Source organism: Pristis pectinata, chromosome 9 (assembly GCF_009764475.1).
Source record: "Pristis pectinata isolate sPriPec2 chromosome 9, sPriPec2.1.pri, whole genome shotgun sequence".
Taxonomy (NCBI): Eukaryota; Metazoa; Chordata; class Chondrichthyes; order Rhinopristiformes; family Pristidae; genus Pristis; species Pristis pectinata.
Window position 1 is genome coordinate 58171859 of NC_067413.1, and position 127332 is coordinate 58299190.

The 127332-nt window shown below is 40.3% G+C and overlaps 2 protein-coding genes across 4 annotated transcripts; both read right to left on the reverse strand.

Annotated features, from left to right (window-relative positions):
• Window positions 1-53635: 53635 nt before the first annotated feature.
• lrrc69 (leucine rich repeat containing 69) lies at window positions 53636-100266 on the reverse strand. The gene is made up of 8 exons (XM_052023566.1): window positions 99941-100266; window positions 94824-94950; window positions 85776-85848; window positions 82174-82369; window positions 75837-75908; window positions 63658-63759; window positions 55203-55376; window positions 53636-53740 (listed from the first exon to the last, which is right to left on the reverse strand). The coding sequence occupies exons 1-8, from the start codon at window positions 100115-100117 to the stop codon at window positions 53636-53638; spliced, it is 1026 nt and encodes a 341-aa protein (XP_051879526.1). The 5' UTR covers window positions 100118-100266.
• Window positions 100267-102458: 2192 nt separating this feature from the next.
• On the reverse strand, window positions 102459-121693 carry otud6b (OTU deubiquitinase 6B). 3 transcript variants are annotated; one of them, XM_052023223.1, is made up of 8 exons: window positions 120411-121145; window positions 119939-119998; window positions 115629-115777; window positions 114493-114591; window positions 112404-112716; window positions 105381-105442; window positions 104216-104322; window positions 102459-103143 (listed from the first exon to the last, which is right to left on the reverse strand). In XM_052023223.1, exons 3-8 carry the CDS (start codon window positions 115761-115763, stop codon window positions 103059-103061), a joined length of 801 nt encoding a protein of 266 aa, XP_051879183.1. In that variant the 5' UTR covers window positions 115764-115777; window positions 119939-119998; window positions 120411-121145; the 3' UTR covers window positions 102459-103058. The 3 variants fall into 3 exon arrangements, with proteins under 3 accessions (XP_051879183.1, XP_051879182.1, XP_051879181.1); XM_052023222.1 differs by lacking the exons at window positions 119939-119998; window positions 120411-121145 and adding an exon at window positions 121495-121693; XM_052023221.1 differs by lacking the exon at window positions 119939-119998 and having other exon boundaries at window positions 120411-121146.
• Window positions 121694-127332: the final 5639 nt, after the last annotated feature.

Here is a 127332-nt window from a genome sequence, read left to right on the forward strand (position 1 = left end):
AGACATACTGCGTGCATGCCACACTACATTTTCCCAATATTGTTACCACCATTATTCATTAGAAATAACTAATTTACATATTTTATGGTGACAGTTGTAGGAAGGTATTTAATGTATTCAAAATACATGGAGTCTAATTGTTTTTAAACAATCAGCTTTTATTATGCAAGTCATTTATGTGTAGCTGATACCAAACAGGCCTTGAAGCAACTGCATCACCCCAGGCCTTAACATCTGTTTTATTACACAAAACAGATATCCAAGAATCTCTATATATTTCACAAATGTTTTCATTAAAATACAAAAATTAAATGTTCTCCAGTTACAGAGATATTCCAGATTGTTATGGGGTAACAACTGAATATCTATGACACTGGAAAACTGGAAAAGGGAAAAGATATGTAATGAAAAGCAGTTTAACAGCTTGATCGCAGTGTTTTAATAATGCTGTAATTAAGAACACTTAACATGAAAACACTGCCAATATGAATTTTATTCTGGTATAGATGTGAGGAAGTGAATTTCCATGGTTTTATCGCTCTCCATTAGATGAGCTGCGTAATCACTAGAAATGCTGCGTAATCAGACCTTACTCCATTTTTCCATTTCTTTTGCCAAAATTATGTCAGACAATTAGATAAACACAGTAGAAATTCACTCCATAACTTAAAATATTCTAAACGTAACAGATTCCTGTCAGTTGTTGGAACAGTACTTGGCATGAATCATTTGATGGAAAATACTAAATTGCCTTACCTTCCAAATACCAGAGACAGAGTGATAGGGATGTACAACAACGAAATGGGTCCTTCAGCCCAGCATGTCCATACCAACTTTTTTGCCCATCTGCACTAATGCCATTTGCTTGCATTAGGACCATATCCTTTCCTGCTTTGCCTATTTAAGTGTCTTTTTAGATGACTCATCAATGTAGTAATCGTATCTGATTCCACCACCTCCTTTGGCATCAGGTTCCATATATCAACCACTCTCTGTATAAAAAACGTACCCCTCAGATTCCCTTTAAAACTCCTTTCTCTCACCTTAACCCTAAGATAACCCTACCTCGGGTAAAAGGTTTTGACTATCTACCCTATCTCTGCCTCTTATAATCTTATATATTTCTGTTAGGTCACCCTCACCATCAGTTATGGGGAGGGATTAAACAGTTTGAGCTTGTTTTCAGGCAACATTATGCTGAATCTCCTCTGCATTCTCTCCAGTGCAATCACATCCTTCCTGTAGTGTTGTGACCAGACTTAGACACAATACTCCAGTGTTTGGTAAAGTTGCAACACAGAGCCCCAACTCTTGCAGTCAATGCCCTGATTTATGAAAGTGAGCATGCCATATACCCTCTTCACTACTCTATTGAGCTGTGATGACTCTTTCAGGGAACTATGGACTTGGATCGGTCAGTATCTCTGTTCATCTACATTCCTTGGTGCCCTACCATTTACTGTATATGTATTACATTTATTTGACTTCCCAAAATACATCACCTCACATCTGTTGGGATTAAATTCCATCTGACAATGCTCCACCTAACTTTTTATCTGATCTATATCCTGCTGTATCCTTAGACAACCTTCTGCACTATCCACAAAACCACCAATTTTAATGTCATCTGCAAACTTACCGTACCTCTACTAACTGTACTCTTTCCCTTCACAGCAAACATATAAGGTCTTTTGTGCAATCTCCATTAGTGAAACTTACAGGGAGCTGATGCATTCTGATGAAGCTAGCAGAGTGGTTAAAAATAAAGACAAACTGGATTAGTGCCAGCCATAATGAAGCCTGCTGATAAACTAATGTTGCCATAATAAGCTATTCCCTGTTCATAAAATAATGATGTCATGAAGGCTACTTCTTTGAACTTCCTGTAGCTCTTACATCTGTGATCAATTTGTTGGATACTTGTGTCAACATGTGATTGTGATTTAAAAGCTGTAGCATAAATGCAGCCAACTCCAAATCTTCTAAATATCACTGCAATTATCCTGTGGGGTATTAGCTGACCAACTAAATGTTCAAGTAGACTGTAAATCCAGAGGGTGAAGGATGGGACATTCATGCTGCTTACCCAAAGGAGTTAGTACAGGGGCAGAGTCATTTTAATGATCAGGTCTAATTTAAATTAATTTTGTGAACAGCTAGCATGAATTGCACTCCCAATAGATCAACTATGATTACATTGAATGGCAGATCAGGCTCAAGAGGCTAATGGCCTACTCCTTTTTCCTGTCTTCCTATGTACCTAATAGGAGGTTCTCCAATTAATAGAGTAGAAAACCTTCAGGGTGGCTTTAATGGACAACAGCTGTTCTCTGCAAACAGTAACTTACACACCAGTAGACAAAATGTCCTCCAATGGTCTGAAACAACAGTGGAGACTCCATCACTGAACATGTAAAACCACACACCCCAATCCCTCGGTGAAGGAGGTCCCTTTCCAAAAAGATTGCTTCCAAGACAAATATGCAAAGAGAGGTATGACAGAAAGGTTGCAGTGAAGAAAGTGTGTACTAACTTGGCCAGGAATGAGTGCCATGGTAGGATTCACTTCCATGTCTCTTGTACTCTCTCCTCAAACATGTAGGCCCCTATTTGAACCCTAACATTAGCAATGCATCCTTTCATCCCATCCCATGTTTTTTCATTAGTTCACAGCAATGCCTCTCATTTTCTATCCTCAAAGCATGTGATTGCCTTCTGGGTATCTCAATCATACCTCACATGCTGTTGTTTTCTTCATCATACAGACAATGGAAAGATAACTCACATGCACTGAAACCTCAAAAAATGAATGTAGTAGACCAGATCCATTCTTCTTACCAGAGAATCTGAGACACAGCAGGGTACAACCATTAGAGCAGCAGGTAACGCTGCCGCTCCACAGATACTTTCACCAATGTTAGATACCACACAGAGGGCATATAGAACACTAGTGAGATTGTGTGGCCTTATTTCCCTTCTTTGTTCCAGTCACCTAACTTTTTCAGTCACATATTGGCACTTGCATCATGGCAACATGACAGCATACCATCCTACTGTTTCATATTCCACTGCTTACCTATGCAACTACGGTAAAATTCTGAGAATCCACCATCCGACTATTCAGAAATGCTGATGGTTCAGCATCTGGCTCACCGGGTGATGTTTGCCATGCTTCCCTACAACCCACTAGGACCCCAGTTCCTGTGCTCCCTTTCCACTCACTGGGGCCCCAGTACCCATGCTCCCTTAAAACTTACCTGGTTCACTGGAAAATGTGTAATAATACTGTGTAACATCTTAAAAAAATGCGTGAAAAATGTGTTGGGGTCTTAATACAAAGAACATCCAATAATCCAGAAAATCCACTAGTCTGGCATGACCAAAGTCCCAAATGTACTGTATTGTCAGATTTTCACCATATATGCTCACTTGTCCTTCTCTTTTCATAAAGTTCTTTCTGATATCTCACATGTTGTCGCCAGTAAGGAAGAAAATCTGTCCAAAGGAACTCTCATTTAATCTTACTTTTTCAAGCACCCATACAGATATTGAAACCCATGCAGAGCATGAAAAATGAACTTTACCATGACACTGGTAAATGTTTAGAATGATAGGTACATAGGATGGCAAATCATCAGCTGACCTTCCTACTTCTGATCTTATGATGGAAAGAAAGTCATTGATGAATCAGACAAAGATAGTTAGGCCCTGTATAATGCCTTGAGGGCCTCTAATAAACACAACCATCTTCCTTTGTGCAAGATAAAGTGAGCTGCACCAACAAAACATGCATTTGAGACTGCCACTAGTTCACTTCAGATCACATATTGTTCCTTCATCGCCCTACAACTGACAAATTCCTATTTACCACCACTGAAAATTTTCAAATAAAACCAAAACAGGATTCAATATTTCTTGTTCTGCTATATTCTTTTATATGTTTCAGTGTTATGTGTTGTTATCTAGATACAAACTTTATTCAGTGGAGAATAACATAGACATCAACAGAGGAGAATTGCAGAAATATCTCCTGGACATTGCTTTTACATAAGAAACATTAGAAACCATAAGTGGGCAGCACGGTAGGGTAGCGGTTAGAGCGATGCTATTACAGCACCAGCGATTGGGGTCCGATTCCCGTCGCTGTCTGTAAGGAGTTTGTACATTCTCCTGTGTCTGCATGGGTTTCCTCCGTGTGCTCCAGTTCCCTCCCACATTGCAAAGACGTATGGGTAGGTTAATTTGGGTTTAAAATGGGCGGCACAGACTCATTGGGCCGGAAGGGCCTGTTACCATGCTGTAAATAAAATTTTAAAAAAAAATTTTAAACCATATGTATGCTGGAAAAAAACAGCAGAGTTATGGCAAAAAGGTATTGGGGTAAATTGGATAGTTAGAAGAACTGACATAGACATGACGAACTGTCTACCTCCTTCTGAATTGTATGATTCTACGTTTACCATGGGGATTAAATAAATACATATCCATGCTAATGGAATTTTTTATTTAAGCAATAGCTTTCTCAGTGCTTCCATTGGGATGCAATTGTGGTGCATTCTTTGCAAATTAGATATAATTGGCCAAACTTTCTGAGAAAAATAACAATGTATTAGTAAGACATTCCATTATTAAAGACGGACTAGCCAGCATTTACAGGAGATGAAAAGATATGGCATGCTAAATCTCAAGAGATTATGGCTGCATTGTTTATGCAGCACAAATATATTTCCCTTAGCTTCCCCAGCATTTTCAAGAGAATGCTAAATTTGTTCATTAATTGCCAATTAAAATCATTGCAGACAGTTGAGGAACATATTTCCTGAATAAAACCATTTGCCATTTATGATGATGCCCGCACACACTAACCCGATCCAGACCCGGAGCAATGACGGCACAGATTCTCAATGTATCTACCAATGAATTGAAGCAGATTATGATCTGCAATGAGGCATCAGGCAACACATCCTCAGACATGCAGCCCAGAACAACCTGATGACTTTTGGCAACTCATTGTGGTTAATGGATTTGGAAATATTTTTAAATATCTCTGATTCAAAGACAGTGGAAATAAACTTAAATTTAAAAAATCTTAATCGAATCATAGAGTTATACAGCACAGAAAGAGGCCTTTCAGCCCTATTCATCCATGCCAGCCAAAGTCCCTTCCTGAGCTAGTCCTATTTGCCTGCATTTGGCCCATATCCCTCTAAACATTTCCTATCCACATACCTGTCCAAATGTCTTTTAAGCATTATAATCGTACCTGTCTCTACCACTGGCACCTCATTCCATATACCCATCACCCTCTGAGTGTAAAACTTGCCCCTCTGGTCTCCCTTACACCTTTGCCCTCTCACCGACAGTCCATTACCTGTGCCCCTTATGATTTTATAAACCTCTATGAGGTCACCGTCAGCCTCTTTCACTCCAGGGAAAACAGTCCAAGCCCATCCAGTCTCTCCTCATATCTCCAGTCCCAGCAACAGCCTTGTGAATCTTTTCTGCACCCTTTCTTGCGTAATTACATATTTCCTATAGTATGATGATCAGAACTGCACATAATATTCTAGGTGAGGTCTCATTGATGTCTTGATCAGCTGCAACATGACGTCCCAGTTCTTGTACTCCATGCCCCATCCAATGAAGGCAAACATGCCGTATGCCTTCTTCACCACCTTATTTATCTGTGTTGTCACTTTCAGGTAACTATGTACTTATATTCCTAGGTATCTGTGTTCTACAACACTCCCCAGGGCCCTGTCATTTACTGTGTATGTCCTGCCCTGGTTTAACTTCCAAGTACCATTCCTTTGCCCACTTTCCCAGTTGATTTAGATCCCACTTAACCTTAGACAACCTGCTTCACTGTCTACCATACCACCAATTTTCATGTGATCTGTAAACTTACCAATCAAGTCACTTACATTCTCAATCAATTCATTAATATAGATAGACAACAGTGGGCCCAGCACCAATCCCTGCCGCACACCACAGGTCACAGGCCTCCAATCTGAAAAACCCTCCACTATCACCGTCTGACTCCCTCCGCCAAGACAATTTTGTACCAATTGGCTAGCTAACCCCAGATCCCACATGATCTAACCTTCTGGACCAGCCTACCCTGTGGGACCTTGTCAAAGGCCTTGCTAAAGTCCATGTAGACAACGTCTACCACCCTGCCCTTGTCAATCCTCTTGGTCACCTCTTCAAAAAACTCAACCAAGTTTGTGAGACACAATTTCTCATGCACAAAGCCATGCTGATCATCCCTAATCAGTCCTTGCCCTTCCAAATGTAGACAGATCTTGTCTCTCAGAATACCATCCAGATAACATTCCCATCACTGATGCTGAGCTCACTGGCCTTTAGTTCCCTGGCCTGTTCTTGCAGCCCTTCTTAAATAAAGATAAAACATTAACCACTCTCCAGTCTTCCAGTACCTCACCCATGGCTAAGAAAGATACAAAAATCTCTATCAGGGCCCCTGTAATTTCTTTCCTTGCTTTTCACAATGTCCTAGGTTACTTTTGGTCAGGTCCTGAGGATTTATCCATCTTTATGCACCCCAAGACCACCAACACCACCTCTTTGATAACGTCGATATGTTTCAGTACATCACCGTTCTCTTCCCTGAATTTCCTAGCTTCCATAACCTTCTTCATGGTAAATGCAGTCAAGACTATTCAGGTGAGACTTCGCCCAATTCCCATGGCTCCACACATAAACAACCACACTGATCCTTAAGAGGACCTTTCTCTCCCTAGTTACACTTTTGCTCTTAATATACATGGAATCTTTTAGGATTCTCTCCTTTTTGCCCTCCTGATTTCCTTCTTAAATGTACTCCTACATCCCTTATACTCCTCAGGGGATTTAATTGATCCCAGCTGCCTATACCTGACACATGCACCTTTTCCTCTGACCAGAGCCTCAATATCCCTCATCAGCCATTTGTATACCTGCACTGTACCTTCTCTGTAACTATAATACTATATTCCGCATTCTGTTATCTTTTTTACCTTGACGTACTTATGTATGGAATGATTGGTCTGGATGGCATGCAAACAGAAGCTTTTCACTGTGTCTCAGTACATGTGACAATATTAAACCAAGTCCATTTCCAGTCAGGGTTCCCTAATCCTTCCAGCCTTGCCCCAGCCTCATTTCCTAACAGGAGTGTTCCCCCTCTCCAGGTCAGTCTGGTCTATACACCCAATAGCGTCAAACAAGATGGAATTAGACTTTCCAGCCCATCAAGTCTGTACCAGCCATTTTGCACTAATCCCATTTTATTATTCTCCCCACATGCCCAGCATCTACCCCAGATCCTACCACTCATGATATACAAGTAGCAATTTACAGTGGGTAATTAAACCACCAACCCACACATCTTTGTGTTATGGGAGGAAACTGAAGAATGCTAGAGAGAAAGTGCCGACTCCACACAGATAGCATTGGAGGTCAGGATCAACTGCGGGTCACTGGAGCTGTGATGCAGCAGTTCTACCAGCGGTGTCACTGTGCAAAGTGCATCCAGACCCTCAGCTCAGTGACAAGCTGAGTGTCAGAGGTTAGGGATGAGCTGAAGGTGAGACGTTTGTCACATACATAAGCATCTCACCTTCAGCTCATCCCTAACCTCTGCTTTTCACTGCACAGGTGGAAGTCAGAGACATAGGTGAACAAAATCTAGATGTTGGAAATCTGAAATAAAAACAAAAAATGCCGGAAAAGAACAAGCAGGTCAAGGAGCATCTGTGGAAAGAGAAACATTGCATGTTTCAAGTCTGTGACTCTTTGTCAGAACTTGGAAAGAAGGAGATGCAAGTTAATTTTCAGCAGGAGAGAAGGTGGGAGAGGGTGGTGGTGAGAAGGGGAATGTCTGTGATAGGGTAAACCCCAATGGCTTAATGGCAGCAGGTACCAGCATATTGAGTTTCTTGGTGTGTGTAAAATGTTGTTAATGGTAAGATTATTGGACTTTCCTGGCAGGCCAGGCTAATACAAGTAGGATAAGAAAGTAAACAGATTTTAAAGAGCTAGGAAACAGGTTAAGAAGCAAGTGTATTTAACTACATGGGATTAGAATGCTGTGACAATAACAGGGACATGACAATCAAAGAGATAGGACTGGGTTCTAAATATTCCTAAAAAATAGGAACTTTTTTTAGGAATAGGAAGGGAGGAAAGATGGGGGGGTGGGGTGGATGCCAGTATTCATTAGAATATTGGAGAATTGATGTGCTAGAGCAAACTAGGACAGAAACAGTTTGATTAGAGTTAGTAAATAACAGAAGCACCTTTATGTTACTGGGACTATTGTATAGACTGCTAATTTGTGTAGGGGGATGGAGGATATTGAAGAGCAAATTTGCAGGCAATTTACAGATGTGCAAAACCCAAACAACAGTAATGACAGTGGATTTCAATGAACCTAATGTGTACTGGTGTCTCAATAACACAAGAGGGGATGCAGTTTTTGAAGTATGTTAAGGAGAGTAAGAGATTAAGGAAGTCATGGTGATCCTTTAGTACACAGTTGTGGTTTGGCCAGGACTGTGGTATCCAGTCCTGGGCAACACACTTTAGAAAAGAATTGTAGAGGGAGTGCAGAAGAATTTTAGCAAAATGCTTTGAGTAATGAGGGACTTCAATTATGTGGTTTTCCTGGGGAACACAGGGTTATTCTTGGAACAGAAGAACACAAGAAAATAGGAGCAGTTCCTCCAGCCTGCCCTGTCATACAATATCATCATGGCTGATCTATGCTGGCCTCAACTCCTCTTCTGTGCCAGTTCCCCATAAACCTCAGTTCCCCAATCTTTCAAATGTTTATCTATCTCCATCTTAAATATATTGAATGTTCTGGCCTCCACCACTTTCTGAGGCAAAGAGTTCCAGAAATTCCTCTGAGAAAAGAAATTTCGATGCAATGAGGTTGTCCGGGGACCTGATAGAGATATCCAAATCTTGAAAGGCCTAGGCAGAAGAAAACTGTTTCAATATGCAGAAAAGCCAAGAACCAGAGGACATACAACAGAGATGACTGGCAAAAGCACCAGAAAGGACATGAGGAAAACTTTTTAACACAATAAGTGGTTAGGGTCTGGAATGGACTGACAGGGATGGTTGTTGAGGCTAATTCCATTGTTCAAAAGGGAATTGGATAAGTAGTGATCCAGTTTTCTCCCACTCCCCAGAGACATGTGGTTGGTAGACTCACAGTATTGTAACTTGTCCCTAGTGCTTAGGAATGTGGTAGGATCTGGGAGGAGCTGATGGGAATGAAGGGAGAACAGAAATAGGATTAATGTAAATGGGTGCTTGCTGGTCAGTGCAGACTCAGTGGGCCAAAGAACCTGATTCTGTGATGTATGACTCTGGCTCTATGGCTATAACTACTTGAAAGCAAAGAACTTGCAGGGCTATGGGAGAAGACCAGAGTGGGATTAGCTGGATTGCTCTTCTATCAAGCCAGAATAGGCTTGATGGGCTGAATGGCCTTCTTCCATGCTGTAACCTTTCAGGATTTTCATATTTGTTTTGTACTTTTCATTGATGTCCCCGTTTCTTTCTCTCTTTCTCTCAATCCAACCCTTCTTTCCTTCTCCATTTTCTTTCTTTTCCCAATGTGATTGTAATTTACCTTATTCTCTGCCATTTCTTTCTCACTTCTTACATCTCAGTTAGACACAGTGCTTTCCCTTCCTTCACATAGGTGCCAGATGTCATTGCCCTATCCGCACCTTTACTAGATCTCACTTCCAGCAATAAACCAAACTGAAGTGTGCAAGAGAAAGTCAAGTAACAAGGGATGCCACGAGCAAGATTTAGCCCAAGGCTTCAGACAAGTTTTATGCCTATGCCCTGAGGTTGACAATGAACTCACTATTGATGCATTGAAATGCAATGCTCAGCAGCTGACAACAGGAAGTAACAGTTAATGAATTTGTATGAAGAGGCTTTTTATTTGCACAATAGATCACTTTCCAGTATTTCAGCTAATTTCAGCAACCTTCACAAAAAGCCTTGTAGAGACAGAAGTGTTGTAAAACCAGCCATGATTCAGGACCATGTGGGACACTGCCAGACACTCGGAATAATTGTCAGATGGAGAAATATTGTAACTATCCAGCTGCAGATCAAGAACGGCAGCAGATGAATCTATTTTTTCATTTCATGATCAATGAACTGAATTGGACTATTTCAGGTGTACTCTTTAAAAATACAATCAGATCTTTTGAATTGGACATCTGAACATAAGAAGTAGAAGCAGAAGAAAGATATTCAACCCCTTGTGCTATTCAGTAAGATAATGGCTGATATTTCATTCCAGTACCACTTTCCTGCACTATTCCTGTATTCCTTGATCTACCATCTATAAAAACATATATGCATTTCCCTATGTTTTGGTTTAAGCTCAGCAAACTACCTATTTCTTCTTAGTTTGTCCCTCAGAGTCAAGGATAACTTGCTTCCTCTGCAGTTCTGTGTAGTTCAATCAACTGTGTATCCTTGCCATCCCAATGCCAGTTGCTTTCTTTCCCAGTTCTTCTATTGGCCTAACTCAGACAAAGGCTGATCTTAGGGATCGCATGTGGAGGTGGGGGATTTGCATTGGGAGACCAAAGGAGACCAGGTAAATAAATAAGTTGAATACCTGCTCAGGGAGGGTCTTAAAACTGCACGGCTTAGTGTGCCCAATATGGGGTGTTCTTTAGAACCACATGGACTAATTTCTCCTCACAACACTCTAAATGAGGTTTGCACAGAAATGATGGTGGCCCAAGTGCACAGTTCAGCAATGGATTAGTACACTCCCACTGTGTTATTATGTAGTTATAATAAAGAACTACAGTTCCCAGTAGGCAATGCAAAGGGTCACATAGGGGAACAGGAAGTGGCGGTAAAAAGAAAGGGAGAGCAAGCCGGCCTGTTGTTGGTTAATAAAATGTTCAGATGTTAAACCCACGCAAGGTTTGTCTCTTGATGAAGAACAAACATAACACGGTGTCAGAAGTTGGTGTGAGGTCTGAACAGGCAGAGTAGGTGAATACTGTGTGCAATTGAGAAAGAGATTCAGTGAGTTCGAAAGAAAAGCTGTAATCAGACGAAGAAAAAGCTGGTCGGCATGGCAAGGGAGCACATTGTTCCTGAAGTTCAGCAGTCAGGAGGCCGAGAGTTCCCATTATGGATAAGCTAAGTCCTTCCACGCCTATGCAGTTTACTGACAATCTAACCGATAATGGGAAATGCTTCAAACAGCGATTCAACATATACTTAGATGCTAGTGGAGTGGGAGGGAACAATGAAAAATTGAAAGCATCTATTTTTCTGCATGTGATTAACGAAGATAACAGCTTTCAAATTGATGAGACAGCTTTGAGTTGGGCACTTTGATGAAAAAATTTGAGGAGTATTTTATCCCAAGTAAAAACATCACATTTGAGAGATATAAATTTTTTCCTGTGAGCAGAAACAAGGTGTTAGCTTCGACCAATACTTCGCTGAGCTTCACACACTGAGTAAGTCTTGTGAATTTGGAGATTTGAGAAACTCACTAGTTAAAGTCAGAATAGTTTGTGGAATTCCAGATAATGGACTGTTGCATGAAAAAGCTTTGACCCTGGAAAAGGCGGTGAATATGTGTAGGTCAGCAGAAACCACACGAGCACAAGCTAAGGAGCTGCACAGGTCAGACACAACAGTGCATGTTGCGAAAACAGAGAAGCAGCACACAAGGCATTTCTGAAAGTAGCAGCAAAGCAAAGAGGAAGGCTCAAACAGCAAATGCAGCAGATGTGGATGTAGACACATTCCAAAGATGTGTCCTGCTTATGGGAAGTCCTGCAATAGCTGTGGGAAGAAAAATCACTTTGCAAGTTGCTGCAAAGCTGGGGCTAACAAGAGAAAGATGCACACAGATGATGGGGAAATGGAGGAATTTTTCATGGATTCTGTACAGACTGTGGCTGCTGGTAAAACAGAATGGATTGTTCCAGTAACTGTGAATGAGACAGTAATTCCATTCAAGCTTGACACCGGAGCTCAGGTGAATCTGTTATCTATGGATGATTATAGTAGAGAATAATCTTACTCTCACAGTAAAAAGTAAGATTTACCCTGTGAAGTTAAAAGTGACAGGCTACACTGGAGAGAAAGTTCCAGTAAAAGGGGGCTGTATGGTGACCTTAAAGCACAAGGGGCAGTACTTAAAATCACAGCTACTGATTGTAGAAAAGAGAGTATAGCCAATATTAGGTCTGAGTGCATGTGAAAACTTCAACCTGGTGAAGAGAGTTTTCATAGTAGCTTCACATACCAAAGAGGACCACTCAACACTCATGGAAGAGTATGCAGATGTCTTTGAGGGGCTCAGATGCTTACCTGGTATACACAAAATTCACATAGATGAGGCAGTGGCTCCTGTTGTCCATGCATGCAGGAAAGTTCCATTTCAACTTAGAGATAAACTTAAACAAGAACTAGCACGCATGGAATGGATGAATGTCATACAGAAGATTGAAGAACCAACAGATTGGGTGAGTTCACTGGTCATTGTGCAAAAGTAAAGTGGAGCATTGCAGATATGTCTAGACCCAAGAGATCTCAATAAAGCCATTGAGAGAGTATTTTAAATTGCAAACACGGGAGGAGATTATGTCCTGGTTTTCAGGTGCCAATTGATTTAACAAGCTCGATGCATTGTCTGGGTTTTGGCAGATGAAGCTTGATGAGGCAAGTTCGAGACTGTGTACTTCTAACACACCACAGGCTGCCATGTGGGATCCTGTCCACACCAGAAGTCTACCATAAAACCATCTACATGGATTTTTGAGGGCATACCTGGTATCAAGACCATGATGGATGACATCATCATCTGGGGTCCACCAAGGAGGAACATGATACTTGACTGAGACAGGTGCTTGATGTGACAAGGAATGTCAATTTGAAATTAAATAAAGAGAAATGTGAGTTTGGTGTTAAGACACTGATCTTCATAGGAGATATCATATCTGAAGAGGGAGTGAAGCCTGACCCAAGAAAGACGTCAGCCATTGAAAACATGGAGAGGCCTGTAGTGTGAAAGGTCATGGCTGACACGTGACACCATTAAGCACTGGTTGAAAGCGACACCACTGTCAATCAAGGTTTGGCTCCACCCCTGCCCCTCTGGGCACAACTAACCATTGGTTTTTGTAAATCACCTTTGCACCTGACCCCAAGTGATTGGCTTGTTTGAATTACCTGGGCTGGCTCCACCCCCAGCCCTCCAGCAGTACAAAGAGCGCCACATGCTTGTTTTCTCCCTCTTTGTCCTCTCCGAGGGATGTTGCAGTACGCTGTGCACTGCTAGAGAAATTAGTTAAGTATCCCTGGGACCATAGAGATGATGCTTGTACGGAATCAGGGGGTCAGGCATTGTATTGTTTATTTCCCTGATCATTCGTAATCAGGTTGTTGTGTGTGTGTGTGTGTGTATGTATGTGCATCTCACTCCTGTTGCGATTTCCCCCACGTTTCGTGATCAACCTTGTGCATGTGTGAGAGCATGCATCCGTTCCCATTCATTCTGTTCCCGCATTTGTCTTTGCGATTAAGTAATTTTTAAGACCCCAAAGACTGTGTCCAGAGTCCTCTACCTTTGAGACCTCAAAGAACCTTTTCTCACAACAAGGCCCCAAACCAAAGAGGAGGTGAGACGTTTCTTAGGGATGGTGACTTACCTGGCTAAGTTCATCCCTCGTCTGTCAACAGTGTCAGCACCACTTAGGTCACTCCTTGAGTAACAAGTAAATGGATTTGGTCTCATGAGCAAGAAGAGTGTTTCCAGATGTTGAAAAGGGTCCTAACTGAAGAGCCCATGCTGAAGTTTTATGATCCAGAAAGGTGTATCAGGATATCAGCTGATGCGTCCCAGCACGGCCTTGGATCAGTACTATTGCAGCAATGTGATGGCACATGGCAACCTGTGGCCTATGCATCAAAGGGTTTAACAAGTGCAGAAGCCAATTATGCACAAATAGAGAAAGAGCTTCTCTCCACTACATATGCATGTGAAAATTCCATCAGTACATCTATGGGCAAGCTATTGAAGTGGAGACAGACCATAAACCATTGGTCTCAATTATGTCCAAACCACTGAATGACTGTCCCATGAGGATACAACGCATGTTTATAAGGCTGCAGAAGTATGATGTGAAGATGATCTATGCACTGGGAAAATATATATTTGCTGCTGATGCGCGGTCTCGAGCAGTCGACAAGACAGAAAAGAGTGACCAACGGGTGAATGCAGATATACAGGCCTATGTTGACATGATTTTCACCTCTCTTCCAGTATCTCCAGATAGAACAAAGCAGATTAGGAAAGCAGCAGAGGCAGATGAAACAATGAAAGTACTTAATGATACAATACGGAAAGGATGGCCAGCAGCAAAGGATGAATGTCCAATGTGTATATGGGATTATTGGGCATGCAGAGCTGAACTGTCACTAGTGAAAGATATGGTCTTCAAAGGGATCAAGTTTGTGATTCCAGTGTCACTATGCAAGGAGATGCTCCAGAAGATACACAAAGGGCATCTTGGGGAGGAAAAATGTAAACATAGAGCACGTGAAGTGATGTACTGGCCAAAAATGAACCAAGGCATCAGCTGGACCACTGTTTCATGTGAAATATGCCTTACCTACAGACCAAAGCAGCAAGCAGAACCACTTACACCACACCCTGTACCAGCCAGGCCATATTTCAAAGTTGGAGTGGATTTGTTTGACTGTAATGGGAAGAGCCATATTGTTGTAACAGACTACTTTTCCAATTACCCAGAGGTTGCAACATTGCAATCAACTTCCAGCAAAGCAGTTATCACGTTCCTGAAAGCTGTTTTTGCGAGGCATGGAATTCCATGTGAAGTAGTATCAGACAATGGTCCACAATTTTTGAGCTATGAATTTGAATCCTTTGCCAGTGTTTGGAGGTTTCGACATATAACCTCAAGCCCACATCACCCAAAATCTTATGGCCTAGCAGAGACTTCAGTTAAGGTGGTGAAGGGCCTCATGAAGAAAGCGCAAAATGGAAGAGAGGATTTCCACAGAAGTCTAATGACTTACAGAAGTGCACCACTGCAGAACGGCCTTTCACCAGCCCAAATGCTGATGGGTCAACGCATACACACTAACCTTCCAATACATGAAAACTTGTTGACACCTGAAGGAGCACACAAGGTCAAACAGGCTAAAGAGGAAGGGAAAGGAAAACAGAAACAGAATCACGACAAGACAGCGAAAAGCCTACCAGTCCTGAAGCCTGGGGATCAAGTGTGAATCTGAGATCATGATTCTGGCACATGGTCCATGCAAGGAGTTGTGCAAGAGGAAGTAAATCCACATTCATACCAGATCCAGGTGGAGCAAGGGACACCTCTGAGGAGGAACCATGTGGATCTACAGCCACAAGCTCCAACCCATGGCTGTGACCCATCCCCTGTCAGTACGCCAAAGGGACCAGCATATGGAGAAAATGAACATGTGGGCCAGAGTTCCCAGGTAAAAACCAATAGTAATGCAGCAAATGAAAGCAACACACCTGCGAAAACAAGTACCAGACCAAAAAGGACCATTAAACCACCCCAGAGACTGATTGAAAGCTGCTGAGTAGACAAGGGTTCTTGGCAGGTTTATAAGGACAAAGTATTGTGTTTGTTTTTTCTTTAAAGAGGGAAGATGTGTTATTATGTGTTGGTATGTCATTATAATAAAGAACTACAGTTCCCAGTAGGCAATGCAAAGGGTCACATGGAGGAACAGGAAGTGGCTATAAAAAGAGAGGGAAAGCAACCTGTCTGTTGTTGGTTAATAAAATGTTCAGATGTTAAACCTACGCGAAGTTTGTCTCTTGATGAAGAACAAACATAACACCCACAGGCACCAACGGACTTCTTGGTCCCTGTTTCTCTCTCAGTCGGTGCTGCTTGATCTGTTTCATGCATCTTCTACTTTTATTTCAGATCTCAAACTTCTGCAATGTTTTTGGTTTTATAATATCTTATGCACATCACTTATTTTAAAATATAAGGTGCTTAAAAATTGTATTGTACTGTTTTCTATGCGCTGAGTGATTGACTATGAATACTTTTATGAGTAATTCATAATATTGAAATCAATCTATAAGAATAACAAAATTTTGTGAAATTCAACCAGAAGTGTCTATGGCAATGAATACACAGGCATGTCAGACACTTGTCATGAGCCAAGTGAAGCTATCCTTCATCCAATAATCATTTGAAGCATTTAATATTGAAATTAGATCACAGTTATAAGTCATGAAGTCTTAGAGTGAGAAAACACAAAAATGGGCTTTTCAGCCCAATTTGTCCATTCTAACCAAGGTGCCTTCTTGAGCTTGTCCCATTTTGCCACATCCCTCTAAACCTTTCAATCCATGTCCTTTAAAAGTTGTAATTGTACCCACCTCTACTACTTCCTCTGGCAGTTCATTCCATTTACCCACCACCCTCTGTATGAAAAACTTGACCCTCAGGTCTATTTAAATCATTCCCTTCTCACCTTACGTGTTCTAGTTTTAGTTTCCCCTATCCTTGGAAAAAGACAGTGACCATGCTCCTTATCTATGCCCCTCATGATTTTATAAACCTCAAAAATGTCACCTCTCAGCGTCCTTTGCTCCAAGAAAACAGTCACGGCTTATCCAGTCTCTCCATATAACTCAAGCCCTCCAGTCTAGGCAACATCCTTGTGAATCTTTTCTACACCCTCTCCAATTTGATCATATCCTTCCTATGGTATGGTGACCAGAACTGCACCCAGTTCTCCAAGTGTGGTCTCACCAACGTCCAGTAAAACTGTAATATGATGCCCCAATTCTTTTACTCAATGCCCCAACCAATGAAGGCAAGCTTTCTTTATGCCCTCTTCACCACTTTATCTATCCATGTTGCTACTTTCAGAGAACTATGTACTCATTCTCCTCAGTCTCTCTGTTCTACCACACCACCCTGAGCCCTGTCAGTTACTGTGTAAGTCCTGTCCTGGTTTAACATCCCAAAATGCATCCCATCACACTTGTTCAGAGTTAAATTGATTGAGATCCTGTTGTAACCTTAGACATCTTTCTTCACCATATACACTTTTCTGCTTTTCCTGATTTAGAAAGCTTTTAAGGAACTCACAGGGAACTATGTTTACAAAGCACTCCATTCATTGTAACTGTGTTATTTAAAGGGTTAGACAGGACTGGATTTGGCTTTAGGGAATGGACCCAGATAAATGGAAAAGCCAGTATTTTGGAGGTATTAATCATAATTTAGTTAGATTTAGTATAGTTATGAAAAAAGAGGCAGATCAAGTAATATTTCTAAACTGAGATAATGCCAGTTTTACCAAACTTAGCAAAAGTGAAATGGAAACTGATGCTTGAAGTTTAATCACTGTCAGTGCAATAGGGAGCATTCAAGGTGGTGAGAGTGAGGGTTCAAATTAACTACGTTGCGGTAAGAGAAAAGGGGAACCTCCCAAATCTAGTCTTCCTTAGATGCTGTGGTCTATTCAGGGCAGATTAATGGACAATAAATCAAAGCTGATAACAAATATCAAGAGCTCAGTACTGAACACTGCCCAGAGGAGTGTGAAAGATGCAGGGCTCAAATTGAAAAGAAAATCAGAGACGATGAGGGTCATGAAAACATGTTGGGAGGTAAGAACAAAGGAAGAACTAAGAATTTCTTGATGTGTGACTGGAAAGAGAATAACAAAGGAAACAGTAAATTTGACTAGAGATCAAAACAAGAGCCTATGTGTTAAGGCAAAGGAATACTTTGAAATAGACATTGACATTAGGATTGGGATTATGAACTATTACAAATGGTATGTATACAGAGAGAGAATACACTAAAGAGTTCTTTAATAATGTATAAGTTGACAGGCCTGATAAAAAGTAACTTAGACCTTTAAAATAAGCAAAAAATGAAATAGATCCGTCTCAGATTATCCTTTTCCAAACTGCTTTAGCTTCAGGCTTCCTACCAAAAGACTATAAAACAATTAACGTAGTGCCATTTCTAAAAAAAAGGAGGAAATGATAGACTGAGCAATTACAAGCCAGTCAAGATCAGTGGCAGGCAAATTGTTGGAAAATCTTCTGAGGAACTGAATAAATCAGCATTTAGAGAGGTAATGATTAATCAAGGACAGTCATCATGGACTTAACAAGAGAAGGTTGTGTCTGACTAACTTGATGGAACATTTTAAAGAGATAACAAGGACGGTCAATGAGGGCAGGCATTTGATATAGCTCCCATGGATTTTTGCATGGAGTTTAACAAAGTACCATATGGCAGATTAATCAGGGAAATATAATCCCAATAACATCAAAGATAAAGTGGTGTTGCATCTTTGGGAAAAACTTTTGATGCCCAATGGGAGTTGTAATGAACAGAGGGCTGTCTGCAGTGCATTCTGCAGAACTCAGTATAAGTGTTCTTGCTTCTCGTGGGACATTAAACCAGATGGACTTAAATACAGAGATGAGTTTAAAAATTTTGCTGAATATACCAATACCAGCAGTGTAGTTGTTAGTAAGGAAGAAAGTTCTAGTGACAGGAAGATATCATTAACCTTGAACATAAACACAAAAGTGGCAAATAGAATTCAAATCAGAAAAATAAGACTTTTTTTGAGAAGAACAAACAAGGCAAGGGAACACACAATGAATGGCAGGGCAGTAAGAAATAAATACATCGTGAAGTGCATGCCTGATACCCAAAAAGGTAATGGGACAGGTATATAAGATTTTTAAGGAGACATTTGTTTTTATCTACTAAGGTATAAAATACAAGAGCATGGAGATCATGCTAGATCTCAGTAAAAGATTAGTTGCACAACTGCTAGGGTATATTGAAAGATGCAGTAAAGACAATGCAGAGCTGATTTTTGTGGTTGATGCTGAGGCTGGAAAATTATGGTTATGAGGAAAAAGAATTTTAATGGTGGTGTACAAAATAATGAAAGGCCTAGAAATGGTGACGAGGAAGGATCTATTTATCCTGGAAGCGTGACTGGTATCTGGAGGACATAAATTAAAGTTATTTGGTATAAGCATTAAAGAGGAGCTTGTTTGCTTTTTATCCCTTTTTTTTTCATTTTCCTCTGGTAGTGGAGGACATGCTCAGCCTGACCTGCTGGGCATATCCTCCTGGCCTGCACTTTACCACACCTACATTCTTTTGTCTACATGCTATTGTCAATACTTTCACTCTTTTACTGCTCCCATTCATTCATTGACCAGATAACCTAATTTACAACACATGGTCACCCTGATTTGACCCTGAGACATTCTGCTCCCCCACCCTTCCTGCAGCTTAACAAGATTCTTTTTTCTCCTTTCCAGTTCTGGTGAAGGGTCTTCGACCTGAAATGTTAACACTGTTCTTCTTCCCACAGCTGGAGCCTGACCTGCTGAGTATTTCCAGCATTTTTCTGTTTTAAGGCAGGCATCAATGATGAAATTCACCATCAACTTCCGTGAGCAACGCACAGTCTTTGGCTCTAAATGAAAAGAGCGTTTGAAGATCAGGACCTCAAACTTAGCACAAAGCTCATGGTCTAGTGGGTCGTGATGATCCCTGTCCTCTTGTATTATTCTGAGATGGACCATGAACAGCAGATATCTCAAGTACTGGAGAGAAACCTGCAAAATCCCACAGATCCATTACGGAATTAGCAAATCACCATCATTGCCCTCTCCCAAGCCAACATCCCAAGCACTGAGGCCTTAGCTGGCTCCAAAGGGCGGGCCATATATTCACATGATCAACAGCAGACTCCCTAAACAGATACTCTAATCTCATATCTGTTATGGCAGAGGTAAAGGTTCAAAGATGTTTTCAAATCCTCTTTTAAAATGATGTAACATTCACACCAACTTGTCCATGACCACTACAATTGGAGAAGAAGCAGTTGGGATGACTGAGAAAACTTGAGTCCATTCATTGGGACCATATGGGTGCTTAGCATGAGCAGTAGAAGGAGCATTCCACCTCCCAAACTATCTTCCTGCTCTACTAAGCACCTCCTACGACACCGGTAGCAGAATCTGCAGATCCAACATCATTCTCATCATTAAGGTTGTGCCTTTAAAATCATGCAGAGACTTGAAAGCAAGAGTGGTGAAAATGCTAAAACAAAGGTGTTGGTAGAGAGTTGCTGAGCAAACAAGGTTTACTGCAAGTTAGAAAATGAGTTGCAGAGTTTAGAATAAGCTCAAGTTTATGGAGGTGGAAGCTGGGACAAGGTCAGAGTAGTCTCAAGGCAGATGAGCTTAGTCAAGGATAAAGGCAGCAATATTATAGTGATGGAGTTCAGTGATTTTAGTGACAGAATGGATATGCAGTCAGAAACTCATGACAAGCAAATGCAACGTAAAGTTGTGAATTGTATTAACTCATCTTCAGCTGCTTAATCAATGCACTTCCCTATGTTATTATGTTAGAAGTCAAGATGATCACTGATGACAACATTCCATTCCATTTGTGACTCATTGGATAATGAAGCAGTCCATGCAACCTACAGCAAGTTCTGGACAACTCACAAATGGTTTGTAACATTCAGGCCACACAATAATAGGGGAGTGCAAAACTATCTCTTTTCTTCAGTTAATAACATAACCATTGCTGAATTCCACACAATTAACATGCTGAGACTCACCACTTCCAGGAACCAGCTATAGAAATACTGTGGCTACAAGATCATTTCAGAGGGAATACTGTGTAACCTGGATAACACAAGAAAACAGAATTAGGAGTAGACTCTACTTGGCCCTTCAAGACTGCCCCACTATTCAGTATGATCATGGCTGATTTACCCCACGCCTCAGTTCCTCCTCTATGCCAGATCCCCATAGCCCTCAATCCCTGATCTTTCAAAAATTTGTCTACCTCCACTTTAGCTACCTCTGATGAGCTAGCCTCACAATTCTGGGGCAGAGAATTCCAGAGATTCGCCACTCTCTGCAAGAAGTTTCTATGTAGCTCTATTTTAAATGACCAGCCCCTTATCTTGAAACTATGCCTCTTCATACAAGATTCTCGCACTCATAAAAATATCCCAACATCTACTCTGTCATGCCTGCTTAGAATCTTATATGTTTCGATAAGATCACCCCTCATTCTTCTAGACTCCAAAGAATACAAACCCAAGCTGTTCAGCCTCTCTTGAAAGACAATCCTCTCATCCCAAGAATTAGCCTAGTGAATCTCTTTTGGACTACCTTCAATGCTCCGGTGTCCTATGAAATGAGAACTATGCGCTGTACTCCAGGTGTAGCCTTACCAACGACCTCTGTACAATTAGTGTGGCTTTTATTGCAGAAGGTAATCTCACCAATTAGCATTCACTCTTTCCTAATGATGGGCACAAATTGTTGGCCTGGCCATTGATGCCTACATCTTGTGTATAAAGATAAAAGCAATACTTGAAAGACTAACCAAACATTCCATAGATTTCCTTCAAAAGCAGGATGGTTTTTAAACTTGGGAGAGAAATTAATTTGCAGTTGCTAGAATTAATTGTACTTTCAGATCTGAAAGCTGGTTCCATTGACTTTATTCTTCTTCTAGTAAACTAAATTACAAGAGCATATTCAGGAAAATTTCATTTTAAAAAAAATCATGACAATATGGGTAGAAATTGTTTTTGATTTGCAAGTGCCACACTGGAGCTGCTGCCATTGTATGACCTTCTGGATATTTAGTTGACTTCAATGGAAATAAATATCAGATCTTGTCCACAAGGTGGCTCATACCATAGCACCTGTTTCAAACTCTTTAATTTTGAGTATTATTTTTAAAGTTTCTAAATCTAAAGAATTCATTTAGTAGTTTCTGTAACTGCCCGAAGATACTTCATGCAGCCTCTGATGCTTTGTAAGGGTTGTGAAGTGAGGCACTTTCAGAATGTAGGAAGTATTTTGTGATGTCTTGTGACTGTGATAGGGTGCTCTATGTATGCATGCTCTTTATTTAAACTTCAAAATGAAGGGAAACTTAAGCAGAGTTTGCATTCTGCCAACATTCACCAAGGGATGAATGACCACATTGGGAAGACTGTGTCAGTTGTGTGTCTAAGTATGTGAAGGAGAAATATTTTTCAACTTCTAACATTTAACACTCTATTTAAAAACTGAGATTTTCAGTGTCAATAGAGTGGAAATTGGTTATGCCCTATTTCTGAACCCATAACCAGCAAAGTCAGCCTGAAGCTGGCCTGAACATGAGCCTTGAGCTTTATGAATATTATTTCCATTAGCTGCCACCACCTGTCATTTAGCCATATGCAGTTTCTAATTTACTTAGATCAATGTCATACCTCTTGCCTCAATTGCAGCCACCCAAAGGCAAAGCCCAGAAGTGAATTCAAGAGGATAATGGCAGAATGGATTTGATTGTCAGGGAGCTGAGGGGAGAGAGCAGGTTTAGTGATGATCTTCATGAGGATCGTGGAGTCAGTATTGTTTTTAAAAATGTAAACTTACCTATTGGTGACAGTTGTTACTTTGACTGCAGCATTGCCTGAAGAATCTTCAGCAGAGCAGTCCCAGCAACCACTCCACTCATTGGAATTACATTTCCCATGAGTTCCTTTACAAGCATATGGTCCTTCATTAAGATGAGCATCAAACCTAATGCTCTATTAGACAGCTGCACAGGACAACTTAAATATGTAGCAATGGTCCAAATGGCATAAAAATCATCTTCCTGTTAAATCTGTACCTCTGCAAAAATAAAAACAATTCAATATCATTCCAAGTGAAAATAATTTTAACTGTTTTAGGTAACTGTCTTATTCCTGGGCCTTGTAAATATTCCTGATTTATTTTTATCCTGACAGGAGTTATCTTTTTCTATTCTCAGGAGACCATGTTTCTTTATTTATTTGTATGTATAACAGAATGGTTGATTTCTTATTCAAAAGTATCCCTGAATGTAACTATTTTTTGCAGCAAAACTGGACAAAATAATTTTTCCTCTCAGCAAAGCTACTCTCTCTTTAGGAGACATTATGTACTGATTACCTTCATTAGCAGATTTACCTTACAACCACTTCTTCAACTTGCAGTTGATACACCAGCAAGAACCAGTGCCATTTCTTTCTGTTTCAATACACGACAGGTTTTAAATTCATTTATCCTTTCTAAGAGTGGAGCATCTTCTTTGTGGAGTGTCTGCCCTAGATCTGCAGGTGAGTGCCATTGAACAAGGGGCAGAAGACACTTCCCCTTCCCGGAGTCACTCTGGTCATGTTTCCAGCTGACGGCACTAGGTGGTCTCAGACAAAAACCGTTGCTCCACATAAATCCCACCTAGATGTTATGAGGCAAGGAAGCATTGGAAGAAGCTCCCTCTGTCCTACAAGGATGGAGGAAAATTTTGGCCATGTGAGATATCAAACCGGAGATTGGGTGTTGGGTATTAATGTCCAATATTATTGGCTTGCAGCCCAAGGACATATAAACCAGGAAACTAAATGAAGGCAATTGCTGCATGGAGTAAACCCACCTTTAAGAATTTAGATTCATCTGAACAAACAGAAAGCATAATGGTTCTGAATATGCTTCTGCAATAAAGCTGAATCCACAATGGATCAGTGGGAATTGCTAAAATTGCTCTAAATGTTCAGATTGTATTTGGTATACTATGAGGTTGCACCAGAGGTTCTTAAGCAATTGTTGATTTCTTATTCCTCTTAGTTACACTAAATTCCAAAAGTGTGTTGCATGTATGACCATTACTAAGGCACAAGATAGCTTGGGGTTTATCTTAAAATGATAGTAGGCAATATGTGGTTGTTAATTTTGTATTCATTCTTACAGAGAATAATAAGTTGCTCTTTTCCCTCTACAAATGATTAGGGGCTGATCATCCATTTATTTAAATACCACTACTGAAAAAGCCAACAAAGCTCAATAAGTAAATAAATCAAGCCACAATTCCCCATATTTTATAGCAAATCCTTACAAATGGTAAACAAAGACTATCAAATTGAGAATTAGTTGAATATGATTTTTATTTCTAGGAGTCATGGTCAAATTTATAAGCAGAAAAAACATACATCACTTTCTTTCACATTATGCTTTTAGTATGACATTTAGGGTGAAAAAAATCTTATTAACTAGGATCATCCTTTTTTAAAGAGATAAATGTCAGTAATTGATTCAATAACAAAATATGCTGGGTAGATTTGATCTACGTACTGCTCTGATGAGGAAAAATCCTAAATGTAATCATGTGTATGCTAGATAAGTCAACTAGGAAATAATGATTGCACATAAATTATCATTTGATCACATAGAACCATAGAACAGTACAGCACAATACAGGCTCTTCGGCCCACCATGTTGTGCCGACCTTTAAACCTCGCCTAAGACTATCTAACCCCTTCCTCCCACATAGCCCTCTATTTTAAATTCCTCCATAAGCTTATCTAACAATCTCTTGAACTTGACTAATGTATCAGCCTCCACCAACACCCCAGGCAGCACATTCCATGCACCAACCACTCTCTGGGTGAAAAACCTCCCTCTGACGTCTCCCTTGAACTTCCCACCCATTACTTTAAAGCCATGCCCTCTTGTATTGACCATTGATGCCATGGGAAAGAGGCACTGGCTGTCCACTCTATCTATTCCTCTTAATATTTTGTATACCTCTATCACGTCTCCCCTCATCCTCCTTCTCTCCAAAGAGTGAAGCCCTAGCTCCCTTAGTCTCTCCTCATATTCCATACTCTCCAATCCATGATGTTTAGAAAATTTTCCCAGAAAAAAAGTGTGGAAAAAGCTCACATAATAATCCCAATTGTCTTCTGAAATATAAATATTATTGCATTTCCACATCAGTAAATTAGCAGTATATTACACAATTTATCTTTCCTGGCTTTTCCTATTAATGTCTTCCCTTTTCAACTCTTTTTAACTGATGATTTTGGCATGGTCTGTTCTCATTGTTTTCTTACACGTGCTGGCTCTTTTTTTGAGCATGGTTAAAGGAGGGTCATATTAACTGGCTACTGGTATAGTAGAAAAATTATACTTGCCAATAAAATGCTTCCAAATTAGACATTTTAAACGTAAAAATAGAGTTTACAGGTAGAGTTTTGCTTAAATGGCTATTAATTAAGTAAAGGTGCCATGAAATATTAGTAAAGTTGAAGGCAATTTACCATTTTACCAGCAGGATCTTTCTGTAACATGGTATCATATAGTCCAGAACAACAGTCAGCCATTGGGGTTTTAGGCATTTTATAACCTAAAAATCCTTAATAAGGATGATTACAAATATAAGGGGACTTCACTGATCAGGACATACAACACATCTACAGGTTCTCTTGTGAATAATAATGACGTCAAAGGATTATATGAAAGGAAAATAAATATTTTCTACAAGAAATTATTGGAACTACTGTAAATTTGATATTTCTGTTGACACCAGCAAAATCTCCAAACAGATTTCAAAGGATTGATGTAGTCCATCCAGTGCACAAAGGGGTTAAAATATATATGAACTAATTCTGTAACTAACATGGTCCTGGCTGTTTTAACTTGGTCTTTGAAATGGTCAGTGTACATATTTTCAAATGGCTAAAATGTTTTCCAAGAGAACGACAATTGATTGTTTTCTTGCTCATGTTCGCTTATTAACAATGAAGCTTTGATTGAAGGATGGACTGCCTTTTGTTCCACAATACACAGGGTACACTATTAACAAATGACATTCAAAATGAATATTTTGACTGCTGGCAGTGTTGGGGGTGGGGGGGGGGGGCGCGGGTGGAGGTGGTTGTATGAATGGAAAAAATCCAGCATTGAATGCACCCAGAAAGGCTCTGGGGTAGTCTTTGTATCAAAAATCTGATTAGTTTAAATGCTTTAAGAAACTAACATCAGTAGATAGCTTCGTTCCTTCCCTTTTATTCCTCTGCATGCATAACATTTAATTTTTGTGGATTATATTTCTCATCAGACAAGGTTCATTTTGAAAAATGTCATTATCTGTTTATTTCTGTACTATTTACACAAGCTAACAGTATATGTTAAGTGCTGCATAGAGATTGTTACTGGTCCAAAAGGTTAGGGCCCATGGGATCCAGGGTATGTTGACAAATTGAATCCAAAATTGGCTTGGCAATAGGAGACAGAGGGCGATGTCATGGGGTGTTTGTGATTTGGATGTCTGTGACTAGTAGTGTTCCACAGGGGTTGGTGCTGGGACCCTTGCAGTTTGTAATATACATGAATGATTTGGATGTGGATGTGGGGGCATGATCAGTAATTTTGCAGATGACACAAAGACTGGTGTAGTTGTTGATAGTGTGGATAGTAGTCTTGGCTCCAGGGTGATATCAATGTGTTGGTGAAGTGGCAAATGGAGTTTAATCCTGATAAATGTGAGCAAGCACAGTAGTGTAGCGACTAGTGTAACACTATTACAGCGCCAGCGACCTGGGTTCATTTCTACGTTTGTACATTCTCCCCATGTGTCTGCGTGGGTTTCCTCCGGGTGCTCCAGTTTCTTCCCACATTCCAAAGACGTACGGGTTAGGAAGTTGTGGGCATGCTATGTTGGCGCCAAAAGTGTGGTGACACTTGCAGGCTGCCCCCAGAACACTACAAAAATCACTGTGTGTTTCAATGTACGTGTGACTAATAAAGATATCTTATCTAATGCACTTTGAGAGTACCAATGAGGCAGGCTAGGATCTACACCTTGAATGGTAGGGTCCCAGGGAATACTGAAGGATGTTGGTGTGCACATCCAAAGATCCTTGAAGGTAGCAGCACAGGTAAATAATGTAGTTAAGAAGGCATGTGGGATACTGGCCTTCATTAATGGGGCATTGATGATTAGATCAGGGAAGCTATGCTCCAATTTTATGAAACGTTGGTCAGACGTCAGCTGGAGTACTAATGCATTTCTGGCCACCACACTTTAGGAAAGGTGTGATAGTGCTGGAGGGTACAGATAGGATTCACTAATATGTTGCCAGGGATGGAGCATTCTAGTTACGAGGAGAGCCTGGGTCTGTTTTCCCTGGAGTGTAGGAGGTCTTGAGAGGATGTGATTGAAGTGTGTAAAATTATGGGTGGTAGAGATAGGGTAGATTGTAGGAAACTCTTCCTCTTATCAGAGGTGAATAAAACAGGAGGACATAGATTTAGGGCAAGGGGTAGGATTTAGAGGGCATCTGAGAGGGATTTTTTCATCCAGAGAGTGATGAGTACCTGGAATGCATTGCTGGAGAGAGTGCATTCTGTTAGATGGCTAACAGTATTTAAGAAGTGTCTAGACAAGCACTTGAACCTCCTAGGGAGAGAAGACCATGGGCCAAGTGCTGGAAGATGGGATTAATGAGAATGGGTGCCCACTGTTTGGCATAGACATTGTGGGCCGAATGGCCTGGTTCTATGCTGTATACTCTAGACTTTATTCTAGGTAACCATTGATACAAACTCATTCTTGAAACCAAAAGAAGCATTACATAATTATGGACAATCAACAGAAAATGAGCAAAGCCATTAGATTCCTTTTAGAGTGGTTGAAACAAGTGCTTGATAGTTAATAGAATTACATGGTGGAATCTTGTGAGTAGCATTTTTTTATCTTTGATTTCTTTTCATTATGGAATCTTCAATTTTACAGCATTTTTAAATATCAGTCAATTTCTACAATATCTTTGGTCATTTTCTCATCAGCTTTTCATTTTCATACATCATTCAATTTAGAAAATATGATTTAATTACATTTTCACAATTTTCTTTTAATTATTACAATATTTTCTGTAAGTCTTACAAAATTAATTTATACCAGTCTTATTAAATTCCACACTGATTTTTTGACCACTTTTATTTTTTACATATTCTTCTGTGTTTCTGTCACATTCCTGTATTTCTTGGCCAAGCCAAATTAAATTCCACAACTTAGGGGCTTTTAATCTTTTGCACCTTGTCCCACCTATGGCTATCTAATAAACATCTTATATTGTAACAATTCTTCACTGTTAAACAAAAATGTTGTGAACTTATACTGCATTGTTTTTTTGTAATGCAAGTAAATTACTGTCTCCTTTGCATTTGTTTCTTTAAAACTTAAAAACTTTAAACTTTATTTACAGCACAGTAACAGGCCCCTCCAGCCCAACAAGTCTGCACCACCCATTTAAACCCACGTTAACCACCCCGTATGTCTTTGGAATGTGAGAGGAAACCGGAGCACCCGGAGGAAACCCACGTAGACATGGGATAGCGACAGAAATTTTACCGATCACTGGCACTGTAATAGCGTCGCACTAACCACACTACCATGCCACCCTAAGAAAGTTAAGAAGCATGGATAAGAACAATTCCTATACTACAATGATAAAAGAGCTTTGTTTTCTTAGTTTATAAACAATATGTTGGTGTAATTGGTAAGACTACTTCCTTGGGAAGTTGGTGTTGAGCAGATTTCATGAATCGTTGTAGCTCATGCTGTGAAAATATTCTCACAGTCCAGTGAGTAAGGGAATTCCAGAATTTCTAATTTCGAGTAGAGACTTGAATGGAAATTTACAGACTGACTAGCAACAATGAAGAAGTAGAAAGGAATGTGGAAATGGTGGTTCTCTACAGTTGTAGATGCTCTTATCCTTCCTTGTGGTAGGTGTTGCAAGTTTGGGAGGTGCACCTAGAGTAACTTGGGCAAATAACTGCTGGGCCAGAATATACCAATGAAAAGGGGGAGTGAATAGTTAGGATGATAGATGGGGCACCAGTCGAGCAGCCTGCTTTCTCCTGGATGGTGTTGAGTTAGCTGCTTGTTGATACAGCTGCATTCATCAAATGGAGAATATTCCATCATGCTCCTGAGTCATGCTTTGTAGTAATGGGAAATCAGGATGCTGAGGAATTTGGCATTGATAATGCTCTAACATCAAGGGAGGCTGGTCATACTCAGTCTTGTTGGAAATGGTCATGGCCAGGAACTTGTGAGACACAAATGTTACTTGCCACTTATCAGCCCATGCCTGAATGTTCTCTAGGTCTCACTGCATGCATAAAGGGGTTGTTTTGCGTGCTGAGAATCTGTGAATGAAACTGAGCATTGTTCATCAGCAAACATGCCCTCTTATGACTTTATGATAGAAGGAAGATCATTGATGAAGCAGCTGAAGTTGGTTGGGCAAAAGACAATGCATTGAGGAACCCCTGCAGTGATGCTCTGGGACTGGGATAATTGACCTCCATCAACCACAACCACCTTCCTTTGTGTGAGGTATGACTCCTACCACTGGACTGTATTGCCCTTGATGCCCATATACCAACATTCTTTGATGCCCGTCAGTCAAACGCTGCCTGATGCCAAGGGCACTTATGCTCACCTCTGGAAATCAGCTCTTTGGTCTATGTCTGTACCAAGGCTGCAATAAGCTCTGAAGCTGTGTGGTCCAGGAAAAATCCAAATTGGGCATTGGTGGGCAGGTTAATTTAGATTACATACTGCTTGATATCTCCCATCATTTTGCTGATGATTTAGAGTAGACAGATTGGGTGATAATTACCCAGATTGGACTTGTCCTGCACTTGTGTGAACAGGGCATTCTATTTTATCATTTTAAATGTGTTAATTAATAAACCCTCTCAATCTTATGAATTTACGGGCACACAAGCTAAGTTTATACAATTTCTCCTCATAGTCTAACAAGTTAATCCTCAATAACTGGTGAATCTATCTGTGCCCCCTCCAAACCTAATATATCCCTCCTGAATTGTGATGCCTAATATTAACTACAGTGCTCCATGTCAGGTCTGATCAAGCTTCTGTATAACGGAAGGATAGCTTCCTCTCCTTTGTATTGTCCTTGTTGATAGAAGCCAACATTGCATTAACCTAGAACATAGAACAATTACAGCACAATTCAGGCCCTTCGGCCCACAAAGCTGTGCCGAACAAGTCCCTACCCTAGAAATTACTAGGCCTACCCATAGCCCTCTATTTTACTCAGCTCCATATACCAATCTAACAGTCTCTTGAAAGACCCTATCGTATCAGCCTCCACCACCATTTCCGGCAGCCCATTCCACGCACTCACCACTCACTGAGTAAAAAACTTACCCCTGACATCTCGTCTATGCCTACTCCCCAGCACCTTAAACCTATGTCCTCTTGTGGCCACCAATTCAGCCCTGGGGAAAGCCTCTGACTAGCTACCCGATCAATACCTCTCATCATCTTATACACCTCTGTCAGGTCCCCCCTCATCCTCTGTCTCTCCAAGGAGAAAAGGCAGAGTTCCCTCAACCTGCTTTCATAAGGCATGCTCCGCATCCCAGGTAACACCCTTGTAAATCTCCTCTGCACCCTCTCTATGGCTTCCATATCTTTCCTGTAGTGAGGTGACCAGAACTGAGCACAGTACTCCAACTGGGGTCTGACCAGGGACCTATATAGCTGCAACAATACCTCACGGCTCCTAAATTCAATTCCCTGATTGATGAAGGACAATACACCATATGCCTTCTTAACCGCAGAGTCAACCTGCGCCGCCACTTTGACCTTCTTGAATAGTTTTTGTATTTGTGAATTATCTTTTAGTGATTTCTGTAGCTGGCAGCCCTAAATGTGCCTTCTAATTTAATATCATCCGCAAGTTTGGATAAACAATTCATTGTTCCTTTAGTCAAGTTAATGAAGTATTTGCTGTCAATTTTAGAAAAGGGAAGTTAAATTTATGATGATATCAACTGAACTTGCCTATTCTAACATACTGAATGAGGAAAATCACTGAAATGCCTGGATGGACTTTTATTGCTGCAGATCAAAGTGAAATGTGATAAGCAATATTTCACAAATCATTTGACAGCAATAAACATTTCACAACTATTCTTAGCAGCAAAATATTACCTTGCATAGAAACATAGAAAACCTACAGCAAAATTTAGGCCCTTCGGCCCACAAAGCTGTGCCGAACATGTCCTTACCTGAGAAATTACTAGGCTTACCCATAGCCCTCTATTTTTCTCAGCTTCATGTACCTATCCAAAAGTATCCGCCCCCACCACTGTTGCTGACAGCCCATTCCATGCACTCACCACTCTGAGTGAGAAACTTACCCCGACATCTCGTCTATACCTACTCCCCAGCACCTTAAACCTATGTCTTCTTGTGGCAATCATTTCAGCCCTGGGGAAAAGCCTCTGACTATCCACATGATCAATGCCTCTCATCATCTTATACACCTCTATCAGGTCCCCCCTCATCCTCCGTTGCTCCAAGGAGAAAAGGCCGAGTTCCCTCAACCTGTTTTCATAAGGCATGCTTCCCAATCCTGGCAGCATTCTTGTAAATCTCCTCTGCACCCTTTCTATGGTTTCCACATCCTTCCTGTAGTGAGGTGACTAGAACTGAGCACAGTACTCTAAGTGGGGTCTGACCAGGGTCCTATATAGCTGCAATATTACCTCTCAACTCCTAAATTCAATTCCCTGATTGATGAAGGACAATACACCATATGCCTTCTTAACCACAGAGTCAACCTGTGCAGCCGCTTTGAGCATCCTATGGACTCGGACCACAAGATCCCTCTGATCCTCCACACTGCCAAGAGTCCTACCATTAATACCATACTCTGCTATATTTGACCTACCAAAATGAACCACTTCACACTTATCTGGGTTGAACTCCATCTGCCACTTCTCAGCCCAGTTTTGCATCATTTTAAATTTTTTAAATTTTTTTTTAAATTTTATTTACAGCGTGGTAACAGGCCCTTCCGGCCCAACAAGTCCACGCCGCCCATTTTTAAATCCCCAAATTAACCTACCCGTACATCTTTAGAACGTGGGAGGAAACCGGAGCACCCGGAGGAAACCCACGCAGACACGGGAGAACGTACAAACTCCTTACAGACAGCGACAGGAATCGAACCCCAATCGCTGGCGCTGTAATAGTATCACACTAACCGCTACGCTATCATGCCCCTCTAACCTCTGACAGCCCTCCACACTATCCACAACACCTCCAACCTTTGTGTCATCAGCAAACTTACTAACCCATCCCTCCACTTCCTCATCCAGGTCATTTATAAAAATCACAAAGAGTAAGGGTCCCAGAACAGATCCCTGAGGTACACCACTGGTCACCGACCTCCACTCAGAATACGACCCTTCAACAATCACTCTTTGCCTTCTGTGGGTCAGCCAGTTCTGGATCCACAAAGCAATATCCCCTTGGATCCCATGCCTCCTTACTTTCTCAATAAGCCTTGCAGGGGTACCTTATCAAATGCCTTGCTGAAATCCATACACACTACATTTACTGCTCTCCCTTCATCGATGTGTTTAGTCACATACTCAAAAATTGAAACAGGCTCGTAAGGCAGGACCTACCCTTGACAAAGCCACGCTGACTGTTCCTAATCATATTATACCTCTCCAAATGTTCATAAATCCTGCCTCTCAGGATCTTCTCTATCAACTTACCAACGACTGAGGTAAGACTCACTGGTCTATAATTTCCTGGGCTGTCTCTACTCCTTTTCTTGAATAAGGGAACAACATCCACAACCCTCCAGTCCTCTGGAACCTCTCCCGTCTCCATTGATGATTGGGAAAGCAGAAGCTGAATCTCAACTCACTTTGGAAGCTATTTCCAAACTCCTGGATGAAAAAAATGAAAAATTCGATCGAAGATTTTCCATTTTGGAAGTTTTGTTAAAGGAGATCGAAGGTAGATTAACAGCACTTAAACAGGAAAGTGCTAAGTAACAGAAACAAACTTCTAAACTGGAGGAAGTTGGCAAACAAAGAGATCATAGATTAGACTCCTTGGAAAAGAAATTAATCTTGACTACTCAAGCACTGGAACAGTACAGACAGAAGACTATTGATTTAGAAAATCGAAGTTGGAGTCGGAGAGAAAACTGCAGATAATTGGTCTCCGTGAAAACATTGAAACTGGTAATCCTATTGAATTCTTTTCCAAATTTTTGTGGATGTGTTTGGCTCTGAAGTTTTCTCTGCCCATCCTATCCTTGATCGGGCTCATAGAGCTCCAAGACCTAAACCACTTGAAGAGCAAAAACCATAACCAATAATATTGCCATTCCACTATGTGAATACTAAAGAACATTTAATTCGAATTGCTCGTCATAAAGGAATTATCCAATACAAAGTTTTTAAGTTCCGTCTGGTTGAAGATTACAGTCCAGAAATTATGAAAGAGACTGCTTTTTAAAACGATCATGTCACAGCTATATCAAAGGAAATTTCAACCTGCATTGTTATTTCCAGCTCGTTTAAGGGTTGTTCTCCCTGTAAATCACGTAAATGGTTTGGAACCATGGATGAAGATGAAAAGTTCCTTAATGATCAACTTTCGATTTCAGATGACCAATAAATGCACTGTTTTAATTTTATTTTTCATATCTTCGGTTTATAAGTCAATAATTTGTTCATGAATTTGAAAGTCCAGAGTTCTTTGCCCTTTGTTAACACTATCGTGTTTACTTCTGGAATATGGATATTTATCATGCTCTTATAATTCTTTTCTTCTTTCCTTTCATTATTTTATTATTTTTAATTGTTTATTTTTGAAATAATTAAGAATCTGACTTGGTGACTGTTTTTTTCTCTTTGGAACATTAGTAAGACTGTATTTTATTTAAATGTCGCCTTTTTAGAAGTTTTAACTGTGTAGAAGATTCCAGTAACTTTTTTTTTAAATATGTATGAAATGTTTATGGTAATTTTATCTCAATGTTTTGTCTAATGGTGGTGGTTTGCATTCCTTTTAATTTGGAGATTTGCCATCGAGAGGTGGGGTTAAGGGAATTCGTAGGTAGCTTTCTGGCTGTCTATTTGCCAGTTTTCGGGCTTTGGTGGATGGGGGGGTGGGGCTATTTTTAGTTTAATTTTTCCTTTCTGGGCTGTCCTAAAACTACAAATATGTCTGAATTGTCGGAACATCTGGCTCCCCTTTGAACTTTTATCCCCCCTCTTCCTAATTAATGTCTCCTATGCAGTAAGGTTAACCCTTTACATACCATATGCTTTATTTAAGTAAAATGGATAATATTATTAACTGTTTCATGGAATACGAAGGGTTTAAACCATCCGATTAAGCAGAAGAAGATCTTTAAAGTTTTCCATAGATTGAATGCTCAGATTATTTTTGCTCCTCTTTCTTAATATCTACATGCTCCAGCTTTTCAGCCTGCTGCAAGTCCTCACTACAATCCCCCAGATCTTTTTCCGTAGTGAATACTGATGTAAAGTATTTATTAAGTACCTCTGCTATTTCTTCTGGATCCATACACACTTTTCCACTGTTGCACTTGATAGGTCCTATTCTTTCACGTCTTATCCTCTTGCTCTTCACATACTTGTAGAATGCCTTGGGGTTTTCCTTAATCCTGCCTGCCAAGGCCTTCTCATGTCCCCTTCTGGCTCTCCTAATTTCCTTCTTAAGCTCCTTCCTGTTAGCCTTATAGTCTTCCAGATCTCTAACATTACCTAGTTCTCTGAACCTTTTGTAAGCTTTTCTTTTCCTTTTGACTAGATTTATTACAGCCTTCTTCCATACTTTTCCCTGAGAACACCTGTTCCCAATTTAAGCTTCCAATTTCCTGCCTGAGAGCCTCATAATTCCCTTTACTCCAACTAAACTCCTTTCTAGTCTGTCTGTTTCTATCTCCCTCCAATACTATTGTAAAGGAGATAGTGATCATAATTCTATCTCCAAAATGCTCTCCCACTGAGAGATCTGACACCTGACCAGGTTCATTTCCCAATACCAAATCAAGCACAGCCTCTCCTCTTATAGGCCTATCTACATATTAAATTTTAAATTTTATTTACAGCATGGTAACAGGCCCTTCCGGCCCAATGAGTCCGTGCCGCCCATTTTAAACCCAAATTAACTTACCCGTACGTCTTTGCAATGTGGGAGGAAACCCACACAGACATGGGAGAATGTACAATCTCCTTACAGACAGCGATGGGAATTGAACCCCGATCACTGGCGGTGTAATAGCATCGCGCTAACCACTACACTACTGTGCCGCTATTGTGTCAAGAATCCTTTCTGAACACACTTAAACTCCACCCCATCTAAACCCCTTGCTGTATGGAGATGCCAATCGATATTTGGGAAATTAACATCTCCCATCACAACAACTCTGTTATTGTCACACCTTTCTAGGATCTGTTTCCCTATCTGCTCCTTGATATCCCTGTTACTATTGGGTGGCCTATAAAAAACACCCAGTAAAGTTGTTGACCCCTTCCTGTTCCTAACCTCCAACCACAAAGACTCCATAGACAATCCCTCCATAACGTCTACCTTTTCTGCAGCCGTGACACTATCTCTGATCAACAGTGCCACTTCCCACCTCTTTTGCCTCCCTCCCTGTCTTTTCTGAAACATCTAAAACCTGGTACTTGAAGTAACCATTCCTGTCCCTGAGCCATCCAAGTCTCTGTATGGCCACCACATCATAGCTCCAAGTATTTATCCAAGCTCTAAGCTCATCCGCCTTGTTCACTATACTCCTTGTGTTAAAATAGACACATCTCAAATCTTCAGTCTGAGCACGTCCCTTCTCTATCACCTGCCGATCCTCCCTCTCATACTGTCTACAAGCTTTCTCTATTTGACAGCCAAACCTCTTCCCCAGTCTCTCCAGTTTGGATCCCACCCCCCAACAATTCTAGTTTAAACTCTCCACAGAAGCCTTAGCAAACCTCCCCACCAGGATATTGGTCCCCCTGGGATTCAAGTGCAACCCATCCTTTTTGTTCAGGTCATACAAGTCTTAAAAGTCTTCAAAAAGTCTTCAAATGACCTTCATACAGGTCAGCAAATCTTACAAGTAAGATTTTATATGCATCATACCAAGATCTTTCCATGATGAAACAAAAATCACCAAGCACAACTGCAATAGTAATTATAATCCAAATGGCCCTAAAGTTTTCACCCCAAATTTGATCACTATTGATATATACTTTGAGCTAGTTTTAAGTGCTGATAAAATACAATATAACTATTCATGCAGGTCTATCAGTGCATATCAAAAACTGTCCTGTATCAGGAAATTACATCAGGTTATCATTCATAAAATATGTGACAATTGAAATTGTTCACATCCTCACATGACTACCTGCAAGAATTCAGCACGTCCTCTTTGTAGTAAAAGTCAAAACAGTAATAATACTTTATGTGATTGAATAACATTTTAAGTCAGGGGCTGTTGTAAGACAAGTTCGTAAGGTCTTAAAGGGCAAGGACTCTGGACACAATCTTTGGAGTTAAAATGATTTATTCGCAGAGACAATCACAGGACAGGATAACAGGGGCAATACACACACGGGTGATCACAAACATTGGGGGGGGGATTGCAACAAGGGTGAGATGCGCACACACAAAACAAACTGGGTACAAACAAATCAAGAAAGAAACAATATGACATCTGCCACCCTCCTTGACTCAGTGCAAGCATCAGTTCTATGCTAGAGGGATATTCTAACTAACTACTCTTAAGCAGTGCACAGCTTACCTCAGTGTCCCGTAGAGACAACAAAGAGACAAAATCAAGCATGTGGCACTCTTAATACTGATGGAGGACTGGGTGGTCCAGCCCAGGTCATTCAAAAGGGTCAATGGCCCGGTGCCAGCAAGGACAAAGGTGCTTAAAAGGGCCAATGGTTCAGGTGTGCACTTGATGGGTGGGGTGGAGCCAAACCTTGATTGACAGTGGTGTGTCTTCCAACCAACTAGGTGCAGTGCTGTCATCTGACCAGGTGGGGGCAGTGTTGTCACGTGACAGCCACGACCTCCACAATACAATCCACCCCTCGGAAGTCACACCACACACCAATCATTACATGGAAATAACTATTTCTAAGCCTAAAACTATATGTCAGTACATACAGTACTAGTGAAAGGCAGACATGCTCTTAATAACTTGGCGAGCACAACATAAAATACAGATGGTGATGACAATGAGGATGAGAGCAGTTGCCCCGTGAATGACAGTTGCCCACCATCCCCCCAGAGACCCAAATGGCCACCAGTTTCCCCATGAGGTGTCATGCTGGAGGAGCTGGTCCCTTGGTTTTTGAATTTTGGCCACCAAGTCTCTAATGGGAGCAGCCAAGTGAATGACATTGCTGGACTCATCAGGGATAAAGGTGCGGCACTCCTTACCAATCACTGCACAGGTACCACCGTCTGCAATGAGTAGGTAGTCCAGGGCCATTCGATTCTGCAAAGCAACCATCCTGACAGCTGTCATCTCAGTTGCCGACTGCGTCAGGGCATCTTCAGTATGGTGCAGTGCCACTGACATTTCATTGGACGGCGTTTCGAGCACACTGGTCATGTGGATGACTTCACGGGACAATCAGGCAGTGCCATACATGGGAAAGGCTATCATCCAGAACCTTTCTGCCTCCGTGATGGCCCTCTTGTCCCTATGGCCGTTGTATGATGGGTGCTCCCCAAGGTCGTCGAGGGCGTGAATATAGGGCACCACAAATGCCGGAAAGCAGCAACCATACCAGCTCGTGGGGAGTCACGGTAGCCGCATGTCCAGTGGGTCACATTCAAAGTCCAGGGAGCCTCCAGCTTAGTGGCACCATCGGCAGTGGTCACTGAGGCACCCGGATACCAGTTTCGCTCGCAGTTGCTGTAGCCAAATGAGAGGGTGGAACCGTGCTCATTCAGGAGCCTGCACCAGCATTCTTTAGGCTTACTCAGCGGCTGTGGGATGACCCTGAGAGTCGGGACTCAGGTGGAGGTCAAATTGTATGAAGGGAAATACCAGTTCGTGAAACACCCACCCCATCAGGGATCGCTGGAAGGAATGTTATGTAGTGGTGAGGGGAATGGTGGGGGACTGCCACCCGCACCCACCCCCCCAAACAGATATACCAAACTTGACAGGCATGAAAAGTCTATGTAAACTGTTCATTTGGAAGTCATCCAGAGGGATCGGTGTAAGTGGTAGAGCTTCACTGGCATGTGCTGGGGTTCGGACACAAATCCAGCCGTCTGATTTATTAGTGCTGGCAAATTCATATGCAACTCTGTGCCCTTGGATCTTCTGCCAGAGGCTCCATTCGGTGACCGTCTCACTGGCCAAGACCTGCAATTCAAAAGGGACACTTGCCTGACAGGGAGCAAGTGGCAGTGCTTGCTCCACAGCTTGCTTTGCTGTTTCAAAAGCAGCTTGTTGTCAGGGTCCCCATAAGAATGTGGCTTCCTTACGGGCGATAAAGCCATGGCAGATAGTGGGGCTATGAATATCTAAATCCACCCCTGCATGCCAAGGCTCATTCGGGTGTCCTGCAATGTCTTCCACTAGGGTGACTATGTTGGGCATGGCAGCAGCGGGGGGGGATGGTGGCAGAATTGTTGAGGTGTCTGTAGTCCACCGTCATGTGCCACATCCCATTCTTTTTGCAGACAGGCCAGACAGGACTGTTGAAGGGAGTGGCTGTAGGTCTAATGCAGTAGGGCTTGGATGGTCTCAGTGGTATCTCAGTGTCCCCCGGCACTCTGAACTGTCGGCTACAGATGACCTTGGAGGGAGGGGAAACAAGAACTGGTTCCCATTTGGCTGCCCCAACCACGACTGTAGCCCGCATGACCCCAAATATAAACTTGCCCGGCTTAGTATGAAGGGACTGTCCCTTTAAGACATTGATCCCGAGAATGCACTCAGGCAAGGCTGCTATTAAAACCATTACGGGTCCAGAAAGTTGGTTCCCAATTGCCATGCGGACTGTGACCTCCCTCGAGGGAAAAAGGGGACCCCCCCCCCAACCCCTCTATCTGCATCTGTGCCCCCATCCACGCGGCGGGGTTACCCAGGATGATGGTGTGTTGGGCACCTGTGTCGACAAGTGCCATCCACCTCTGTATGTTCCTCCTTCCCCAATGTACAGTGACGGATGTGTGGACTCAGGTCTCCTGGGTAGGAGAGGGCGGTGGAACAAATTCATCAGGACCCCTGGCCTTCATCCTGTGGCAGGGGGGTTTGGGTCTGCCACCCTATGGGTAAAGGTTCCTTCTGGCAGAGATGGGCCACTTCCTGTCTCAGCAGGTCCCAGAGCTCAGCTTTGAGGGCAGGAGAGACAGAGTGGGGGAGGGGCAGAGGCTGTATCGGCAGGGGGCAGCTCGCATGGTCCGGAGGTTGGAGGCGCCCCCTGTGCCGGGCTTGATCCCAGGGTGGTTGTGGGTTTTCCCCTGGCCAGATGTCCCCCCACAATGCTCTTTCCAGAGCATGCAAATGGCAGAGGTCGGGATCCCATCTATGCTGGCGCGGTCCACCCCTGCACGCAGCAGGTCCAAGAATAGCCATTTGCGTGTAAAACTAGGGGTTGTGTCTCCAGCCCTCATCTTTGCCCTACGGACCTGGGTGGGCTTCCCCCACTGCAAGAACTCTAGCCCTTCCAGGAAGGTAATGGCATCCCACACATTCTTCCCATTAGCCGGTCCCATGAGGGGCAGGACCACTGGCCTCAAATCGGGGCGCGCGGTGGTGACCAGGTATCCTGTCAGTGCGCTGGTCACCCTGGTGTTTTCTAACAACTCACGATCGCCAGGCCTCTCATAGATGCCAGTCACCAGTGCCCATTCCCTGACGACCTTAATGCCCTCACTGACTGTGCTCCACTGCGGTCACCCATATAAATCCCATTTGAGGAGGGTACGGTACCGGATCCTCACTGCAGTCACTGCTTGATCCCACAGGGTAGTGTCGTTCCCAGCCCCTCCCAGTGGCGCCCACAGGGCGTTGTTAACGCTCTGTTGGTCAGACAAGTTCCCAGGGCACTTGCTTCCTGGTGAGAGAGGCTCACATTGGGGGCACCATCATCCCACAGTCAGAGCAGCCATGCGACTAGGTGCTCTCCCGGCCACTGGCGGTACCGATCCGCCAGCTGGGTCAGCTCCTTAGCTGAGAAATCCTGGGTCTCCATAGTCTCGGAGGGACCATTGGGCACTTACCCCTGCGGGGGCCTCATCCTGACTCCCCTCTCCTCTGTGGCGGACCTGGGACCACATGGTGACGGGTCGAGCATGCAGGGGTTCGGGTGGGTAGGGGGGAAGGAGGATGTGATGGGACCCAGGCTCCTTAGGCACTCCCTCCTCATCAGTATCCATCCTTATATCCCCATCCCCCAGCCATGCATCCAGCTTGTCACCACGCCAGACCAGAGCTCAAATTTCGAGGGGGTCCAGCTGCCAGCCAGACCGGCGGGCTGCCTGCCCCTGCTGCAGTTGAATCAACCTGCAGGTGACCTCAGTAACTCTGGCCTCAAGATCGTTGGCTCAAATCTGGGCAGCCTGAACTGCCTCCTGCAGCGTACAGCACCGCTGCTGGAGCACCTCTATCTCCCTATCTTTCTGGAGACATGTATTCTGTATCTGGCTAGTAATCTCAGCCTGGTGTCTCAGGAGGGACGCGAGCAGCCAGAAGGCACCCCTTTGACTCCCTTTGGCCCTAGGGAACCCCAACTTCTGGAGGAGGGCAACCACGTGGTGCCCCATTTTCTCACCATGGAGGTCTAACTGCTCAGCCCAGTCCACTGGTTAACCATTGTCTGCCAGCATACTGGCCAAGCTCCCAAATCCCTCACTCATCAGTCCACCCAGGGATCCTATCCTCAGTGCCTGCACTGGCCTTCTTCCCCCTGTTCCAAAACATCCTTCCCCGTGTCTGTGTCCAGCCAAGACCTTCAAGACCCTGCTTGCAGCGCCAAATGTTGTCAGACAAGTTCATAAAGTCTTAAAGGGCAAGGACTCTGGACACAGTCTTTAGAGTTAAAATGATTTATTCGCAAAGACAAGCATGGGACAGGATAACAGGGGCAATACACACATACGTGATCGTGAATGTGCAGGGGTGAAAATTGGAACAAGGGTGAGATGCACGCACATACACACACAACAAACTGGGTACAAACAAATCAAGGAAGAAATAATACGACACCTACCACCCTCCTTGACTCAGTGCAGACATCAGCTCTACGCTAGATGAATATGCTAGCTAGCTAACTAACTACTCTTAAGCAGTACACAGCTTACCTCAGTGTCCCTCAGAGACAACAAAGAGACAGAACCAAGCATGTGGCACTCTTTATACTGATGGAGGGCTGGGTGGTCCAGCCCAGGTCATTCAAAAGGACCAATGGCCCGGTGCCAGCAAGAACAAAGGTGCTTAAAAGGGCCAATGGTTCAGGTGTGCACTTGATGGGTGGAGTGGAGCCAAACCTTGATTGATAGTGGTGTGTCTTCCAACCAACTAGGCACAGTGCTGTCATCCGACTAACTGGGGGCAGTTTTATCACGTGACAGCCATGACCTCCACAATACAGGGACAAAGTGGAACTTCTCTGCAAGTGGCGTGAATTTTTGGCTGAGTCACTGGATGTGTTCAGGGCTGAGGTGGATGGGTTTTTGGATTTTGGGGGAGGCAAGGGTTATGTGAACCAGGAAGGAAAATGTGGTTGGGGCCAAGATCATCTTAGTCATGATTTTATTGCATGGCAAACAGGGGCAAGGGGCCGTATGAGTCCTATTTTTTATGTTCTTACATCACAAATGTGGCCCCATTTAAATTGTGGAATGGAGCTGAGAATCAGATAAGACAGGTAAAGTTCCAGGAAGTATTGACTTTTGATTAATTGCAGTAGCTTTCAAAGGTCAACAACTATATTCATTTCTGTGGGCTTAAACACCACTTAAACTACATAAATGAAAACAAAAAATGTTGCAGGGTCAGGCAACATTTATGGAAGGAAAAACAAAGTTAACATTTCATATCAAAGATTCTTCATCAGAAATACATAAACACCATCCTTTTTGGAAACATGTTTACTTTATTGTCTTGTGAGTCTTGTTGAAAGCCTGCTGCTGTGCTTCCTCAGACGTCAATAAGTTCAGTGGAATGAGCAGGGTCAGACCAGGGACTAATGGTTCCCTCTCAAACATGGCCCCAGTAAGTGCACCTCCCACACTTGGCCCCATCCAGCCCCAGGAGCAGGTCCCATTGAATTTCTGTCATAGGGTGGGGGAGTTAACTCTCCATAGGCAGTCCACCTTGCCCATTATTTTCCCCGATGTCTCATAGTCAGTGACCTGACCCAGGCCCATAGCTTTTGATCTCTCCATGCAATTCCCCAGCATGTCATCACTGCCATATCCCATTCTCTCTTTTCTGAGCTGGCATCTGGAACAGAAAGAGTTAATGTGTAGGGATTGAAAGAAAAAGTGTCAATGTGAGGGAGTGGCTCAAGCTAAGACTGTGATTGAGGCTTAATATTGTAGAATCTGCAATTTCCACAATGTAGTGATGTAGGCAGAGCCTTAAAACATAAATCAGTGTGGCAGCTTTTTCATTGTTTTCAAATGATGGGCTGCTTGTCATACCAGCACCAGCCCAAAGGTAAATCCTTAGAGAGGCCGAATCAGACTACAAGGAGGACTGACAATGCATACAGCTGTGGCACCAGGGCTGCAACCATGCTTGGCTTTACTTTATATTTCAGTTTCAAACACCACCATTCACTGGTATACCCAAAGATTGTTGAAAATTTCTGAGCCAAGTAGGTCTAATTTTACATTGAGTTTTAGACTCCTAATCAACATGTGCAAGGATCCTACTGGGCCATTTTAGGTGGCTGCCAAAAATGTTTAAAAAATTACCTACACTGGCAACCACATGATCTTTGAGGAATCTGAATCTGAATCCAATGGTGAGAGTACACCAAGCCAATCAAAGATCTATCCTCTGTTGTAGGCTTCATCCACCATGTTGCCATTGACAAATGGGCCCTCTCCATCTAACTGTTTTGTCACTAAGGTCTTAGAATCAGTTCTCTATTAGCATGTTATCTCCTCCTTGACCTTAGCACCATGAGTAACCCTGGAAGGAGTGATGGACTCAGGTCCATTGGTAAAATACATGCCTCGCTCTCATGTCAAGGCTGCAGTGTGGTGATATTGTAACATTGATGCCAAACGAGATCAAGACTGCATTCCAAGATTGGTTCTATTTGCCCCTGGAAAATGAGGAAATAATTTCTTGGGTTTTTTACATTACAATACAAAATATGACAAAAATATTACAAAAGTGATATAATTTACCATGGCTCAAAGATATGTACCATGGTGAATCTTTATCATTTTGAGAATAATGTGTTACACTGACCCATTTATATGAACAAAAAACAAATCAGCCACACCTGCAAAGGTGACAAAGCAGTAATTAATCATCATTAAAAATATCCTGCTTAGAAAAAATTAATCATTTACCTGTAATCACAGCAACTGCATCTAATTTTCACTTACAGTTTTAATTTTCATGGACCTAAAATCCAAAAACTTTTTTTAAGTTATACAGCGCGGTAACAGGCCCTTCTGGCCCAATGAGCCTGTTTCACTCAATTACACCCATGTTAACCTACTAACCCGTATGTCTTTGGAATGTGGGAGGAAACCCACGGAGTCACGGAGAGAACGTACAAACTCCTTACAGACAGCGGCGGGAATTGAACCCTGATCACTGGCACTGTAATAGCATTACGCTAACAGCTATGCTACTGTGCCACCCAGAGTTGCAGGGCTTTTTTCAAATGTATGTTACTCCCCATGAATAGTTTCAGCATAACAATTAAATAAACCTGCGTTTGGTATGGCAAATGTTTCCTTAGTACAGAGATGTTACACAATGTTATCCTGCTAGTAGAGCAAAGTTTTGTAGTGCAGTCAACCAGGCGTGACCGCAGGACAGAAAGAAAAGTTGGGAGCTGAGGTAGGAGAGGTGCCAATTATCCAAGGCATAAAGAGAAACTGTAGGCTAAAAGCCCTGGAAAGTGTTATTGAATTCATTGAGGTGAATGTTATGAAAGATACAGAAATATTAAAGAGCAAAATTTAATCTAAGATTACAACAAACGACTTGCTGGAGGAACTCAGCGGGTCGAGCAGCATCTGTGGGGTGGGGGGAGGAATTGTTGAAGTTTAGGGTCAAAACCCTGCATTGGGACCCTAAGGTTATAATGTTAAAAGTTATAATGTTAAAATATTAGTAATGGGGAAAGGTAGGCATGGAGATAAGTGGATCTGGGAGACAGGAGAGAAAGTAATTTTTGACTGTATTTGAAAATGGCAGCAAAAGTCAGCCAGAGCAGATGAGAGTAGAATGCGTTCCAGGCAAAGCTGGGCATAGTTATTGAAATGAACTGGGAAATGTGTATGAGAAATTGGAAGGTAACTTAAGCCATAGACAAAAGAAATAGAGCCACATTCCTGTAATGAGCCTGAAATCATAATTTTTATTTAGTTTTGCTTGGAATAGACTAGTTTTGTAACAAGCTCGGTTCCTAACCACCAAGTCTATACTTCTCCTTGGTAACCGTCTGAAACTGATCCAGAATGCGGAAGTGTAGCAAAATGATGCAGATATTGGAAACATAAAACAAAAACAGAAAAGGTTGCACTTGCTCAGCAGGTCAGACAGCATCAATGGGGAGAGAACTAGAGTTGACATTTTAGGTCAAGGACGCTTCACCAAGGAAAGTAAGGTGTGGTTAAAATTGCTGAGAGGGGGAGGAACAGACAGAGATAATGTCTGTGATACAATGGAAACCAGAGTTTTCGTGCTAATAATTACTTCAAAATGTGACAGTTGAAGATGGAAAAGTGAAACACACTGAAATAGTACAGCAACATCCACAGAGAGAGTGAAAATGAACATATTTTGCAGTCTTGGTGCCACATGGAACTTGAACTGAACTTCATACCTCTTTGCTATGTCAACACGATGACTGCCTATTTCTGTCTCATAATACTGCCTAAATTCTTCCTTGCCTCAGCCCATTGGCTCCTGAAACCTTTATCCAATCCATTGTTACTTGTGTTTGACCATTTCAACCAATAGCATATTACTTATTCATTCACAATACGCTGTTTGTTGGGGCATACACAAATTAGGTTCCTTGTTCTTCCATTATAACATAGATTAAGAGTATTTCATTGACTGTAAATATTAATGTAAGGTACTAAAGGAATCAAAAAAGATGCTATAGATATGCAAACATTTCTTTCTTTAGTTATGTAATTCCTTGTGATATTTTTTGAAAGGAATTGGATGAATCAGAAGCAGGAAGAAAGTCTGAACAGACTATTTAATTTTAGTAGAATTGAATGGGCAGTTGTAGAAGGGGCAATCAAAAATAGATATGGGTTAAGGGAAGCATTGCATTGAAGGTAGGTGTTAGTAAGGGTTTAGCATGAAGTTTTGGGTGCAGGAAGGATTATAATGGGGCAAGACAACTCTCTTACTTTCTGGGTGCTGTAGATTGTAAGTTTGTTTCCTCAAGGTAACAGGCTGTCTCTATATGGTGATATCATGGCAAAAGCCTGAATGGAAACCATGATGAGCAAGGACCTAAGAAATTGGATCCAAATTATTGGAATTTAAAGCTGAAGTTTAAAGTCCAGTCCCAACTCACTTTGAGTTGCTAATCTTGCCAAGAGGGAAACTGAACCCTTTCTCCCTCCTTCCTAACTCTGTAATTTTTCCAATCCTAAAATCAATTAATATTTGCTCTCCTCTAATTCTTGTGTTTAGCTCATCCTCACACTTAGTTACTCCGTCACTGGCAATCAGGAATGGGCTGATAAGTGGCAGGTCAGCTGCCAAATTCCTCCATAAACCTCTCCTCTTTGCTACTTTTCTCTAGTCCTTCAGGTTTTCCTTATAATCTACCATGTTAACCCAACTTTTGGTCATCAAATGGAAAAAAAATGATTCTGGGCGTGTTGGAACATATCTGGGATATTTCTGCTATCTTAAGATGCTATTGTAGAATAACTGAATATTGTTATTTATTGTGAATAGTCAATAATCTTCCCAAATAACTGTCCACTTTTACAATTGTCTGGCTATTCATTATGTGATTTTTTTTTTACTTCTGTGCCTCAATTATCTTACATTTTTATTCCTGATCCTCTTTCTTTATTAATATAATTTATTTATTTATTCAGACTCCTATGAAAAGCATAAATCAACAATATATTAGTCATTCTGTCTCAACCCCAATATAGAGGTTGATCTATTGGGTTTTTATTTATTATTGTTTATTTCTGAAACCAAGAAAAACATAATTTGCTCTTGATTCATTATCGCTTAGTTCAAATTTACCAGAAAATTAATTTTATTGAACAATAAAAACTCACACTGCCTGCATTGTCAGTGATGCTTGCTTCTAATTCCCCTTTTTTAATTGATTGGAATGGAACATATCACAGATAGTATTTCATGATTCCTAGTATATTATGCATTGTACATGACCAGTTATGTTCCTTTTTGAATATCAGAAACTTCCTGTTTAAATTGATAAAATATTGTGAAAATTTTAATAACAAAATTTAAGTCCCTGAATTCCATGAACAGTGGAATTTGATTTATTGAGTCTTCATGGACCAAAGACCTTATTATATCAAACCCAGGCACCTTTGTGTACGAAATGCAAGGTTAGTAGCTCTTCCTTTCCGGAGGAAAACAGACCAATTCTGATACAGAGTTCTCAAAATGCCAATGAAACTATAAGTTGAATTTTCAGTCACTGCCAAGCTCATTCACAAAACTTGCCTTTCATTATTAGAAGTATTTCAGCAGTTCTCTGCTGTGTCACTAGATGGAGCAGCACACTGAACAAAATGTCAGTTTTTTTGTTATGCAATTAGTAGAAAATTAGAATTTATAGTTTGGTTTAAAATGAAAATAGTTAAGACAGAAGAGGGTGAGAAATCTATCTCATGCACAGCTGAGAAACTGGGCTGGAACTCGCCGAGAAATGCTAAGAGTACCACAGTGAATTAGCAGCATTTGTCCTGATAAGTTCAGGACTCCAAAATGGAAATGGCTCTGTTAAAGGTTGCTGAAAAGCAACTGCAGATACTATAAATCTGAACTAAGAACAGAAAATGCTGAAGATACTCAGCAGATCAAACAGCATGTACAGGTAGAGAAACTCTGAATTAAAAATGTTACACATGGATTACCTTACATCAGGAATGGCTGGATCTGACAAAAATGGGAAAGGTTGTTTAACTGAAGCTGTTGAATTCAATATTAAGTCCCAAGGACTGCAAGGAGGTGCCTAGTGAAAAGCTTATGTTGGGCATCGTCGGGACAGGGTAAGAGGCTAAAAGCAAAGAGGTTGGGGTCGGAGTGGGATGCAAAATAAAAGCGATAAGCAACCGGAAACTCAGGGTTACTGTTGTAAACTAACCAGGTGCATTCTGTAAAACAGCTAGCTGATCTGCATTTGTTTTCTGCATTGTGGTAGAAACCATGTCGATGGTCGATGGTTTCCTGGCTATAATCTGATGTTGCATGCTGCTGAGGAAACAGCCCACTAAACCTGAGCCAGGCACAGCAAACCCATTCACCTGAAAGGACAGGAATTGCTATGAAGCAGAAAAGTAATTCACATTTATTTTTAAAAATTATGCTTATTCTAATGGTTTTAATTATTGTGTTCAAGTGATTAAATTATTTTAATTTTTTATATGTTGTTAAATTATTTAATTGATTTTTAATATTTTCTAAATATTCCTCAACCAAGCATTCATGACATTATTCTTGACATCTTTGACAACTGGCAAAACAAAGGGTGTGGCTTTGCTGGCAGTCAAAATTTGTTTCACATTTCATGGGCCATCAGTTAGGTCTAACCATAGACTTAACTTTCAGTAGACTTCATTGGGGATACAAAAGATAAGTTTGAAATCTCTCTGTATGTTAGTGGTGATCATGAGTAGTTCACTGCCATTTGCAGGATCTGACCGACTATGTTAGTACAAAAGCAATATACTGTGAATGCTGGAAATCTAAAGTAAAAACAAAAAATGCAGGAAATACTCAGAAGGTCAGTCAGAATCTGTAAAGAGAGAAAAACAATTAACATTTCAGGTTGATGATATTTCATCAGAGATACTACTACCCGGAAATTCATTAGCTCTTTTTCCTGAAATGTTAAAACATCATTGTGAAGTGCACCTATTCCAATTCATTTCTGTACATTAGCATTGCAGTTCTAGATTGCAATCCCAATGCAAGAGCAAAAGTCCACAGATTTCCGCCAATGCCTTCATATAAGGGTAACAGAAAGTGTGCTCATACTGCTAGTTGAATTTCGCACAGCTGGTTGCATATGGCTGTGCTCTAAGCAGTGCAAGATCCAGCCATTAAAATTGACAAGCCTCTGCAGCAAAGAATTTAATGGGTAGCATGATTGAGAGGCAAGAGAGGGAAGAATGTATGCTCTGCTTCACAGAATCCAAGTGGATTAAATCCATACCGGGAGGCCTTTATGGGCCATAAAGAAGAAAGTCTGGTGGTTGAGAGCCGATAAATATGAAGCAATGCCATAACCAAAATATGCTGCCTCCGGGTGATGGAGGCAAATACTCTCCCAACATTTAAGATGAGCATTTGAATTGTCAAGCATTAGAAGGCTATGGACCAAATGCTATTAAATGGGATTAGTGTAGATGGGTGCTTGATGATCTGTATGGACTTGGTGGGCTGAAGGACCCGTTTCCCTGTTGTATGACTCTATAACTAACAAAGTACAAGGGCATCACAAGAAATTTGAAGGTGAGAGCTCTGACTCTTTTGCTCAAATATTCTTCCCAAACTTAGGAGATGCAATTAGTCACAGACAGGTGAATATCCTGTCATAGATGCAGTGATGCAAGATTGTCAGTGAACTAATAAAGATGCCTCACTTTTACCCTTCAGGCTAAAACTGCAAGAAATCACAGACTGACTCATGATTCAGGAGGGGTGCACATCCATGATAAGCACATAAAGTTACAAGCCCTCTTGTTTTTGATACTCCTACCATGGGAAAACGATTTTAAGTATTTACCCTCATAATCTTATAGAGAAACAAAGGACTACAGATGCTGGAATCTCGACGAAAAACACGATGATGCTGGAGGAACTCAGCAGGCCAGGCAGCATCCGTGGAGAAAAGCAGGCGGTCAACATTTTGGGTCAGGACCCTTCTTCAGGACTGAAGATAGGAGAAAGGAAAGTCCAATATATTGGAGGGAAAAGCAGAGCAGTGATAGGTGGACAAAAGAGGGGAGGCAGGGTAGGCACAAGGTGGTGATAGGTAGATGCAAGTAAGAGATAGTGATTGGCAGGTGCGGGGGAGGAGGGAGGAGCAGATCCACTGGGGGTGGGTCAAAGGTAAGAAGAGAAAGGAAAAATAAAGGTAGAAAAAAAGAGGCTAGGAAAGGGAAGAAGAGAAGAAACATAGTGGGGGGGGTTGGGGGAAGGGGTGTGGGGATTACTTAAAGTGGGAGAATTCAATGTTCATGCCGTTAGGCTGCAAGGTTCCAACATGGTAAATGAGGTGCTGTTCCTCCAGTTTGCTTCCCCTTTTCCTATCTGCAGTCTGAAGAAAGGTCCTGACCCGAAACGTTGGCCACCTGCTTTTCTCCACGGATTCTGCCTGGCCTGCTGAGTTCCTCCAGCATCATCATGTTTTTCATCATAATCTTATATACTTCTGTCAAGTCACCCCTCAGCCTCCTTCACTCCAGTGAAAACAAGCCTAGCATATCCAATCTCTCCCCTTAATTAAAGTTCCCCAATTTAGGCAACCTCCTGGTGAATCTCCTCTGCACTCTCCAGCACATATCTCTTGTAGCTTCATCATTATTTCATCCTTGTATGAAATTACTGTACAGCCTACATGTACCTGCAGGTACTCTGCCCTCTTTCTCCAAAAAGACTACATACGTATACAGCTTGGCTGTGCTCTTTTTATTATTTTTTATTTGCGGATATGTATCTCCCACCCCACCTCAGACCAGCCACCATGACAGGAAGAGGAGTATGAGCACTGGAAAGGCAAGAAAGAAGTGGAGGATGTAGGTGTTCAGGAGGAACACCGTTAATGGAAATGACAGAAAATAGAGGGCATCCATTCCTTTCTGTGAAGGACTTGCTTCTCTATGCATCCATTCTCAGATGAATAAGTAGCTCTAATATCAAAACCAAGAATGTAACAATATATACAAAAGAGCCGTTGGTCTCATGTGATGATATTACATAACACACTAATTTTACAGGATAGCCTACGTCCCTGAAGATAGATCCAATTCCCTCCTAAAAAATGAATAGATCACGCAAACAAACTATATAACTGGTACTGACTATGAGAAAATCCTTCTCACAGTCAATCGCAGCTTGAATATTGAAGTAGTGGTGGTCCTTGCAATTCGTGAAGAGCTCTGAAGGGGAATTTGAAGCACAAAGAGAGTAATCCATTACTATCTGTACTTGTGGAGGCCCCCTCCACTCTTTGCTGAAGTAAAGAGTCCCTTTTCCTGGGGAAGAAATTATCGGTGACTCCCTAATACTGTTGTAGGCACAGCTTCCTGGAATGATTACAAGTCCATAAGGTTAGCTGTGACATTAATTCTTACAAGCAGAACAGTCCAGCCATGTGGCTGGAGGTCTATTCACAGAATGCTTCATGTCTCTGTAATGACTACCTCAAAAATAGCTTGTGAAGTCATCACTTCTTGGAGATGTCAAGATGCATGAGTCCCTGTAAGCGGTGGATATATGTTCTTCAAATGCAATCATTAATCCTACCTTGCATTTGGTGTCTATAGTGCCAGGACTCATGTTCCTACTCAAGGATTAGCCAGTGTAACCACCATGGACACACACAGTGTAAATACCTTACAAATGCTGAAATGGCAGTAGAGCATAGTAGAAGTATTTGTAGTTGAGTTTTTGGAATGATCAATAAGCCTTCAGAGTGCTTTGCAACAAACTATAGAAGCTGGAACTTTCAGCATGAGTGGCCCTCCAAAATACACAGAGGCAGAGCAAGTAGCACAGACTTCCAAAAGGCTTTTGATAAGGTGCCACATAACAGGCTTATCAACAAAGGTGAAGCACATGGCATAAAAGCGACATTGGATTCAAAGCTGGTTAACAGGCAACATAAGGTCGTCATGAATGGTTGTTTTACAATCAGGGGGAAGGGGAATAGTGGCATTCCACAGAGATTAGTGTTAGGACTATTGCTATTTTTGGTCTATATTAATGACCCATTGTGGGTAAAAAAACACAACTTCTAAATTTGCAGATGCCACTTGGCATTATTGTGAATTGCAAAGAGGATAGTGATAAACTGCAGTCAGATATAAATAGGCTGGTCAAATGGGCAGATACATGGCAGATAAAGTTTAACGTGAAGAAATGTGAAATTATACATTTTGGTAAGAAGAATGGGGAGAGACAATATGGAATAGGGATACTGTTCTAAAGAGCTGCAGGAAAAGTAACCTGGGGGGATGGGAGCACAAATCAATGGAAAGGGCAGAGCAGGTTGAAAAAGTTATTAATAAGGCATATACAATTTGGAACTTTATCAACAGAAGCATAGAGTATATGAGCAGGGAAGTCATGCTGAACCTTCATAAAACACTGATCCCATTCTCAAGTATTGTGTTCAATTCTGGTCATCTCATTATAGGAAGGAAATTAAGGCATTACAAAGGATCAAGATAGAAGTATATAAAACGATCAATGGTCTGTACAGAGTTGTTAGTTGGCGGCTGTTCCTGTTGGTGGAGGGGTTGAGGACTAGAGGTGATAAATATAACATAAAGGGGACAAAAATTAATAATGGCATGAGGGAAAACATTCCTGTGCAGCATGTGGTTGGAATCTGGAATACACTGCCTTTAGATGTGGCTGGTTCTATTGTGGTCTTCAAGAGAGAACTGGATAAATAAATGATGAAGAAAAGTTTGCAAGACTGTGGAGAAGGGGCAGTGGGTGGAACTAATGAATTGCTCGAGTAGAGAGCCAGCATAGACACAATGGGCCAACTGATTCTCTGATGCTATGAAAAGCTGCTTAGGGTGAGGTTGACCAGAAACAGGCATGTTTCAGGGTAATGTGGCTCAATCTCCAATGGAAATGTTCTGAAAATGTTTTACAAGGATTATTGTCAATCTGTGACAAGTTTACAAGATAAAACCAATCCCAAATGGGAACTTTGTTCAACACCCTTGTTCATAACATTTCAGTTACTTTTTGAACAATATTGAAATATTCAGCAGGCCAAGCAGCAGGTAAATGGAGAGAGTAAAAGAGTTAATGCTTTAGATCAATGGCTTTCCATCAGAACTACAAATTCGTATTTAAAATTTCCTGATTAAAGAAATAACGTAATGCTTTTCACTTATTGAACTGCTGTTTCTATTGAATAATGAAAACATCATGAAGCCTCTTCCCAATTCAATTTTGGTTAGTATAAGTTTTTCTCTCCAAAGAAAATCATGATAACCAGTTGGATAGCAAATTAGCATCAGTATAAGTCAGGTATTAGAGCTTAAATCCTATTCGATCATTGTTGTTACTCCTAACTGGTAATTTTAGTAAAACAAAATCTCCATAAAATACCACAGATGGAACTTGTTACCAAAATTGAAGACCTAAAGATTAACTGGAGTGTGACAACATGGATACCAGTTGAAACAGTTTCACATGCAAATATATTTTCATTTAAACCAACATAAAGTGTTCTTGTCAAGACAAATCTTTAGATCAAAAGTTATAATTTCAAGGTCAAACATGTGTTGCATCTCATACCAAAAAAGCAGCAACCAGTCTTTTGTTAAATTCAGATTTCACTACTGTGGGCTAGAAATCTTGATTTTCAATGGATTTGTTAATTTTAATTGGTAGATTTAGCAATGTGAGAGATATTAATTCAGAAATTATTGAATTAAAAAAACACAAGCTAAGAACTTGATGACAGCAGTGAGCTTCAAACACTCATCACTGCCCCAGGATTTAGATGCAAACAGATTTACCAGAGTCATCTTTTCAGCCAAGGCTGTCCAGATCTGAATGGTGAAGATATGTGGCAGCAGGACATTGTGAACATAACGTTGTCATGAGGGTTGGCAAAAGATGAAAAAAAGCTGAATAAAAGCTTTGACAGAGAGCTAAGCCATGCCTCCAGGTTATGCTGGCTGTCAAACATGTCAAAGACTAAATGTTTCTGGCACAACAAAAGCCACTTGAGTATCCATTGAGTTAATTATTGGAAAAAAGTCCAACTGATCTTCCAGCTTCCAGGAGCATAAAAGCAATATATCTGTCGGACCACAAGGATGAACTCTGCTCTCCATTTCAAATTTATAAAGCAGGCAAAATAGTATTTTTATATAAATATTACAAGTTGCTTTCAGCAACAGTATGAAAAGTCTATAAATCACAAACAACACTTTAACTTTTCCAATAATTAGATCACTGATTTAACATGTAAAATTATAACAAAAAATACATGCTTGAAACAGCCATGATCGCATATTGGTCTTTGGGGATCTGCAGAATACCTGAGAACAACCTGGAGTCCATCACTATGAACTTTTTTTAAAATCATCATCTTAATTGTACATCATTAGCAGTTCACAACTCCAAAATTGTTTTTCAGTTTATCAATATTTATTATTCAGTATTGTTATGGCATTGCTATTCCATAGTATTGATGGCCTGGTTTATTGAAACATTTATATGAACAAAGTAAGGCTCGGACAGGAACAACATGACCGGTCATCCTAATTTTCTGAAAGAGAAAAAAAACACAAACATATATAAATAAAGAAACAACTCAGTTAGGAACAATACAAAAAAAAAACCCTCATCATCCTAATTTCTCAATAGACCCAAAAATACACAAATCACAAAACAACATTATTTACATTTTCCATCTCACATAAAATGCTTGTGATTAAATCCAAAGAATAAATTACAACTGAAGTTGAAAGTAGTTCTTGAATTTGTTACTTTATTTTTGAAGCAAGATTTGTTGAATGATTTGCTACTCAGACCAGATTCACAGCATGTTGACATTATTTAATAGAATCATTATAAATACTGCATTTTGGTTAATTATTTTATTATCTTTCACTTTTTCACCCTTCAGGCAATTCTGACATGTTAATAAACTCAAAACTTTAAAAAGCAAAATTGTGAACTGACATCCATTCAGCCTGAAAAATGTGCTGTCTGTCTAGCTTGCTCTAAGTTTCAGGATGTTGATAACCTTTAGTGCTGATCACAAAGGATGTGAGGTCAGGAGATGTTGCAATTATGATCCCAGCAGGAGGCAACCAAGGCAATAGGGGTTCACCATGAATGTTTACTTCATAACTGTACTTTAATCTCAATCAAAGTTAGGAACCTTGAGTAGGTCTGCTATCCATTTACAAGCATTGTAAAATCTGCTTATAAGCCCTGTAACATGAGAACTTCAGTATCCTTTTTCATGTTTTTAAATCAGCACTCAAGGGTGATCTCTACTTCAACTGGCTACCGTGTATATATTCAATTGGAAAACCAGCCAGGAATTCTATAATTCCTGGCCAGGAAATGTCTTTCATGAGCCATAGCCACTTTTGATATGGGGTCCATGTTAGGGTAGAAGGTAATTCCACTGAAGACTCCATGCAAGCTACCAGAGAAAACTAGGGCACAGAAAAGGTTGCTTGTCCCAGAAAGAGCAAAGATTAGTGAGTCGGTATGTTGGTGGAGTTGATAGGTGTTGTCCAGGATTCAGGAGACAATTCGAAGGTGGCTGCCAGCACTGCAATTTATGACAGAGCCAGAAACAGCAATCCTGCTTTTTCTAAATCTACAATAAAAATAATCAACCATTTGGGTAGCAACCTCCAGCAGTCTACTTAATTGCAGCTGATGCATCCGCAAGTCTGTATTGTATCTGCTGGAGAATACTGACCAAAGCAGGCACAATACAGACTCCAGCTGAGTTGTTAGGAAAGGTTTAAAGATCTGAAATATGCATTGATACCTCACTTGCATATGCAATGAGCCTAATGCCTGTTTGAGAAACAAGCCCTGAATGCTTGCATTGGAAGAGTTTTTTAAATCAGATCAGAGCTACTATACTTTCACCACCTGTTGTATTCAATAGGTAATTACCATTGTGTTGTCAGAGTTATTTCAGCCAAGTATCTGAGTTATATCTACTTCTATTAGGATATAATATTTGACACAAAACATTTTACCTGTGTTGGTTCAACAAACTTCACACATTCAAGCCATGTGTTCAGAAAACTTTTTTGACATACAGCACATTTGCTTGCATTTTCCAATATCTTTCTCACCTCTGGGTAATATTTAAAAACTGAATTGAATGAATTACTTGTCAGCTCATCTATGATATATCTGGCAGTAATTTCCTTCAGTAAAAGTAGAGAATATTCAATTAGGAGAGCAATTATGGAATAACACAAGAGACTGATATACATTTGAATCCAGCTCATACTGTAGAAGAAATATGTTTATCTATGATGATAATCCTGTGAAATTATTTTTGATATGCTACAACACATGTTAAACACATTGTAAACTGACAGTCCTAAGTGAGGGCCACAGTTATGTGGCTGTTGTGAGAAAGGAAAGGGATAAAACCATTTCCAGATATAAAACATTGAAGAGTCATAGTATAATCCATGTTCATATTGAGTTTCAATTATCTCAGTTAGGGCAACAGGATCACCATTTCCAAAAGAGAAGGAAAAGTCTGCCTGAGTGTTATGCCAGCTGTAATCCACCAACCTTGGCTGCAGCATTGGCATGTATGAATCTCCCCATGAAAGTTTCCATGATGCAAAAGTAAATGGCCCATTAAGTATGCCAAGTCTATTTTCTCATACTGTATTTCAGCCACACTGATATTCAAAAAGATTATGCTTTTTCTTAACCTCATATTTTTATAAAGAATGAACAAAACTATTTGAAGAAAACTGAAAACAAAAACACTTAAAACCATGGCACTGTATTTAATTTCTGGAGAATACAGGATAATTCTTGAGGGTTGGTAAACCCTACCATCAACATTCCCTATATTGCCTTAAAAATAATCACTTCAGAATCATGAGAGATCTGCCATCATTTGCGAAACATAATTCAGCATAACTTAGTTTAGATCAGGGCAGAAGAAAACTGATGTAAAAAAAAATCACAATCCTGAACCAGTACCAAGGTTTGCCAGTATCCAACCAGTAAAATCTTTAATACTACCAACCATAATTCTTCTTACAATTAAGTTTATATGGGAGAAATTAAAAATATCATAAATATAGGATAAATAGAGTCATCAAATAAAAATGCAGAATTGTTAAGGTTTGGAAGGAGGGTCTTCAGCCCACTGAATCTCTGCTAGCTCCTAGAAGAGCAATCTTGTTATTCCCATCCCCCTGCTCTTTCTTCGTGCCCTGCAAATTTTTCCATCTCAGTTGTCTATTCAATTCTGCTTTGAAAGTACTGATTGATTCTGTTTTCATCACTGTTAGAGATCATGAACTGCAGATTATAACTGCTTTCAGAGTTTAAAAAATCTGATATCTCCTTTGAATCTTGTATAAAATTTTAAATTTGCATCCCCTGGTTTTAAACCATCTGCTAATGCAACTGCTGCCCTCTATTTACCCTGTCTAAACCAAATATAATACTGTTACTGGAAAAGTTTTCACTGAAACATTATGAAGGTGTTCCAGCAGTGTAGCATTGTTCTTTAATGGCAGGGTGTGTCACTGAAAAGCAGAAAGTGGATTGAGGCCAGTTTAGGTCTTAGGGGAAGCACTGGTAATTTTATATAGATTGGAAGGATGAGCGCTGTGTAGCAGCATGTGCCTGGGATTTTGCAGTTTGCAGGAGTTGTGAAGGCAGTTATTTTACCACTGATTGTGGGACATGTGCCCAGAAACTCAATCACACAGTGCTGTGTTTTTTTTTCAGCACTATGCAATTAAAAATTGATTTAATCTAGAGAAAGTTGCGTTTACAACCATAGTTAGGTGGGAATCTGATTTAGACGTGTTCAGTCATAATCTAATAGTTGGTAGCTTTGCACCATTGGCTCCAATTGAGGATCCATGGGATGATATTATTCCCCAGACAACACTCCTTCTTAAGGATTATAGAGAAACTTGAATTATATTGTCCTAGCAGCACTCTTTGAAGGGTACTCTTGGGTCAACATGCTCTTAATCCTGCTGTGTTGAACTTGGAGAGCTGCAATTACTTAAAATAATTACATGAATTATTGGCCCCATCTACCCTTTCTCTGCACTGCCCTCCTGACATTGTCCTTCCCTCTCCTCACATCAACCGTCCCTCCTAACCAGTCCACTTCTCCTTTCCCCCTACAGCTGGTCCTTCAACAAAAGCAACACTCCAAGCCTCTCGTCCCCATATCCAGTATTGCACCAATCCCTCCTCTCCTCCCTACATCAAATGTTAGACTAATCCCCCACCCTACCACATTAAGTGCTGCACCAATCTTCCCTTCGTGCTTACATCATTCTACTCTGCTCACCCTCCCTCCCCCATTGTATCATACTGATATCCCTCCCTCCCTACGTAAAGGACCAATTAATCCCCCATTCCTTCCCTACATCATGTCCTGCTACCCAATTTCACCAACTCCCACAAGCACCTTCCTTCACCCTGATCCTGCCACTACAACTCTCCTCCCAACCTAACCTTCCACCTTAAGTATAAAAATGTGCAACGTCCAGTAACTTGTGACCAAGGCCCTTTAAGATCTCCTGGGATTTCTAGACAATCAAATTTTAAACTTAGTTATTGCCAGTAAATTAAAATAGTTGGAAATAACGTACCCTCCAGACCAATCTGTTGAAAAAAGGGGGTAACTCTTCTCTAAGTTACTAATAAGTATAGATGCCTTGCTGAGTACACACAGTGCTCAAACTATGGTCTGACCAGAGAACTGTGGTCTCAGCATGACTTCTGAATTTTTTACCAGTTTTCATTATATAATTAAGCATTCTACTGCTTTATTGACTACTACTTTGCAAGTGCTCAAGTATGCTGAACATTGAATCCACTAAATTTTCTAGGTCTTTATCAAATTTATCCTTATGTACTTTGATTCTATTAATTTAGGGTATGTATAATTAGGTGTGCTTATACAGGAAGCACACCCGCAATCTTCTCTGATGAAAGATCACTGGCCTGAAAAATTAGCATCCTTTTTCCCTCTACAAATGCTGCCCTGACCTGCCAAACATTCGCAGCATATTATGGTTTTATTTGTTCTGACGTGTGACTAAGTCACACGTCAAAACAAAGAAAACCATAACATGCTGCGAGTGTCGGTAAGTTGTTGGTAAGTTTGCCAGTATTCGCTTTCATATTTCATCCAACAAATCATTTAAGAATCGACTACACCCTCTAATTTGATATGATCAACAAATGTAATCACTTTTAATGAAGTTTTTGAATTGCGATAATTGATACCATTTAGAAACAACAGTGGTTCATACACATATCTCTAAAGAATCAATTCTACACATCATCCAACCTATACCCTTGTGGTCCTCCACCCACAACCCTGAAATAATATAAGCAAAATTGGTGACAAGTTTATAGCTTCAATTCTGTATGAAGTTAGTTGCTATTGAGTACACTATCATTATGCAGTACCAACCAAAATTTGAACATTTGTTAAAGAGAAAGAGCAGGGAAAAAAGAACATTAAAATACTTCCCCCACCCACCCATAAAGTATTAAGTATAGTATTAAATTTAGCAAATGTGTGTTTTTATTTTCTTTAAAGATGGGCCTCTTGCAGAGAATTTTTGTCTGGATGTAATTTAAACTAATCACCAGGGGGTGAAATGTCTAGAACATATGCACTAAAAAAATGTTTTTCCTACAATTTGAATATCTCTCTTGTCTCTTTCCCTTAGGTGCTAGTTTCCATTTTTCTGTTTCAAATTAGAGATTTGTAATAATGCCGCAGATATGTTCCTGACTAGCTAAACTTGAAATGGCCAAGGTACCATTCAACACACTTCCCAACCTACAGTGACTTAGAGTCATAGAGTTACAGAAGACAGAAACAAGCCCTTCCACCCGCCATGTCCATACCGACCCATCTATACTAATTCTGCTTTCCAGCACTTAGGCAGTAGTATCCTATTCTTTGGCAATTCAATTGCTCATCATGATACTTCTTAAATATTGTAAGAACCCTGCTTCCACTACCCCTCAGGCAGTGCGTTGCAGATTCCAACTACTCCACCTTACCTTAAACCTATGCCCTCTGCTTTTATACACCTCTGCCATGGGGAAATGTTTCATACTATCTATCCTATCCAGCATTTCATAATTGTGTATACCTCAGTCAGGTCTCTCTCAGCCTTCTTTGCTCCAAGGAAAATAAATCCAGCCCATCCAAGTCTCATTATAATTGAAATGCTGTATCCCAGGCAATATCCTGATAAATCTCCTCTGCATCCTCTCCAGTGGAATTATGTCCTTTCTAGAGTGTGGCAAATAGAACTCTACACAATGCTCCAGCTGTGACCTAACCAATATTTTATAAAGTTGCACCATAATCTCTCTGCTCATACACTGTATGCCCGTGTGTATCCTGTATGTCTTCCTCACCATTTTATCTTTAAGAACCTTTAGACTTGTGTATCAAGGTCCCTCTATTCCTCAGTACCTGCTTGGTCCCTATCATATATTGTGTATATCCTGGCCTTATTAGTCCTCCCAAAATGCATCACCTCACACTTAAAGGATTAATTTGGGTTTAAAATGGGCAGTGTGGACTCGTTGGGCCGGAAGGGCCTGTTACCACACTGTAAATAAAATTTAAAATTTAAAAATTTAAAAAATTTAAATTTAAAAATTTTTTTTTAATTTAAAATTTAAAAATTCCATCTACCACTGCTCTGCCCATTCTACCAATTATAGGATATTATAGGACCAAGGATATTAGTGGCCTAACACTACCCTCTTCACTATCAACATCACCAATTTTTGTGTCACCTGTGATCTTACTAATCATAACTCCTACATTAACATTAAAATTGTTAATGTATACAACAAACAGTAAGGATCCCAGCACTGATCCCTGTGGTACACCACTGGTCACGGGCTTATAATCACAAAAGCAACCCTACATCATCATCCTCTGCATCCTATTAAACTAATTTTGGATCCAATCTGTCAACTTTGCCTGGTCCCCACTGGTTCTAACCTTTTGGACCAGTCTCCCATGTGAGACCTTGTCAAAGGCCCCACAGAAGTCTGACAACAGTATTGTATTCAGTATGATGTTTTCAAGCAAAATAAGCCTTTGAATTCAGTATTCAAAGGTTGAAAATTACATTTACATTTACAATTACATTTACAGCTGAACAAAAATGTAATGACTCAAAATCAAAATACTACAGATACTGGAAATCTGAAGTAAAAACAGAAAATGCAAAAAACCTGCCTGAGGATTAAGAAAATTTCCAGATTCATCAAAGAAGGATCAAGGTCTTGATATGGAAAGGGAAAGTGGAATGTGATAGTAATCTAGCAAGAACCACAAAAACAGATCATAAAAGCTTCTATAGATATGTAGAAAGGAAAATATTAGCTAAACTTAACATAGGTTTCCTACAAACTGAGACAGGAAGATTATACTGTGGAATGAAGAAATGGTAGAGATTAAACAAATATTTTGAAAGAGATAGGTATAGAGACAGTGGTTGCACTGATTGTATCTTCCAAAATACCATACATCTTAGAGCAGTTCCCATAAATTAGCAGGTAGAAAATGTAGCCCCACTGTGTAAGTTAAGAGAGAGAGAGAGAAAATGGGGAACTACAGTCTGACTAGCCTGAAACCAATTGTAGGTTAAGATGCTGGAATCTATTATTAAGGAAATGGGAACAAGGTTAGAAAATAATAACAAAGTTAATATGGATTTATGAAGGGAAATTATGTTTGACAAATCTCTTATTGTTTTTTTGAAATTGTGACTGGCACAATAGATAAGAGCAAAGCAGAAGGTATGTTATATTTGTATTTTCAGGAAGCCTTCAATAAGATGCCACACAAGAGGATATTAAGCAAAATTAGCACATATAGGATTGAATGGAATATACTGGGGTGGATTAAGGACTGGTTCATTGTCAGAAAACAGTTGGAATAAATAGCTCATTTTGGGTTAGAAGGCTGTGAATAGCAGGTATTGGTGCTGGGGTGCTGTAGTGATAGTCTGTACTGATAAGGTAGTTGATTGGAACAAGTGCATTATATCCAGGTTTGCTGATGATACAAAGTAGGGTGGCATTCTGGGTTGTGAGGAGGACGCAAAGAGCTGCAGTGAGTGGGCAAGGCCATACCAGATGGAATAAAATATGGAAAAAACGTGAGGTTGTCCATTTCTGTAGAAAAAAATAAAAAACAGAATATGTTTTCAATTGTGAAAAGTGCAGGGTATTCAGAGAGACTGGGTGTTCTTATGCATGGATCACTGAAAATTAATGTGCAGTGACAATCAGAAATTAAGAATCCAAAAGGCATATTTATTGCAAGAGGATCTCAGTACAAGGCTGAAGAAATCTTAATGAAATTATATAAGTCCCTGATGAGAATGCTCCTGGTACAGGTCTGGTCTCCCTACCTAAGGAAGGATATACTTGCAATGCAGGGAGTGTGACAAAGTTAACCAGATTGATTCCAGAAATGAGCAGTTTGTCAAATGGGTAGGATTAAGCAAACTGGGTTTATATTCTCTTGAGTTTAGAAGGATAAAGGTGATCTTCTTAAAACATATAAAGTTCCTACTGTGCTTGAAAGGGTAAATGCCGGGATGATGTTTCAGCTGGCTGGTATGCCTAGAACCAAGGGTCAAAGAATCAAAATAAGAGGTCATTCTTTTAGGACTAAGAAGGAAAGACAGGTTGTCATCTGGAGGGTAGTGAATCATTGGAATTTTCTGCACAAGAGGGCTGTGGAGGTTCAGCTGCTAAGTATATCCATGATAGAAGCTGATAAACTTTTGGATATTAAGGAAATCAAAGAATTTGAAGTGGGTGCAAGAATGTGGTGCTGAGGATCCTTTTGAATGGTAAATCAGACATGAAGGGTCAAATGGCCTACTCCTATTTCTATTTATGTTCATTGTTAATGCTTAACTGAACATAATTTCTACCTACCTCACTGTAACCAAATAAGACTTAGACATTAAAGTAGGATATAAATGGCTGGGATTCCATTTCAGTTATACAAATCTTTTGTTGTGTACATTGCTGTATTTTCGCCAAAGTGGTTAATAAAACACAGAATGTCTACACCTGGGGTACTGATTCTAACTATTAAATTTCAGCCACTCCCCAAAAACTGGCCAAGAAACACAGCACTAGATTACAGGAAATTTGATTGATTTGTGGCAGGATTTGAACAAAAGTATCCTGCAATGAGCACAATGAAAGCTATTCAGGGCGCTACATCACACAGTTATGAATAGAAAATGTAAGACATCTGGACTCATTGACTGAGTTCACATTAATTGCAAAGGATATTAACACCACAATATATCTATCCCTGTGGTTGAAACCTTATTTTGTGATTTTATTTTCAGCATTAAAATCTCTGAAATTTTTATTGATTATTTTAGATATTATTTTATACAGAACAGAAAGCAAATACCTATTTGATAAACTACGACTAAGTTCAGCATTCAACAGTGTTAATCTTCAAATTTTATTACAGAATATATTAAAAACAAACAAATCAGTCAGGAACAGTAAAGAGAAAAGACTGGTTATGATGTTCTGGGTTTTTAACTCTTCATCACAAAAGAAGATAACCTGCTTGTTCTTTTTAAAGTTTCTAATCTGCTATGTACTTCCAATAGTTTATTTTTATTCTTATTTTCAAAATTTGCATTTTTCTAACATTATGGAAGCATTTTCTTTAATTCACTTGCACAGCTGTGTAATAATTTTATTTACTTTGATAGTCAGAAGATTATTTGGATGTGTGAAAAGTTGTATCAGATGCATTAATTCATCAAATATTTCTGCAATCTTTGCTGAAACTCTAATGCAGTACTACAACAGAGCTGCATTGTGCCATCCTTCAGATTAAAGTAGATATTAAAGATTCAATGAAAATATATAAAATATTTTGAGAAATGCCCCCAAACAACTATTTATCATCATTCACTCAACCAATAGCACTAAAAATTGACCAATGTATTGTGCTAAGTAACGCGCATAGCTGACCATTTGCATTTTGGAGTCTTTATTGAAAGATAAAATGCTTTGAGAAAGTTGAGGGATTTGGTTGGTTACTTTATAAATATGGTATATATTTAACTATATGTTATTATGTACAAATATATTCATTATAATTGGAGATATAATAACAGATAAACTAATAGATCGATGATGTTAATTTTATTTCATTAAGCACAAAGCTAAATTCCAAATAGCTGATTAATGTCACTGCATCTGTGAAGACATGTTGGGGAGCCTTCAGCCTTCACCACCTGGACAGTAATCTGGCAGTGCAGGGTTGGTGCCATTTCAGTAAGATGAATACCTTTCTAATTGTATTCCACCAGACTCCACAATAAAGCTGAAAAGTAACCCCATCATATAATAAAGAAAAATAACCCCTAATAACATGCAAATAATCACCTGGAGAGTTAAAACTTCATTTTGTTGTGTTGATGAAATAAGATTTTTTTCCAACAATGGATTCTGCTCAAAGTAGAATTCTTCCAGTTTCAGCTCCAACAGCTTTACATTAAAGGAACAAAATTTTTTTAAAAAGTTGTCTTTGGTCATTAGCTTACTATAATTAAAATAAAACAGAATAGAATAAGAGGCAACAAATGAACCATTTAAATCATTCAAAATATCTCACAAAATATTTCTTTAGCCTTCAGTATTTTTCTCAGCATTTGAATTGTTTATCATTTAAAATTTGTCAGGAAGGTCCACCTCTGAATTGGAGGATTGTTACAATAAGATTCATATTTGTACACTAAATTGAAAGTGAACAGGGAATTGGAATACTCAAGACAAATTCAAGGCTCTATAATAGGTTCAAGGGAGGAGATAGACTGAAAGACTATTATATTCTACAAGTCCTACCACCATGCAGCCATTGCCTGAAGCATTGCATCATCAGATGGAGGAGGAACAAGAAGAGGAGGAACAAGAACAGGAGGAACAAGAAGAAGAGGAAGAGAAGGAGAATCAAAGCAGGTGATAAGGTGAGGTGGAGGAAGAGGAAACATAAGAAGAGAAGGAGGATGAAGAAAAAAGGAGGAGCAAGAAGAGGTAAAATCAAGACTGGAGGTGATGTAGAGATGTCCATTTGGATGTGGTGAAAAAGTGTAGTGAATTGCCCTTCAATTCAGTTGAACCAGTTCAATATTATCATGTATCAGAGAATGTGATAGCCTGTGTCCACATGCATCAAGAACTGAGCAAACTTCCAGCTTGAGCTGATGTGTTAAATTATATTTACATCATACAAGTGTTCCATCTCCAACTAAAGTAGACCTAACAATTTCTCCTTGACATTCAGTGCCAATAACATTGCCAGCCTTCTCACTATCAACATCCTGGGATCATCAGTGAACAGGAAGTTTTGAGGACCAAACGCTTAATTACTGCAGTTACATGACAGAGGATAGGTATCCTACAGACTCTATTCCTGGCATTGCAATGCCTTTCTACCATCAAAAAAACACAAAACAAAGAGTTATTGAAGCCAAGCCATGCATCAGGAACCTGTGTAAGTGGCAGAAAGAATACAGCACCTTACAAACTACATAACCAAACCCCTGGTAACTACTATCTGTCCTATCTGTGGAAGAGTTTACAGTTCCCTTATTTGCCACCTCAGAACCTACAAAACTGGAGTGGAAACAAGTCATCTTAAATCCTGAAGTACTGCCTATGAAGAGGAGGAGGGACATTTAGAAAATCATAAGATGATCAAGCAGAGTCAACATGGTTTTATGAAATGAAAATCATGTTTGGCAAGCTAGCAGGAGCTCTTTGGGTGGATACAAACTGGGTGGATAAAGGGGAACCAGCAGAAATGTTGTATCTGAATTCACAAGGTGTGGCATAGGAAGTTACTGAACAGGATAAGAGTGCACAGGGTTGTGGGTAACATGTTGGCACAGGCATAAAAACAGAATCGGGATAAATGGGGTCATTTTCAGGTTGTTAATTAGTAACTAGTGAGGTGTTACAGGTGAGTAGGTAATAAGTTGACAAATGACATATAATATGGGAAAATGCCAGGTGATCCACCTTGGAAGGAGAATGATAAAGCAAATTATTATTTAAGTGGACTGAGACTGCAAAATACTGCAATGCAAAGTAACCTTGGGATCCCAGTACACGAAACACAAAAAGTTAGCATGTAAGCATACCAAATTATTAGGAAGGCTCATGGAATTCCACAAGTGGAACGCTGCATATTGTTTTGGTCTTTATATTTAAGGAATGATCAACTGAGTCCTACAATGTCTGGTTGATGTATGAAAATAGGTTAAGCAGGTTAGGTCTATATTCATTGGGATTTAGAAGAATGAGAGGTGATCTTTTTAAAACATATAAGATCTTGAGGGGGATTGTATGGTGGATGTTAAGAGGATATTTCCCCTAGTGCAGGGCCTCTAGAACTAGGGGACATAGTTTCACAATAAGGGGTCATCCATTTAAGAAAAGGATGAAGAGGAATTTCTTCTCAGAGGGTCATTATTCTTTGGAATTCTTTACAGGAGAGAGCTGTGGAGATGGAATCATTGAATATATTCAAGTTGGAGATTGACAGATATTTGAACCATAAGGGAGTCAAGGGAAGAGTGTGGGATAGTTGAGTTGATGCCAAAATTAGATCAACCATAATCTGGGCAGATCTGAGGCACCAAATGGCCTACTCATGCACCTGTCTCTTATGTTGCAATGAGTAGAGCTCCAATCACACTGAAGAGTAATAGTGACTTGCCCAGATGAGTGCAGCTCCAAACACACTGAAGAATGTTCTCCACTTACTTAAATGAATACAGCTCCCACCACAATGAAGGAGTTTAATTTCAGCCAAGGAAGCCCACTTGATGGCTACTCCAATGAACTGTTCTGAATATTTACTACTGTCAGCCACCATTCCACCCTGGCTGCAACGTACATTCTCCACATTGACAATAACGCAACAAGGCTTCTTCAAAAGCACACCTTGACTATTATTACAAAAATAATGGTGTGTGTGTGCATACCCTGAGTGCCTTTCTCCCACATGCTTTTTCCTGACACATTGTTCCATCCAGTATTTCACAAGTTGATAGTAAATGGTGCAAAAGGCTTGAGTTTGTCCTGAAGTAGCTGCACCATCCCACCATGAGCAACAACAATCTGGGCTTGCATGCTGAAAGGCAATAGCAAGGGTGCCAGCAGAGTGTCAGTGAGGGATTGCAAATACTCTCATCCCATGAGAGGATAGCCAATTTGACAGCACTACAGGAAGGTGCCACAGCAATCTCATAATCTATTGGAGGAAATGTCAGGATATCCTCAAAGCCTTTTTGAACACAGCTATCCACAACCAAACTGGCAGTAATTAAGATGGCATGGTTGAAGTTTATGCTTGCACTGCAGCAGTTACAATCGACAAACTTAGTTGGAAATCTGAACTATGAAGAGGAAGTAGAGAGTGTGCAAAGGGTTTTGAACAAGTAAATTGAGTGAGAGAAATGGCAAATAGAGAACGTTGTGGAAAAATATAAAATTATGTACCAGAAGAATATAAAAACTACATATTTAAATCATAAGAAACCAATATATGTTGGTGTATAAGGGAACTTAGTATGCTTGTTCATGAGACACAGAAGTACCTAGATACAGTGTGCAATTAAGAAGAGAAATTGTGTTACGGACTCAGTGAAAGTCCCTTTAAGATAGAGAGTGTGTGTGTATGTGTGTGTGGGGCGTGCTTACGTCAATAGAAGATAAAGGACGTAATGACGTTGTTGAAGAAGTCAGAAGAAGAAGGAGAGAGAGAGAGAAGGGAGAGAGACACCAGCCTGCTTGTTTTCTCTATCGATGGATGAGAAACAATAACTGTGTTTGCCACTGAAATCCATGTATGGAAGTTGGAAGTAATCCGGTGGAGTTCACTTTGTTGCTGACCTGTAGAAGGAAACAGGTATTTGTGTGTGGACGACCACGGTTCGGATGCTTTTCGGGGTGAGGAAGTCACTACCGAGTAAACACTGAAGTGTCGTTTGGGTTCCATCGTGGAACATTTGGATTTCGTATGTACTCTCTCAATGTTTTCTACATCTACATCTTATCTTCAGACAACGGTGGTTGTTGAAGAAGCCCTTGCTCATGTTTCACCTTATGGCTTGCGGAACTGAACTTTAAGAACCATTCCGGAACTGGGAGTTTTGGACTTTGTCACACACACACACGAAGAGTTTAGTTTTGGGGTTAACGTTCGAGGTTTAACATTTTTGAATTCTAACATACTAACATTTTTTTTAACTTTTATTTTACGTATTATCATAAGTAGTGATTAATAAAATAGTTTTTAACACTGAATCATGCTCAGTGTGTTTCTTTTGTTGCTGGTTTGTGACAATTGTAAGTTAGTTAAGTTTGAGGAGATTTGGTATGTCACCAAAGACTCTTGCAAATTTCAATAGACTTACGGTGGAGACCATTCCAGACCATCACAGCCTGGTATGGAGGCTCCAGTGCACAGGATCGCAAAGGACTGCAGAGGGTTGTAGACTCAGCTAGCTCCATCATGGGCACAACCCTCCCACCATCAAGAACATCTTCAAGAGGTGGTGCCTCAAGAAGGCGGCATCCATCACTAAGGACCCTTACCATCGAGGACGTGCACTCTTCTCATTATTACCATCAGGGAGGAGGTACAGGAGCCTGAAGACCCACACTCCATGATTTAGGTACAGCTTCTTCTCCTCTGCCATCAGATTTCTGAACGGTCCATGAACCCATGAACACTTCTTTGTTATTCCTTTTTTGCACTATTTATTTATTTTGTAATTTATGGTCATTTTATGTCTTTGCACTCTACTGCTGCCGCAAAACAACGAATTTCATGACATACAAGTTAGTGATAATAAACCTGATTCTGATTCTGATTCTTGATGGAAGGTTGAAAGGATGGAAGGGGGAGGGGAACCAGAGTGTTAGAGAAGAAAGTGAGGAGGAAAATGGTCATGCGAGGTCTGCAGGTATGGACAGAAATCAAAGGTTTGTACATGATAGTAATGTTCTCAGGTGCATCTATTTCAATGCAAGGAGTACTGTAGGTAAGGCGGTTGAGCTTAGGGCGTGGATTGGCACGTGGAGTTACGATGTTATTGCTATTGGTGAGACATGGTTGAAGGAGGGGCAGGACTGGCAGCTTAATGTTCCGGGCTTCCGTTGTTTCAAACGTGATAGAGGGGGAGGGATGAAAGGGGGAGGAGTGGCATTACTGGTCAGGGAACAGATCACGGCTGTGCGTAGACAGGACAGCCCGGAGGGCTCGTCTACAGAGGCCATATGGGTGGAGCTGAGGAACAGGAAAGGTGTGGCCACACTAATAGGGTTGTATTATAGACTGCCCAATAGTCAGAGAGAATTGGAGGAACAAATCTGTAGGGAGATAGCAGACCGATGTAAGAAACAGAAAGTTGTGATAGTAGGGAATTTTAACTTTCCACATATTGACTGGGACTCCCACACTGCAAAAGGGTGGGATGGCTTGGAATTTGTCAAATGTGTTCAGGAAAGTTTTCTAAATCAATATATAGAGGTACCAATGAGAAAGAATGCAATACTTGATCTGCTATTAGGGAACCAGGCAGGTCAGGTGACAGAAGTATGTGTAGGTGAGCATTTTGGGTCCAGTGACCATAATGCAATTAGTTTCAAGATAATTATGGATAAGGATAGGTCTGGTCCTCGAGTGGTGGTTCTAAATTGGAGAAAGGCCAATTTTGTGGAAATGAGCAAGGATCTAGGTAGGGTGGATTGGGATAAGTTGTTTTCTGGCCAGGGTGTGCTCAGTAAATGGAAAGCCTTCAAAGACAAAATTTTGAGAGTGCAGAGTTTGTACGTTCCTGTCAGGGTTAAAGGCAAGGGTAACAAGCATAGGGAACCTTGGTTTTCAAGGGAGATTGGTGAGCTGGTTAGGAAAAAGAGAGAGGTGTATAGCAGGTATAGGCAACTAGGAACGGATGAGGTACTTGAAGAGTATAGGAAATGTAAAGAAGATACTAAAAAAGGAAATCAGGAAGGCAAAAAGAAGACATGAGGCTGCTTTGGCAGATAATGTGAAGGTAAACCCAAAGGGTTTCTACAGGTATATTAAGAGCAAAAGGATAGTAAGAGACAGAATTGGTCCCCTAGAAGATCAGAGTGGTCGTATATGCATGGAGCCTCAGGAGATGGGGAGGTCTAAACAGTTTTTTTGCATCAGTATTTACTCAGGAAACTGGCAGCGTGGATATGGAAGGAAGGGAAACAAGCACTAGTGTCATGGAACATATAGAGATTAAAAAGGAGGAGGTACTTGATGCTTTACAGCGAATAAAGGTAGATAAATCCCCAGGGCCTGACAAGATACTTCCTCGGACCTTGAGAGAGACTAGTGTAGAAATTGCAGGGGCCCTGGCAGATGTATTTAAAATGTCCTTAGCCACGGGTGCGGTGCCAGAGGACTGGAGGATAGCTCATGTTGTTCCATTGTTTAAGAAAGGCTCGAAGAGTAAACGAGGTAATTACAGGCCAGTGAGCCTGACCTCAGTAGTGGGTAAATTATTGGAAGGTGTTGTGAGAGATAGGACATATAAGTACTTGGACAGCCAAGGGTTGATTAAGGCTAGTCAGCATGGCTTTGTGCGTGGTAGATCGTGTTTAACGAATCTTGTGGAGTTTTTTGAGGAGGTCACTAAGAAAGTAGATGAAGGTAAGGCTGTGGATGTTGTCTACATGGACTTTAGTAAGGCCTTTGACAAGGTCCCACATGGGAGATTAGTTCAGAAGGTTCAGTCAATGGGTATCCATGGAAAGGTTGTAAACTGGATTCGAAATTGGCTGAGTGGGAGAAGACAGAGAGTGGTTGTGGATGGTTGTTTCTCAGATTGGAGGCCTGTGACTAGTGGCGTGCCTCAGGGATCTGTGCTGGGGCCATTGTTGTTTGTTGTATATATCAATGATCTAGACGATAATGTGGTAAATTGGATTAGTAAGTTTGCGGATGACACGAAGATTGGAGGTGTAGTGGACAGTGAGGAAGGCTTTCAAAGCTTGCAGAGGGATCTGGACCAACTGGAAGAATGGTCCAGAAAATGGCAGATGGAATTTAATGCAGACAAGTGTGACGTGTTGCATTTTGGAAGGACAAATCAAGGGAGGACATACACAGTAAATGGTAGGGCACTGAGGAGTGCGGAGGAACAAAGGGATCTGGGAGTTCAGATACGTAATTCCTCGAAAGTAGAGTCACAGGTAGACAGGGTTGTAAAAAAGGCTTTTGGCATCCTGGCATTTATAAATCAAAGTATTGAGTATAGGAGTTGGAATGTTTTGGTGAGGTTGTATAAGTCATTGGTGAGACCAAATTTAGAATATTGTGTGCAGTTCTGGTCGCCGAACTACAGGAAGGATGTCAGTAAGATTGAAAGAGTGCAGAGGAGATTTACAAGAATGTTGCCGGGTCTTCAGGACTTGAGTTATAAGGGAGATTGAGCATGTTAGGACTTTAATCCTTGGAGCGGAGAAGAATGAGGGGAGATACGATAGAGGTTTACAAAATGATGAGGGGCATAGACAGGGTTAATGTAAGTAGGCTCTTTCCACCTAGATTATGAGAGATAAGTAGAAGAGGACATGGCTTTAGGGTGAAAGGGGAAAGATTTTAGGGGGAACATTAGAGGGAACTTCTTCACTCAAAGAGTGGTGGGAGTGTGGAATGGGCTGCCATCTGATGTGGTAAATGCGGGCTCGCTCTTAACTTTTAAGAGTAAATTGGATAGGTATATGGACGAGAGAGGTCTGGAGGGGTATGGGCTGGGGGCAGGTAAATGGGACTAGCAGAATAATGTTTTGGCACAGACTAGAAGGGCCGAATGGCCTGTTTTCTGTACTGTAGTTTTCTATGGTTCTATGGTTCTGTGGTTCTATGGAAATACAAGGCAGTCTTGCAGAGATTGTGCATGGCTTTTGTGAAACAATTTTGAGTACTATATGCGGTTTTGGTCTCCATGCCTAAGGAAAAGAATATTTGGTTTGGAGTTAGTGCAAGACAAATTAATTGGAATGCTTCCTGGGATGAAGGAACTGCCCTATGAAGAGCTGTACTGAGGAAGTTTGGTATAAACTAACTGCAGCTTAGAAGAATTAGAGGTGATCCTGCTGAGGCATAAAAGATGCTGAGTCAATTTGGCAGGGAAGATGCCTAAAGGCTGATTCTTCAGACTGAAGATTCTGGACTAGAAGACATAGTTTCAGATTGGCCATATAGAAGTCAGATAAGGAGAAGTTTCTTTACATAGATTGTAACTAGGTTTGAGCTAGACTAGCAGAAGTTCCTTCATATCTTATGCAGGCTTTCAGTTAGGCCTACCAATTCCCAAGATTCTTTTTGTGCACGTCACCCTTTATCTGTAAACAATCCTATCGAAAAGTTTACCTGAATTCTCGGAAGCTGGCTCACACTACTCTTAACCCCCTCTGTCTGGCTATTCATCACATGCCCACAGAGAGATCTATTCACCACAGAGAGATTTGGAATTGGAATTGGTTTATTATTGTCACATGTACTGAAGTACGGTGAAAAACTTGTCTTGCATACCATTCATATGGATCAATTCATTACGCAGTTGCATTGAGGTAGTACAAGGTAAAACAATATAGAATGCAGAGTAAAGTGTCACAGCTACAGAGAAGGTGCAGTGCAGGTAGACAATAAGATGCAAAGTCATAACGAGGTAGATTGTGAGGTCAAGAGTCCATCTTATTGTACTAGGGAACCATTCAATAGTTTTATAACAGCAGGATAGAAGCTGTCCTTGAGCCTGGTGGTACGTGCTTTCAGGCCTTTGTATCTTCTGCCCAATGGGAGAGGAGAGAGAATGTCCGGGATGGATTTCACCTTTAAACTACCCTCTATAGTACACAAAATATCTGAGCTGGTGGCTCAATCAAGGCATCTTCTTCTTCACCATTTTATGATTTAGGAGTAGGGCTTGTGTGGGTGGATTTCTTGGCTAAGTGAAAGTAGGAGGATTAGATACATGAATATAATCACCTGCAATAATCCCTGCATTGCTGCTAGCCAAACTGGTGAGCAAGATTGATTTGTCAGTAAAACTAGAATAAATAGTAGTTGCCTGGAGACAGGACATTAAAATGTCAAATAATACAAAACAGCTAGACCTGCACAAAACAACAAGCAGCAAATCATTGCATGGCAGCTATCTCTCCTCCTGTCTGCCGAGACAATGGATATGGAATTGACTGTTACCAGTATGTTTTTGCTTCCAGCAATTGTGCAACACCTTGTCTTGCAAGAGAACAATAAATGTACTGATAAATATGTTGTAATTGCCTGTGTCCCGTGCTTTCCACTGCAGAATAATTGGTAACGTGTGTATGCTGTGAGCTTTGGTGCGAGCATTGGTGTAGATGTGGTCCTATGAATCATAATTTATAGTTGTTATTAGACAAGTGATGGGTTGTATAGCAGCAGTGCAGTTATTGGGAGATGAATGTGATAATATATTCAATTACCTTGACCAATCATTCAAGATCATTATACTCCCTCTGGCACTGCATCCAGGCCTTGGGCACAGCATTCCTGGAATTGTCAGTGGCAGCAACACTTCATATTAAACCCGGTGGGCTTGCTGGCTCCCTAAACATGGAAGACCTCTCTCCTCCACTCCAACTGAGAAATGAAGAGCAGCATCTGAAAATCAGGGTTCTGGCTTTTGTCCCAGATCTGCTCTGGTTTCCTTCAATCTTCCCAATCCTATGACAGTGATTGATGGAAATGAGCACCTTGACTCTAAAGTGATTTGGTGATCTAAGAGTGACATTAAAGGTGAAACTTAATGCTGGTTATCTTCTAAATATACAGATCTATGAAGTGACATAAGAATTTCAAAGCTTGCCCATTTTTAGCCTATTTTAACACCCAACTGTTCAAAACTTCCTCAACATATCAATTGTTTGTGAAACTCACATTCTTCCATCCCACCAATATGAAATTTAGTTCACAACATGACTTCTGGCAATTTCAATAATGGGTCAGTTGGGTGGGTGGAAATCCTGCTCCACTGTATTTCTAGCAGTATTGACAGGACTCAGAATTTCAGAGCTTGTGCTATTAGTCAAAGTTGATATTTTTTGGTTTCCCTTTCTGTGAATGTGCAAGGAAAATGTGTTAAAAGACTGTAAATTTGGAGGGAAAAAATGATTTCACATAAATAAAAGAACTTTAACTTGTGTTCTCAGTTGAAATATTGATTTTATATTATGTCTCATATACATAATACAAAACACATTAAGCTCAATTCCATTAGCAAAATACTGCAGTTGTTGAAAACTTGAAATAGAAACAGATTGTGAACAGTCAGCAGTTCAGGCAGGACCTGTAGAGAAAGGAGAGTTAACTTTTCAGATCAATGATTATTTATCAGAACAGATCTAATAGAGTCATAGAGCACTACAGCACAGAAACAGGCCCTTCGGCCCATCTAGTCCATGCCGCCTTATCTTCTGCCTAGTCCCATCTACCTGCACCCAGACCATATCCCTCCAAACCCCTCCCATCCATGTACCTATCTAAGTTTCTCTTAAATGTTACAATTCAACCCGCATCTACCACTTCCACTGGCAGCTCATTCTACATTCGCACCATCTTCTGAGTGAAGAAGTTTCCCCTCAGATTCCCTTAAATATTTCACCTTTCACCCTAAACCTATGTTCTCTAGTTCTAGTCTCACCCAACCTTAAGGGAAAAAGCCTGCATGCATTCACCCTATCTATACCCCTTATAATTTTGTATACCCCTAAAACATCTCCCCTCATTCTCCTGCACTCCAGAGAATAAAGTCCTAACCTGTTCAACCTTTCCTTATAGCTCAGGTACTCAAGTCCCAGCAATATCCTTGTAAATTTTCTCTGCATTCTTTCAAACTTATTGATATCTTTCCTGTAGGCAGCTGACCAGAACCGCACACAGAACTGCATACTCTAATTTCGGCCTCACCAATGTCTTGAACAACTTTAACATAACATCCCAACTCCTGTACAAGCCCTGATTTATGAAGGCCAAAGTACCAAAAGCTCTCTTTATGACCCTATCTACCTGTGACACCACTTTCAAGTAACTATGGATCTCCATAACCAAGTCCCTTTGTTCTTCCGCACACCTCAGAACCCTACCATTCACTGTTCAAGTCTTACCCTGGTTTGTTCTCCCAAAGTGCAACACCTCACACTTGTCTGCTTCTGTCAGCCATCTTTCATCCTATTTACCTAGCTGGTCAAGATCACACTGCAAGCTTTGATGGCCTTCCTCGCTGTGCACTACACCCCCAATCTTGGTGTCATCCGTAAATTTGCTGATCCAGTCTACCACATTGTCATCTAAATCATTAATATAGATGATAAACAATAATGGACCCAGCACTTATCCCTGCAGCACACCACTAGTCACAGGCCTCCATTCAGAGAGACAACCATCTACTACCACTCTTTGGCTTCTCCCACTAAGTCATGAATGAAAGTCATTATTCTCAAATCTTAAGATGTTGCCTGAGCTGTACCATTTCCTGTTTTTATTTCAGGCCCAATTTCATCCTCCCCGTGCTGGGTAGCAGCAGTTCAGGAAGCATGTCATCGTTGAATGCCCATGGTTTTCCAACAATTAATTTTAATAAGTTGGTAATTACATTCTGAGCACCTGTTAGGTATTGTCTTCCAACTGATGCACATTTTCAATGCTTATTTCAATACTAGCATTGTCAAAAGAACTGAGAACCCATAGAATGTAATATCTACATTAAATTTAAATCGTTAAATTGATTTATTATTGACACATGTACTGAGGTACATTGAAAAACTTTGTTTTGCATGCCATCCATACATTACATCACATCACTTCATTACATCAGTGGACTGAGGTAGTACAAGGGAAAAACAATAACAGAATGCAGAATAAAGTGTTACAGTTACAGAGAAAGTGCAGTGCAGGCAGACAATAAGGTGCAAGGCCATAACGAGGTAGATTGTGAGGTCAAAGGTCCATTTTATCATATTAGTTTTAGTCCCAGTTGTATCACAACCGCTATGCAATTAGAATCATCAATTTGATTCAACAAAGAAAGAAAAAAATATTTAAAGTAATTTGGAGATAATAACCATACACCACTGACAGAATCACACAGCACTGGCCCTTCCATTCACCAAGTCTGTGGGAATCATCAAGAACCCATTTAAAGTAACCCTACACTAATCTCAATTTCCTCTAATTCTACAGGGACAATTTATAGTTGTCAATTAATCTATCAGCCTACATGTCTTTGAGATGTGGGAAGAAACCGGAGTACCTGGGGGAAACCTACATGTTCACATTTTCAAGAGGATGTGCAAACTCTACACAGACAGCACTGCAATGAACCTGGGTCACTGGAGCTGTGAGACATCAAATCTACCAGCTGTGCTGTTATATACTGATTGTCTCCAGCGATACTATAAGGAGAAGATAAAATGTGGAAAATGATGTAACATGATATCACAAAGGATTATATTTTGAGAATGGAGCTTACCCTTGTTGGAAAAATATTTAACTGATTTCCAGCCACATCTAGAACCTCTAACTTCCTTAGGATACACAATTCCTGGAGAATTGACACAAAGCAAAAATTATTTCACTGCTTTCCCTCAAATTATAAGACTCTGTTAGTCGTTCCTTTTCCTTTTATAAGTAATGAGTACCTTCTCCACATAATTAGTTACATTCAGTGAATGATTTAACAGGAGTCACAGAGATTCAATTTCAATTAGTTTCAAGGCTAAAACATTTTATTTGTGTAAAAAAAAAGTGTGATTTAACTATTTTATTGAGCTGTGACAATTTATCTCTTTTAATATAAATAAAAAAGATGGCTACAGAGATGTTGATAAATTGGTTGTTACCTTGCAAAATTCTTTAGATTGAAAAGTTTCCAGCAGATAGGAAAACTCTAAATGTAACACCACTGTTCAAGAAAGGAGGGGAGGTAACAGGAAACTAGCCAGTCAGCCCAACATCAGTTGTGGGAAAAGTGCTGAAATCCATTACTATGAAATTAATAACAGAGCAATTATGATTAGGTAGCGTCAGCATAATTTTATGAAAAGATAGTTGCCTTAATAATTTGCTTCAAATTCTTTGAAGATATAAGTAGCAGGATTAATAAAGGTGAGCCGGTGGGTGGATCAGGATTGGTCATTTCAGGTTGCCTCAGTTATTAACAGTCTGCATAAAAGGTTTAGAACGTAGAACATAGGACATTACAGAACCGTACAGGCCCTTCAGCCCACAATATTGTTCCGACATTTTATCCTGCTCTAATATCTAGCTAACCCTTCCCTCCATAACCGTAGCCCTCCATTTCTCTATCATTCATATGTCTATCTAAGAGTTTCTTAAATATCCCTAATGTATCTGCCCCCACAACCTCTGCTGGCAGTGAGTTCCACGTACCCACCACTCTCTGTGTAAAAAAACGTACCCTTGACATCCCCAAATCTTCCTTCAATCACCTTAAAATTTTGCCCCCTTGTGTTAGCCATTGTTGCCCTGGGAAAAACTCTCTGACTGTTCACTCAATCTATGCCTTTTATCATCTTGTACACCTCTATCAAGTCACCTCTCATCCACCTCTCCAAAGAGAAAAGCCCCAGCTCACTCAACTTATCCTCATAAGACGTGCTCTCCAATCCAGGCAGCATGCTGGTAAACCTCTGCACCCTCTCTAAAGCTTCCACATCCTTCCTAGGTGACCAGAATCGAACACAATACTCCAAGTGTGGTCTAACCAGAGTTCTATAGAGCTGCAACATTACCTCATGGCTCTGGAATTCAATCCCCCGACTAATGAAGGCCAACACACCCCACACCTTCTTAACAACCCTATCGATCTGCACAGCAACCTTGAGGGATCCATGGACGTGGACCCCAAGATCCCTTTGTTCCTCCACACTGCTAAGAGTCCTGCCATTGAAGGGATCCAATGAAATACATGGAGATTTAATAATGATACAAAGAAAGGTGGGAAAGTAAGCTGTGAGGAGAACAAAGTGTCTGAAAAGGGATATAGACAAGTTAAGACGGTGGGAAAAAATGGCAAATGGATAACAATGAGAGGAATTGTGAAGTTATCTACTTTTGATATGAAGAATGGAATTGCAGAGTATTATTTAAATGATGTGAAGCTATTAGTGTTCACAGAGATCAGGGTGTCCTTGTTTTATCAACAGAAAATGCTGGAGATATTCAGCAGGTCAGGAAATACCTGTGTAGAGAGAAATAGATCATTTTCAGATCAATAACATCATCATGCTGCCAAGCCTCCAGCATTTTCTGCTTTTGTTTCAGATCTGCATTTTTTTTGCCTTTTGATGGAAAGCTATCATTCAAGTCCATCAAGTAATTAAAAATAGTACAGTGGAGGTGGAATTCCTGGAGTGTGTACATGATGTTTTTTAGACAATACATTGGAACCAACAAGAAAACAGGCTATAGTACACTGGATATAGTGCAGCAAGAAAGGAATAAGTAACATTCTTGCTGTGCCTGGTCCTTTTGGAAAGAGCAACCATAACACGACAGAATTGTTCAGTAAGATGGAGAATGAAGTAATAGAGTCAGAAACCAGGGTACAGTGAAGAAATTTCTCCTCCTCCTAGTCCTAAATAACCTATCCCTTATTCTGAAATGTGCTACCTTGTCCTAGACTCCTTAACCAGACAACACAATTTCCTTGCATCTAACCTGTCAAGCCCTTTAAGAATTTTTTATGTTTCGATGAGATCTCCTCTGTTCTCCTAACCTCTGGAGAATATAATCTCAATCTACCCAATGTATCCTCATACTGCAAACCTGCTATACCTAAAACCAGACTTAGTGAATCTTCACTAAACTTCTACCATGGTAAACACAACTTTATTTAGGTAAGGGGATCAAAACCATATATTATGATACTCCAGGTGCTATCTCATCAAGGCCCTATACAACTGCAATAAAATGTCTTCACTCCTATATTCAAATCATCTAACAAAGGCTGACGTAAAATGTTCACTCCTAACTGCCTTCAGCAGATTGTGTATAAGGACACCTATGGCCTTTTGAACATCAATATTATACTGTCTCTCAGCATTTAACAAATACTCCCTATGTGTACCAAGGTAGATAACCTCACACTTTCGACATTGCATTCCATCTGCCATGTTCTCACCCAGTCATTCAACTTGTCTATATCCCCTGAAGCCTCTTTACATCTTCCTCTGTACTTACAATCCCACCGAGTTTAATATCACCAGCAAACTTGGAAATACAACATTCGGTCCCCTCATTGACAGAGATTGTGGCCCAAGCACCAATCCCCATGGTACCTCACCAGTTACAGCCTGCCAACCAGAGAAGGATCTTTTTATTACCTCTCTTTGCTTTCTGTCCAATAACCAATTATTAATGCATGTCAGTGTACTGCACTCAATTCCATGTGCTCTAACCTTGTTGATCAAATGCATCCTGAAAAGCCAAATACACCATATCCATGAGTCACATCCTTAAAGAACTCCAGCAGATTACTCAAACATGTTTACTCAACTTTTTGTAAACTCAAGTTCACTAAAATCACTCAAACTTTTTTTTTCTTTAGTAAATCCATATTGGCTCTGCTTAATCCTACTATCTCTTTCAAAGTGTTCTGTTATTACATTTTTCATCATAGATTCCAGCATTCCCTATGACTGACTTTAGGCTAACACGTCTGTAGTTTTCTGGTTTCCCTCTCCTTTCTTCCTTATTGTGGTGTCACATTTGCTACCTCCGAATCCACAGAAATAAATGTGGAATCTATAGAACTTTGGAAGACGGTGACCAGCAGTCCAGTTTGAGACTTCCACTTAGATATCCCAAACGTCTTGAGACTCACTATGGGAAATAATGGCAGTTGAGAACATAGCTGCCAGAATTTCACAGGCAAATCTGGGTCATTATGTACATAAGTAGCATACATTTACAGACATGTCACAATTGATTTTACTGATCTTTCCACAAAACCACCAAAATTATTCTGAAATAAAGCTATCTTAACGAACAGGCAAAACATGTGACATGAGAGCAATTCCTCAATTTACATATATTTGATTTATGAATTTTCACTATAATGCCATTGACTCTTTGAGGTACATGTCTTCAAGTTACTTTACTATTTTTCCCTGTGACAAATAGCACACCACTCTTCATTCAAGTGTATATGCTGTACCAAAACACCCAAAATACATTTCATCCAGCCTTTTCAATTTCTGAAATTCTGCTTAGTAAAATGTTTTCCAGGAACACATTCCCTTTGTAAATCAAGAAATAACTGTTTTATGCTGCTTTTAAGTTCCCAGAGATGTGCAAGCATATTCCAAAGTGGATTGGGTAAATAGGCTAAGGAACAGGTCAGTGGCAAACATTTAAGTAGCTAGTTCACAATATTCAGCAGAAACTTATCCAAATTAAAAAAGAGGGATTCCATAAGAAAGGTGAACCATCCACGATTAACAAAGGAGGTCAAAGAAAATATTAAATCAAAAACTAGAGCATACAATGTGTCAAGGGCTAATAGGAATTTTAAAAAAAACTGCAGTGCCAGCGGTAGACCAGGGGATTGGGAAGTTTTCAAGAATCAGCAGGGAGAGACTAAAAAGCTAATAGGGAGGGAGAAAAATGATTATGAGAGTAAATTGGCAAGTAATATCAAAACAAACAGCAAGAACTTCTAAAGAATATATAAACAGGAAGAGGGTAGCTAAGGTAAATGTGAAACCCCTAGACGATGAGAGCAAATAATTAATAATGGGAAACAAGAAAATGACAGATAAGTTAAACCAATACTTTGCATTAGTCTTTGTGGTCAAGGAACTACAAATATCCCAAAGATAATAGATGAGACTGTGTCAAATAGCATGGAAAAAATTGTAACACTTCCTATCTCAAGGGCTAAGGTATTAGAAAATCTAGTGGAATTAAAGGCAATCAAGTCACCAGGATTTGATGGCATACAACCAAGGGTTTTAATGAAAATGGCTGCAGAGGTATTGGAGCTATTGATTGAAGTTTTTCAAACTTACTGAGTTCTGGGACGATATTGGCAGATTAGAAAACAAGAAGGTAGGGAGACCAGAAACAGAAAACAATAGGCCATTTAGCTTAATGTCTATTGTTGGCAAGATGCTGGAGTCTATAATCAAGGAAGAAATAGTTAGTTTGACAAGATGCCACATAAAAGCCTGGTATACAAGGTAAGAGCTCACAGTGTTGGGAAAAGTGTATTAACATGGATTGAAGATTGGTTATCACATTTAAGGCAGAGAGTCAGAGTAAATGGGTCTTTTTCAGGTATATCATTGGACACTCTCAATTCTACAGAGAATATCTGTATTTTCTAAGACACCAAAATGTTGAGTCTGTCTTCCTTTCCACCAAATTCTCCCAATTACTGTTTTTTTTTGGCTCAGTAGCATTGCTGTTATATAAATAGATTGTTTGCTCCTGCAAACAATTAAGCTAAAACACCAGGGTTGACCGAAAAGGTCATCCTATACCTCTAACTGAGACAACAACAAATTCCAGCTATATGTGGAACAGCTTTCTTTACCAATCAAGCCAATCAGGAATAAATTACTAACAGAAGTTTTAACAAGCAAGCCAAATATTTTGTTACGAGGTACTTTCACAATGATTTTTAGCTGAGTGGCTTCTATGGTTATATTTAACTGGCATTTTATTTTGAATTTGACAGCAAAGTCAAGTTATACATATTATTTAACTCAATTGATCGAATCCTCATATGAAGGTTCAAGCTTCAAATCAGGGCAGTATTATATATCCTGGACAGGCATTACTGAAGGAGTGCTGTTTTGCCAAGACTTGCCAATTTTCAAATAAGATATTAATTCAAGGTCCTGTCTGCCAGCTCAGGTAAGTAAAATGATAGTCTATAACATTGTTTTAAGATTTCCACGTTCTCCCAAAGTCTCTCCTTCAAAAAGCCCCACTAAAATCAACTTCATTTCATGATATCTTTATTAGTCACATGTATATTGAAACACACAGTGAAATGCATCTTTTTGCATAGAGTGTTCTGTGGGCAGCCTGCAAGTGTCACCACGTTTCCAGCGCCAACATAGCATGCCCACAACTTCCTAACCCGTATGTCTTTGGAATGTGGGAGGAAACTGGAGCACGCGGAGAAAACCCACGCAGACAAACTCCTTACAGACAGTGGCCAGAATTGAAGCCAGGTTGCTGGCACTGTAAAGTGTAACGCTAACCGCTACACTACCGTGCCCGCTTTCTTTATGTCTTTCTTAAGATTTTCTGCAAAGAGTATGTTTAGAAGATTTACCTACACACTGCGGCAATTTACAACGGCCAATTAACCTATCAATCCACACATATCTGAGATAATGAAGGAAACCATGTGGTTACAGCGAGAACATGCAAACTCCATACAGACAGCACTGAAGGTCAAGACTGAACCCAGGTCACTGGAGCTATGAAGCAGCAGATCTACTAAGTCCACCATTATGGTACTGTATAATGGAGTAGAATAATGGATGCAATGGAGTCAAATTTCTACTGGAGTTATCACAGTTGTTTGACATAACTTCAACAGAAGATCCACACAAACCTAGGGAGACTAATTCATAAACTTTTTCTGAGTTTTCCATGGAGGTTAAGATAAACAATTGTGAGAATCCCTGTGGAAATTAATGCTAAATAGATACTATATATATTATTAATATATTAATATATATATATATATATATATATATATATATATATATATATATATATATATATAATTTATATATATATATTAATGCTCTATCACAATAACTTACTTCTGGAAGCTCCTGGATTTGGTTTCTTGGCACAGAAAGCTTCTTTAAATTAGTCAAATATCCAATATCATGTGGAAGTGATTTAAGTTTATTGTTTGCTAAATGTAGCTCACAAAGCTGCTGCAAGAGACAAAGTTTGCTTGGAATGCTCTCCAGTTGATTGGTGTTCACGTAAAGATATTTGAGTTCCATCAGCCTGTAATAATAAAACAGAGAAATTGGCTGGTTACAGCGATATAATGACATAGTGGCACCTTCTATAAATAAAAGTCTGCCTTCCAGAGAAAATTTGAGAAAGTTAAACTGGATCTAATTTTTATAAATGTCTCCAATATTATAACTTTGTAAAGAGAAGGTGTGTGTGTATATATACATACTTTACATATAATCTAACATTAAATAATTCACAACACCATCAAGAAAATTCTTAACATTAAGAGATAGTGAACCTTTAACTAATGTACTCACAGAAGTCCCTTTATATTCAATGTAAATAACAGCAGATGTTCTGCACTATAAGGATTTAATTATGCTGAACTGTGTGTCCTGCCTAGAACTAAAAGACTGATTTTATTTTCTATCCTGAATATCCTTATGTTCCTATCAGCTGCTTGATAATTTTTTTTTACATTTAAGACAAAAAATGGGTAGAACTTTAAAAAAAGCAGGTGTGTAGAGAAAGTGCTCATTGTTGTAAGAATTGTAGGGTTGTATTAGTGGGAGATTTTAATTTTCATGGTATTGACTGGACTACCCAGAGTGTTTAAGGGCCTGGACGGGGTAGAATTTGTGAAATGTGTCCAGGAAAGTTTCCTGACTCAATATATAGAGGGCCCTCCTCGGGAGGGTGCTATACTAGACCTTCTCTCAGGGAACGAGGTAGGGCAGGTAACTGAACTGGCAGTGAGGTAGCACTTTGGCTTTATTTATACCATAATTCTATTAGTTTTAAGGTAGTGATGGAAAAGGATAGGACAAGTCCACAGGTTAGGGCCCTAAACTGGGAGCAGGGATAATCTTGGGGGAATTAGGCAGAGGTCAATTGGGTGAGCCTGTTTGAAGGGAAAGGAATGAATGGAAAGTGGGAAGCTTTTAGGAGTGTGATATCAAGAGTCCAGGAGCAGCATGTTCCTATTAGGATGAAGGGTAAACTTGGCAAGTTTAGGGAACCTTGGCTGACGAGAGATTTTGAGGCTCTGGTCAAGAATAAGAAGGAAGCATACATTGTGTTTTGGAGGTCAAGAATAAGTGAATCCTTTGATGGCTACAAAAAAGATTAAAAATACTCTTAAAAGGGAAATCAGGAGGGCAAAGAGAGGGTATGAGATGGATCTGGCAGGTAAGGTTAAGGAAAATCTATAGCCATATTAAAAGTGTGGCCAGGGAGACGAGGTCCCATTAGAAATCAGCAGGGCTGCCTATGTCTTGAGCCACAGGAGATGGGTGGGATTTTTAATGGATATTTCTCCTCTGTGTTTACTGAGGAGAAAATCATTGTTGCTCAAGAGATAAAGGAAACTAGTGAGATGTTTTGGAGAACATTCATATTACCAGGGAGGAGATACTTGCAGCCTTACAGAGCATCAAAGTTGATATATCCCCAGGGCCTAACCGAGTGCATCCTAGGACTTTGTGGGAGGCAAGAGAAGAAATTGCAGCGGCCCTTGCAGAGATTTTTACTTCATCATTAGCCACTGCTGAAGTTCCTGAAGACTGGAGGGTGGCTAACATTGTTCCATTTTTTAAGAAGCTTAGCAAGGACAAGCTATGGAACTACAGGCTGGTCAGCCTGATATCAGTAGTGGGGAAGTTACTCCAGGGAATTCTGAGGGACAGAATCTACCAGCATTTGAATACAGAGAGTCTAATTAGGAAGAGTCAGCATGGCTTTGTGTGTGGAAAGTCATGCTTGACAAACCTTTTAGAATTTTTGAAGAGGTAACTAAAAAGGTAGATGAGGTAGGGCAGTGGATGTTACCTATTTGGATTTTAGCAAGACCTTCGACAAGGTCACGCATGGTAGGATAATTTGGAAGGTTTGGTCCCATGCAATCCAGGGAAAGCTAGTTAGGTGGATTCAAAATTGGCTCAGAGGTAGGAAGCAGAGGGTGGTGGTTGAAAGTTGTTTCTCAGAATGGAGGCCGGTGAATAGTGGTGTGCCGCAGGGGTTGACGTTGGGACCCTTGTTATTCATTATTTGTATACACGATTTGGATGTGAATGCACTGGGCTTGATCAGTAAGCTTGCGGATAACATAAAATTAGGAGGTGTTGTTGATAGTGAAGAAGGTTATCGTAGATCACGGGGATCTTGATCAGTTAGGGAAGTGGGCCGAGGAGTGACAAATGGACTTCAATACAGATAAGTGTGAGGTGATGCATGTTGGAAAGTCAAACCAGTGTAGGACTTGTACTATGAATGCACTAGGGAGTGCAATGGAACAGAGGGACCTAGGAGTACAAGTGCATAGTTCATTGAAAGCAGTGTCACAGATAGACAGGGTGGTGAAAAAGGTGTTTCGCGTGCTGGTCTTCATCAGTCAGGGCACTGAGTATAGGAGTTGGGACATTATGTTGCAGTTGTACAAATCGTTGGTGCAGCCACACATGGCATACTGTGTATAGTTTTAGTCACCCTGTTATAGGAAAGATGTGGTTAAAATGGAAAGAGTGCAGAAAAGATTTACGAGGCTGTTGCCAGGACTAGAGGGCCTGTGGTACAGGGAGAGGTAGGCCAGACCAGGTCTTTATTCCTTGGAGCATAGGAGAATGAGGGTTTATAAAATTATGAGAGGCATAGATAAGATGAACAGTAACTATCTTTTCCCCAGGGTATGGGAGTCCAAAGCTAGGGGGCATAGGTTTAGGGAGAGAGGGAAAGATTTAAGAGGGACTTGAGGGGCAAGCTTTTCACGCAGAGGGTGGTGAGTATATGGAACGAGCTGCCATAAACAAGTGGTTGAGGCAGATACAATAGTATCATTTAAGAAGCACTTGTACATGCAGGGGAGAGACTTAGAGGGATATGGGAAATTGGGACTAGCTGGGTGGGCACCATGGTCAGCATGGACTCATTGGGCCAAAGGGCCCGTGTCCCTGCTGTATTGCTCTCTGACTCTAAGTCAAACTTTCTGAAAGTGAATTGTCGTGAGCTGCTATTAATTAGATATTCAAGAATTGGTTAAGCATGTACTATTCAGATTCCCTATTACTTAGTGCACACCTACACAGCATATAGTAGGTACTGAGCTCGAAAGTCTAAGGTTTTTTTCCCAGTAAGTGTTGTGTTCATTAAGCCAAGGCAGCAAGTAATATGGTAAGGGTTAGGATTAGACTTGAGTCCCCAGGATAAAATTGCAGTCTTTTCAGGATGGAATATAGCCATAAGATGATAGATGAAGTCGGTGACATCTAATTACCAAAGCTCATTATCTGGGGTTACATATGAAAGCTTAGAATAAGGCTAGATGATAGCCTGGTTAGTCTTCACCTTCAGGATAGATGGAGTGGCAGTTATGAAGAAAAAAACTTTTCCTTATTGCTACAGTGTGATTGCAGAGGAATACTACTGTAGCAAGATAACAGAATGTCACTTCCAGTACCTGTTTATTTCATCAGGCAAAGTTGTTAGCTTGTTGTCATTCAGGTTCAAGAAAACCAAGTTTCCTAACCCCTCTGAAATGACAGGAAAAAAGCATGAATTTAAAAGAAGCTCTAAATAACAATTGTACAGAACAGCATTATAAAAATAAACATGGGATCAATTGCACTTACTCCAGCAATTTTCTCCATTATTGTATAAAAAAAGTTACAAGTAGAGATTTAAGAGAAAGGTAATGCCTTTTAGTACCTAGCTCAAAAACTAATACTGACAAAAGCTTGATGAAAGGTTATAATTTGTCCTCTTGGTCATAAGTTGATTGTCTTGTCTAGTAATTATAAATGTTCAGGAGTGAGCGTACCATGTAGTATGACCTGATTGTACCATGTATACATTGCTGTACCAGGCACTGTCATTAGCGGAAGGTTTACAGCTTTCAAGTAAAGTATGTTCTTGTGATAGCTGAGAGCTCTGTTATTAGCTTTAGTAAACAACAATACTAAAGACACAGCATTGGGGACAAAGAAGAGGTATTCTACTTGAGACAGTGCTATCCATGCAAAGGAAACAGAGACTGGGGTTTTCTTATAGCTGTGATGACAACATACCATGGATGTTGTGGATATATTGGCAGGAGGAATATGCTATTTGCCCTTTATATGGAGTGTGGGGAAATGTTCCTGAGGATGAACAATATTGTGTAATTCTAGGGGAAAACATAGAACAAAGAAACATGGTGATAAACAAGAAAAAGAAAGTGATAGTATTGCTGGTGGTAGGATCAGAGACATATGTCAGTGAATCTACTAGCATCATGTGCTACAGATAAGATCTCAAATCTTAGGATATACTAAAAGCATTCTAATTTGATGGCATCAAAGATTTTCAAGGGCTGTGAAGATACAAGAGACTGCAGATGCTGGAACCTGGAGCAATGAAATAGAGATGCTGCTCGATTCACTGAGTTCGTCCAGCAGATTGTTTGCTGTTCTACAGCTTCTGCAATCAGGGACCAAGGAAGGTGATTGGTAAATATGCTGTCCTACTGAAAACACTGGTAAGGAGGAGCAACATCCATACCTTTCTAAATTGGCAGACTGGCAAATGAGAGAATTCTGGCAATTGTAATTGATAACACTGGATTTAACATTCAAGTGACTGCATAGAAGAGCTGCAGCTGTGAAAGTGGCATTTAAAATCTAAGACACCTTCATTTAGGATAGGATTTTGAGGTGCAAGTAGAGAACTGGCCCATAAAAATGGGAATGAGGGCCTGGTCTTCTTCAAAGACTGGTCACATGGATGTTACAAGTCAGTCCAGTGGGAAACTAGTAGTTCACATTAATGATGACAATGGAAGGCTGCAAGTTACATGGGTGGAAATATGGGGACCTTGCCATGCATGTTCTGGAAGCCACTGGTGTGAAAATGCTTATTTAAGATAGTCCGATGTGAAAATAGTCACAGAGTATTGACAGGGATGAAGAAAGTAACTGCTGGTAAAGACTGTAATTCCAATGTTCCTTGGATACAAGGGCACGAGGGTATAAAATGGCCTGTGCTCACAGTAGAATCTGATAACAAGTAGTTGGAAATAGGGATGAGGAACAGTATCTGTTGCACACCTAAGGAGAAAGAAAAGGACAATACTTTTAAGGCCACCTTATTGAATGAGGAACCAACTGTAAATTTGCAAATTTATATCATGGAAATTTGTAGGCTGGGACATGTATCTAAAATATCTCAATCACTTTCTACTGAGATAGTGTAAAATGCTGTTGGGCAAGTATGCAGTAAGGATACTTTGAGTTATTGGAGAGGTGAACTGTTGGGATGCCAGTAGAGACAGATGAGTCTAGTTGCAAAATGGGTCAAGGGCAAGTGAATGAAGCAAATTAAACATGAGACCTTCCTGGAGGGAGGTCAGCCAGCAGTTTGGCTGCCAACGAGATTGAGAAAAGATTGTGTGATATAGATCAATGTGCTATGATGAAGCTATATGGCAAGTCAAATCTATTGTCATATGCAGAAGTGCGTGTATGCACTGGTGCAATGCAAACCTTATTTGCAGCAGCATCACAGGCACATAGCATTAGAAACACAATATACACAAGAACAACATAAGTTAAACATAAACTATACAGGAAAGACCACAATTAGAACAAAAAATAACTAAGTCCATTGTATGGGGTTGTGATGTTTTCAGAAGTTGATTTGCAATAAGATTGGGGAATATCAATAAAAAAATGCTTCCAGAGACATACTGAGGACAAGAATCATGGATTTGCAATGTTTGACTGTCTGCCTGTAAGAGCTGGGCATATGTCAATCCCACAGGAAAGAATGTTCTGAATCTGGGTCTTGAGAAAGATGGTTTATTCGCGCATATTAGTGTAGCGCCAGCAAGCTGGGTTCAATTCCGCCGCTGTCTGTAAGGAGTCTGTAGATTCTTCCTGTGTCTGCGTGGGTTTCCTCCAGGTGCTCTGGTTTCCTCCCACATTCCAAAGGCGTACAGGTTAGGAGCTGTGGGCATGCTATGTTGGCGCTAGAAGAGTGGCGACACTTGCAGGTTGCCCCCAGCATATTCTCAGTATCACAAAAAGATGCATTTCACTATGTGTTTTGATGTACATGTGACTAATAAATAAATATCTTAAATAAATAAATATCTTATTATAAGAGTCAATATATTATAATATCCCTCTGGGATACATCACCCCTGGTATGGTTCCCTTCCCCTCACATCTTTATAATGACTATCTCCCCTCAATCTCTCAGACCAGATGAAGGGCCTCAACCTGAAACATCAACTGTCCATTTCCCTCCACAGATTTTACTTGACTTGCTGAGTTCCTGCAGCATTTTGTTTTGTGCTACAGATTCCAGCACCTACACTCTTGTGCCTCTACTCTTGTGGAGAGTCGGCACTGACATGATGAGTGGAATGGAGTCCTTCTATGCTGTAACCACCTATGGTTCTCTGTTCCCTAATTGCCTTGGATGTTTTTAAACTTAATTGCATTGTGAATTGAGCTTTTTTTCCCATTCTTGCCACTTCGCGATTGCATGATAGCTTCTCAACTAATAGCAATTTTACCTCTGACTCAGAAATCAGAAGTCCAGCTGAAGACTTGACCACAACAATATTTATTCTGTTATCTCAGAGATACCAACCTTTAGGTTAGATATTAAACCAAGGCCCTAACTATTCTAATGGGTGAACACAAAATGTCCTGTGGAACCATCTAAATAGAACAGTGGACTTATCCCAGATATCCTGGCTGATTATTTATCCTTCAGTCAACATTACTAAAGCAGGTTATCTGTTTTATGTGAAGCCTATGTGCAAAAAGGCTGCCATGTTTCCTCTTTTGCAGTACTGATTGCACTTAAAAAACACTTCACTGACTGTAAAGAACTTTGGGATGTTCTGAAAATCTTATCCTGCAAGCAGCCATTATCTTCACGGGGTGGCTCAAAACACAAATCCCTCAATTTGCATCAATTTTGGTAAGATTAAAAGGTAAAGATGAAATGATAGATAAAAAAACAAATATTGAGAGAAAGAAACCAGAGACCCTGAGTAACAAAAAAGCAATTTAAGTATATACAAGGATGACCAAGCAAGTAGTGGTTTTGGCATACACATAGGGAGGGTGCAGCAGGAGCCTTTCAATCCAGCTCAAGACAGGGAAAAGGAAAAGGGTGTAGCTATCAATTCTGTGGATAGCAAAATACCAAAAAAAATGGTTAGCTACTCTCCAAGATAAAATATATTTTTTAAATTTGCCTTTGGACATTACTGAATAATTTCAAGAGTATTGGTTTGTGATAGATATTAATGATAGATTTATCTTTCAATTTTCCGTTCCTTTCCACGTTTAATCTCTTAATTTGTAAGGCATGTGGCACTGATAACTATTATGATTGGATAATTATGCCAGTGATTACATTATCCTCTTGATAATTTTCAGACAGAACTATCCAAGTTAACTATTTTCTATAATTGTTAAAACCATATTTAAATATTAAGCATGAATCACATAACCAGATCATCAGTGGAGAGGGAAGAACAACCCTCTTCTTCCCTCTCCACTCTCCGTCTTGATGCAGGGACTCACCCCAAAATGTGAACAGTTCCTTTCCTCCTACAAATGCTGCTCATCTTAAGATAAGATAAGATCTTTATTAGTCACATGTACATCGAAACACACAGTGAAATACATCTTTTGCGTAGTGATTTTTTTGGGGGGCAGCACACAACTGTCGCCACTCTTCCGGCGCCAACATAGCATGCCCACAACTTCCTAACCTGTATGTCTTTGGAATGTGGGAGGAAACCAGAGAACCCGGAGGAAACCCACACAGACACGGGGAGAATGTACAAACTCCTTACAGATGGTGGCCGGATTTGAACCCGGGTCGCTAGCGCTGTAAAGCATTATGCTAACCACTATGCTACCGTGTTCCTCTGTGTTCACTGAGTTCCTCCAGCAGTTTGCTCTTTGCTCTAGATTCCAGCATCTGTCACCAGTTCACCAGTGTTCATAAAGGGAAAGGTAAACAGGTGGGCTGTGCACATTTATTTTTACTTCTGATTTAAAGCATTGTATGTTTCTGTAAAGTTTGTACTGTCAAATTTTAATCAATATGAGAAAAATAGCCAAATATGTAAACAAAGTAAGAGATTTGATAGAAAAGGAACAAGCATGACCTGTGCTAAACAATCTAAATATGGATCTTTATTCCAATGGCTAAAACTCTCTCACCATCAGATCATACATGCAGAAAACTAGTGAGAAAAATATCTGGAAGGTGGCAATTCATAAGTGGTCTCTAAAATTCATGGTACAAGCACTGTAATATGATCTAACACTCATCTCACTAACACACAATCTGAAGGATATCCAAAATTAATGATAAGAAGACTGTCATACAATATTGAAAGTGACAGTGTAATTACAATGGGAAGTTTATTTTGTAGATTTAATCATTGTAACCCAATTCAGTAACAGCTTTACCTACATGCTGCCACTTTTCACAGAGTACAGAAATCAATTATAATAGCTTGTTCTTATGTGGGCTGATTATATCAATTGGGTTAAGGCAATGTAAATAGTGGAGGCTCAGAATTTTACAGATTTGAACTAGACTAAGCCAGTGAACAAAAGCTTTGTCACAATTTTATTGGTTTTGTGAATCAGAGGAAAAACCACTCCAAGAAATTATTTTTTGCAAGTATAAGATAGACTTTCATCTTCTTCTAAAACAGGATGACTGGCTTCCATCTGGTTTTGTGGGGTATGAGGTGGTGAGTGAGGTCAATGTGGGAACTGCAGATTCTTCCACAGATGGGGTGGGTAGATTGTGATATGAACACTGAAAATGCTGGAAATACTCAGCAGGTCAGGGCACATCTATGGGAAGAGAAAGATAGCTAATGTTTAAGGTCAAAGACCTTTTGTCAGAACTGGGAAGGAGACAAGCTTGTTAAGCTGCAAAGTGGGTGGGGGAGAGGGTGTTGTCCCGATGTTAAATTCCCACTCCTGTCTGCTGCAAAGTAACACAGTGCCACAGATTAATTCTGTTAAAACGCGTTTATTAGCAGTATACTGCGGGAGAATTCTCCTCAAACTCTCATGCAGAGTCTTCATCGGAGCTCTCCACAGTCCAAAGCAGCAGAGAGTGATTTATAGATATTGTCACACACACACTTAATGAATTCGGCTCCTCGAGTTTCGTTCAGACCTCAGAGAACCAAAGACAGACATCGCACTTATTGTCCAACATAATTGAGTTATAATCAAGAGATTCAAAGACAGGTATCACCCTCATTGTTTAAAACAAGCTTCCTCCAGTCTGTTTATTACACCCACCGCCCTTATCGTCTAGTATATTGGCCTGTCACCAAGGTCCCGGACACTGCAGGTCTCAGCAACACCTTATCCATTGAGTCAGCAGTTTGCGTGCTCTTGCTTGCGAGGTATTTTTTTCTATCAGCTATAGGTATGGTTACAGTTTTTAACCTTTACTTCCTCAAGGGGATGTGTCTGACCATCAGCGTAAGCTGTAAACAAGGTTATCTGGTAAATAAGTGAACGGGAGCAGTGAGAGAGTGAGAATACAGATGCAGGAATACTGAAGTTGTGAAATGCACAGCAGGTGGGCATGGCCAGCAGGTAGACTAGGCATGTCCTCCAATCCCAGAGGAAAAAAAGGAAGGAGGGAAAAACAAACTGAGCCAATATCACAAATGGTTGACTGATACAGACAGTAATCAAGTTACCTGAAGTTGTAGAATTGAAGCTGTACCACAGATTTAAACTGAACTACACAAATAAACAAAACAGTTGTCATGACTTTATGGGTTAGAGAAAAGTTCCAAAACTTATTTCTTGAAGAGGTAAGATAGATATTGATTGATATGTTTCACTCATAATAAATAAGATAAATTCCAAATATACTATACAAGAGTGCCCTCTAAAGGTTGAAGCCAGAAGTTATTTCCCAGGCTCCAAGCATTAGCAAAAAACTTTGATATTTTTCTATTTCATTTCCCTCATTTTATTATTTTCATTTTAAAATTGTATGACCCAAATTGCTCATCATCTTATTCAGCAATTATATTTACACAAAACATGTTTTCTGTATATTGGATAAATGTTTCGAAAAAAAATTATTTTAGAGATGGGATGGCACATAACAGCATAATATACCATGGAGTTAAGTGACTAATAGTTGATCTTGTTTTTTTTCTGCCATGCTTCTGATCTCATTTGTGTCAAATTGGGCAGTTGGATACAATTCAGAAATACCCATGCTGATGGTAACCACACCTCTTATTGTACTGTCATGTCTGTCACCAATCTTTTCAAGCCACTCGGAAACTGAGGAAGAGACAGGGGGAGGGGGCAGGCATACTGTACCTTCAAATTATTGTTTAAAAATCTCTTCATGATAATGAAGAGACTACAAGTTCAATTTATTTTTCTGGAAGATGCTGATCTTTAGCCACTGGCTTCATGCAGAACTGATGGCTAACTACAGCACCAAAGTCAGTGGTGAAACCCTGTACTGAGAGACTAGATGCACTTCACCTCTGGCTCCTTAGCTTTCTGGCGTGCTAGAGCCATAAAAGTTGCAGCTGTGGAAAAAGCACAGGGAAGCGAGTGTGACAGTGGTCAGGATCAACTACAATCCAGCCCTGTGTGATTTTATTGAAAATTACAGTTACAAATTTTCCTCTCATCGAATATGATTTTCAACCAACATTTAATGATGACACTGGCAAGAAAGAACTGGAAGCATTATTTATATTTACCATACATGTTTGAGGACAACTTGTCTAGTTTATTACCAAACAAGTGTAGCTTTCTTAATTGCTACGGTGTTTCTATCTCCAAACCATCCCAATGAAACCTCACCAGTTAAGTAAAATATTTTGTATGACCTTCCATTCATAAACTAATTTTACAAAATCAAATAACCTTATCCCTATATTTGAGGAAAAAATCTGGCACCAAATGCAACTGAAAACCAGTAACAGTTATATTCAATAATGTTTCCCTGCAATTCATTATTTTTGTTGCCATGTTTATACCACACATGTTATTTTCCAGCAGAACATTGACTATGGTGTATTGTCCTTCATCAATTGGGGAATTGAATTTAGGAGCCGTGAGGTATTGTTGCAGCTATATAGGTCCCTGGTCAGACCCCACTTGGAGTACTGTGCTCAGTTCTGGTCACCTCACTACAGGAAAGATGTGGAAGCCATAGAGAGGGTGCAGAGAAGATTTACAAGGATGCTGCCTGGAATGTGAAGCATGCCTTATGAAAGCAGGTTGAGGGAACTTGGCCTTTTGCCTTGGAGAGACAGAGGATGAGGGGGGACCTGATAGAGGTGTATAAGATGATGAAAGGTATTGATAGGGTAGATAGTCAGAGGCTTTTCCCCAGGGCTGAAATGGTGGCCACAAGAGGACATAGGTTTAAGGTGCTGGGGAGTAGATATAGAGGAGATGTCAGGGGTAAGTTTTTTACTCAGAGAGTGGCGAGTGTGTGGAATGGGCTACCGGAAATGGTGGTGGAGGCAGATACCATAGGGTCTCTCAAGAGACTGTTAGATAGGTACATGGAGCTGAGCAAAATAGAGGGCTATCGGTAAGCCTAGTAAATTCTAAGGTAGGGACATGTTCGGCACAGCTTTGTGGGCCGAAGGGCCTGAATTGAGCTGTAGTTTTTCTACGTTTCTATGCCAAGTATTAGACAGTGCCCTCTGAACCACTGTTTACAACATCACAGTAGATCATCCTGTACTTTAAACAAAGAGCACTTGCTTTTCCAAAATTTTCACAAGAATGTCATACTCCTAAAATGGCGATAGATTATTCCAAGGAAGTTTATTTATTGGAACTCAGAATCGTCAGAAACAGACTTCATAGGAAGTGTCATGTTGAAAGAAGTCAAGCATAATAAGAATAAATTCTACATTTACAACATGAATGAGAAACCAGAAAGCTTTTAATGTTACTGAACTTTAACAGGTCACGAAAAGAGAAAACTGCTGAAATAGATTATTGGTTCTAGCCATTTGTGATTCTCTATTTCTACCTTTTCTTTTTGTAACATGACAGGCAGACTGAATGCAAAAAGTTGATAATTGATATTCATTTCAATAGTCTGCTAACAGACTATTCAGGAATCCCAACCAGTATCTGCTTCATCGGGTAATGTTTGCTGCATTCTCTTTCCACTCACCTGGGCCCCAGTTCCCATGCTCCCTCTAACACACTGGGGCCCAGGTTCCCACACTCCCTTTCAACTCACAGGAGCCCCAGTTCCTGTATTCCCTTTCAGCTTAATAGTTCACTGGAAAATTTATTATATAGTGTAACATCTAAAAAAGTTCAACAATTGAGGTATTAATAGCAATAAACACAATGGTCCAGAATATCACCAAATAATTTTAAATTGATGCAAACTAACTTTTATAATTAAATAATATATTTTTAAAATTGCAAGAAGTGGGAACATTTGTTATATTTACCAAACACACTTGGTGACAACTTGTCTAGTTTGTTACCAAACAAGTGGAGTTTCTTTAACTGATTTAGATGCTTCAGAACTTCTGGAAGTGCTTCAAGTGAGTTATTTCCCAGGTTGAGATCTGTCAGCTACAAAATAGATATAAAGGTTTCTCATGTACTTTGAAACATAAATACACAGGTACATTCAATAGCCATTATCAGTGGAGACATCAAATAACCTGCCTGCAGCATCCTCTCCTTGCCAACCATCCCCAGCATCCAGGCTTTAATTACAATCAGTTGGTGGCAGCTTCAATTACATGCTGAAACTTTTAATATGATACTCTACTCATGGAAAGAGATTGCAGAAGGTCAGAGAAAGGACTTCAAGGATGTACTCAAAGCCGCTTTGAGAAAATTTTGTATCCTTCTGAGTCATAGGAATCCCTGACCTTTTACCAATCAAAATGGAAAAGGAGCATCTGGAAAGCACTCCCACCTATTTGTTGCGAGTATGCAGAACCCAAGCACAACTCCTCAAACTATCCACTCAAATGCCTTGTCAGGCAATACCTGTCCCACTTAAGCTTTATCAGCAATCTCAGAATTCATAGTTCTGGATGGGAAGCAAACCACGCTTAACCCTGCAAAACTGCTTAAAAAAAAGATAAAACTTTTTTATTGTTGAGAAACTTAGATCATGCCATGTAGCATCAAAGACTACATGTTTAGACATTCAAAAGAAAAAAAAGCAAACATTAGAAATGCTAGTAACATTACAGCAAAGCTCATCAAAATTAACACAGAAAACATTTACAATTATACAAGGAGCATCATAGCTTGTTAAAGTGATATTGCAAATCAAAATAAGGATTGGCAGATGTCTTGGATGATTAGTTTTCATTACTATTTGTAAAGCAAACAAACAGGAAGCTAATCAGGGATGGGAGCTCACCAAAATGAATTTGTAAAATCACAGAAGGAACACAGAGGAAGCCATTCAGCCTATCGTGAGTGTGTCAGTTCAAAAGAGCTACCAACACAATCCCATCTCCTGTCATTGAGTTTGTAACTCTGCAGGTTATGGTTCTTCAAGTATATATTTGCCTCAGTACATGTTATGTAAGTGTGACAAGGCTTTCTGTCTCTACTAGCCTTTCAGACAGTGACGTCCAAAATGCTGTCACCTTCAGGTGAAAAATGTATCTTTATCTCCCCACTATTCCTTCTCCAATTACTTTAAATCTGTGCCCCTGGTTTTTCGCAGCTACCCCCTCCCCACTAATAACTCCTTACTCTATCTAGACATCGCTTGACTTTATCCATCCCAATTGCATCTCCCTTCAACCTCCTCTGTTCCAAAGAAAACAATCCTAGTTTTTCCAACCATTCAGGAAAGTTCCCATTTTTCATCCTTGGCAACATCCCCACAAATCTCCTTTACACCCTATCCAGTATAATCACAACTTTCCTGTAACGTGGTCAGCAGATCTGTATATATTAAAAAAAACAATCTAACTAGCATTGTACACAGTCATAACAGCAGGGCAGCAGATGGTAGGGTTGAGGCCAAGAAAGATGGTATGACAAGTAAGATTGAAAGGAAGGACAGCAAGGGACAGGCTAATAAACACGGTGGAACAGACTGTTGTGGAGGCCTAGTCATTGGGTATATTTAAAGCAGAGGTTAATCAGTTCTTGATTAGTAAGGGTGTCAAAGGTCACGGGGACAAGGCAGGAGAATAGGGTTGAGAGGGAAAAGTAAATCAGCCATGATCGAATGGTGGAGCAGACTCGACGGCTGAATGGCCCAATTCTGCTCCTATGTCTTATGGTCTTATGGACTGATGGGCTAAAATGTGTTTATTTCAATGCTAGGAGTATTATGGGTAAGGAGGATGAACTTCGAGCTTGGATTAGCACATGGAATTATGATGTTGCTGCTTTTACAGAGACCTAGATGCATGAGGGACAAGACTGGCTGCTCAACGTTCCTGGGTTTCGCTGTTTTAGACATGATAGAGGGGGGGTAAAAGAGGTGGAGGGGTTGCACTACTGATAAGGGAGAATGTCACAGCAGTACTCAGAGAGGACACACTGGAGGGCTCATCCACAGAGGCATTTTGGGTGGAGCTCAGAAATAGGATAGGTGCAATTACGTTGAGGGATTATACTATAGGCCAAAAAAAGACTATGAAATGTCCTTGGCGAGCGGGTCAAGGAGAATCCCAGGGCATTTTATACTTGTATTAAGAAAGAGAGGATATCTAAGGAGAGGGTAGGTCCACTCAAGGATAAAGGAAAGAATTTGTGCTTGGAGGCTGAGGTACTAAATGAGTACTTTGCATCAGTATTTACCGAGGAGAAGGAATTGGAGGATAGTGAAAACAGAGTGAGGCATGCTAATGAGTCATAAAGCAATACAGCACAGATACAGACCCTTCAGCCCAACGAGTCTATGCTGACCATGGTGCCCACCCAGCTAGTTCCAATTTCCTGGTGGTCTTCTGAAAAGCATTAAGGTGGATAAGTCCCCAGGGCCTGATGGCATATATCCCAGAATATTAAAAGAAGCAAGTGAGGAGATTGCTGGGGCTTTGACAAGGATCTTTGTGTCCTCACTAGCAATAGGGCGAGGCCCCAGAGGAGTGGAGAGTAGCAAATGTTGTGCCTTTGTTCAAGTAGGGATAACCCAGGTAATTATAGGCCAGAACCTCAAGTCAGTAGTAGGGAAGTCATTGGAAAGGATACTGAGGGACAGGATTTATGCACATTTGGAAAGGCATGGCCTGCTTAGGGCCAGACAGCATGAGCATGCCCTACAAACCTGATTGAGTTTTTTGAGGAGGTGACAAAGTGCTTGATGAGGGTAAGGCAGTGGACGTTATCTAGATAGACCTTAGTAAAGCATTTGACAAGGTCCCTCAGATTGATTCAGAAGATGCATGAGATCCAGGATAAATTGCAAGTGTGGAATTCAGAACTGGCTTGCCCATAGAAGACAGAGAGTAGGAGTGAAAGGCTGTTATTCTGGCTGAAGGTCCGTGACCAGTGGTGTTCTGCAAGGATTGGTGCTGGGGCCTCTGTTTGTGATATATACAGTATCAATGACTTGGATGAAAATGTAGATGGGTGGATTAACAAGTTTGCAGATGACACCAATATTGGTGGAGCTGTGGACAGTGTAAAGGACTATCAAATAGTAGAGTGGGATATAGATCCGTTACAGATATGGGCAGAGAAGTGGCAGATGGAGTTTAAGCTGGGCATATATCACTTTGGGAGGTGAAATCAAAGGAGAAGGTATACAGTTAATGGTAGGCCCCTTAATAGCATTGAGGTACAGAGAGATCTTGGGTCCAGGTCCATAGTTCACTGAGAGTGGCAACGTAAGTGGATAAGGTGGTAAAGAAGGCATATGGCATGCTTGCCTTCATTGGTCAGGGTGTTGAGTATAAGAGTAAGGAAACCATGCTGCAGCTATATAAAACTTGGAGTCCTGTGTGGAGTTCTGGTGCCCCATTATAGGAAGGATGTGGAATCTGTGGAAAAGGTGCAGAAGAAGTTTACCAGGATGCTACCTGGATTAGAGGGTATAAGCCACAAGGACAGGTTGGACAAACTTGGGTTGTTCTCCTTAGAGCGTCGGAGGCTGAGGGAAGACTGAGGACATGCTTTTAAAGTTGGGGGGGAGTTTAAAGTGGACAGGAGGGGCATTTTTTTTTTACGCAGAGTGGTAGGTGCCTGGAATGGGTTACCAGGGATAATAGTGAAATCAGGCAGTTTGGTAGAGTTTAAGAGGCTTTTAGACACATGAATATTAAGGAAATGGAGGGATATGGATGATAAACAGGAGGAGGGCATTTAGTAATAAATCGGCATCAAGATCGACACAACATCACATATGGGTCAAACAGCCTGTCCAGTACTGTGCTCTATTCTATAATCTTTGACCTTTCATTTCTATTGCCTCAGCTACTATAGAGCATCGTGAATGTCTTTTTAACCACCATATTTCAATGTGTGTGAACATGCAGCCAAGGTCCCTTTGCTCCTCCAAACCATCAATATCCTGAAGTTTATTTTGTAGATTCCTTCACCTGCATGTCGATGCACGATAGAAAGCATCCTACCTGGATGTATCATGGCTTGATGTGGCAACTGCTCTGCCCAGGACCACAAGAAACTGCAGAGAGTTGTGGATACAGCCCAGCGCATCATGGACACCAGCTTCCCCTCCTTGGACTCCGTCCTTACCTCTCGCCGTCTTGGTGAAGCAGCCAGCATAATCAGAGACCCCACCCACCCGGGTCATTCTCTCTTCTCTCCTCTTCCATCAAGTAGAAGATACAAGAGCCTGAGGGCATGTACCACCAGACTTAAGGACAGCTTCTGCCCCACTGTGATAAGACTATTGAATGGTTCCCTTATACGATAGGATGTACTCTGACCTCACGATCTACCTTGTTGTTGACCTTGCACCTTATTGCACTGCACTTTCTCTGCAGCTGTGGCACTTTACTCTGTACTGTTATTGTTTTTACCTGTACTACATCAATGCACTCTGTACTAACCCAATGTAACCACACTGTGTAATGAATTGATCTGTACCATCCACATGCAAGTCAAGTTTTTCACTGTACCTAGGTACAAGTGACAATCATATACCAACACAAGCACTCACACGTTTCGCAATTAAATTGTATTTGCCGCTTTCCACTGACCAGGTAATGCACCTCACTCACTATCCTTCTCATTGTCAACCACACAACCAAACTCTCCGTTATCTTCAAATGTGTTTATTTCGCCGCTTTAATTTGAAACCATAAATGGTTATAAGGGAAAGTCATGGGCGGTGCTTCGGTTCGGAGCAATGGGTGGGGTTCAGGTTAATGAAGGGGCGTGGTTTCCGTCTGGTGGTGGGCGTGGTTTAGGTCACCGAACGGGTGCGGTACCTGAATCGGAGGGGCGTGGTGTCAGCGGAGCGGTGGGCGGGGCTAAGGTAAATCATGCGGGCGTGTTTTCGGGCACGGCGGCGGACGTGGTTTACGTCACTGGGGGCGTGGTTTTGGCCCGTTCGAGTCAGACGGGGCGTGGTTTGGGTCCGAAGAACGAATGGCGTCAGCCCTTCCCTTACGTTGTGAAGTGCCTGGAGCTCCTCGGGAAGCTCGGTGAGCAGGTTATTTCTCAGCTGCAGTCGCTTCAGTTCTCGCAGCCTTCCCACCGCCTTCGGAACCCGCTTCAGCTTTTTGCTGCCCAGATCCAGATTCCTCGCGTTCCCTCGAAGCGCTCGCAGCACCAGAGTATCCGCCATCTCCAAGCACCGCGTCGCGTCTCCAAGGAGACAGATTTGTTGGGAAGAGAACGCCCCAGTGCGGGGCCATTCGGCGCACCAATGGAGCGCGCACCCCCTAGCGGCTGGCTGACCGACTTTCAGCAATAGAACCACCCACTCACGGTCACTCAATCCTCCTCCCACACCCGTCCCCGTTGTGGGTGGTTCTGACTCCTCACCGTGCGAGAGACACGGTTATTGGTGGAGCTTAAAACAAGGGCCTGCTTCATCTGCGTGGGGAGTGTAGAATTAGGGCACATAGTCTCAGGGTAAGAGCTATGCCATTTAGGAGTAAAATGAGATTGTTTTTCATTCAGACAGTTATGTACCTTTGGAATTTCTTTTGCTGAAGGACTGCGGAGCCTCAATCATTCAGTAGATTCGAATCCGAGATGGCTATTTTTCTTGGCACAAAGTAATCAAAGGAAATAGGGATATAGTGGTGTGAAAGTGATTTTAATATGAGAAGCGAGCCCAGATATTTAAAGGAAGAGTAGGCTTAAGAAACCCCATCCTTTGCATCTGCTCAAATTTCTTACACATCAACAAATAAATGCTTCCTATCCTCTCATCACCATCAAACACTTGGAATCATTCAAATCAGAAACTGAAGTCATCCTATGCACCTTTATATACAGAACTGTATAGTTGGCAAAGACTAGCATTACGATGGTTCCTCTTGACCACCTGACATAATGTGTCCTTTCTGTGACAAATATAATTACAAATATACAAATAATGTAATGCCTTTGTCCTTCAGTTTCCAGCCATCTTTTTTCCCCATGTAAAAGTTTGAATTTCCATACAAAATATACTACCTGCTTCCTTGGCCATACATTCCTTTACAGCCCAACAATTCTACCCAAGTCCTTCCATCATCCAACTCTTCACAGATATCTACATTATAAATGTATATCTACAGACATCTACACTATAAGCCTCCCCTCCTCGGACTCTTGTCTTTACCTTTCACTGCCTTGGCGAAGCAGCCAGCATAATCAAAGACCCCACCCACCTGGGTCATTCTCTCTTCTCTCCCCTTCCATCAGGTAGGAAGATACAGGAGGCTTAAGGACAGCTTCTATCCCACTGTGATAAGACTATTGAACAGTTCCCTTATACAATGAGATGGACTCTGACATCACGATCTAACCTTGTGACTTTGCACCTTATTGTCTACCTCTCATTTTTGTTTATTTTATTTGTTCATGGGATGTAGACATGGTTAGCAAAGCTGGCATTTATTGACTATCCCTAAAGGACACCTGACCTGAGCAGTTTCAGAAGATTTTCTTCCCTGAAAGACACTGGATCAGATGTGTTTTTAACACAATTCAATAATGTTATGGCTACAAGCTTATAGATACAAGCTTTTAATTCCATTTGTGTCAAATTTAATTTAGTTTCCACAGCTGCCATGATGTGTATCAAAGTCTTGTCTCCAGGTAAATAGCCCATTCCACCAAATACTAATCAGTAACTTAACTACTGTGCTCCAGCTGGGATCTGTAAAAATACTTCTAATGTATATAGTAGTGAGATACAATAAAAGGATTAAAGGATTGCAGCCTTTTACTCACCATTAAATTCATTTTCTAATATTTCCTTGGGAAAGGGAAAACAACAAAACCAGTTGGTTTTCCCATTCATTTCAACTTTATCAGTTTTAGAGTCATACAGCACAGAAATGCCCTTTGGCCAACCAAATCATCAAGCACCTACTGTTCTAATCCTATTTTATTCCTCCCACATTCAACTTCCACCACCCGACCCTTCCACCATCCCACCCCCCAATTATACCACTACCTACACACTAGGGGCAATTTACATTGGCCAATTAACCTACTAAACCACATTTTTGGGATGTAGGAGGTAATTCTCGTGATCACAGGGAGAATGTGCAAATGCCACACAGACAGTACTGGAGGTCAGGATTGAACCTGGGTCACTGAAGCTCTGAGGCAGCAGCTCCACTAACTACATAACTGCATAATAAAACAGGATGATGCAGTGATCTGACATAGGCTGTGGTAAATCGACAACAGGCGCAAATGGAGAACTTCATATATCCCAGATATCACATTTCCAGCTACGTTAGACTACCGTTTATCCCCGATTCTAATATTGAACACCAATGGTTTTTTTTCATTCCAGTGGAAACTATTTTTCCAAGGGATAGACGTTCCGTTAAAAAGCCAATCTTCTATTAAAAGAACCACTAAAACAAAAATCTGTAAAGTGCAACAGGTGGACAGAAGTAGTAAACAACTTCCAAGAAAATTTTGGATATTTAAATTATAAATCCATGACTAAGCACAGCTGAGGAGCAATAAAATTGGCTTTAATGTGCTGTGACTTAGACACTCAACCATCCAGACAAGTATTCAATTAATGTTTAGGCAGTGAAGAAAAAGAAAAAGAAACTTACATGGAGTTGCATCGCATCTATATTGATAAATGAAAACAGGAAAGATGACATTTTTTTAATGATGGCAAATTGCTGATTCTATAGCAGAACTACAAAATTGTAACATTTTGAAAAGAGGCTGCCTTTGAATTATGCTGTTCTATCCATTCTCAGAAAGAGACAAGCAAAGTCGTAGTTCAGCAGTTTCAAAATGCAATGGCACAAAACATGGTGTTACATATTTTCTGTTAATTTTATTTGCATTACTATGCACAGCACATACTGAATGGCAGGATCGCTAAAACATTTAATCCTTATTACCACATGCAATCTCCATTTAGTTTTTATTGGTCTTCTCACTGTTAAATGATATACCCAAGAAAAACAAGTGGGATATGCATTATTCTTAAACTTTCCATATGAGCCGTGCAAAAGTACAATTTTCAGCTCCACAGGAAAAGTACAACATTGAGAAAATGAAACACATATATAAAATGTGAATACTGATAGTATTTAGCTTGTATCTTCTGTAGCTTGGTCATTTAATTGTTGTACAGAGTTATAATGTTCTCCTAAACCATATGCGTGTCTCATGTACCTGTAAGCAAGGGAAAAAAATTCAACATTTAAGAGTGCAACAGTTTAAAGGAATAAACAGGAATCAGCATGTTAATAACAATCCCACTCCAACTCAATTTTTTTTGGCATTAACAACCAGCTATAAAAATAGCACATCTTTCAACTAACCAACAAAACTGCAAAATAGTTCCCATTAATAGAACTCCTAGCAATTCTGCAAATATTTTCAATGTTAAATCTATTATGTAATATTTGATCTGCACTTAGCCAGAAGAATGGCAGGGCTTATATTTAGAGCTACAGAATTTCGTTCTTTTTAAAAAAAAATAAAATCACATGGAGATGCACTCATTGTTAGGTCTGCAAGTGTCCAATAGATCCTGTCAAGCTATCAACACCGAGCCCAATAGATAATAAAAAGTCAGTGAAGTCTTAAGTGTGCTCAAAGCTATGTTTTGATTTTTTAAAAATAATTGATAACATTTATGAAAGGCTTTGGTTGAAACTAATAATGTAGGGATCACAAATGAACAATCCTTACAATACTAACTTTGTTCCTCATCTCAGCTGGACTATGCCGGGCATAGTCTTGACTTTTACTAATAAGTCCTTTTAGTAACATTGTAGCAGTCGATCCATGCTAAACCTGAGAACGGGTCATCTCCCTCCCCAGAGCTCGTATGCACCTAAAAGAGACCTTTTTGAATGAGAATGTATGATCCTGTATGGTTCCTGGGTAACTTGTGTTCCATTTTGTCCACATTGGAAAATACACACAAAAAAACACTCCATATGGTGACCTTACCTCCACAGTTTGAATGGCATCAAAAGAACATAAGATTGATAAACAATTACTAAAAGTCGAGGGAGAGGGGAAATTAGTTCTGCCGTATGTAGGAATGAACACATGCATATACATCGGACTTTTGAATTTAATATGGGAACTTGTTCATAGGTAGGGGTGTCCTTAAGTCAAGCATTCTTCACCCAGGAGAGCCTGTGGTAAATATTTATTTCCAGTTTGATAAAGCTCTATAATATAGAGGTTTTTTTTGTAATTGAAATCCCCAATGAAAAAAGTTTCCACTCACACTAGAATTATTGGTTTCTTTCCATATTCTTCACCTATTGTGATTGGAGTAGAGTCAGCTTGTATAACCTCCACGGGCATTTTCAAAACATGTGATAAAGCCCTCAACTGTAAGAAATTAAAATAAATATGCAAGAAAAGCTTAGATTAAATATTTTGCAATTTTTGAATGTAACCTAAAAAAAAAGTCAGTCTTTTCATCTTTGGGATACAAATTCAGTGCAAACAGAAGCAAATAGAACCAAATAATTCTTTAATGTTCAAAAAATCTGACAGCTGTTTGAAAAATATAACTACAAATACATTAAACAGTTTTGGAGGTAGAGGAAAAATATAAAGCAAGTAGGTCTTCTATTTATACCCGAGTGACAACAGTCATCCAGGCTGAAATGATTCATTTGATTCATAAGAAGTTGGCATATGAAACCACTATGGAGTTTTAAAAAAGTGCAAAAGCGCCAGGTTCTTGTTTAGAGATCCAAAATTGGCAAACTAGTTTCAAATACCTGAAAAGTGAGGCTTATTGATAAGTCAATGTAAAGAATTAGATTACAGCAGTAAGACCCATGGTCAACTTCTACCAGATTTCATATTCCTTTTTCTACTTCTGAGATATTATAAACAGACTACAGGAAGATGAATACACAAACAAGTTTTCATTCAAATAATATTCCACACTGTACAGGTCACCCTTCAAGTCAATAGAATGCATCCATGGAAGTTAAAGCAGGTCTTTCATGTGACTTCTGAGGGCAAAACTAAATCAAGGGATCTGAGACATCAATAGATGAATGCAAACTCTGAAATTCTGAAATCTTTTTTTTAAACTTTGATTCTTTTATTAAAAATGCAGAATTAAATAACTTGCTATAAAACAAAGTGTTCAGAAATTTTCCAAAGAATATTAAGGCCAGGGTGGCAAAGTATTACCCTGTATGAAGAAAACGCATTGTGATCTCAATCAAATCTGCCATATCCATTTTAAAACATGCCTCCTCATTACAAGTCAGATTGCTACAAAAAGGTTTATCGCTCTGGTTATGATAAGCTGACAGACATTATTCCAATGAATAAACTAGCCTTTGTGTCGACAGTTTACTTCTATTATTATCTAAATGTCAGAATGTGATCCAAAAATAACTGGAGTAAAAAAATAACTTATTTACCTCAAGTTGTCCACCCCATGCTGCTGTATTGGCTACTTCATGACAGTACTTCTCAAATTCATCTGAAATTAGAGGTACTTTTTGAAAGCATGATGACGTGAACAAACTGTAAAACAAGAGTTTGATACAAACCACTATTTCCTCCACACTAATTAGTCTTTTGTTAATTTTATATTTGAAAACCTCTCTTCTCCAATCAGGGACACAACATCTTGGGACTGCAGTCACAAACCTATGTTTTACAACTCAGTGGTGACATAATGTATCACCACTCCAGATGATGTTCTGTTTAAGCAGCAAGATCTTCAAAATTGACCAAATGCAAGTAAGAGTTTATTAAGGTGGCACAGATTAAAAAAAGATATAGAATAAGCAGGAGAGGAAGTATTCTACAGCCCAAGCCTTCTCCACCACTCAGTGAGATTATGACTGAATTTCCACCTCAGCTCCAATTTCATTCAGTATACCTATATCTGCAAAATACCATTTATGCCCAGAAATCTAACAATCTCCATCTTAAATGCACTCATCCACTGGGATTCCACAGTTCTCTGGGGCAGAGTATTCTAAAGATTCACAATGCTTTAGTCAACATTATTTTGAAACACAGTCCTCTAATTTTAGATTGTTCAGCACAGAAAGTAGCACCTCAAGATCATCTGGGCAGCACAGTGGTGCAGCTAATGGATTTGTTACCTCTCAGCTCCAGTAATGGGTTCAGTCCTGAACTTCAGTGATATCTATGTGGAGTTTGCACGATCTCCCTATAACCACGTGGATGTCCCCCTGAGTGTTCCTGTTTCCTACCACATCCCAAAGACTTGCAGGTTGGTAGGTTAACTGGCCACTGTAAATTTCCCCTTTTGTGTAGATGAATGGTAGAATGTGAGGGGAACTGATGGGATTGAGGGAAGAATTTTTAAAAAATGGGATTAGTATATACAGGTGCCTGATGGTCGGCATAAACTAGGTAGGGTAAAGGGTCTATTTCTGTGCTGTAAAAATCTATGGCGCCAAAGCTCTGCAATTATATCTGTTTTAATGATCATCACATCCCATTCTTCTGAACTGCAGCAAAAATAGGTCCATTCCACCTGGTCTCTTCTCACCAGGACAAATTGCACAAATCAATTTAGCAAGTGAAATTTTGCTGAATTCCATCCAAGGCAGGTACATCTTTCCTCAAATAATACTACCTAAACTGTATGCTATTGCAGAGTAGTCTCAGCAAAGATATATTAAGTCCTGCAAAACTTCTTATGCTTACATTGCAAACTCCTTGGAATAAAAGTTGAAGTACTATTTGCCTTCCTAACTGCACACACTTTCTGTACATGTACTATTTTTGGCACAGGAAAAGCAAGAATACTCCTAACAACTTCTATGACTCCATAAGTCTATCATTCTAACCTCACAAGGGAGCCTTGTGCCTTCCCTTCTGCTGATCATGGCCTCTCACTTTCCTCCACGATGGAACACTCCTCCTTACCATAATTTCTACCTTCCTCCCTACTGGAATTAACAACCTCCCTTCCCCAAACCCTCGCAATTGTAAGCATCCACTGGCTACACCCTACAGTCTCTGGTTCTCCTGCCTGACAGACATTTAGCCTGTTAATTTGACCAATTGCCAGATAGGAAAGAGTCAATAGAGATTCTCCATTTACCTGTATAATAATCCCCTGCACTAAACCTGGAAATATCAAAGACTTAGTTGAAGTATGTGATTGTAATTTGCAATCAGCATTATATTTTCATTTGCAACTAATTAAACAGCAATGAATTGCTAACAGCTGTACATGTGGAATAAAATTGAATTTGTTCCTTTTCTGATTAAGGTTGATTTTATTTTTACAAATTGCTGGTGATGAAGATAAAATTAAATCCATAGGATTCCTTTAATGTACTTTGTTCAGCTTTTATGTACTGGACTCTATGGAATACTTCACTGGAAACTTTAAAAAATACAATTTAATAAAGTCAAAGAACCGATGACTAACTTCACGTTCCAAACTCCTCCCACAACCACCCATTATATCTACCTTCACATTTTAGAAGAGAAATCCATGGGTCAAAAACTGCAGCACAGCACAACCTCACTTAATTTTACCATTTCAACCTATATATTCTAAACTTATTTCCCTGCTTTTTTGTATTCCTATGGAAAAGTTACAAGCTAATAGTCTAAGGGATTAATTTCTCAAAATCTTCATTGATTTTGAGATACATTCTTCACAAATAAAAAGTACCAAATTTGCTTCTGAGCATAAATGTTAATAAGGCTGAATTCCTAAATACACTGAAACTCAGGCTGAGGTGTTATTTATTCTAAAATGTTGAAAGAGACTAAATTTAAATGACACAGGATTGATAAGAAATGATTCTGAGGAATCCTCATTTTCAGACAGGAAAGTTGCTCACAATCATTCTGAGGAAAGATGCAAAGCCACTAAGCAACCAGTTTTTCTAATCATCACTTGACAAATATAAAACATTCCAAATATGAAAACCAAAAATTATAAATGGAAAAAATGACAAAGTGGCACACAAGATTTAAATATATATCTTGCCATTTTGACAAAGCTTACTATTAACATGTGCCTGAATATTATTGAGTGAAAGTAAGAACAGTGCTTTTTTTTAATTGTTCCAAGTCCAAGCCAAATAAGCTCTTTACATCCATGTTTAGCCTACCTTTAAAAGCCTTTTATCATGAAAACAGAAAACCCCAAACTCAGTAATCCAGGCAGCTCTGTGGAGTGCGCGAGAAACAAAGTTGTTTCAGGAAAGCAATGGAAAAAGTTGGAGATGTGACTAGTTTTAAACAAATGGGCGAAGCACAAGAGAATAAATTACATTCTCTCCTTCCCAATCCTCCTTTTCCTGCTTCAGTGCTTAAAAAAAATGTTACATCTCAAACTTTCCCAGTACTGACAATCTTGAGCATTTACTTTGTTTCTTTCTCTACAATATCCACCTGACCTTGATTATTTATAGCATTTTTTAAATGTTTATCCATATAATATTATAGTTTATCTTGACCTTCGGTGAAAAACTTTTCCTTCACTGTAATATCAGCCACGAGGAGAAAACTTACACAACTGACTGAGGCAACCTTGAAGCAACAAAAGGCAATATCCTTTGGAAGATAAGAGGTTAGAAACAGAGAGGGAGTGTGTCTTCTACAAACACTAGTGATGTGCAGTGTTTGAAAGGGGTTGGGAGAAAATACAAGTATGGAAAGCCAAAGTTTAAAAAGTAAGGCAGTCACAACGATATGACACTAAGGGATTGCTATACAGTGGTGGGGAAGGTCATGAAAAGATCTGTAAGACAAGGATCTTGAATCCAGCGTAATGAACTGCATAAGCGGATAGATGTTCATGAAGTGATGTACAAGATTGGTCACAGGAAGCTGTTCAGGCAGGGCAAGTGTTAAAAGACTGTGGATTATTCAAAATGGAGCTGATAAAGCTACCCTTTGAAGAAGCCAAAAATGTAGATAAAAATGTGTGGATAGGTATTTGACCAATGATGGGAATTAAGGTAACAAAATTTGTTAAATTAAAAGTAAAACAAAAACAGTTGTCCAACATGCAGGTTCTGTATTGTTGTGTTCATTCTGAGCAAACAGCTGAGAAATGGAACACATTTTGGCAGCTGCCGAACAGTATTCAAGGCTGAAGTTATCCTAAATTTTGGAATGTTCCGCTCATCTATATTTTGATGTTTAACAATTGGACAATCAGGGAGTCAACGATGGCACCAGCAATTTCACCATCATGAAAGGAAGAAAAAAAATACAGATATCCTTACAATAATTGGCAGAACAATTCTGGAGTGAATTATTAAGGATGTACTAACAAGGAACTTCCCCTCAGCCTGCAGTCCCCACATCTCACATTAAACCTGCTTGAATGAGTTTCCCAAGCAATAACTTTCTCAGCAAAGCCTGTTCCAACTGATTAACAAGGCCCTGAGCGGTACAATAAATATGAAACATAATGTGAAAAAAATGCAAGCCTACGGATCATAAATCTCAGCAAGTTTCAGCACTTGAACAAGCCCTAGATGGAGAGTTCCTTTTACAGCTGGTTAATTCATGCTTAACCAGCTGTCAAAGCTTAAAGGTTTGTGAACACTTCGGACATTCAAGAGTTCTTGTTTGAGGGTTTAAAAAGTAGCAAACCAGGATTTTTCCAAAGGCATTTGATTATATAAAAGGTTATATCATAGAACTGGATCTCCTAGAGTTGGCATTAATGTATTATTGTTACCTTATTAGGTTATTACAAGGACAAAACAGTAGGAATATTTTCCCCAGATTGACAGACCACTAATAGGGTAGAACAGGATCAGAACTTGCCATTATTTATTTGATTACTTGGGTGGAAGGTACTGTAAGTAAATATGCAAGTTCGCTGACTATACAAAGCTCAGTGAGAAAATGAAATGTGATGAGAATGTCTTCAGACATTAAGTGGGAAAAACATGAAAAATGAAGTATAAGGTGGCTATTCACTTTCAAGGGAAAAATAGAAATAGTGAGAAATCAGGAACTAGTGCTGTTCAGAGGGATCTTGGTGTGTCAATTCATAAATGCATTAAATTAATTTTAAAGTAACAGAAAGCAGGTAGGAAGGTAAAAGGACTTTATTTTGGGTGTTAAAATATGTGTGACCTTGCCAAAATTACAGGGTTTTTGGGGAGCCCACACCTTGCTTGATGTGTGTGGTTTGGGTCTTTATACCCAAGGGAAAATATACTTGTGCAGCTTAGATTCACTAGAGTGATACCTGGGAAGAGAATTTATGCTGGAGGAAAGATCACACAAAAGTGGCCTATACTGGAATTTAAGATCAGGATTGCATTATTTCATATGTCCCTATGACATAGGAAGCTAATTGACCCACCACAAAGCAATCCCATTGCCCCATATAGTCTCCTATAAACCATTTTCACATACATGCCATTAACACCCCTAATTCTACAATCCCAGGAAAAAATTTAGCTGCTAATTAACCTTTCTTGTAGATGGTATCTACTCACATCTGGGAAAGCATAGACTTATTAGGGATATTCAGAAACGGTTTTGTGCATGGGATTGAGTTTTTTTGAGAAGGTGACAAAGATGAATGATGAGGCAAGGCAGTCGATGCTGTATACATGGACAATTGCATTCGACAAGGTCCCTCACAGTAAGCTGATCCAAAAGATTAAGGTACATGGATCCAAGGTGACTCAGATTCAAAATTGACTTGGCCATAGAACAAAGGATAGTGGTGGAGAGGTGTCCTTCCAACTGGAGGTCTGTGTCCAGTAGTGTTCCATAGGTATCAGTGCTTGGACTGCTATGGTTTGTGATATATATAAATAATTTGGACAAAAGTGTAGGTGGTTTCATTAGTAAGTTTGCACACAACACAAAATTGACAGATGTGGATAGTCAGGAAGGTTGTCAAAGGATACAGCAGGATGTAGAACTTGGAAACATGGGCAGACAAATGGCAGATGGAGTTCAATCCAGACAGTGTGAAGAGTTGCATTTTGGAAGATCACACGTACAAGGAAAGTATACAGGATACGACAGGATCCTGAGGTGCACTGATGTACAGAGGCATCTTTGGGTGCAAGTCAACAGCTCCCTCACAGTGGCAAATACAAGTAGATAGGATGGTAAAGAAGGCATATGACATCACCCATCAGGGCATTATAAAAGTCAGGAAGTCTTGTTGCAGCTGTATAAAACTTTGGTTAGGCCACATTTGGAGTACTGTGTGCAGTTCTGGTCACTACTTTGCAGGAAGCATGTGGAGGCTTTGGAGAGGGTGCAGAAGAGGTTCACCAGGATGTTGCTGGGATTAGAGAGTATTAACTATAAGATTAGACAAACTTGGATTGTTTCTCTGGAGTGCTGGAGACCAAGAGGGCAAACTGATAGTAGTATATAAAATTAGAAGAGGCATAGATAGAGTAAATCATCAGAGTCTTTTTCCCAGGGAGGAAATGTCAAAAACTAGAGAGCAAATGGTTTTAAGTGAGAGGAGGAATGTTTAAAGGAGATTTGCAAGGCAAGTTTTATTTTGAAAACACACACACACACAAACACAAACACACACAGGTGTCTTGAATGCACTGCCAAGGGAGGTGGTGGAATCAGATACCATGGCATATTTAAGAGGCACTTAGACAGGCACATGAATAGGGTTGAGTTTAATTGATATCATGGTCAGCAGAGACATCATGGGCCTAAAGGCCTGCTCCTGCTTTGTACTGTTCAACATTCTAACGTAGTAACGAGCACACCTTTGGGACATGGGAGGAATTTGGACGTCCAGAAGAAACCCACACAACCAGAGAAAATATGCAAACTCCACAGAGACAACACCAGAGGTCAAAAATAAACTGAGACACCAAAACAATGAAATAGCTGCACTACCTGCAGTGGCACTTTTGTAAGACTATATTCCCTTGAGAGAATAGTGTCCAGTTAAGAGACAGCCTACTCTAAAACTGTAGAGAGAAGAAATTTCCTTACAAAGGACTTAGTATATCTAGAGAGACTAACAGATTCTTGGACTCTGAGGGCAATCAGGAGATATGAGGATTAAGCATGAAAATGGACTTGAGGCAGAAAAGTACCATTGTTTTACTGAATGGCAGAACAGTCTTGAGGTACGACTGTTTCTGTTTTAGGTTATTAAAGTCTAAGTGGGTGTCATCAGCATTAATGTCAAGAAGCTGATCATTCCACTATGAAGAGTTATTCTAGTTAACCTTTAAATGAAGTGAAGGCAAACTGAATGAAATTTTATGACACTCCCAAACTGGCAATGTGAGAATACTGCAAATAGTACACCATCATCCATTAACAGAAAAGTTAGTCCAGCATAAACTGACTTGAAACATTATAATGCTTCCACCTTTATGAAGCAAATATAAAAGCACAAACCGTAACTCTAGGTTTAATTTTTTAACAGAATCAGTAATTTTAGGCCTTTGAAGCATCACTTAAATACTTACCGGGCGTATACATGTCACCTGTATTGGAGTTGGTCAGAAAAGGTAGGAAATCATCCATGTGAGTTCTCATGTATTCAGCTGCCTGTGACCTTAGCTCCACAAGTGTTAGTAGACTATTCTGTTTTCTGAGTTGGTCTTCAATAGCTTTGTACATGCAGTGACCATCAGAAGGGATCTGCTTGATTTGCAATTTCCTTGCAGCAAGAATTTCAGCAAGTTTCTGATTTTCAAGGTACCTGGCTCCTTTCAAATTCTCAACTTCAGCTTCAGCTATTCTCTCTTCTCTTTCTTTCTCCTGAGCAGCTTTCTTCTCCTTGTATTGGCATTGAAAATATACATTTTATAATTGAAAGATAACTTTACAGCACAAAATGCATACAAAATAATTTTAGAAGGTATAATCTAAAGTATTTAAGAAATATATTTAAGGACTATTTTGAAATTAAAACAGTCTATGACTGCTGTGACCGATTTTAAAAGCATCAGTATGGAAAATAAGACAAAAGCCTGGAAAGTACCCATTTATAATACATAATTGCACATAACTGCAGTCAAATCACTTTTACATCAAACTGACCATCATTTCCAGGTGAAATTGATCTCATTAGAAAAATCAGACTGGGCACTTCCGTATGCTATTTACATTAGTGTGTGTCACATTTTCCCAGGGTCAGGTGCATTCCTAAGGACATTGCTTCTGTTCCATCAGTAAGTGAATACCAATCAATAATCATCATTGAAGAGTCTCAGAAAAACAATTAGCACTTCGCACCAAAATCCTCAATGAGACATAAATTAAAGGATCCCCGTTCTGATGCTAATGCACTGGTCAAAACATCTACCAGACTGGTACTCCACTTGTCAAAATATTTTCCCCAATCATTTTTACTTGCTCCTTCATTGCTTGCAGCCTTTTAAATTTATGCACCTCAGGGTATCATGCCATGACTTCTGCTCACTAATCATTTCCACTTCACTGTGGGACAAGCCACCGCATGCATTCCCTTCCCTCCCTGGCAGCCTTTATATACAGCTGGTCTGTGGTTGACATGGGCATGGGTCTTTTAGGGTCTGCCAAACTTCCCTGTGCCCAGCTTAAAGACTCAGCAACAAAATGAAACACTGTAGATTCCATTGGGAACAATACGGGTCCATTTCAGTGCATCTTTCAGGGTGTACACCAGTCTTGCATTATTCAAGTCTCTTTTTGGTTAATTTCATTATTTTCTTTTAAACAGGATGTTAGGGATTCAGGAGTTATGGAATTATGTGCATGTAGCAGATATTAATTCAAATGAGAATCAGTCTTCAGTTCTTAATGTAAATTGCAAACAGTATGAGCTTGAAGTTAAAAGGACAGCTTTGTAAACAAACAGTACTGGGGGCTCAAGAGATATGATTTGCAAGGTGAAGTGACCATGAGACGTTCTCCTATGCATCAACCAAACCTCAGACAATGGGGTTATGTTAATTATCCTAGATCAAACCAGGCAACTATGGCTAAGTTAATTTACAGCATTGTGCCTGAGCTCAAGGAAGCTTGCAGACCAGACTGTTATTGTCACCTAGCACATCAAACAGGGTCACAGGCATATTTGATCTATCAATATTTGGGATATTTGTGTACTCAGAGAGTCAGCTCTCACAAAATTAATTTTGGGTTTTAGGATCTCTGTCCTCAGAAGTTTAGACCATCCATGTGAATTACTTTGCCCCAGCAAAGGTGTTTGAACATTCAGAGGTGTCTCAATTTGTAGATATGTAACTCAATGGAAGCATTGTCAGACTCAAAATATTGAAGTAAACCACATCATTGTAGCTACTGAAATTGTATTGAATCACCTGCTGTTAACTTTGATCTTAAGGGTATAAAAATGTGATGTACTTTGTGTTTGGGGGACTCTCCCGGAGACCCTCTTGATAGAATGCCTGCTTGTCGTGATGAATAAAGACTTACATCTTCCCAGCTTCAGTGTCTCTCTGGTGACTCAGATCACGGTCTCACCACAGGGGAAATGATTTAACGCATTAAAAAAAGGTGAAACAAAGTTTCTAATTGTATATCTACAGTTAAAAATGAACTACACACCCTCCTCTTCTGTGCTTTGGACACCCGCGGTTGTTTAACTTCTTTCCCATTATTGATCTCCAATTCCAAATTTGCAACCCCATTGGTGGAAGATTCAACCTGAAGAGAAAGAAAATAAGAATGTAAAACATCCACAGATATTAAGTTAGAGACAACTTTAGGATGTTTACATTGAGCTAACAGTTTGGAACTAAGTCAAAGGCCATGTTATCATAGGAATCTTGCTCAGTAAATGCTTTATAGCTTAAAACACAGTATGTGCACTGCAAAAAACAGAACCACACCCATGGATGAAAGTAAAAATTTTGATTAGATGATCCATATTTCACCTCAAGCAACATTAAAATGACTTGCTTTTTTTTTAAACAGCATGATAGTTGGTGACATATGACTGACCTCCTTAATTATTTTAATCAAAATAGTTTGTTCTTCACGATTATCCTCCATCATCAACTCTCTAACTGCAAAAGTTTGATGATAGGATTACTTTGAAATCATTATGATTTTCCTCCAATTGTTTTTACAGGCTCAGCAGACTTCCATTCCAGTTTTAAAATTGCTTGAGGACAGCAGCATTTAGCACATATCCAAATAAAGTATTGATACTAAACTGGTAGATATAAATGCTGCATTCATTCTCAAATTTGCTTGCACTTGCAAGAATGACAGACAAGTGAAATGTAACAGGAACTCTCGAAATTCATATTTCTTTCCAGTATTGGATGACAGCTTATTAAAGCCAAATATTGCATACAAAGTCAATTGTAAAACTGTGACAAGCCAGTAATTAGGAATACATCATAAATGATACAGCTCCAAAAATCTTCACTGTTCTATTTAAATAATTGAGAAAATAATCTGATGTTTATGTTTACCACGATAATTAATACCCAGTAGACTGTACCTTTCTTCCCTTGTACGTTGAATTTTGCATTCTGGCATTTATGCTGCATGGCAGAAAGAATGAGAATGTCCTACGATTAAAACTCTCATTCCAAGATAACATAGTGCACAGATACCTGTAATTTTCTACAACATACTTGAAATACTGCATACTCCATCCCTTTTAATAGTTTTATTTGAAATAAGAGGAATTTTTCTGTAGAAGGAGTCTAAACACAATACCATTCCCTCACCGTACTAGACTTAACAAGTGAGAGCTGCTTAAGTTCCTCCTCATGCCTTAGTTCCAGCTCGGCCTCAATTTTTGCTACTTCTTCTACTAGCTGTTTTCTTCTTTTCTTGTCATTTTTAGCGACAGCATTTTTCATTCCCTGTATTTTAGCTGCAATTCAAAGTGAAGGCATAATAATATTTAGCACTTTGTTTTTAACATGCAAAGTTTTTTTTAAATGTCTACATATATTGAATAATGTAAAGCAGGACATGCCTACTTGGAGGTAAGTTTAATTGAATGATTCAGCTGATGAATCATTAGGTGAACTTCAAACCCTGAGAGTTGTCCAGTAATACCTTTAAATATCATAACTTTTCAGACTATGTCAGGTAAATTAATAAGCAAAAGTAGAACAGTACAAGAACAATAACTACTTTTGGAGGCATTATTCAGGATTTCTTCAAATTTATGAGAAATTCGATCCTGAATTGCAAGACAGGACATTCAAATTTATCCCAATCTTTGAACAATTTTCTTCATGACTGTTATCATGCTTACCATCCTAATAAACTACTTTATCTCTGGATAAATCTGCATCAAAATTCTTAAATTCAAGTCTAAAGTCTTTGCGCTAAACAAAATGAAAGAAGTATTATATAATAGACACTTGCTCTATCAACAGCACTTGATATTTAATAAGCCAAATAAAATGTTATCTTAAAGAACTAGGAATCCATTACATCCATCTCTTCACTGTTTAGCAAGGGTTCTGATTTCACAGAACATAAAACAGTACAGCACAATACAGGCCCTTCGGCCCACCATGTTGTGCCGACCTTTAAACTTCGCCTAAGACTATCTAACCCCTTCCTCCCACATATACCTCTATTTTAAATTCCTCCATATGCCTGTCTAGTAATCTCTTGAATTTGACCAATGTACCTGCCTCCACCACCGCCCCAGGCAGCGCACTCCATGCCCCAACCACTCTCTGGGTAAAAAACCTTCCTCTGATATCTCCCTTGAACTTCCCACCCATTACCTTAAAGCCATGACCTCTTGTATTGAGCACTGGTGCCCTGGGAAAGAGGCGCTGGCTGTCTACTCTATCTATTCCTCTTAATATTTTGTATACCTCCATCATGTCTCCCCTCATCCTCCTCCTCTCCAATGAGTAAAGCCCCAGCTCCCTTAGTCTCTCCTCATAATGCATGCTCTCTAAACCAGGCAGCATCCTGGTAAATCTCCTCTGCACCCTTTCCAACGCTTCCACTTCCTTCCTATAATGAGGCGACTAGAACTGGACACAGTATTCTAAGTGTGATCTAACCAGAGTTTTGTAGAGCTGCATCATAACCTCGCGGCTCTTAAGCTCGATCCCACAACTTATTAATGCTAACATCCCATAAGCTTTATTAACTACCCTATCCACCTGTGAGGCAACTTTCAGGGATCTGTGGATACGAACCCCCAGATCCCTCTGCTCCTCCACACTACCCAGAATCCTACCATTAACTTTGTACTCCACCTTGGAGTTTGTCCTTCCAAAGTGTACCACCTCACACTTCTCCGGATTGAACTCCATCTGCCACTTGTCAGCCCAGCTCTGCATCCTATCAATATCCCTCTGCAATCTTCGACAGTCCTCCACACTATCCACAACACCACAAACCTTTGTGTCATCTGCAAACTTGCCAACCTTCCCTTCTACCCCCTCATCCAAGTCATTAATAAAAATCACAAAAAGTAGAGGTCCCAGAACCGATCCTTGTGGGTCACCACTAGTCACAGCCCTCCAATCTGAATGCACTCCCTCCACCACAACCCTCTGCTTTCTACAGGTAAGCCAATTCTGAATCCACACGGCCAAGCCTCCCTGGATCCCATGCCCTCTGACCTTCTGAAGAAGTCTACCATGTGGAACCTTGTCAAATGCCTTACTAAAATCCATGTAGACCACATCTACTGCACTACCCTCATCAATCTGCCTGGTCACCTCCTCAAAGAATCCTATCAGGCTTGTGAGGCATGATCTGCCCTTCACAAAGCCATGCTGATTGTCCCTGATTAGAGCATGATTGTCTAAATGCCCATAGATCCTATCTCCAAGAATCCTTTCCAACAGCTTGCACACCACGGATGCAAGGCTCACTGGTCTGTAATTCCCTGGACTATCCCTACTACCTTTTTTGAATAAGGGGACAACATTTGCCACCATCCAATCCTCTGGTACCATTCCCATGGACAGCAAGGACTCAAAGATCCTAGCCAATGGTTCAGCAATCTCCTCCCTCACCTCGCGGAGCAGCCTGGGGAATATTCCGTCAGGCCTCGGGGCTTATCTGTCCTAATATTTTCTAACAGCTCCGACACATCCTCCCTCTTGATATCTACATGCTCCAGAGCATTAACCTTACCAACACTGTCCTCAGCGTCATCAAGGCCCCTCTCCTTGGTCAATACTGAAGAGAACTATTCATTGAGGGCCTCACCCACTTCCACAGCTTCCAGGCACATCTTCCCACCTTTGTCTCTAATCGGTCCTACCTTCATTCTTGTCATCCTTCTGCTCTTCACATAAGTGAAGAACGCCTTGGGATTTTCCTTAACCCTACTTGCCAAGGCCTTTTCATGTCCCCTTCTTGCTCTCCTCAGCCCCTTCTTAAGTTGCTTCCTTGTTACCCTATATTCCTCATGAGCCCTATCTGATCCTTGCTGTCTACACCTTATGTATGCTGCCTTCTTCCTCCTAACTAGTTGTTCCACCTCTCTTGTCACCCATGGTTCCTTCACTCTGCCATTCCTTCTCTGCCTCACTGGGACAAATTTATCCCTAACATCCTGCAAGAGATCCCTGAACAATGACCACATCTCCATAGTATACTTCCCTTCAAAAATGTCATCCCAATTCACACTCGCAAGTTCTAGCCTTATAGCCTCATAATTTGCCCTTCCCCAATTAAATATCTTCCTGTTCTCTTTGCTCCTATCCTTGTCCATGACAATGCTAAAGGTTAGGGAGCGGTGGTCACTGCCCCCCAAATGCTCACCCACTGAGAGATCTGTCACCTGACCCAGTTCATTACCTAATACTAGATCTAATATGGCATTCCCTCTAGTCGGCCTGTCAACATACTGTGACAGGAATCTGTCCTGGACACACTCAATAAGCTCTGCCCCATCTAAACTTTTGGTACTAAGCAGGTGCCAATCAATATTTGGGAAGTTGAAGTCTCCATGATAAAAGCCCTGTTATTCTTGCACCTTTCCAAAATCTGCCTCCCAATCTGCTCCTCAGTATCCTTGCTGCTACCAGGGGGCCTACAGAATACTCCCAGTAGAGTAACTGCTCCTTTCTTGTTCCTAACTTCCACCCATACTGACTCTGGAGAGGATTCCTCTACATTATCCACCCTTTCTGCAGCTGTAATAGTATCCCTGACCAGTAACGCCACCCCTCCTCCTCTTCTCCCCCCTCCCTATCCCTCTTAAAACACTGAAATCCGGAAATATTCAGTACCCATTCCTGCCCCGGTGACAGCCAAGTCTCTGCAAGAGCCACAATATCATAGTTCCATGTATTTATCCAAGCTCTCAGTTCATCACCCTTATTCCTGATACTTCTTGCATTTAAGTAAATGCACTTTAGCCCATCCCCCTTTCTACTTTTATACCCTATACTCTGCTTCTCCTTGCTCAAAGCCTCTCTATATGTTAGATCTGACTTTACTCCATGCACTTCTTCCACTGACCTACCCCTCCGGTTCCCATCCCCCTCGCAAACTAGTTTAAACCCTCCCAAACCACACTAGCAAACCTGCCTGCAAGGATATTGGTCCCCTTCGAGTTCAGGTGTAACCCATCCGTTCTGTACAGGTCCCACCTTTCTGTACAGAAAGTATTTATTTTCTCACTGGAAATAAAAATGTTTATATAGATGTAGTACATATCAAAATTTTGAAATTTCCATTTTAGAACAAACAGCAATCAAAACAAAGCCTCAATACCATATTGTAATGGGAGAACAATAGATGATCTACCAGTTATTTGTACTTTCTTACTTTTCTATTCCTCCAAAGGAATTTTTCCCGCTGGAAATTGCATAATAGGTAATGGAACCCAAATGTTTTCAACAGACTTAAATACATCTCCACCAACACTGCCTGAAACCATGCAACTCATTGTAAGTTTAACATCCTCTCACATGCAATTGCAGACTAGATAGGCATCAAGTTTTTATGCCAACAGTGGAGGAAATGGAAAACTCATTGCAAGTATTACATTTCTTCAAGCACAATAATCATCATATTAACAACACTATTAGCATACCTTAATATAAATGTAGCATCACTTGAAGTGAAGTAGCAGAATGTATTTAGCAAACATTACCTGGAATAATATACCATAGCTTTTCACGTTTGGAGTGCACAGAATTATTATTTGCATGTTTGCATATTTTGCTTTATGAATAAAGTTAAATGAAGTTCAGTAAAGAAAAACAACGTTGAATTATGCCTTTATACTCAGAACTTTTCTTCAAGTTTTCTATCCTAATGAATGTCAATGTCACAATCTGTAGTTATAGGTTGTGATTAAGTATCCTTCCTCACTCAAATTAACAACCATTATCAGTGATCAACAATCCATAAGATCCCTTTCTAAGTGCAGGAAATGAATTAATAGTGTTAGGTAATCAAATTAGTACATAACAAAATATCACTCTTCATTCAATCAAACTCAGGAGTCCCTGCTGCCTTTTTCACCTTCTTCCCAAACAACAATGCAACACCTGTCCTCTTACCTGCCATTCCAGGCACCCAAACACTTTTTTCCAGGCGAAGCATTTCTTCTGAACTTAGTATACTACATTGACTGCTCATGGGGTATACTACATTCCTTGCCATCAGGGAAAACAAATGCAGGTTGGGAAACCTCAATGCAGAACACATTCAATGATCCACAATTGTACTCTTGAACTTTTATCCTATCCCCATTCTCACCTCCGACTGTTACATTGTTCTAATGAAGCACCATGCAATTTCTAGGAATAATACCAAATCCCCCATCTCAGCTCAACATTAAATTCAACCATTTAAAATAGTCATCTGTTGCAGTCCTGTACACCAGATTTGCTTTCTCTCTCTTCTCTTCTGGGATTTCCTATTTAATGTCTCTTCTTAGTAGCAAACCACTTTCAGCCAGCATCACCACACGTGACATTCAATAGCTTCAGATCTCCATCCAATTGCAACTTTTCCTTGTGTTCTCCATCTCCCCACTCCACCACTATCTGTGCAACTTCAATCATATTATTTTTGATCTTGTCTTAGTTCTAACAGAAATCTATTTGACTTGCCAAGTATTCCCACTAGTTTGTTTTTTTTTCTTTTTCTCCCTCAGAATCTAAAACAAGGGACTAAGGAGGGATTAACCTAAAGTCCATTTCTAGCTAGAATAGACATGATGAGACATTGTACTGTAATTTTCTCTGTAGACTTTTGCACCCCAAACAATTCTTGTCTTGTACACATGCTGCCTTGTTCAAGGGAGGGGGTGGGAAAGAGGATGGGGGGGAAGGGGAGGGGGGAGGATGGGGGGGAAGGGGAGGGGGGAGGATGGGGGGGAAGGGGAGGGGGAAGGATGGGGGGAGGGGGACGGGGAGATGGGAGGGGGAGATGGGAGGGGGAGATGGGTGGAAGGCAGCGGGAGGCGGTGGGGAAGGGGAAGGTGGTAGCACCGAGGGAGGCGGGGGGGGGGGGGGGAGTGGCGTGAGGCCTTGCTCCCTCCAGCAGCCAGTTCGATGCCCGCGGCCTCCCTGCTGCAAGCCCCAGGCCCCGCACAACACGCCGCCGCCCCCCAGACCTCGCCAGCTGGAATTTGCATACCCTGCAATTCTTTCTTTTCTTTGCGATGCCTTTTTAAAAGTGCGTCCTCTTCCGTTTCTATTTCCTCCATGACGTTAGCAGCAGGCGCCTGTACGGCCTGCGAACAGAGCGGCAGCACCACCCCTCCTCTCCCGGCCCGGCAGCACGTTTCCCCTTTCAACCCTGGCCCCAGGAGAACTTAAAGCTGCACCGCACTGGCTGCGCTACCCTTTGTCGCAGTGTTTAAATCTATGTCAAATGCAGGGCCACACACAAAATATGAAATATTAATTGAGTATTCTTAAGTAGTTAAAGTCAGATTGCTAATGTTGAAGTCTATATTGCTATTTTTCGAAGATTCATCTTTCTTAAGAGTTCTACCATTTCTAGAGACCAATATCTCCCTGAGCTCACATTGCCAATTTGCAATGAGCAGTTGAATGTTTAACTGAAGCAACTTGTAGGCACATGTGTGTTCCAATACACATAGTTAGTCTTTTTCATCTGAGTTTGCATGATTGCGGGTAACTTAAAATATCACTTTTAAGTTTGGTTCAGGAATCCCATTTATTACAAAGACACTTTTATAAAGGTAAGAAGACACCACTGGAATTTAATGTCTAGTGTCTGTAGGTTATTAGTGTTACTGCCTCTAAAGGCAAATTACAGAGGTAGACCTATCATTCTTTACAGAAGGCAGTTAGCTCGCAATGAACAGCAGTGTGTGGTACAACATTAGGCTAGATTGAGCTAATGTCTGCCTGCCCCTCATCTTGCAGTCATGCCCATGCCCATCCCAGATGTAAGGTGCTGCCACCCCAAGAAAAAAAAGATGAGAAATATCACCTGGGTTTTCATTATCCAACATCTCAAGCAGGAGTTTGAAAAATGATTAAAAGTATATTTTTTTAAATAGGGTTAAGTTCTACTGTCAATGTAATTGGTTTCTTGAATATGTCTGCCCAGGCTGAGCCAGATGTGGCACTCAGTGATCAGTAGGACATTCTGCCAATCCAGCCAACTTCAGAGGTAAGTATCAACATGTATTACAGTAACTGCTGATCGGTGGGTTGGATGATTTAGCCCATTGTGTGAAAAGTCATACCATATGATGCACTTAGTTCATAAGGGTACATTTGCACATATATAAATCCATTATAAAAACGAAAAAGTGCTGGAAACAGCAGATCAGAAAAAGTGGGAGGAAAGAAAATAATGGTAACTGTGAGAGTCTGTTGGCGTGTATAGATCATCAGTAAATATCCAATCACCTGACATGGTGCCAGAGTGATCCAGAAATGGAAAGGAAAAGTCAGAGATGGACCATGTGAAGGAAGCTTCATAGCTGCCAAGGTGAGATCTGAACATGGGTATTTGCCCCAGCAATAAAACTTTCCACACAGGTTCCTCTGAGAGGTCTTCTTTCTTTCCAGACCTTGGCTTTCCTCCACCATAGTTGAGAGAGCCCTTGACTGCATCTCATCTCTTTCCTGCATTCTGCTGTCATCTCTTCTCCTCCTGGATAGAACAGGGATAGAATTGCACTAATCCTGACACATTCCACCCCACTAGCCCTCTCACGCAACAGATCATCCTTCACAATTTCCACCAGCTTCAATAAGGTTCAATCAACAGACACATTCCCCTTCTCTCCCCATTCCCTTCACAATTACCTGGTCCACTCTGTCTTCTCCAGTTATTGGCCTTTTTATGGCACTTTCTCAAGCAATCACAGGAGATGCAACAGCTCTCCTTTCACCTCATCCCTTCCCACCATCTAGGAACCCCAGCAGTCCTTCCCAGTGAAAACAGGAATTCGTTTGCACTTCTTCTAATCTAGTATACTACATTCAGTTTTTACAAGGGGTCTGTATATTGAATGATCCTTTTTTTTAATTTAAATTTAAATTTTATTTACAGCGTGGTAACAGGCCCTTCCAGCCCAACGAGTCCGCGCCGCCCATTTTAAACCCAAATTAACCTACCCGTACATCTTTGCAATGTGGGAGGAAACCGGAGCACCCGGAGGAAACCCACACAGACACGGGAGAACGTACAAACTCCTTACAGACAGCGACAGGAATCGAACCCCGATCGCTGGCGCTGTAATAGCGTCGCGCTAACCGCTGCGCTACCGTGCCGCCCTTTTGCGGAGCACCTCCATTGAGTCCTTGGGAGAAATCCTGAATTTCCTGTTGCCTGTCACTTTCACTGTCCATTCCCCCTCCCAGTGACTTATCTGTCTGTGGTACTGCTATAACAAGTCCCCTTATGTGAAGAAGCTGCCCCAGATGTCCCTTTTAAACCTCTCACCTCTGATTTTAATCCCATGTCTTCTTGTTCTTAGCACCCCCTCCTGAGGAAAAAGACTATGTTCTTTCACCCTGTCTATGCCCCTCATGATCTTATATACCTCTATCAGGTCACCCCTCAATCTCCTACATTCCAGGGAATAAAGTCCTAGTCAACACACCATCTCCTTGTAACTCAGCCCCAAAGTCCTGGTAAATCTTTTCTGCACTCTTTCTAGTTTAATAACATCTTTCCTGTAATAGGATGACCGAAACTGTACACAGTACTCCAAGTGTGGCCTCTTATATGACTGTAACTAACTTCCTAGCTCCTATACTCAATGCCCAGATTGATGAAGGTCAGCATGTCTAAAGCTTTCTTCACCACCCTATCTACCAGAGATGCTGCTTTCAGCAAACTATGCACTTGCACTCTTAGGTCCCTTTGTTCCCTCACATTCCCCAGGGCCCTACCATTCACTGTACAAATCCTACCCTGGTTTGATCTCCTAAAATGCAAAACCTCACATTTATCTGGATTGAAAGCCATTTGCCAATCCTCAGCCCACATACTCAGCTGATCAAGATCCCCTTGTAGTTTTTCATAACCTTCTACACTATCTACAACACCAGCTATTTTAGTATCATCCACAAACTTACCAACATGCCTTATACATTCACATCCAAATCATTTATATAAATTACAAATAACAAAGGTCTGAGCACTGATCCCTGTGGCACACCACTGGACACAGGCCTCCAGTCCAAGAAACAGCCCTCGACCATCACCCTCTGTTTCCTAGCACTGAGCCAATTATGAGTCCAATCAGCTATCTCCCCCTGGATCTCATGCGATCTAACCTTCCAGACTAGCCTGCCATGAGGGACCCTGCCAAAGGCCTTGCTAAAGTCCATAGAGACAACATCCACCGCCCTACCCTTATCTACCTTCTTGGTTACCTCCTCAAAGAACTCCAAAAGATTTGTCAGACATGACTTCCCACGCACAATGCCGTGCTGACTGTCCTGAATCAGACCCTGTCTCTCCAAATGTTGGTAGATCCTGTCCCTCAGCATCCCCTCCAGCAATTTACCCACCACCGATGTCAGACTCACTGATGTAGTTTCCTGGTTTGTTTTTGCTACCCTTTTTAAACAATGGTACCACATGAGCCACTCTCCAGTCCTCCAGAACCTAACCTGAAGCAAAAATCTCTGCAAGGGCCTCCCTAATTTCTTCTCTAGCTTCTCACAAGGTCTGAGAATGCACCAGATCTGCCCCTAGGGATTTATCCATGTTAATGCATTTTAAGTCCTCCAGTACCTCCTCCCTGCTAATTCGTATGTGGTCCAAGACATCACCACTTGTTTCCCTCATTTCCTTAGCCTCCATCGTTTTCTCCACAGTAAAAGCTGAAGAGAAATATTCATTAAAAACCTCTCATCTCCTCTGGTTTCACACAGATGACCATGCTGATCCTTAAGGGGACCTACTCTCTCCCTAGCTATCCTTTTACTTTTAATATAGCTACAGAATCTCTTGGGATTTTGCCTCTCCTGGCCTGCCAGATCCTTCTCATATCCTCTTTTTGCCCTCCTAACTTCTCTCGTAAGTGCACTCCTACACCATTTCAGCCCTGGGGAAAAGCCTCTGACTATCTACCCAATCAATGCCTCTCATCATCTTATACAACTCTATCAGGTCCCCCCTCATCCTCCGTCACTCCAAGGAGAAAAGGCCGAGTTCCCTTAACCTGCTTTCATAAGGCATACTCCGCAATCGAGGCAGCATCCTTGTAAATCTCCTCTGCACCCTTTCTTTCTTTTAAAATCTTTTTATTGAATTTCAAATTAATTTCAAATTAATATACATAACATTAGTGATTATACACATGGTGCGAAGAGATCGGGATAACAGTAATAACAGTTAATATATACACTCACAGGGACTAAAGTATATAATCTGAACCTCCCAATCTCTTACTAAGTGAGCATGATACAAAAAAAATTGAAAAGAAATTTAATTATATGAAAAGAGAACCCCCAAATTAAAAAAATAATAATAAACAAAAGCAAACCAAAAACTTCAAAAAAAACTGGACTGATATTTCTTCGGTTAAAAAAAAAACGTTATTATGTTGTTAGCTCCACTCTATATTCAAAGGTTATTGAAAGGGATTTGAAAAAGGTCTGCTTATATCATATGGAAATACTGAGTAAATGGACTCCAAACTTCCTCAAATTTAAGAGAAGGATCAACAGTAGCACTCCTAATTTTTTCTAAGTTTAAACATGTTACAGTTTGGGAAAACCATTGAAATGTGGCAAGAGGTAATCGGATCCTTCCATTGAAATAGAATGGATCTCTTGGCCATTAATGTAACAAAGCAACCATACGACAAGCAGAAGTAGATAAATGGCCAGAATCCATCATTGGTAACCCAAAAATTGCAGTAATAGGATAGGGTTGTAAATCAATATTCAATACAGTTGAAATAATATTAAAAATGTTTTTCCAAAAAAGGGCAGGACCACAACATATGTGTCAGGGAAGCCACCTCCGAATTACATCTGTCACATATAGGATTTATATGGTGATAAAAATGGGCTAACTTGTCCTTCGACAAATGGGTCCTGTGAACCACCTTAAACTGTATCAAAGAGTGTCTAGCACACATTGAGATGTATCAACTAATTGGAGAATTTTCTTCCATGTCTCTATAGGGAAAAGTATCTGGAGTTCTCTTTCCCATTCATTCTTAATTTTATCAAGTGTCTCCAAATGTATTATCATAATCTGATCATAAATTATTGCTATCAAGTCCTTCTGATAAGAATTAAAATCTAAAATATTTTCCATAATCTCAATTTTATATGGTATCGGAAAAGTAGGTAAAATAACTTTTAAAAAATTTCTACTCTGTGAATATCGAAAAAAATGTGATCTAGGCAAATTGTATTTATTAGACAACTGTTCAAAAGACAAAAAACAATTATCAATGAATAAATCACAAAAGCATGTTATTCCCTTCATTTTCCATAATGAAAAAGCTAAATCAATTCTGAATGGTTGAAAGAAAAAATTGGATTGGATAGGACTTGAAAAAATGAATTTATTCAATCCAAAAAATTTACTGAATTCAAACCATATTCGTATTGTATGTTTAACTATTGGATTAATCATTTGTTTACTCAATTTAGTAAGTGCGAAAGGGAGTGAGGCTCCTAAAATAGAAGCTAATGAAAAGCCTTGCACAGACTCATATTCAAGATACACCCATCGGGGACATTGAATTATATCTAAATCTTGTGTCCAAAAAATTAAACATCTAATATTAATTGCCCAATAGTAAAATCTAAAGTTAGGCTAAGCCATACCGCCATTCTTTTTTAATTTTTGTAAATATTTCTTACTTAACCTTGGGTTTTTATTCTGCCAAATATATGAAAGAATTTTAGAATCAATAGTATCAAAACAGGATTTCGAGATGAAAGTTGGAACCGCCTGAAATAAATACAAAAATTTTGGTAAAATATTCATCTTAACCACATTAATTCGACCTATCAA

What these genes read in the sequence shown, in the direction of transcription:
- lrrc69 (XM_052023566.1), bottom strand. Translation starts at nt 100,117, where the DNA reads ATGGCGGATACTCTGGTGCTGCGAGCGCTTCGAGGGAACGCGAGGAAT. An exon ending in AGCTCCAGGCACTTCACAAC is followed by an intron (nt 94,951 to 99,940) that starts GTAAGGGAAGGG and finishes TCTATTTTGTAG; the next exon opens with CTGACAGATCTCAACCTGGG. An exon ending in ATGAAGTTTTAACTCTCCAG is followed by an intron (nt 55,377 to 63,657) that starts GTGATTATTTGC and finishes CTTTTACTGAAG; the next exon opens with GAAATTACTGCCAGATATAT.
- otud6b (XM_052023221.1), bottom strand. Translation starts at nt 120,558, where the DNA reads ATGTGTTCTGCATTGAGGTTTCCCAACCTGCATTTGTTTTCCCTGATG. An exon ending in CATGGGGTGGACAACTTGAG is followed by an intron (nt 104,323 to 105,380) that starts GTAAATAAGTTA and finishes AATTTCTTACAG; the next exon opens with TTGAGGGCTTTATCACATGT. An exon ending in AAGAAACCAATAATTCTAGT is followed by an intron (nt 103,144 to 104,215) that starts GTGAGTGGAAAC and finishes CCTTGCTTACAG; the next exon opens with GTACATGAGACACGCATATG.